Source organism: Aquarana catesbeiana, linkage group LG07 (genome assembly GCF_042186555.1).
Source record: "Aquarana catesbeiana isolate 2022-GZ linkage group LG07, ASM4218655v1, whole genome shotgun sequence".
Lineage (NCBI taxonomy): Eukaryota > Metazoa > Chordata > Amphibia > Anura > Ranidae > Aquarana > Aquarana catesbeiana.
This window is the reverse complement of record NC_133330.1, coordinates 267,634,248-267,778,426: the sequence shown is the minus strand read 5'-3', so window position 1 is coordinate 267,778,426 and position 144,179 is coordinate 267,634,248. Positions and strand designations below refer to the sequence as shown.

Here is a 144,179-nt window from a genome sequence, read left to right as displayed (position 1 = left end):
CTCATCAACAGACATCTGGAGGACCTAGATCAGTGATGGCGAACCTTGGCACCCCAGATGTTTTGGAACTACATTTCCCATGATCCTCAACTACACTGCAGAGTGCATGAGCATCATGGGAAATGTAGTTCCAAAACATCTGGGGTGCCAAGGTTCACCTTCACAGACCTAGATAATAGGGGTCAAAGGCAAAACTTTAGAGTCAGGGAGATCCCTAAAAAGGTGGAACCACCCCAGATTAAACAAGCTCTCCAGGCTGTCTTTAATGAGCTCCTAGATCGCCCTAAGGATACAGACATAGACTATGTATGGGCACATAGGGCTCTAAATCCCCATCCCTCTGACAGCTCCACCAAGGGACATCATTTGCTGCCTGCATAATTTCCCACTTAAAGAGGAAATTCTCAACAAGGCAAGACGGAATGATCAAATCCTCTTTAATGAGCACAAAATCTCCCTGTTCCAAGACCTTTACATATTACGCTCCAAAACAGACAAGCACTATGCCCCATGCTCACCACACTGAGGGAGAAGGGGATACCTTATCGCTGGCGTTTTCTTTTTTCACCCTCAATGTCACCTACCAGGGCAAACAATGCTACCTGAGGATGCCAGGGGACATTCCAACTTTCTGTGAGGTACACCTGCCATTAATTGATCTTCCGGAATGGTACAAGTAGTTCCACATTCCAACACAGGGCACTACTCCTCCTCATACTCCACAAGCCTCTACTTCTAAACCTCCTTCTACCAAAAAAACTAAACTCAACAAATGCACATGCTCCAACTATGGCAGGTGGTCGAACTGTATGCCTTTTTCAGTTAACACTGAAATAAGTATAACAAAGAGTAATGCCTATTACAATTTTTGGATGTAGTATATATCCAGCGCTTAACACCAATTCCAATGCCCTCAAGATTGCCCTCAGGTGGTATAGGCTTTTTGGGGTGGCTCGTATCCCCATGTTTTGTTTACAGTTTCCTAATGTTCTGCTCTTGACTTTAGACATATGTTCATGTTAAACGATCTTAACGATCTGGTGACCAAAATCAGCGATTTAGAAACTAAGTCCCTAGCGACAGAACTGTCCACAATTCTACTAGAACCGAGGAAAAAGTTGCAATCTATTCTAAACCAGAACGCACAGAAGATTCTCTTTCTGAAAAAGGGATTCTTCTATAATCATGGTGACAAGACAGGGAAATTCCTTGCTAGAGCATTAAAAGATGCCCAATTACCTACGAACATATCATAATCATTTATATTCCATAATTATTATACTGATTTGTATAACTTGCCAAACACACACAAACCGACGGGTCAAAATGGGTCGCGCACACAAATAATCCAACAATTTCTCACAGATAGCGGTTTACCCACATTGAATGATGATGACTCACAACAATTAGAGGACCCAATCACAGAAGAAGAACTCATACTAGCTTTTAAATCTCTTAAATCAGGGAAGAGTCCAGGTCCAGATGGCTTTACTACACACTACTATAAAGCTTTTTCCACTTCTCTAGTACCTTATCTCCTGAAAACTTTCAACTATTTGAAAGATCCCCGGGAGATTGCATAAGATTTGATAGCCCACGTTACCGTGATACCAAAACCATATAAAGACCCCCTATACTGTTCAAACTAAAGACCAATATCATTATTGAACTTGGACTTAAAATTATTTGCAAAAATATTAGAAAATCGGTTACGGCCATTAATAAAACAATAATAAAAGTGTCCAATAGTGATACAATAGATAGTGAAGGCTTCTAATTTCCAGTTAGACAATGCATTAATAAATCAGCTGGATGATGGGCTTCCACAAATACTCGGTGGTTAAATAAATTCCTTCCCTTTATAAAAGGTCTCCCATTGCCCTTACCTTAAAGGGCTTAAGATAAAGCCTTAGTGTAGATGGAAGGTGATGGTCTTGAAGTAGTTGGGTGATATCCACTGGTTGTTGGTTCCTGGTGAGTGGATGCTTTAGCCGCTTCTAGTTAGGGGCGATTCAGGATCATGGGCTCCAGTCCAACCGAGCAGGGAAAAAAGAACAAGGGGGCTCCCAATGGTGTAGTTCGTTTATAAAAAAATGTATTAAATCAGAAAGGAAAACACTTTCCAAACGGTGAATAAAAACATCCACACTGTGGATACAGTGTGGGGCGGTGACAAACAAAGATGGCGGCGGAACGCCGTCACCTGGTACAAAGCTTCCGGTTCACACTAACAGCACTTCTGGGTCAAAGCAGTGTGTAGTGTTGTAAGCGATGGCTAGCGGGATCCTACGCGTTGCGTCATGTGACCTCGTGACTTCATCAGGGATTCTGATTGGTCGAGACCTCCGTGAGTTTATAGTCAGTAACCGGAAATTGTTTAGACGCCATGTTTGTGTAGTCTGGGTGATATCATAGCGCAGGAAGTACTGTCCTATTGAAATAGTGAAATGTTGGCATGCTGTACAGACTCAAAATTAATGATGGAAGTTACTTCATAAGTATTTAAAGAGTACAAATATGTTGTAAATATTTTAGAGAGACATATGGGCCTAAATACGTGCGATGTTCTAATGAGTGGGCATACTGCCATCTTATGGTGATTGAAAGAAATTATACATAGACCCACAGGCAGTAATAAAGTGTCTCACAGCACGAAAATAATTGTGCTGTGAGACACTTTATTACTGCCTGTGGGTCTATGTATAATTACATAGGGTCATTTCTTTCAATCACCATAAGTCTGTACAGCATGCCAACATTTCACTATTTCAATAGGACAGTACTTCCTGCGCTATGATATCACCCAGACTACACAAACATGGCGTCTAAACAATTTCCGGTTACTGACTATAAACTCACGGAGGTCTCGACCAATCAGAATCCCTGATGAAGTCACGAGGTCATGTGACGCAACGCGTAAGATCCCGCTAGCCATCGCTTACAACACTACACACTGCTTTGACCCAGAAGTGCTGTTAGTGTGAACCGGAAGCTTTGTACCAGGTGACGGCGTTCCGCCACCATCTTTGTTTGTCATCGCCCCACACTGTATCCACAGTGTGGATGTTTTTATTCACCGTTTGAAAGTGTTTTCCTTTCTGATTTAATAAAATTTTTTATAAACGAACTACACCATTGGGAGCCCCCTTGTTCTTTTTTCCCTGCTCGGTTGGACTGGAGCCCATGATCCTGAATCGCCCCTAACTAGAAGCGGCTAAAGCATCCACTCACCAGGAACCAACAACCAGTGGATACCACCCAACTACTTCTAGACCATCACCTTCCATCTACACTAAGGCTTTATCTTAAGCCCTTTAAGGTAAGGGCAATAGGAGACCTTTTATAAAGGGAAGGAATTTATTTAACCACCGAGTATTTGTGGAAGCCCATCATCCAGCTGATTTATTACTGCATTGTCTAACTGGAAATTAGAAGCCTTCACTCTCTATTGTATCACTATTGGACACTTTTATTATTGTTTTATTGGTTGCACACTATTCACGTGACTTATCAGCCAACACTTATTAACTATTATTCACTATATGTGTTTGCGCGAAATCCTACCTACAACACTTATTTTTATGGTGATTCAGTGAGCACTATTGATTTTGCAGCACCACTTTCATGATTTTGCACACTTTTGATTTTTTAGCACGTTTATTTAGTAGCGCAGAGGTTCTACCACTTATTATTTTGGTTACGGCCATTGTTACATCAGCTAATTTGCCCAGAACAGGTCGGCTTCATGCCCAGCAGAGAGGCCAGGGACAATGTGAAACAAAAGCCCTGAACCTCATTCACAAAGCACAAACAGATAAGTTCGAAGGCATATTGCTCTTCACTGAGAAAGCCTTCAAACGCGTATTGTGGGACTTTCTGCTTGCTACCAGTACACATATTAGATTGAAATCACATATGATATCCTGCATATCTGCCCTATATAACAATCCTACCTATCCTAAATTAATGGTTCTTTATCAGATACAGTAATGATTCGAAATGGAACACGGCAAAGTTGTCCTCTCTCACCATTGCTCTTTATTCTCACCTTAGAACCATTAATCTGTACAGTAAATAACTCACCATCCATACATGGTTTCCAAGTAGGATGCAGAACTTACAAATCAGCAGATCTTTTGTTTTTTATAACTTAACCACACATCACTATGCAAAATATATGCAAGGTGTTTATGCACTACAGCTATATATCCAACTTCAAAATAAACTATTTAAAAATCTGAAGCCCTGAATCTATCCCTAAAAGAAAATACAAGATTTAGCACACAAAATAATTGTGCTTTTAAATGGGAGGACAAGGCCCTTAAATACCTAGGGGTATGGTTAACCCCAAAACTCGATTCCTTTTACGCAAACATTTTCAAACCTCTATTACAATTAGGGATGAGCCGAACACCCCCCGGTGCGAACAGACCGAAAATTTGCACGAACGTTAGAACCCCATTGATGTCTATGGGACTCGAACGTTCGAAATCAAAAGTGCTAATTTTAAAGGCTAATTTTCATGCTATTGTCCTAAAAAGGGTTTGGGGACCCTGGTCCTGCCCCAGGGGACATGTATCAATGCAAAAAAAACTTTTAAAAACGGCCGCAGTGATTTTAATGATGCTTAAAGTAAAAAAAAAAAGTGAAATATTCCTTTAAATATCATACCTGGGGGGTGTCTATAGTATGCCTGTAAAGTAGCGCGTGTTTCCCGTGCTTAGAACAGTCCCTGCACAAAATGAAATTTTTAAAGGGAAAAAAGTCATTTAAAACTGCTTGCGGCTTTAATATAATGTCGTGTCCTGGCAATATGGATGAAAATCAGTGAGACAAATGGCATGGGTACCCTCAAGTCCATTACCAGGCCCTTTGGGTCTTGTATGGATATTAAGGGGAACCCCGCACCCAAATTTAAAAAAGGAAAGGTGTGGGGCCCCCAGGCCCTATATACTCTGAACAGCAGTATACAGGCAGTGCAAACAAGACAGGGACTGTGGGTTTGTTGTTAAGTAGAATCTGTTTGTAATTTTGAGCTGGTACATTTTCAAAGTGTAGCTCCAGCCAAAAAATCTGTTTTTAAGCTTTTTGGAAAACATAGGGAAGGGTTATCACCCTGTGACATTTGATTTGCTGTCTGTGCTCCTCTTCAGAAGATTTCACCTCACTTTTTGTCCCAATGACAAATGCTTTTTGAAAATTTGAGGGTTTTAGTGAAAGAAGGATTAGTGATAAAGCATCAGTGTAAAGGAGAAAAGTTTTTCCCATATTAACTCTTACAGGAGAGAATTTCCCTTCCTATGGGGTATATTTCATCTCACTTCCTGTTGTCTCCTTCCGTTTGCAAGTAGGAGTCGTTTTTATGTTGGATGTTTGAAAGTAGGGGCCTGCCCTATATACTCAGCAGAAATTTGGGCCTTAGGTGTTGTTGTGGCCACAACACTGTAAGTCCTCACAGGACCCTGCTGTGAAAATATTAGATCAAGAATTGTAATTACATTCCCCTGTTGAACAGGGTCAGAAAAATTGGGTCTTTGGAGATGGTGGTGGTGCTGGTGCCACAACACTGTAAATCCTCACAGTTACACTTGGTGGGCGCAGAAACGGCCCTGCTGTGAAATATTAGATCAAGAATTGTAATTACATGCCCCTGTTGAACAGGGCCAGAAAAATTGGGCCTTTGGTGGTGGTGGTGCTGGTGGCACAACACTGTAAGTCCTTACAGTTACTCTTGGTGGGCGCAGAAACAGGCCCTGCTGTGAAATATTATATCAAGAATTGTAATTACATGCCCCTGTTGACCAGGGCCAGAAAAATTGGGCCTTTGGTGGTGGTGGTGGTGCTGGTGGCACAACACTGTAAGTCCTCACAGTTACTCTTGGTGGGCGCAGAAACGGGCCCTGCTGTGAAATATTAGATCAAGAATTCTAATTACATGTCCCTGTTGAACAGGGGCTGAAAAATTGGGCCTTAGGCACTGGTGCTGTTGCCGCAACACTGCAACCCCTCACAGATACTCTAGTTGGAACGCAGGAATGAGCCCTGCTGCAAAGCACTGCATCAAAAATTGTAATTACACGCCCCTGTTAAACAGGGGCTGAAAAATTGGGCCTTAGGCACTGGTGCTGTTGCCACAACACTGCAACCCCTCACAGATACTCTATTTGTAACGCAGGGACGAGCCCTGCTGCAAAGTATTGCATCAAAAATTGTAATTACACTCCCCTGTTAAACAGGGGCTGAAAAATTGGACCTTAGGCACTGGTGCTGTTACCACATGTAACCCCTCACAGATACTCAAGTTGGAATGCAGGAACGAGCCCTGCTGCAAAGAATTGCATCAAAAATTGTAATTACATGCCCCTGTTAAACAGGGGCTTAAAAATTGGGCCTTAGGCACTGGTGGCGGTGCCCAGAACCAAAATTGCCCTTACAAGCTATCAGCATGATCATTGGGGAGGAAGAGGATAATTACTCAGCATAACAGGATAGTCACTCAGCATCAGCATAGGCAGTCTTTGAAGGGATCTGACATTTCCAAAATCAGCATCAGGTGCTTGGTATCTGGTGGTGATCCAAGATTGATTAATTTTTATGAAGGTCAGTCGATTGACCGAGTCGGTGGACAGACGCACCCTGTGATTGGTTACAAAGCCTCCAGCAGCACTGAATGTGCATTCCGAAAGAATGCTGGATGCAGGACAGGCCAGCAGCTCAATTGCATACTGTGCAAGCTCTGGCCAGTGATCCATCCTCAAGACCCAGTAACCCAGAGGATTTTTGGTGGGAAAGGTATCCAAGTCAGATCTTGCCCCTAGGTATTCCTGCACCATGTAAAACAGACGCTGGCGATGGTTGCTGGAACCGATCAAACCTTGGGGCTGCGGACTAAAAAATTGTCTGAACGCATCGGTCAGACGGCCACCTTCTCCACTGCTCCTTCTTTGACTGACCGAAGCCTTAGCAACACGTTGTCCAGAAACAGCAGTTTGTAACCCCCTCAGTCTCTGGGAACGCGTTGCACAGACCTTTCTGCAAGGCCTCCCGAAGATGTTTCATCCTCTGCTCCCTCTGCGATGGCAAGATAAGGTCCGCAACCTTATCCTTTGTAACGTGGATCAAGGAGGGTTGCCAGCCAGTATTGGTCCTTCTCCTTGATACCACGAATACAAGGATCCTTCCGCAGGCTTTGCAGGATCAGGGAGGCCATGCAGCGTAGGTTTGCTGAGGCATTCGGTCCGGAGTCCTCTGGGTCACTAAGGACGACATGATCCGCAGCCACCTCCTCCCAGCCACGTACAAGTCCAAGTGTTTCTTGGGACTCTAAATGATCCCTTAAAGACTGCTGCTGATGCTGAGTGCCAGGCTCCACCTCCATACTGACACAATCCTCCTCCTCCTCTTCCTGTGTAATCGGTGGGCACGCAGGAACACTGTCTGGATAAAGGGGGCCTTGAGAGCTAAGGAAGTCCTCCTCTTCCTGCCTCTGTTCTGCCTCAAGTGCCCTGTCCATTATTCCACGCAGCGTGTGCTCCAACAGGTGGACAAGGGGGACAGTGTCACTGATGCATGCACTGTCACTGCTCACCATCCTCGTGGCCTCCTCAAATGGTGACAGGACAGTGCATGCATCCCTGATCATGGCCCACTGGCATGGGGAAAAAAAAACAAGCTCCCCTGACCCCGTCCTGGTGCCATAGTCGCACAGGTACTCATTGATGGCCCTCTGCTGCGTGTGCAGCCGCTGCAGCAAGGCCAATGTTGAGTTCCACCTGGTGGGCATGTCACAGATTAGGCGGTTCTTGGGCAGGTTAAATTCCTTTTGGAGGTCTGCCAGCCGAGCACTGGCATTATATGACCGGCGGAAATGCACACAGACTTTCCTGGCCTGCCTCAGGACATCCTGTAAGCCCGGGCACCTGCCCAAGAACCGCTGCACTACCAAGTTAAGGACGTGAGCCAAACAGGGCACATGGGTCCGTTGTCCCTGTCGGAGGGCAGAGAGGAGGTTGGTGCCATTGTCGCAAACCACCATTCCTGCCTTAAGTTGGCGTGGCATCAACCACCTCTGAACCTGCCCCTGCAGAGCTGACAGAACCTCTGCCCCAGTGTGGCTCCTGTCCCCCAAGCACACCAGCTCAAGCACCGCACGGCATCTTTTGGCCTGCGTACTTGCGTAGCCCCTTGAACGGCTACGGAGCACTGCTGGCTCCGAGGACAAAGCACAGGAAGAGGCCATGGAGGAAGAAGAAGAGGAGGGGGTGGAGGAGAGAGGTGTGTCACAATCATTAGTAGTGGCATTTTGGAGGCGTGGTGGCGGAACAACCTCCAACACTACTGCACCTTGTCCTGCATCCTTCCCAGCTGCCAGCAGAGTGACCCAATGCGCCGTGAAACTTAGGTAACATCCCTGTCCATGCCTGCTGGACCATGAGTCAGCGGTAATATGCACCTTACCGCTGACCTTCCTGTCCAGCAAGGCCAAGACATTGCCTTCCACATGCCGGTAGAGAGCCGGAATCGCCTTCCGTGAGAAAAAGTGGCGTTTAGGTACCTGCCACTGAGGAACCGCACATTCCACAAACTCACGGAAGGGGGCAGAGTCTACCAACTGAAAAGGTAGCAGTTGAAGTGCTAGCAATTTTGCCAAGCTATCATTCAACCTCTGGGCATGTGGATGGCTGGGAGCGAACTTCTTTCGGCGGTGCAGCAGCTGGGGCAGGGAAATTTGCCTGGTACAATCTGACGTCGGTGTACCCAAAGCAGATTGCCCACAAGTACTTGGCTGTGACACACCTAATTCTACACCTTCATTCCTCTCAGTGCAGGTCTCAGAGAGGACTGAAGGTATAGTGGGTTTGGAGATCTCAGCTGATAAGGAGCAAGGAGAGGTCCTCTTTGTTCTTTGGTGTGGGTCTTTTAGATACGCTTGCCAATGAACTGCATGCAAGGTCTACATATATCTGGTCAAGCATGTGGTGCCCAAGCAGGAGATGTTTTGGCCACGCGAGATACTCTTGAGACATATGTTGCAAATAGCAGCGGTGCGATCTGATGCACTCGTCTCAAAAAAGTCCCACACCAAAGAACTTTTGGAATAGCGCGCAGAGACAGCAGCGCCCTGCACTTTGGAGCTTTGCGGTGTGATGCAGTCAGTGTGCTGCCCTTAGGCTGGCCTCTGGAGGGCATCCTGCCTCGTTGGTGATGTGCCTCCTCCTCCTCTCTCCTATCAGGCACCCACGTTGAGTCAGTGACCTCATCATCCCCTCCCTCCTCATTACTGGAGCAAACCTGGCAATATGCTGCAGCAGGGGGAGCATGACTGCCAGATTGCTGTCCTTCTTGGGCACCCCTTCTGTCCGTGCTCACGTTACTGCCTTCATCTAGCTCAGTATCATCATCAGAGCCTTCTAAACGCTGGGCATCCTCCTGGAGCATGTACCCAACACTGTGGTCAAACAGTTCAAGGGACTCCTCCAGGAGGACATGGTGGGGCTAGGGAAGGAGTCACTGATGCCATTGAGCCGAGGGAAGAGGCCGCGTTGGCAGCTGCTTTGCCAGACAAAGTACCCTGAGCGTGGGTGAGGGAGGATGAGGAGGATGAGAACGGCTTGGTCATCCACTCGACCAAGTCTTACGCATGTTGCAGCTCAACACGGCCAGCTGCTGAAAAAAAGGCCAAGCGTCTCCACGACCAGCACCGTTGCCTCTAGACACAGAGCCTGCTTGCCCTCTTTTGCCCTCTTTTATTGGCTTGTGACTGTCTGCCTCTCCTTGTTGGCCTTCCAGACATACCAATGGCCTGTAGCTGTATATATATATATACTGATACTGCAGCTAGCAAAATCAACTGCCTGCCTACATTATGAGAACACCACCAACCTTCTACAGGTAGCTTTAGCCAAACACTGTTCAGAGATCGCACTACACTAACGTGTAAATACTTTAGCTGCCTGCGGTAGTGATAGGATCAGGAAAACACCACCAACCTTCTACAGGTAGCTTTAGCTGAACACTGTGCAGAGGTCACACTACACTAACGTGTAAATACTTTAGCTGCCTGCGGTAGTGATAGGATCAGGAAAACACCACCAACCTTCTACAGGTAGCTTTACCTGAAAACTGTGCAGAGGTCGTACTACACTAACTTGTAGCTTTAGCTGAACACCGTGCAGAGGACACACTACACTAAATTGTAGCTTTAGCTGAACACTGTGCAGAGGTTGCACTACACTAACTTGTAGCTTTAGCTGAACATTGTTCAGAGCATGCACTACACTAACTTGTAGCTTTAGCTGAACACTGTGAGGCGGAAGCACTACACTAACTTGTAGCTTTAGCTGAACATTGTTCAGAGCATGCACTACACTAACTTGTAGCTTTAGCTGAACACTGTGCAGAGGTCGCACTAAACTAACTTGTAGCTTTAACTGAACACTGTGAGGAGGACACACTACACTAACTTGTAGCTTTAGCTGAACACTGTGCAGAGGTCGCACTACACTAACTTGTAGTTTTAGTTGAACACTGTGAGGAGGACGAACTACACTAACTTGTAGCTTTAGCTTAACACTGTTCAGAGGACGCACTACACTAACGTGTAAATACTTTAGCTGCCTGCGGTAGTGATAGGATCAGGAAAACACCACCAACCTTCTACAGGTAGCTTTACCTGAACACTGTGCAGAGGTCGCACTACACTAACGTGTAAATATTTTAGCTGCCTGTGGTAGTGATAGGATCAGGAGATCAGGAAAACACCACCAACCTTCTACAGGTAGCTTTAGCTGAACACTGTGCAGAGGTCGCACTACACTAACGTGTAAATACTTTAGCTGTCTGCGGTAGTGATAGGATCAGGAAAACACCACCAACCTTCTACAGGTAGCTTTACCTGAACACTGTGCAGAGGATGCACTACACTAACTTATAGCTTTAGCTGAACACTGTGCAGAGGTCGCACTACGCTAACTTGTAGCTTTAGCTGAACACTGTTCACAGGACGCACTACACTAACTTCTAGCTTTAGATGAACACTGTGCAGAGGTCACACTACACTAACTTGTAGTTTTAGCTGAACACTGTGAGGAGGATGCACTACACTAACTTGTAGCTTTAGCTGAACACTATGAGGAGGACACACTACACTAACTTGTAGCTTTAGCAGAACATTGTGAGGAGGAAGCACTACACTAACTTGTAGCTTTAGCTGAACACTTTTCCGAGCATGCAATACACTAACTTGTAGCTTTAGCTGAACACTGTGCAGAGATCACACTAAACTAACCTGTAGCTTTAGCTGAACACTGTGTGGAGGACGCACTACACTAACTTGTAGCTTTAGCTGAACACTGTGCAGAGGTCACACTAAACTAACCTGTAGCTTTAGCTGAACACTGTGAGGAGGACGCACTACACTAACTGTAAATAGTCTAGCTGCCTGACTGTGGTACTAATAGGATCAAAAGAACACCAGCAATTTTCTTCAGGTAGCTGTAAATACTGTAACAAGACAAGCCTGCCTGTCAGTAGGAAGATAACCGGAACGGATCTAGCTAAACTGAATACAGTGTATATATATATGTATACAACACCTGGGATGCATATATATATATATATATATATACACAATACACTGTAAGTGCAGCTAACTGACTGACTGTCCTGCCTAATCTATCTAACTCAAATTAAATGACACTCTCTCAATCTCTCTATCTCTCAGCACGCCTGAACACACTACACCGGGCCGCCGTGCAGGCGGCCTTATATAGTGTGGGGCATGTTCTAAACCCCCTGAGCCATAATTGGCCAAAGCCACCCTGGCTTTGGCCAATTACAGCTCTCTCTACTGACGGCACTCTGATTGGCCAAGCATGCGGGTCATAGTGCATGTGTCAGGGAAATGGCCGTGTTGTGGGCAATTCCGCCAGTAACCGTCATGGTGGCAGGCGAGTCTAGTGAGCACGCCCTGACCTTGTAGGCACACCCCTCTGGCCTATTTAAACCTGCCACTGACACTTGCAGTTTGCTGGATTATCAAACAGCTCCTGTGTTCCTGTGCCTTGTATACTCTGAAGACCCCTGCTTGACCTCTGCCTGGCTTGACCTGTGTTCCTGTTTATCTCCTCGCTCTGACCCCGGCTTGGCTGACTACTCTCCGATCTTCTGCCCTCTGTGTATGACCCGGCTTGTTCCTGTACCTCTCTCGGACTGTATTTTGGTATCTGACCCCTGGCCTGGCTGCGGACCCTGTTCCTGGTTTACCCTGCTGTTACCGTTCAAGACTTCTCTCCGCACGGCTGCCACAACGCACTCTAGCTACTTACAGCCAACCAGCCAACTTGCAGTATTCCTGGCAACCCGTGCACCTCTGTGCATCGCATTCCCTGTACCCAAATCCAGGGATGTGCTGCATTCAGCCGCAAGGGGCACCCTCTCAGCTACCCGGCCTCACACTACAGACTTGACATGCTTGGCCAATCATCAGCCAGCAAGGCACTGCGATGCCGCAGTGAATTATGGGCTGTGACGCGCCACACAAATTTGGCGCGAACGGCCCATATCGTTCGCAATTCGACGAACGGTCGAACAGACGATGTTCGGGTCGAACATGGGTTCAACTCGAACACGAAGCTCATCCCTAATTACAATCCATAATAGAGAGAAATGGTCTTTAAAATATTTCTCATGGTTCAGCAGAGCAGCCATAATCAAGATGACAATCTTACCTAGAATTCTGTATTTTTTCCAGACTATCCCTATCCTTCTGCAAACTTTTTTTGATCCCTATACTCCATGCTCCAGAGATTTCTATGGGCAAATAAAAGACCACACATCAGTCTTCCATTACCCACTCGTGCTAAGCACAGTGGAGGAATGGGTTTTCCACATTTTAAAAATTAATACTTTGCCTCACACCTTACTCAAATTGTCGATTGAACTTGTCACACAGCCAATAAGGAATGGGTGGCTCTGGAAAATAATATAGGACCAATTCCAGTGAAGTACCGTATTTATCGGCGTATAACACGCACCGGCGTATAACACGCACCTCAATTTAGGAGGGAATTTTAAGGAAAAAAAACTTTTAGGAGGGAAGTTGAAGGGAAAAAAACTTACATTTAAATGCCCATCATTGCAGCCTTCTCAGTGCAGCCTTGCCCCAGTCCAGCCTTGCCCAGTGCAGCCTTGTCAGTGCAGCCTTGTCAGTGCAGCCATGTCAGTGCAGCCATGTCAGTGCAGCCATGTCAGTGCAGCCTTGCCAGTGCAGCCTTGCCAGTGCAGCCTTGCCAGTGCAGCCATGTCAGTGCAGCCATGTCAGTGCAGCCTTGCTAGTGCAGCCATGTCAGTGCAGCCATGTCAGTGCAACCTTGCTAGTGCAGCCATGTCAGTGCAGCCTTCCCCAGTGTCCAGTCCAGCCTTGCCCCAGTCCAGCCTTGCCCCAGTCCAGCCTTGCTGAAGCCTGTGAGCTTCAAAATCACCGACCGCGATTTGAAAATGGCGCCGCCGGCGCCGAAATACACAGAGCCGGTCCTCGGCTCTTCTCGGCGGCTCTCGTTTACTTTCGGTTCCACTCGGACGGTGAGCGGAGCTATCCGAAACTAGCCGAGTATACTCGGCTAGGTTCGGGCGGCGCTCGAGTGAAACCGAAAGCCGCCGAGAAGAGCCGAGGACCGGCACTGTGTATTTCGGCGCCGGCGGCGCCATTTTCAAATCGCGGTCAGCGATTTTTTAATTCTGACAGGTCAGGATCGCAGGGGATCAGCATATAACACGCACCCGCGATTTCCCCCTGATTTTAAGGGGAAAAAAGTGCGTGTTATACGCCGATAAATACGGTACTTAAAATGGATATCATGGGACTCCTGCCCTAGTCAACTGAAACATCAACCCCTAGTGGGGCAACACTCAAAATCCTAGAAAAAGTTACTCAGGTTTCAGACCTAACGACATCACCGGGACCTTTGACATCGTTAGGCTTTAACCCAGACTTCTTGCCAGGAATGAACAGTTTATCACAACTACACACAGATAGAGAAAGACCCCTTTTGGCCACACACTGTTTCAGAGGAGGCAAATTGAAAACTATTACCGAAATTCAAACAGAAAGGGAACAACCAGTCCCGACAATCTGGGAGTTTCCCCAGATTCATAGTTATATCTCAAACACTAGAAGACGCAAACATTTTGCAAGGCCTTTAACTCCATTTGAAACAGTGTGCCTTAAAGTACTCAAAACTAAAAAAACTATCTCACTTACTTACACCTGTTTACAGACATCTGGATCACAGGAGCTAATTAAACACAAAGAGTTTGGGGAATCTGTATTAAAAACCACCTTTAGTGACAATCAATGGTTACATGATTATCATGTTTGCACACAAATGTGCAATTAGCACGCGCCTCCAGGAAACATCATATAAACTCTTGACAAATTGGTACAACACACCAATTAACATACACAGATGGATTCCTACGGTTTCAGATCTATGTTGGCGCTGTAACCAGGTGTAAGGCACCTTACATCACATTTGGTGGTACTGCACCATGATACAACCATTCTGGCAGAAAGCCTGTGAAATCATAAATCTCATCAGAGAAACCTCAATCCAACTAACAGCAGAATGTTTCTTACTACACATTTCGAACTGTTCAATGAAAAAGTACAAAAATTTGCTCACCAGATTTTTACTTACGGCTGCAAAAGCTGATCCCTAGACACTGGAATCCACTGGAAGTCCACAATCACCCCTACAATTAAAGAATGGCTTCATGAAGTACACAACTTATACAAAATGAAAGAGATCAGAACAACAGCCCACGAAATAACAGATAAATTTAACAAAACTTGGCAACCTTGGATAGTATTTAAATACTCGGAAGAATATGACGCACTAATAGAAGATTAGCTGTGATAACCTTTAGACCTTGTCTATTTCTTACTTTCCTTCTTTCACCCTCTTTATCTTTATGTTACTACTAAGTTACTTACCATATATATGCATTGAGTGTATAATGATTGAGGAATTGCGAACAAATAAACTTTTGCAATCTGGAAAATAACACCGACGACCATATATTAAAGTTTGAATTAGTTTATTGATTATACTACCTTCTACACCGATTTGATAATTGATTAACAATTACCTCTGAGATTTTATGTACTCATCATTACGCTTATAACAATTAAAATATCTGTACAAATGTTATTACTTTGATACAATTGTACAACAGTTAATATCTTTTTCTTGCAATAAAAATTATATTGAGAAAAAAACAAAATGTATTACTCCAGGTGAAAGACTTGAATATACATGGATAAAACATTACACCAAATAAAATATATGGTTATATATGCAGAGCAAACAATATTAGCAGTAATATTACTAGAAGTTATATTCATAAAAATGTATACATACAGTCAGGTCCATAAACATTGGGACATCTACACAATTATAATCTTTTTGGCTCTATACACCACCATAATGGATTTGAAATGAAACGAACAAGATGTGCTTTAGCTGCAGAGTTTCAGCTTTAATTTGAGGGTATTTGCATCCAAATTAGGTGAACGGTGTAGGAATTACAACAGTTTGTATATGTGCCTCCCATTTTTTAAGGGACCAAAAGTAATGGGACAGATTAACAATCATCCATCAAACTTTCACTTTTTAATACTTGGTTGCAAATCCTTTTCAGTCAATTACAGCCTGAAGTCTGGAACACATAGACATCACCAGATGCTGGGTTTCATCCCTGGTGATGCTCTGCCAGGCCTCTACTGCAACTGTCTTCAGTTCCTGCTTGTTCTTGGGGCATTTTCCCTTCAGTTTTGTCTTCAGCAAGTGAAATGCATGCTCAATCGGATTTAGGTCAGGTGATTGACTTAGCCATTGCATAACATTCCACTTCTTTCCCTTAAAAAACTCTTTGGTTGCTTTCGCAGTATGCTTCGGGTCATTGTCCATCTGCACTGTGAAGCGCCGTCCAATTAGTTCTGAAGCATTTTGCAGAATATGAGCAGATAATATTGCCCAAAACACTTCAGAATTCATCCTGCTGCTTTTTTCAGCAGTCACATCATCAATAAATACAAGAGAACCAGTTCGATTGGCCTACGCATGACACTACCACCACCATGCTTCACTGATGAGGTGGTATGCTTTGGATCATCAGCAGTTTCTTTCCTTCTGCATACTCTTCTCTTCCCATCACTCTGGTACAGGTTGATCTTGGTCTCATCTGTCCATAGGATGTTGTTCCAGAACTGTGAAGGCTTTTTTAGATGTTGTTTGGCAAACTCTGATCTGGCCTTCCTGTTTTTGAGGCTCACCAATGGTTTACATATTCTGGTGAACCCTCTGTATTCACTCTGGTGAAGTCTTCTCTTGATTGTTGACTTTGACACACATACACCTACCTCCTGGAGAGTGTCCTTGATCTGGCCAACTGTTGTGAAGGGTGTTTTCTTCACCAGGGAAAGAAATCTTCGGTCATCCACCACAGTTGTTTTCCCATGGTCTTCCGGGTCTTTTGGTGTTGTTGAGCTCACCGGTGCGTTCTTTCTTTTTAAGGATGTTTCAAACAGTTGATTTGGCCACACCTAATGTTTTTGCTATCTTTCTGATGGGTTTGTTTTGTTTTTTCAGCCTAATGATGGCTTGCTTCACTGATAGTGACAGCTCTTTGGATCTCATATTGAGAGTTGACAGCAACAGATTCCAAATGCAAATAGCACACTTGAAATGAACTCTAGACCTTTTATCTGCTCCTTGTAAAATGGGATAATGAGGGAATAACACACACCTGGCCAAGGAACAGCTGAGCAGCCAATTGTCCTATTACATTTGGTCCCTTAAAAGGTGGGAGGCACATATACAAACTGTTGTAATTCCTACACCGTTCACCTGATTTGGGTATAAATACCCTCAAATTAAAGTTGAAAGTCTGTAGTTAAAGCACATCTTGTTTGTTTCATTTCAAATCCATTGTGGTGGTGTATAGAGCCAAAAAGATTAGAATTGTGTAGATGTCCCAATATTTATGGACCTGACTGTATATTAGGAATAATGATGTATGTAAGACAAATATATAATAAAAATGGTGATATATAAAAATAAATATGTCCATAAAATTAAATGTATGCACTTATGTAAAAAGAAAAAAAAATGCACAACTGGTATCCATTTCTAATCCAATGAGAATACATGGTATGTAGCAAAAAGTAAACGATAACAGAAGCTGGGATTATTTACCAAAATTGAAAAGTGTGTAAGAGAGGGAACTGGGTGCGCACTCCAAAATAGTACATGCCTCAAGTTCCTCATTAAGACCTCCTAGTGACAGAGCATTAAGATGATAAATTCAAAAAGTTTCTCTGAGACAGAGGGTATGAAACCTTAAAGGGGGAATTCATAACAAAACCCAAACCCGAAGGCCTTTTCGTGGAACAATCATGAGTGTATTTAAAAAGGTGGGGAACACTACGATCAGTGCTGCCTTCCTCAGTGAGTCTCCTGTGTTCACCAAAACGTACCCAGACTGTGAATAGCCCTGCCTGCATTTTAGTCATTTTACATTGGAGCATCCCTACTATGTTGAAGAAGGTAGTCAAAGGATGGGAGGAGGGCTTATTGCTGGATGGCTATTTGCTAGGAGCAATCCTGTTTTTTACATTGGGAGCCCTTTTATACACATAGGTCTGTTTGGGAGAACCGGCCCCAACTTGGGGTCCTTCAAAAGGATCCCCCAATTTTGTGAAATGACTGGGTTATAAAAAACTGGGTTATAAATTTGGTGTCGGACCCTGAAGTGGTCTCCGTTTTAACGGCCCTGATCTGGCTAGTGGCACATTTTAAAGAATTGTTAAATTAAGGTGAGGTTGAGACCTTTTTTCCAGAAATCTGTCTTTGAGGATCTGACCTTTGGAAAAATAATCCTGATTAAGTGTACCGTTCCTACAAAGATGACTAAACTATCCTTTAGGCTTGGTTCAAACTGCAGATGGATGCAGTTGACAGCAGGGACCCAGTGCGTTCCTGTTCACCTTTTCAGGGACAAATCAGGCTCAAGTTTGTGCCTGAATTCAGACCTGAAATGGAGCCAAAGACGCACAGGACCTCTTCCCCACTCTGGAGATGTGTGAACCAGCTCCACTGAGAGGCAGTCACAATCTCCTGTTATGTGAATTGGATGCTGGGAAACCCACATCCAAGAAGTCGCACTAGTGTGAACTCAGCCTTAAAGGATGGTGTTAGTAGATTTGTATTATTTTATTTTTTACAAATTAATTATTTACTTACTTTTTACAATATAATATTTTATTTTTTTACAATTTTTTTTAGGAGTCCTTTGGTGAAATATCAGGGGTCTAAACAGACCCCCAATGTCTCAATTTTGAGACAGAAAAAGGGACTTAAGACAGATTTCCCAGTTCCTTTCTCTTCAGCTTCAGCTGCACTGTACTATGAATGAATGGGAAGCTCTCTGTGCTGAGTGTCTTCCTGTTCATTCACAAATTAAAGCATAGTTTACTATGCTTCAGTTATGAATGAACATAGTAAATGATCCGCAGCAGCCGGCAGGAGAGGAGGGAATCATGCAGCACTATGAAGGAACAGGGGGCAGGGGAGCACACGGGGGGGGGGGGCATTTACTGGAACCAATCCCCTGGAGTTTCCTCCTACAGCACCTAAATATTGGCAAGAGGAGGAGGAGATGACATTTAGCTGCTGCAGGAGGAAAACACAGGGGGTCACTTTCTGTAAACAATGCCCCCACCGCCCTTCCTGTCTAGGTTTAACGGGTCGTCAAGGAAGGATCGCAATCTACCCATTACCTGCCCACAATCGACGGGTAGATCATGATTGATGGGTTGCTAACCCCCGCTTAATGGATAAAAGACAGCTCACATGTACATAATGAAGAATAATGCCTATAACCAAGTCTCATAGTCACAAAAGCTCTGCTAACTTGGGGTATACATCAGTCTATGCCAGCAAGCTAATCGCTGCTACTGGCCGTGTGTTGTAGTGTAACCAAGAAGTGCCTCAACACCAGGAAGCAGGGACCTTGGTGGAACACAGTGCCAGACCAAAAGTGACGTCATGCGCCAGTAGAATGCAAGGTGACATGGTTATATGTTTCAAAGCTGCCTCGCTCCTTTCTCAAGCCTCTACTGTGAACTGGACAGACAATATTTATAATAGAGGGGAACTAAAATGATCAGCAACTCTAAAATATACACAAAGATACATCCTTGGTATCCCAAAATAAAGAACCATAAAGGGAGACATCTAAATGTAAATAAACAATTTAAAAACAGTGAAAATTAAATACAAAGTGATTTAAATAAATACAGTTAAATCATTGGGTTATCATTTTTTTCATCCTCCGGTATTGACTGTGGTACCGAGTCACAACTCTCTACTTCTATAATATGGATGTTACTCTCTGGCACCTCTATGTGTCCCTTTGAGACATAACACATATTGTTCATATACAATTCATTCTTTTTATTAATATTGCTCTTAAAATTAATTTTACCAACCTACTATTTTATTTAATTAATGTTTTTATTAATTTAAGGTCCATAGCCTATCCTAAATTATGTTTTTAAGTGGATATTTTGTATATAGATTAATTTCTATGGAGCATGAACTAACCCAGTGGTTTAACTGTTTGTTTATTTATTTATTTATACCACTGTATATTTATTTTATTTTAATTTCATTAATTTTTATTTTATTATTACATATTTAATTTTCACTCATTTAAAAATCCCTATTTACATTTGAAAGTCTCCCTATATGTATTTTTATGTTGCTTTAATTTAAAATGTCCCTGGGTGGAGCTTTGACCAGTGACATTATCACGCTCATTCAAAGAAAAATGGGGTTAGCCTGGATCAACCGCCACACTTAATAAGTATAAAAATAGGCATATGTCAGGCAATCAACCACATAAAGAATGTGGGATACCATTCGGGGATGCCCTATTGCATACAAGAAAAAAACTAAGAGAATAGATATCTCTCAAGAGGGTAAAGAAAACCCCCAGGCACTGTCTGAAAAAAGCAAGCCAAATTTTATTAAACAAAATAAATGATAAACACCACACAATTGATTACTGCAAAAAGGTGTAGAAAACGGGCTATAGTGAGTAACTAACACAGGCCCTAACAATTAAAAAATGACAACGTTGTCATTGAAAACAGGGGAGCCACGGCTATACATACCACATAAACACACCATTCACCACTCATACACTGATGATAATGATTCATGGCAGCAGGACTGCTGTTGCTGAGATTAGTGAATCACTCTTCAGGGGCGTGGTATAACGGGAGTGAGGGTATGTGTGGATGGAGAGGATAATGGAAGTCCATATAGGGCCAATAGGCCCTTCCATTATCCTCTCCATCCACACATACCCTCACTCCCGTTATACCACACCCCTGAAGAGTGATTCACTAATCTCAGCAACAGCAGTCCTGCTGCCTTGAATCATTATCATCAGTGTATGAGTGGTGAATGGTGTGTTTATGTGGTATGTATAGCCGTGGCTCACCTGTTTTTAACGACAACGTTGTCATTTTTTAATTGTTAGGGCCTGTGTTAGTTACTCACTATAGCCCGTTTTCTACACCTTTTTGCAGTAATCAATTGTGTGGTGTATATCATTTATTTTGTTTAATAAAATTTGGCTTGCTTTTTTCAAACAGTGCCTGGGGGTTTTCTTTACCCTCTTGAGAGATATCTATTCTCTTAGTTTTTTTCTTTTTTTTTTTTTATTATAACGCTCATTGGCTGTAACATGGCGGAATGCTATACATGCTTGTGGCATCCTTTATATTGTGAGTGACACTATTTTTTATTGAATTCATGCTTTTAAATTACTGCACTGTGAGGATTGCTCTTGTGCCTTCTCCTCATGGCATATGTGATTCCTTTTACAGAGCATACCACTTGTGGCCAGATGATCCATGGTGAAAGGTGGTGCCATGTTGCATACAGCTTATGCACAGTCGATCTCTTGTATTTCAGATATTCTATCTATCTGCTAAGCAAACTTTGGCACAGTGGTTTGGTGTGACACTGAAGTGGACACATTTGGTGGAGTGATTTTGGAATCCTCATTGCAGTTATTTGTTTGTGGATTTCAATTTTAGACTTTGCTTTTTATCTTTAAGGGGCAAGTCATTTATATGATTTTTCATGATAATCTGTTAATTCACTTATTGATGTTGATTTGTTACAAATTGTGATGATGTGGTTTTAGTTCTCATTGTCTTAAATGGGACAGTGCCACCTATGTTTTAGGATATTGTGTAATTGAATAGTTTTTGTGTGCAGCTTTTCCGTTGGTTTATGTACACTGAGAGCCAGTGGTGGCTGGTGCTCCATTTATTGTGGGGGGGTGCATCAAACAAACCACCCGCACAACTAAGTGGGCTCTGGGCACAGTGCTCTGCGCCCGAGCCCACCCTTTTTGAAGCCAATTAGAGCCTCATGCTCAAATCATGTGCTTAAAAAAAAAAAAATGACTGAAATCCATGTGTCTGGCACCCTGCATGTAGATTAGGGGCCGGGCGCTGGGATTAGGGGGCGGCACCCCTAATGGAGCGGCCGCCACTGCTGAGAGCAAATCATTTTTTGGTATACTCTCCCTCTTAAAATTGCAGCCTTACCCAGCTGCTTACATACTGTTTAGACATTGTACAATATTTGTGGCTATTGTCTACATATCTATCATGCAATGCTCATTCAATTGTATTCTTTTGCATTCTTAACTGTAAGAGCAAACAGCATGGGTGTCATTAGATCCTACCACCTACTGGGTAACTGGTATTAACCTCCTCCAGCCCACGCTATAGCCGAAAGACGGCTACATTGCGGACCTTAATTGCTGGGAGGGTGTCCATGTGCATCCTCCCATGCATGAGCTGCCTGCATGCCCCCTGCAGGGAGCAGGCGGCATGCTCTGTGATCCACGAATCAATGAGACTCGCTGGATCACAGATCGGATCCCGACCCCTTACCATGTGATCAGCTGTCAGCCAATGACATCTGATCACATGATGTAAACAAAAGTTCATAATCGTCTTTTTTTTCCTCACACTGATGAGGGTGAGGAGAAAAAGAAAAGCTGATTACCGGCTTCTGTCAGAGGGACATCAGTCCTACACATAGACACCCACCTGCCAGTGCCCACCTGTGCCACCTACCAGTGCAATATCAGTGCTGCCTATCAGTGCCTACCAGTGCCCACCAATGCCACCTATTAATGCCCCTCAATGCTGCCAATCAGTGCCCATCAGTACCTCAATAATAGCCAATGCTGCTTATCAGTGTCACCCACCAGTGCCTATCGGTGCCCATCAGTGCCACCCATCAGTGCTCATCAGTGCCATCTATCAGTGCTGCCTATCAGTGTGACTTATCAGTGCCATTCAGTTTCACCTATCAGTGCCCTTCAGTGCCACCCATCAGTCCCCCTCCTAGTGCCCATCAGTGCCACTCATCAGTGCCACTCATCAGTGCCATCTCCCAGTGCCCATCAGTGCCACCTATCAGTGCCCACCAATGATGCCTCATCAGTGCAGCCTCATCAGCGCACATCAATGAAGGAGAAAAATTACCTGTTTGCAAAATTTCTTAACAAACTAGGAAACTTTTTTTTTTCAAAATGTTGGGTCTTTTTTTAGCAAAAAATACAAAACCCAGCAGTAATTAAATACCACCAAAAGAAAGCTCTATTTGTGTAAAAAAAATTATGACAATTTAATTTAGGCACAGTGCTGCATGACCACGCATTTGTCATTCAAAGAGTGACAGCACTGAAAGCTTAAAGTTGCCCTGGGTAGAAAGGAGGTTTAAGTGCCCAGAAAGCAAGTGGTTAAGTGATATCTAGCTTACAATCACCTTCTCCAGCACCACAGTGTTTGCATAGTCGTAGTGCTGATGTCACTGCTTTGAAACCAATCCTGCAATATATGACAGAAAGCTCCTCTGTTAGGTACTTTACCCACCTATATCTATACTTTATTTAGCTCCCACTGTCCAACAACATAATCAATGATCACCAATGTAAATAAGACACTTCACCACTGACAACTAATGAAGTAGGAAATTTTAAAACTGACTACAAATTTCAGGGAGCACCAATGCATTGACCTCCAATATAAGAAGGCACTTCACCACTGACCCCCCTTCCTCAACAACTGAGGCTATTCCAAAACTGACCACCATAGTAAGGGATCACCCTACCACTGACCAACATAAGGAGACACGTTAGCTCAGATGTTCAATTTAAGGGGTACAGTCAGGTCCATAAATATTGGGACATTGACATAATTCTAATCTTTTTGGCTCTATACACCACTACAATGGATTTGAAATGAAACGAACAATATGTGCTTTAACTGCAGACTTTCAGCTTTAATTTGAGGGTATTTACATCCAAATCAGGTGAACGGTGTAGGAATTAGAACAGTTTGTATATGTGCCTCCCACTTTTTAAGGGACCAAAAGTAATGGGACAGATTAACAATAATCCATCAAACTTTTACTTTCTAATACTTGGTTGCAAATCCTTTGAAGTCAATTACAGCCTGTAGTCTGGAATGCATAGACATCACCAGACGCTGGGTTTCATCCCTGGTAAAGCTCTGCCAGGCCTCTACTGCAACTGTCTTCAGTTCCTGCTTGTTCTTGGGACATTTTCCCTTCAGTTTTGTCTTCAGCAAGTGAAATGCATGCTCAATCGGATTCAGGTCAGGTGATTGACTTGGCCATTGCATAAAATTCCACTTCTTTCCCTTAAAAAACTCCCAATATTTATGGACCTGACTGTATATCATTGATCACCAAATAAATAGGCACTATTCATGAAACAGACTAATATTAGCAGTTATAGTGGGTCTGGAAAGCATACTAAAACCAACTTCCACTTACCAAAGGGCCATAGGTTCAGCACAAGGAAGGTATGGGTTGTGAATTTTAAGTAGGTTTTAGTTATCAGTTCTTGACATATTGCATTGAATCTCTCAAGGCTGAGAACATAACACAGACTGTAACCTGCTAAGATACCTCCCGTGTGGGTTGCAGGAAAGAAAATTGCACCACTCCCTCATCAGCCGAGTCAGTGTTGATAGGGGAATCCTTCCCGCAGGGCCCTTGTGTTCTCCGGACGTGGACAGACCCCCCCCCACTGTGATTATTGCTAGTGGATATAACAGCTGCTAGCAATATTTGCACGACAGGCTGGTTGTACCCAAGTTGATCCATCGATCAATATGGGTATAGTCAGTCTGCCCATACATGGTTTGGTTCAGCAGGAACCAACCGAGATTCAAACCCTCTATGGTCAGCCTTAAGATGGTGCTGCCCTCTGTCTCTCTCCTTTGTATTATAGGTACCATTGGAATCCACCCAAGTTCCTATTCCAGTGAGGTGCTGCAGCCAAGACAAGTGGTTCCTTAAATAAAACTGAATTTTAGGTTTTAGGTCAAAGTTTGATGTATTACTAATTTTTGAACTACTCTTCCTTGTTGTTTTAATAAGCACATCTAGTTCTACTAACATTACTGAGAACCTGGCTAGTGGGCATGGTGAGTTGCATTGCTGATCATAACGATTTAAAGAATGCAGTATAATAGGATGTCCCTAAAATTGTGCATATAATTTTATAAAATATACACAATATAATATTTAATATACCAATTTATCCGAGTACTTATTGTGGAACCCTCTGTTGTATTTTTCCTATAAAAAAATAAAAACTAAGTCTAGTTGGATTAAAAAGGAAAGTGCAATTCTCATCATAAAATACAAAGAAATCATATAAAGACCATGATGTGCAGAAAGATGAAATAGTAGGAAGCAAAATTTAAAAAAAACTAAAAAGTCTTGTCTTTAATGCTTACATTTAGTCTTGGCAAACACTGTTTGTTTTCTTAAGTGCTGCCAACAGATTTTATTGGATGTTACATCATAAAAGTTTTTTGCCGTCTAGGACATGTGTCAGTGTCAATGTCATGTGTTTAATGATGTCACTGACTTTAACAAGTTTAAAAGAGGAGCTGAGAAGTACAGGCAACCACCCACTGAGCTGAAATCAGCAATCAGTACAATGAAGGTCATCCTGCTTTTTGCACTGTTCGGTCTGAGCTTCGGTAGCAACGGCGATGTTGGTGACGGTAATGGTGTTACGCACTATTAATCATTAAATAAGATTTGTATTATATTGCTAGAAAAATGTGGACATATTTTTGAGGGTCTTCAAGCAGCAATAAACTATGTCTATGTTGCATTATAGGTACTAAATGTCCAGTAAATCCTAAAGCAAAAGTACATAATTGTCTGATTCAAGCACTAACGGTAACGTAGTATTTAACATGATAATAAACAATTGTTTTTTGTTCTTATTTATTTGCTTAATTTGTCATCAAGACAAGATACAGTGTGCTATTCTTAATTTAGTTCAATAAGAATCTGGGTAATGCATTGTATGGGTAAGTGAAATCCAGTACAACTGCTCAAATACTAAATCATGCTGTTATGTCACCTCTAATTTTATGATTGGAATATAAAATGGATTATATGGTACAGTATAGAACTGTTCTTGGTTACACACACATTTTGTTAATTTTGTCTACAGATATATTGCATCTTTAATTTTACCTTTAAGACCCCTTTCACACTGGAGGCTAAAAATAGCACCAGTAAAGCACCTGAAAAAAGCCTCATCTGCAATCCCAGTGTCAAAGCCTGAGTGCTTTCACACTGGGGCGCTGCGCTGGCAGGACATTAAAAAAAAAGCCTTGAAAGCAGCTTCTTTGTGAGGCACTTTAGCACCCCTGCCCATTGAATTCATTGCGGGCGCTTTTAACCCTTTATTCGGCTGCTAGCGGGGGTTAAAAGCGCCCCGCTAACGCCTGAAAAGTGCCAGAAAAACAACGGTAAAGCGCAGCTAAAACTAGCTGCGCTTTACCACCGACGCCCCTGCGCTGGCAGTGTGAAAGGGCTCTTAAAGCAATGTTATCCTGTATTTGTTTCATGAAAAAAATCCTCACTTTTACAAGGTTACTGTACTAAAGGTATAGAGAGGCTGTTTACATAGCAAAGTGAGTAAAGAAAAATTGTGTTCACATTTAATACACGGGATTGTTATTTAGGGCAGCATATACACTGATCTTTTTTTTGTTCAACCAGTGGGTTAAACAAGAAAAGATCTGATTCCTCCATTCACACACTCAATGTGGATGGAGGAATCACTCCAGCAGAGCTTTTATGTTCTGCCGGGTGGGGAGCTGATGGCATTGATCATTCTGGAAAAACCCAACAGGCTGTTTGTACACAAGTCAATTGATAGATCGACTTATGTACAACCAGCTAGCCCAGACATGGATCGGAATTCAGCCAGTCCCTGCTGAACTGACCAAATTTTGATCCATGTATGGCCGGCTTAAGTGTGATTGAAGTGAACACAGTATCATTGTTTTACTAAGCTACTGTAAGGGAACATTCACTTTGCTAAGTAAACAGTCTCTATTCCTTTACTAAATTAGCTCTATTCATTTCAAAAGCTCTACTTGCCAAACAAACTGTCATAACCCTGTACTATTACAATGCATTTCTTTGTTAATAGTGTTAAATATATTCATCACTAACATATGTTGTTCATTTTCAGGAATTTGGATATTTATTTCCTGCTATTGGCAATTATGTTTGTGCATACATTAAATTTGAGGTACATTTTATTGAGACTATAACAAGATGTTACTAAATAACCCTACTTTGAAAGCACTGCTTATGAAAAGCCACTATACAAAAATAATGTCTGTGGAGCATCTCATTTACCCAGGTCATGGTATACTTAGCTGTAGTTAATCACATTCACCTCCAGTTATCTACTACTAGGTATAAAAATGTGATTATTTTTCTCATGAAGCAGCAGAAGCGGCCGGTCCATAAGGGGCGCAGGGGTGCCACCCCCCCCCAGTTTGCATACAGCTCCCTAGTTTGCATGCAGAATGCATGTGCGGGGAACTGGATTCATAGGTTTCTATTAGTTTGTTTTTTCTCAATCCACATGATTAGAGCCTGAGGCTCTAATGGCCAATATCAATATTCACTATTGTCTCCCGGCTTCTACTCCTGGCCAATCAGGACAGGAGGCAGATTGGGTTGGCCAGGAGGGGAAGCTGAGGAAGCTGGTGTTCTATCAGATTACTGCTACCGATCAGATTTTGTAACGGAACTGACATTCCGACCAAAAAATACTTACTGCGCATGCGCTATGCGTTTCATGGCGTTATGCGTTCCAAACACTTCATGATTTGATGGAACACCTGGGAAGCCGCAGCAATGGAGGCATGAGAGTGGACCTGGGGGGGGGGGGGGCGCTTGTTTGCCACTCCCCCTCCAAAGGAAACAGTTTATCACCAGCCACCACTGTGAAGCAGTTTCTGTAAAACAGTGGAGAAAGCTGAGAATGTGAAGTGAAGTGAAGCTGAAATGTGAGATATGTAATAGAAATGTTATCCTTCATAATGTGGCTTGGACTAATTCTAGAAAATAATACTTTTTCACCATCCTAAGCTCACTTGAGTTTAGCCTATTAACAGCAAGAGAGTAGACTAAATAGTTAGAAAAAAATAAATAAAGATATAACTAAATAAGCATGAAATGTTTCAAGCTCTTTCAATTTTTTTTTTTAAATGTACTTTAATTTACATTCTGAAGATGCATCAGGAAGTGAGAGGAAATCTCTATATGATGGGGAATTTACAGTTACAGAAACAGGTGTCCCCACATTGAAGATTTCCACTCATCTCTTGTCCTGGTAACAGCTGTAACATTTTCATTTTTCATCACCTTATGTCCTGCGTCAATGGTCATCAGGACAAACAGGGAAGGTGAAACTAAACTTCTTAGCAGAGACACAGACAGCAATAAAAACATATATACAGTCTAATGAGAGAACCAAACAAGCAGCCAAAGCTTTTATTGATAAAACTGATTCATAGCAGAAAAAAAACAATGCATTTCAGGGGCCAAAACAGACTCCCCCTTCATCAGGTCCTTTGATGTGCTCATTAACACTGGCAAAACCACAGATTTGTCTGATATCTGTTTATCTGAGTCCATGAAAACAGACCTGAATCATGATGAAGGGGAAGTTTGTTAAGCCCCTGAAATGCATTTGCTTTTTTTCTGCTGGGTCCTATACAGACATTTTTTAACCTTTAATAACAATTAAAAAAAAAAAGAAAATAATAATACAAAAAGCCAGGATGTTCAGAAGTTTGAGGTGATAGGGAAAAGATTTAAAAATAAAAGTCATGATGTTTTTAAGGTTTGCAATTAATCTTGTCAAGCACTGCTTGTTTTCTTAGGTGTCCATTTAACAAGATGCAATCTGACCTGCACATATCATAGCTATTCACTGCATATAAATGCCTCAGAGGAGGGCGTGTTTATTAACAATTGTTCTTCTCTGACTGAGAATAAAAGTGATAGAATATGCAATCAATGGCCATGGTGTGTATTGGAAGTGAGGAGAAAGCACTCTTCAATAAAAATGAAAGTAAGCAGGCGAAAGAAGAAAACATTACAGTTAAAGTAAGACTTATTGGGCAGGGGCTATGCAAGAAATTGTGTTTTTATTTGTTTTAAGACAATTACATTTGTAACCAAATGTATTTATGATAAGAGTACAATTATTCAGGCATGGTCCCTCTCCAAGAGGACTTTTATTATTATTTTTACTGTCCACATACACAATGGGAATATATTGAGGTCTAGTATGAAAATATACCCACACTAGATCCCAGGGAATATAAAGGGCATGATCCCCTAAGCACTAGGAAATTGTTGTTAGGGTGTAATGGTCTCTGACTTTTATAAGACATAAGAAGCATGGCAATATATTGCACCCCCCCCCCCAAAAAAAACAAAACAAACAAACTGCTATGTATATATTATTCATATGGTGTATATTTATAGTTGTATATGTACACACGTAGGTAAATATATAACCTGAATGAGAAGGGGGATTTTACTGGAGCTACCAATCAGTGACATTCATCTGCTTCCTCATCACATTGGGGTTGATTTACTAAAGGCAAATCCACTCTGCACTGCTAGTGCATTTGGAAGTGCAGTCGCTGTAGATCTGAGGGGAAGATATGAAATGAGGGGAATCTCTACTGATTTTATCATCCAATCATGTGCAAGCAAAAATACTGTTTTTTAATTTCCTTGCATGTCCCCCTTTAGATCTACAGTAACTGCACTTCCAAGTGTACTTGCAGTGCATTCGGAAGTGCACAGTGGATTTGCCTTTAGTAAATTACCCCCCATGACTGTTTCTCTTCTCTTTCCCTGCTATTACCATCTCTGAGGTGGAGAAGTGGGGAGGGAGATCATTTCTTCTGATTTTGCTGCAGTGGGAGACAGAACAACATCTCCACTCCTCATCACAGCCACATAAACCACTGTACAGTGGAGACAAGTGATAGTCACTATTGTGGCATATATCGGTTCATAAATGGACACTTTAATCACTGACAACAGATCGGATTTGGTGTGCTAAAAAGAATTTTGGTGTCTAGGACATTTTCTTTTTAAAATTACATTTGCCATGACACTTTAGGCCAATGGCCTTATTATAGAACAGTGTTTCTCATTGCCAGTCATCAAGGAGCCCCAACAGGTCATGTTTTCAGGCTTCCCATTATTTTGCACAGATGATTTGACCAGTTTCACTGCCTAATGCCCCGTACACGATCCGAAAATCAGACGACAGATCGCCCGACTTTTTTCGCTTACTAGTCGCAAGTAGAAATTGAATACGTTCCTAAAGTTGCGAAAATTCTCATACGACAGAAAAAATAATCGGAAGTGATGTCATGTGTTGTAATGTATTTGTATTGTATTTTCGGACGACAACTGTACTGACTAAACAAAAATTGTACAATCTGGTATTGTACGAGGAACATTTTCGTGCTTGTCCGATCGAATAATATCAGATGAACTGTCGTGATCGGCTCTCGAAAGCTCTGTACTAATGATCCAATTATCATACGATCGCATCGAAAGCAGTATTTTTTGTCCGATATTCGGATCGTGTGTACGGGCCTTTAGTAATTACCACACCTGTTTCATCGGAGGGAAATACTGAAAACATGACCTGTTGGGACACCATGAAGACTGGAGTTGAGAAACATTGCTATAGAATATGCTGGCAGACAGGAGCACAAAAAAACAGCTGTCACCCAGCCAAAGACTTTTATTAAAGTGTTACTGGTTTGCTGAGATTGCTTTAAGAAATCCAATTTTAATAGGGCAGTTACAATAAATTTGCCATGTAGTAAGTTTGACTTAACTTTAACTTTGACTGCTTATTTTTTTAGGAGGATCACAATGTAGAGAATTACAACATTGCAGTGCAAGCATTCATTAACTTTCTGGTACGGAGTACTAATTTTAAGACTTTATGTATAGATTAGCTGTTGAAAAATAGATATTTTTTTCTTTTTATGACCAACATGAACATAGGAAAATATTTACTAAAGTCTATCCAGTAAAAGAAAATTGACCCCTACCACACTGGAAGATTAGAGTGGTGGGGTTGGAGGGAGCAGGGTGGAGGAGGTTTTCACCAGAAAAAGAATTAGCACAAGGGACACATCCTACTAACTGTAAGTTTTTTTTATACTTTTAGTTTTTCTTTTTGACTTTTGCTGCCACTAAGCTTTAAACTGATTGTACTGTAAAGGGAATTTGTTTATATTTTTTCCCCAAACAATACATTTTTTTAATCATAAACGTATCTGTTCTGTGCAATGGTTTTGCACAGAGCAGCCCTGATCCTCCTCTTCTGGGGTCCCAGCCAGTGCTCCTGGCTCCATCCCCCTTCTGAGTGCCCCCATAGCAAGCTGCTTATTAGGGGGGCATTCATGCTCATTGATCCTGAGTTGGGCTCTGTGTGTCTATTAACACACACAGAGCAACTCAGCCCCATCTCTGCTCTTTGCTAAATGGCTACAATTGACAGCATCAGGAGCCTATGGATTCCCCCATGGCCAGAGAGGAGAGAGAGAGAGTGGAGAGAGAGAGTGTGGAGGGAGCCACTGCTCTCAGGTACAGCACTGGATAGAAATCAGGCTCAGGTATGTATAATGGGGGATGGGGGAAGGAGCTGAACACTGAAGTTTTTTTTAACTTAATGCAGAGAATGCATTACATTAAAAAACTCTCTACCTTTAGAACCAATTTAATACATGATACAGCTTATAGACATGGAAAAAAGATACTACCAAAATCACAAAAATTAATGGAATTCCCTTATTTATCATTTTCACTTAAGTATTTTGTTATTACTGTTATTATTATTAATATTATTATTATTTCTAACAATGTACTTTATACTCTTGTTGCAGGAGTGTACAAACTGCCAGTTTGATAACTATCTTGATAAAGATCAAACTTTAGTAAGTCTCTCTCCATTTACCTATATTTTTTATATCTCATTTTAATATAATGTATGCCATGTGTTTCCAGCTCATGAGCCACATTCAAACATGACATATAGCAGAAAATCAAATGATTTCAGTAATTCTGATTCAATAACGCATCATCCAATCACGCACAAGGCAACATCTTCAATCTTCAATTCAAAATTTTACTTTCAAATGCTTCTCTTCATGAGTTGATATTCAGATGTTCAGAATCCATCTCAGTAAACCAGTTCAATGAACAATGAAGTGTGCAAAGTGCAGGAATCTATGATAACCAATCACATTTTGCCTTTCACTGAATCACAGCATACAGAGCAAACAAAAATTATTAATTATTGTCAAATTGGTCACTGTGCTTTGCTGTTTGCATTTGTAAGTAAAAATAATGGCAACATTTTTTTACAAAGATTGACAACACTTTTGATAAATGACAGAAATTAAATAAGTTTTGCTTAGCTTCATGGAAACAAAAATACAAACACTGTAGTAAATGTATGTATGCATGCATGCATATCAGTACACTCATATATATATACACACACATGCATACACAGTATCTCACAAAAGTGAGTGTACCCCTCAAATTTTTGTAAATATTTTATTATATCTTTGTATGTGACAACACTGAAGAAATTACACTTTGCTACAATGTAAAGTAGTGAGTGTACAGCTTGTATAACAGTGTAAATTTGCTGTCCCCTCAAAATAACTCAACACACAGCCATTAATGTATAAACCGCTGGCAACAAAAGTGAGTCCACCCCTAAGTTAACATGTTCAAATTGGGCCCAAAGTGTCAATATTTTGTGTGGTCACCATTATTTTCCAACAATGCCTTAACCCTCTTGGGCATGGAGTTCACCAGAACTTCACAGGTTGCCACTGGAATCCTCTTCCACTCCTCCATGGAGACATCATGGAGCTGGTGGATGTTAGAGACCTTGCGCTCCACTTTCCATTTGAGGATGCCCCACAGATGCTTATTAGGGTTTAGGTCTGGAGACATGCTTGGCCAGTCCATCACCTTTACCCTCAGCTTCTTTAGCAAGGCAGTGGTCATCTTGGAGGTGTGTTTGGGGTTGTTATCATGTTGGAATACTGCCCTGCGGCCCAGTCTCCCAAGGGAGGGAATTGTGCTCTGCTTCAGTATGTCACAGTACAGGGGGTCCCCGGGTTACAAACAAGTTAGGGACTGTAGGTTTGTTCTTAAGTTGAATCTGTTTGTAAGTCGGAACAGGTACATTTTTTAAGTGTAGCTCCACCCAAAAAAACTATTTTTAAGCTTTTTGGATAGCATAGGGAAGGGTTATCACCCCTGTAACATTTGTTTTGCTGTCTGTGCTCCTCTTCAGAAGATTTCACCTCACTTTCTGTCCCAATGACAATTGGATTTTGAAAATTTTTGATTGTTGTGGAAACAAGCCTTGGTGATAAAGCATCAGTGGAGGTTCCTTTTCCCCATAATAGATCTTACAGGAGTGAATTTCCCTTCCTAGGGGTAGATTTCCTCTCACTTCCTGTTGTCTCCCCCCGTTTGTAAGTAGGAGTCGTTTGTAAGTTGGATGTTTGTAACTAGGGGACCCCCTGTACATGGTATTCATGGTTTCCTCAATGAACTGTAGCTTCCCAGTGCTAGCAGCACTCATGCTGCCCCAGACCATGACATTCCCACCACCATGCTTGACTGTAGGCAAGACACACTTGTCTTTGTACTCCTCACCTGGTTGCTGCCACACATGCTTGACAACATCTGAACCAAATAAGTTTATCTTGGTCTCATCAGACCACAGGACATACTTCCAGTAATCTATGGGGGTTATTTAGGAAAGGCAAATCCACTTTGCACTACAAGTGCAAACTACAAGTGCAAAGTGCAGTTGAAATTGCACTGAAAGTGCACTTGGAAGTGCAATCGCTGTAAATCTGAGGGGTAGATCTGAAATGAGGGGAAGCTCTGCTGATTTTATCATCCAATCATGTGCAAGCTAAAATGCTGTTTGTTTATTTTCCTTGCACGTCTCCCTCGGATCTACATCAACTGCACTTCCAAGTGCACTTTCACTGCAATTTCAAGTGCACTTTGCACTTGTAGTTTGCACTTGTAGTGTAAAGTGGATTTTCCTTTCGTAAATAACCCCCTATGTCCTTAGTCTGCTTGTCTTTAGTAAACTGTTTGTGGGCTTTCTTGTTCATCATCTTTAGAAGAGGCTTCCTTCTGGGATGACAGCCATGCAGACCAATTTGATGCAGTGTGTGGCGTATGGGCTGAGCACTGACAGGCTGACCCCCCACCCCCTCAACCTCTGCAGCAATGCTGGCAGCACTCATACATCTATTTCCCAAAGACATCCTCTGGATATGATGCTGAGCACATGCACTCAACTTCTTTGGTCGACCATGGCGAAGCCTGTTCTGAGTGGAACCTGTCCTGTTAAACCACTGTATGGTCTTGGCCACCATGGTGCAGCTCAGTTTCAGGGTCTTTGCAATCTTCTTATAGCCTAGGCCATCTTTATGTAGAGCAACAATTCTTTTTTTAAGATCCTCAGAGAGTTCTTTGCCATGAGGTGCCATGCTGAACTTCCAGTGACCAGTATGAGAGAGTGAGAGTGATAACACCAAATTTAACACACCTGCTCCCCATTCACATCTTAGACCATGTAACAGTAATGAGTCACGTGACACTGGGGAGGAAAAATGGTTGAATGCACCCAATTTGGACATTTTCACTTAGGGGGGTACTCACATTTGTTGCCAGCAGTTTAGACATTAATGGCTGTGTGTTGAGTTATTTTGAGGGGACAGCAAATTTACACTGTTATACAAGCTGTACACTCACTACTTTACATTGTAGCAAAGAGTCCCCAATAGTGCAGCACTACCATTAACTGAGAAAAATATAAAATAATAAATAGTAGCGTAATGCAATTCAATGAATAATACCTAAATAAATAAATAAAATATTATACACGTAATACAAAAGGGCATCAAATCATGAAATCCCATTAAAGTGCATCAGTCACTCAAAGTATATTTGTGCCAAAAAAGTCCATAAACCAAGATAATCCTGTGTATTCACAGTGAATTATCCAAACTTCTACAATAAATGATTCTTCTGGTGTGATAAAAGTGAGCCTCCTTATGCATACACTTAGTGCAAACACCACCAGTGGTAAGTTAGGCTGCTCAAATCCAGACCTGAAAATGTAAAAGTCAAAAGTGCTTCCTTCCTTTAAGGGAAATGAAGGAATCCAATACTGCCTTTGCAGTGATCCCTATAGGCTGGGTTCACACTAGTGCATCCCCACATTTGAAATAGCAGGAGATTATTACTGGCTCTCTATGGAGCCGGTTCACATATCTCTGCTGCGGCTCTGGTGCAAATTTGCACAGCGGTCCTGTGCATCTTTTGGTCCGTTTCAGGTCCGAATTCAGCCAAAAATTCCGGCTGAAATCAGACCTGAAACAATAAACGTGGACGCACTGGACACAATTAGCATGACATCATCAGCCTCACAGCCCCACTTCTTTGATGCATAGCGTCCAATCTCCGGACTTCTTCAAAGGTCCTCAAGTGATTTATTTAAAAATTTGTAAAATCGACAAACCTCATATGTGATAAATCCATGTAATCTCTTGAACCATCACAGTCCTTGCTCAGGTGAAGCATGTACAAAGCTGAAACAGAGCATTTTCTTTAAAATCTTAATTGCAACCGGAAACATTTAACACCTGTACACAGATCCCTCCACTACGTTGTATCAAAGAACCGCTCTCACAGAGCAATATGGATAAGGTGTTTGGGAGGCAATAAGAAGGAAATATCTCACCTCCTCACCAACTGTTTTAACCATATTAATGCCACACCACTGTGCTGCAACAATGTGCATTGTATGTGGCTGTGGGGCGGTTGTAGACTGGCTCCATTCACTTGACTGCGTCACGTTTGGTGGATAGTAATGCCCACAGAATGCAACAGTGGGTTTAATTCCTGTTGTGGCCATGAAGCAAAGCATTGTGGCTGTGGCATGTATTAACCCATGGTTGATGTATTTTTTAGGCAAAAGGGGAGGGCTTGGGGTGGTAAAACCATGGCTCAAATGTGGGGTTTTACCGCCAACTCAACTGCTAGTGTGTATGAGCCCAAAAACATGACATTTATGTAATGTGTACAATCCACTGGAAATGAATTATCTTGGTGTTTATACTCTATTCTCCATTCACAGTACAACCTGTAAAAAATATACATAAAATAAAGACTGATAAATCTCATAAGAAAAGGAATAAATCCATGTCAGCATTTAATTCTTTGATCTGTATAGTGTCCAGTTCAACTATCAATTTAATGCAGGTCATAGATGATATAATTTTCTTTCTTTCCACCACAGTTGAATGGAAAAAAAATACTTGATTCCCTATCATCACAGTCAGTGTTGATGGGGAAATCCCTACTGCAGCACTATTGTGTTCTGCTGGTGAGGATCCTTCCTGGCCAGCAGAACACAATGATCTGTTCTGATGGATTGACTTTAGTACAACCATCCTGGATCAAATTTTGGCCGCTCCTTGCCAAATGCGTTGAGATTCGATCCACCTATGGCCAGCTTAACCTCTCTGCACTTCAGCTGCAGTTCCCTGTTGTCACCCCTCCATGATCTAGAAACATGATCAATGATTATAAATCTAAGCTGGGAGATGGAATGTCTGGCTGTGCATAGAAACATGTTTGGAAACAGGGAGCTCTGGCTGATCTGCTCCCCTTGAGGATTTATGCTGTGATAATCTATATTTCATCCTCTGTGTCTTCTCCCTGATATAGTACAAACCACAGCGGCATTTTACTGCATAAACTACAAAAGAGCTCTGACATGCCTTGTACCCTTTGATGTCTTTTTTTGTGTGTTTTTGTAAAAGATGAACCCTTAATCATGTTAGAACAATGTACACAGGACAAACATGGCAAAGATTCATATTTTTTAAGACCTAAAAAGGTCAAAGACTGTAGTTTAGGGAGAACCAGATCCACTCCAACTATACTGTCCATATGGACTTGTCTTTTCTATGTGTTTTTTTAAGGTTCCTGCACTATTTATGATGATTTCATGTGCAACTTGCATTGACATCTGTGCATGAATTTGCACAGATGTTGGCAAGCCACACATGAAATCGCACTGATCGGCGACTTTAAAATCACACTGAAGTAGTGCAATTGCAAAGCCGCATTCAGTGTAAACAGTGGCTTAAGATGGAGATGATTTATTTCAGTTTTATACATACGTTACCTGAGGAAGGACTGTGGGCATTTCAAAAATGTGATACAGATTGCATGGATTTATCACATATGAAGTTTGTGGATTTTGCAAATATTTGAATAAATCACCCGAGGTTCTGCAGGACAAGTATTGTAACGTATCTTCTATATATAGGAGCAGAGGGTATAAGTCATACACTGTGTACATGCATCAGGATTGGATTGGAGGTGAGTGTTCACAGCAATAAATATATATATATATATATATATATATATATATATATACATATATAACACAAATTATTCCATTCTCACATACATATATATCAAAGTTCACAATCTTTCATAGTAAATGTCCACATGACAAAAATAAAGACATAAAAAGTATGTGTGCCTGTGATCATAAATCATCAAAGCTCCTAATGCTGCAAAAATATCTCCATGTTTTTTGGGATCTGTTACTGTGAATTTTGTAGATAATATGATAACTTTCTAATCTGATACAGTAATGTACTCAAATATTTAAAAATCAAAAAAATGCCAACACTAGAAGCATAAATGAGCACTGATCACACACACAACTACGATAAAAAAATGAAAAATAAAACATTTATCTATTTTTTTTTAAAATGTAAGTTCATTTTTCAGAAATTTTAACTTGTTTGTTCAAGTTAAGTCATCTGCAATATTTAAAGCTACACCTTATCTATATTAAGTGAAATATTTGACATGCATGCATACATAATCCTGTTGCATTTTGTTTATAGCAAAATCTTTTTCTGCCAATTGGAGGAACTGGAAGCGAAGCCCTTGAAGTTGCTATAACGATTTTGGTAAGTTTGCTTGTTCACTCGCTTAATTTTTGTTTGTTCATACCAGCTGGTCAGAGAGATACTGAAGATAATTTGAGAATGTTCCCCAATACATTACCCAATCATGGGCAGATGAAATAAGTGAACAGGGAGTTGTTTTTTGTTTTTTTTTAGAATTGGATTCTTGAAGTGAACCTTCATTCAATTTATAGTGTGAACATTCTCAATTCCTTTAGTAAATCAGCCACGGTGAATCAGGCCAAGGTGGAGTCAGATAAGTGGAAAAAGGTGTGGGTGCAGAATTAAATTCCCAATACTATGCAAAAAGGAAAAAAAAAATAATAACTTCAAACGACAATTGGAAAACTACAACCAAATCAGGTGAAAGACATATAAAATGTGATCACCAGTAACATGCTCTAATGAAATAACAGATAAATAAATGAATAATATGCTCAAAACAGTGAAGGTATAATATACAAACAATAATATTGAATACTAAAAACCTACAAAAAGTATTCATGTGTGTATAAACAATAAGCTAACACCATATAAAGATAATAAAAACTCTCAAATGTAGAGTGTATGTAGAAGCAAACACTGATCTTGTATTGAGATAGGCATGCACTTCTGGTAAGTGTGTTCTCCCGTATTAGTGGTAGAAGTCACCTTGGATCAAAGATTTTTCTTCATTTGTAAGAATAACATTGGCGATGGGGATTTTTTAGTTGTTACACCATTGGATTGCTTTATTTGAACTTATTTAGTTTAAAATTAATTTTAGTTAAAAATATTTTGATTTATAGTTTGAAGGATGGTGGGGTTTATTTACTAAAGGCAAATCCACTGTGCACTAATAGTGCACTTGAAAGTGCAATCGCTGTAGATCTGAGGGTTAGATCTGAAATGAGGGGAAGCTCTGTTGATTTCTATCATCCAATCATGTACAAGAAAAAATGTTGTTTTTTTATTTTTATGTCCCTCTCAGATATATAGTGACTGCACTTCCAAGTGCACTTAGTACTAGTAGTGCACAGTGTGGATTTGTCTTTAGGAAAAAAAAAAAAAAAAACTTTATTCGATCTTAATATTTATTAGAATGATTTATTATGCATTCATTTTTTATATACTGTATTATTAACCACTTGCCGAGCAGCCGCCGCAGTTGTACTGCGGCAGAATGGCATGGCTGGGCGAAGCGACGTTATGTTACGCCGCTTCGCCCTGTGCACACTAGGGGCGTGTGAGCGCCCGCCGCTCGCCCCCGGAGCTAATGCGAGTGCCCAGCGGTCACGATCACCGAAGGGCTCCTGCGATCGCGGCTGACACACAGAGAACCGGGATCTGTGTGTGTAAACACACAGTTTCCGGTTCACTGAGGGTAGAAGAGACAGATCGTCTGTTTATACAGAGTATGAAAAGCGATCTGCCATCTCCCCTACACAGTCCCCTCCCCCCTTCAGTTAGAGTCACCTCCCAGGGAACACAATTAACCCCTTGATCGGCCCCTAGTGTTAACCCCTTCCCTGCCAGTGACATTTTTACAGTAATCAATGCATTTTTATAGCACTGATCACTGTATAAATGACAATGGTCCCAAAAATGTGTCAAAATTGTCCGAAGCGTCCGCCATAATGTTGCAGTTCCGATAAAAATTGCAGATCGCCACCATTATTGGTAAAAAAAAAAAAAATAATAAAAATGCCATAAAACTATTCCCTATTTTGTAGACGCTATAACTTTTGCGCAAACCAATCAATATACGGTTGTTGTGATTTTTTTTACCAAAAATATGTAGAAGAATACATATCGGCCTAAACTGAGGAAAAAAAAAGTTTTTTATATATCTTTGGGGGATATTTATTATAGCAAAAAGTAAAAAATGTTTCTTTTTTTTCAAAATTGTTGCTTTTCTGTTTCTAGCGCAAAAAATAAAAACCACAGAGGTGATCAAATACCACTAAAAGAAAGCTCTAATTGTGGGGAAAAAAGGACATCAATTTTGTTTGGGTGCAACGTCGCACGACCGCGCAATTGTCAGTTAAAGCGACGCAGTGCTGAATCACAAAAAGTGCACTGGTCAGGAAGGGGGTAAAATCTTCCGGGGCTGAAACGGTTAAAATAAGTGCTGCAATTATTATTTTGTTATAAATTGGAATATAGACATGATTGAAAACAACTGAGAAATCAGTTTGTCCGCTGACTAAAATAGTTAAATTCAAAACAAACAAGAGAAAACCGCCAAAAGTATCCATCATATATTTATTAAAGTACACCAGCTCAGCACATTTAGGTAGTGAAGGTGGCATTCACTGAACATTCACTGGTGGTGAAAAGTTTACTGCATATTTAAACAAATTCACTAGGGATATTCACCTGCAGTGAATTGTTTAATGTCACATTCACTGTTTTATAAATACATCTTTAAGTGTATGTGCCATAACTCCCAAAATGACAAAAATACTGCAAAATATCACTCACCAACTCATTGAGTAATTACTCTATCAGTAGTTCAGGATTTCTAGTGTACCATAGTCCTAAGAATAAGAGAAGGTGGACAGGTGATTTTAAAGAATTAATTAGTTGATTTCTAGTAAGAATATTTTCTGCTAGGGTAAACGCTAATTGTTTATTTACTAAAGAAATAGAGACTTCGCTTAGTGAATAAGGTGAAGCTGTTTTCAATGTAATCATCCAATCACATACAGGCAAAAATCCTGTTTGTCTTTTTCCTATGTGCATGATTTGGCATTCAAAGTGAACAAAGCTTCATCTAGTTTACGAAGGCTAACCATACATGGCTTGGTGTATCTCATTCAGTCCCACAGGCTGATATAAAAAAATCAGTCTATTGCCCATTCCAAGCTAAACACAGTGGTTGAGGACATCTTGACTGCTGGCTATTGTATTCACCAATCACACCACCTGCAACTGTCTGAATACCTGAACATCTAATAAGATGCAGACACTAAAATAGCAAAGAGCTAGTGCGCAAAACCACACTCACAGAGACCGTGGACAATGATAACCAAAATTAGAGCAGCTGCCAGCATATGAGGTGTCCTCACCCACCCTAATGAACAACGTATTAATGGTGAAAGTATGTGGCGCTAATCTAAGTGTACCATTCACAATGATGGACGAAAATACAAAGTAGCCAAACACTCAGTACTACCTTAATATACAATACACATGTTGCCTATAACCAATAAAGCAACCAATGAATACTTGGAAAGGGTGAATATGACCCAGTGTGCATGTTGTATTCACATGAACACTGTACTACAGTAAAACACTCCTATTTTCTCTCGTGGAGGAGTAATAAACTATACTAAAGTGTTGAATGCTAGTGGTCATTCTAAATAAAATAATAAATAAATAATCCAATGTTCCTAAAACGCATTGAGTAAAAATGTGGTCACAAATATTAAATGAATATAGATGGTGAAAAAATATTGACGTTAAATAAATAACAATTCATAAAATAAATACAGTGTGCATAATGATCGACAACAATGGGTGATTAAGTGTAAAAAAAGTGACAATCGTGAAAATATATGCATATACAAATGCGATAATAAAAAATATTCCAAAATTCAACACCCCTCCCACCTGAAAAAATTAAATTGCTAAAAATAGAAAAAAATATATAAATTAAAAATTAAAATAGAAACTGTGACATGTGATGTGATCAAGTCCAAATAAATGTTGCTTCATGCAGTGCGATTCTTGATATCCAAACAAATAATCAATAGTAACATGCCAGTAAGGTGACTTTGTGCTGAAATCCTTCACTTCAAATCTGGTGCGACCCACAAGTGTTTCCCCCAGCCTCTCACCTCAATTAGCGGCCCCCAATGGGCCAAGTCAAGCAGATGGTTAATGCTTATGTGCAAGGTCCAGAAGCTGTTCACCTCCTCCAGAGGGTATGCGTGGGTACCCTTTTCGTCCATCATTGTGAATGGTACACTTAGATTAGTGCCACATACTTTCACCATTAATACGTTTTTCATTAGGGTGGGTGAGGACACCTCATATGCTGGCAGCTGCTCTAATTTTGGTTACCATTGTCCACGGTCTCTGTGAGTGTGGTTTTGCGCACTAGCTCTTTGCTATTTTAGTTTGTTATTTTCTCAATCCTACTAGTGCTGCATACCATGGAAGTGTTCCAGTTTTTAGATAACAGAACTTTAGACATTGACACAGTCTTTAACAAACAAGAAACCAACCAGGTAGGAGATATTGAGAATGGCTTTAGAAAGATAGGACATCTAATGGAGAAAAAATCAATGCCTGGTGGGACCTGATAACACATGAGAAATATATCAAGGATAAGATAGTACCCAGGAGACTCCGCTGGGAGGTACCTATAAATGATGGCTTAGTAGATAAAGAATCTACTGATGAATGGTTCCATTTCTTCAATGAGAAGGGCTTAGAACTATTGGAATTTCTGAGGAAGAGAAAACAAAAGAAAATTAGGCTTTTAAACAAAACCATTGAAGAAATTAAAATTACTTTGGAACCTTCCAAAGAATTACCAGAATTCATTGCGTTATCTAAACAACTGAATCGTGATATAGAACAAAAAGATAAAGAAACTGCTGCACGGAAAAGAAAGAAGTACCAGAGGGATATAAAGGATTTCAATGATGACCTTGTGTTTAAATGGAAAAACAAAATTGAAAAGGTAATCATAAATTCCAATAACAGCACCCCAGTTAAAGAAGTAAAGATGATGGAAATTCCAAATGAAAGAAAAATCGATGAACCCCTACCTAGTAATAGAACTCAAGCAAACTACAATACCTACAATACCCCTCAACAACAACAAAGATGGAAGGGCAATAATTGGAAAAAACCTTTCTGGAAGAACAATGGACATTCCAATAACTACCAAGGAAGACCATACCATCAGTCCCCATGGGATAGAAGATCCCCTCATCCCAGGTGGAAAAATTATGAGAACAATGGAGAAAGGAATAATCAATACCCTGATAGAATAAGAAGAGAGGAAAGATCTGGAAGAGATGATGGATATTATCGATACGATAACAGAAGAAGAGGAGGTTCTCCCCCACGCATGGATTACTACACCATTCCGGTACAGAACAGATACGAACAGTTGCAAAGACATGATGATGGAGGGAGATCCCTGTGGCATCCTAATCAACATTTTGATAGATATGAACGAGAGAGAACACCATATCGTTTTTTAGAACAACGCCACCGAGAATCTCCGAGACGCAGTATCGAGAGGATCCTCCACGGAGATACGACAGGCGTACCCCAAATCCCAGCCCGGACAGAAAAATGAGAAGAAGAGAAGACAGGAGACAAGAAGGACAGAGAGATTAAGACAGGGGGGAGCAACCAAGAAACACCCCAAGAAGATCTGTAGAAAAGAGGAAAGGAAAAAACGAAAAACGAGAAGAGGATGCCGAGCAGGAATCAAAAAACAAAAGGAAAAGAGAGTATTAGGGGAAGGTATCATTAATATCAGTGGGGTGGAATTAACACAGGAAAAAATTAGGGTTCTTGATAAAGGCCTTAAATTCGCCCCAAAGAAGAACCTTAATAAATTTAATGTGTATGTGGACATCAATAAATTCATCAGGAGTTTGAATATAAAAAAATATATGCTTAGTAACCCATTAGAAAAAAGAAGAATGAATATACCGGACAACAGTGGGACTATATTCAGCAATCTGAGGAACAAATCTCTTTTCAATCCACCCACTGGGAATGATGGACACATAGAAGTTTTTAAAAGAATGATTTTAAGTGATTTACAGGAGTTAAAAATAAAGAATATGCGTGATTCAAGAAGTCTAACAAGTGGAATAAAAAAACTAGAAGCAAGAAATGATATTGTAATAAGACAAGCTGATAAGGGAGGAGCCATAGTTATTCAATCCAAAGTCGACTACAATGAAGAATTAAATCGACAGGTCAACGATAAGGATACCTACCAGTTATTATTAAACAACCCAACGACAAGATACAAAAAAGAACTGGCTAAGGTTATTCAAAAAGGAGTGGATAAAGGCCTCCTAAAAAAAAAGAAGCCATATATCTACAGCCTAAAACTTGCAAGGTACCCGTAATCTATACGCTACCAAAGATACACAAGGACAAATGCAAACCTCCAGGAAGGCCTATAGTGAATGGGATCAATTCGGTAGGAGCACGAATTGGTGAATACATCGACTGGTTTTTACAACCAGTGGTGAAGATCACGAGATCCTACTTAAGAGATACTAAACATCTTATCCAACTCCTTAATGGAGTTATCTTGAATGACGGCCCTATCTATTTGGCAACAGCAGACGTCTCATCCCTGTATACAGTCATCAATCATGAAGAAGCTATACAGGCAACAAAGTGGGCTTTGAGAAAGCTGAGTAACCTGAAATGTAAATAAAGAAGATACATATTAGATTGCTTGAAATATAGTTTAGACTCTAATTATTTCTGGCACAACAATAAATATTATAAACAGATATGTGGAATTGCAATGGGTGCAAAATATGCGCCCAGTGTCGCTAACCTTTACATGTCAGAATGGGAAGAGGAAGCATTGTATAACAATCGACCACAACAGCTGTTATTTTACAAACGTTTCATTGATGACATTTTTATAATTTGGAACGGAAATAGAGAAAGCCTTAGTGATTTCTGCTTTAACCTTAACACTAATAATAAAAACATAAAACTAACCTGGGAAATTAGTAATGAGCAAATTAATTTCCTAGATCTTCAAATAAAGAGAGAAGGCATCAAGCTATGTACCGAGACGTACTTTAAAGCAGTAGATAGGAATAGCTACCTACCTCTGGATAGCTGTCATCATCCAGTATGGCTAGAGAACATACCAAAAGGACAGTTGGTTAGACTGAGAAGAAACTGCACCAGTAAAGAGACATTCTTAGAACAGGCCAAGATGATCGGAGAAAGGTTTGTCCAGAAGGGCTATGAGATGAAATTCATTGAAGAAAAAATCAAGGATGTTAGCGCAATGGACAGAGAAAAATTGATACAGGATGGGGAAAAAAATCCAAACCAACAAGAGAATGTACCCATTATTATGGATTAATATATCCAACATAAGCAAATTGAAAAAATCGTTAAAAAACATTGGGATATTATTAAAATGGATCGACATCTAGGGCCTATTCTGTCTAACCAACCGAAATTTGTATATAGGAGAGCTCCGACTCTAAGGGATCGCCTGGCAAAAAATGTTCTAGACCCCCCAAAAAAGAAAAAATTCTCCTTTTTTGAAGGAAAGGGGTTTTATCCTTGTAAAAATTGCTATACCTACAGACATACGAGAGAAGACAAAAAGAAGAAATCAGGTTTCACATCGACCGTTACGCTACAGAACTATGAGATAAAGGATTTCATCTCGTGTAGGAGTGAAGGTGTCGTTTATCTTTTGGAATGCCCCTGCCGTATCCAATATGTCGGCAGAACCAAAAGAGCACTATGGATAAGACTAAAAGAGCATGGACGTAACATCAAAAAAAGCTTTGATAAACATAGTCTATCCAAGCACTATGCACAGTATCACAATAGTGACCCCTCATCACTCAAAGTGTGCGGAATAGAGAAATATAAAGCCCATTGGAGAGGCGATAATACAATTATTAAGATTAGTCAGGCTGAGTCAAAATGGATCCATGAATTACGGACTCTAACGCCGTCTGGACACAACATAGATTTTGACTTGAACTGTTTTATCTCCAATTTTTAACTGTAGTTTTAAAAATAATAAAATTTAGATTTTTAGTATTTATTTTACGTTTTTAATAGTCTTCATCAAATATTGGTTGATTGGTAGATTGTGTCCTTGTATCTGGGATTATTGGGTAGGGATTTGATTAATTGGATTTTCTCCTTTCCGACATCAATATTAGGAGATTAAGATTTAAGTTTGGCCATGATCAGCTCGGTTAGACTATACCAGTTGTGAAGACTTGGCTTGTGTTTTAAATGTGTCCATTATCAGATTAGGAGATTCATTTATTATGATCAATAATTGTTGAGCAAGACACTTCCTAGTTAGTTGTTTCTTCCCCATATTTTTTCTTATAGGTTCCTTGTGTTTTTCCTGTTATGTGTGTTAACTATTGTAATAGTTGCCATTTGTTGAGTCACCACTAGATGGCATAAGGGAATTAGTAGCTATTTTTAGCAGTGCTATTTTAACAATTTTAATATTTGTTTTTATGCATATTATATTAAGGTTTTAATATAGGCTTTTTGATGTATAATATACTTTGATCGATTGTGTATGAAGCATTATTCATTATCCATCATGAATTGCCAGCAGTATCTAGTCAGCTAGTCTCAAATATACACATAGGATCGGAGTCAAGCATTGTTTACATCGTTGCCATGACAGCGGCGCCGATATAAACTGGTTAGCAGGCACCGGACTCCTCATCCCTTTGATAAAGTCACGTGGTGTGACGCAACGCGTCAGGGTAGGAGGAGCCAGGTGCCGACGCTTCCCGGGGACGGCCGAACCCAGAAGCTCTTTTCGTTTCTGCTGTCATTTGCGTTTTAAACCGTAAGTTACTACATATGTTTATTAAACTTCAATTGAAATACTTCACTATGGGAGCATCTCCTTCTTATTGTCATTTTTGGGGGTCTATGTGAGCGGTGTTGCCTACTATAGAAAACCTGACCCACGCATACCTTCTGGAGGAGGTGAACAGCTTCTGGACCTTGCACATAAGCATTAACCATCTGCTTGACTTGGCCCATTGGGGGCCGCTAATTGAGGTGAGAGGCTGGGGGAAACACTTATGGGTCGCACCAGATTTGAAGTGAAGGATTTCAGCACAAAGTCACCTTACTGGCATGTTACTATTGATTATTTGTTTGGATATCAAGAATCGCACTGCATGAAGCAATATTTATTTGGACTTGATCACATCACATGTCACAGTTTCTATTTTAATTTTTAATTTATATATTTTTTTCTATTTTTAGCAATTGAATTTTTTCAGGTGGGAGGGGTGTTGAATTTTGGAATATTTTTTATTATCGCATTTGTATATGCATATATTTTCACGATTGTCACTTTTTTTACACTTAATCACCCATTGTTGTCGATCATTATGCACACTGTATTTATTTTATGAATTGTTATTTATTTAACGTCAATATTTTTTCTCCATCTATATTCATTTAATATTTGTGACCACATTTTTACTCAATGCGTTTTAGGAACATTATGCACATTGGATTATTTATTTATTATTTTATTTAGAATGACCACTAGCATTCAACACTTTAGTATAGTTTATTACTCCTCCACGAGAGAAGATAGGAGTGTTTTACTGTAGTACAGTGTTCATGTGAATACAACATGCACACTGGGTCATATTCACCCTTTCCAAGTATTCATTGGTTGCTTTATTGGTTATAGGCAACATGTGTATTGTATATTAAGGTAGTACTGAGTGTTTGGCTACTTTGTATTTTCGCCCATCATTGTGAATGGTACACTTAGATTAGCGCCACATACTTTCACCATTAAGATGCAGACACTGTTGGGATGATCATTTTCTACCTGGCTCAGTCAATTTTAGATTGACTTTTGTTGAGCTGGGTGGTGCTTGCAGGACCACTTATGGCTTGAATTTTGGCCAATTCAGCAGGAATCATCTGAAATTCCTCCTGTGTATGGCCAACTTAAGCTAAGTAAAAGTTTAATTTGCAAAGCAAACTGTCTGTATTACATTAGTAAACCAAAACCCTCAGTTCCCTTGTCTTCCAATATAAAGAGAACCTGTTCCAAGAAAGTAAGGAGATAACGCTGAGACTGATGAGTAAGAATCATGTAAGTGACATACCTGTACACTTAGAATGGGGGATAACTTGAAGATTGAATTAGATTATTATTGTCCTCAGGAAAGAATACTTTTTGTGTTTTAATCTTCATTCACAGGTGCACTGGGACCATTAGTCTGTGAATGGGCTGTGTGTTTATGTGGCTTGAACCACTAGTTGGTGTGTGCATACAGCCCATTGAAGCCTATGAGAACAGGGTCCTGGCCTTACTATAATCATTTTTGTAAAGAAATATACTAATGATCTTTTTGGGATTTTGCTTTTTCAGCAAAAACTGGGAATAGACGAATTAAAGATGAAGCTTATTTGCTTATTGGTAAGACCAAAACTGTATAGTGACAACTAAGACATTTTATTTTGTTTTTTATGTTACATATCATCATATTTTCCAATGCACCCCTTTGTAAATACATTTTTATTAAGCAATTAATAAGGACTACCCTTTTTTTTTATACAATTTGGTATATTATTGCATTGAAATATGTGTGCCTATAACAAAAATGAGCACTATATCAATGAGACCACCACAACTATTTAAAGAAGAAACCAACCACCCTACTCATGTAAAACATACTGTATATAATTTATTAAATACAATGATATGTCTTGTCATATTGTATTAAATAAATGGTGTATTACCTATGCATGTCTCTCTTTACTGTATTATATGATGATTTACACGATTTCTTTATGTATAACATTAATTACCCATATATACTAATTCAAAATAATATCATCCAATAGGCAGGGGGGCTTTTACAATCACCTTGCCTGCAGAAAGCCCTCGAGGTATGTTTATATCATATCATCTGTAAATTAGAAATGGCAAAAAAAAATAGACCACGGGGGTTATTTACGAAAGGCAAATCCACTTTGCACTACAAGTGCAAACTACAAGTGCAAAGTGCACTTGGAAATGCAGTTGCTGTAAATCTGAGGGGTAGATCTATAATGAGGGGAAGCTCTGCTGATTTTATTATCCAATCATGCAGGGCCGTTTTTAAGGCAGGGCAAAAAGGGCAGCTGCCCTGGGCCCTGTCATTGTTGTGGGGCCCAAAGCAGCTGCCTCATACTTGCCAACTATCCCGGTTTAAATTCCTTTGTCCCTTGAGGTTGTAGTCCCGTGCTGTGTCCCAATATCTCAGTGTAAAGTGCGGCTACTAATGCTGCCCAGCTCTGTCCTTTTGTTGTGTACAGATGACTCACCTGCAGACCCTGTGTTTACATGTAAATTACCAGGATTCATATGTAAATAGTGGCGGCATTCATATGTAAATAGCGGCGGGCGGCGGCATTGATATGTATATCATTCCCCACTGATGTCATATCCACAGTAATCTCTAGCAGCCAATTAACAAGCAGAAATCATGTGCTGTAAACTCTAGCAACTAATCAGTGAGCCGTAATGTGTGCTGTAACCTCTAGCAACCAGTCAGTGAGCAGTAATGATACACCGTAACCTCTGGCAACCAATCGCAATAGCTGCCTGATCTGATTCAGTAAACTGATTTTGAGTCTAGCTGCTATTTAGAGCAGGTGGAGAGCGAAACTGCATGGGGGGGGCCCAAGAAAAGTTTTGCCCAGGGTCCAATCAATATTAAAGACGGCCCTGCAATCATGTGCAAGCAAAAATGCTGTTTTTTTTTCCTTGCTTGTCCCCCTCAGATCTACAGCAACTGCACTTCCAAGTGCACTTTCAGTGCAATTTCAAGTGCACTTTGCACTTGTAGTTTGCACTTGTAGTGCAAAGTGGATTTGCCTTTAGTAAATAACCCCCTGTGTCACATTGTTTAGGATTATTGGTTGCTATGGGACCAAAATCTGAACTGTTACATACCATTTGGACATTTGTCTTATACTAAACACATATTTTTACTAAAGAGATTTTTACAGATTTATCAGTGAACATTATAATATATCTTCATGCTATTTTAATCAAGATGAACCGCATGCAGATATAAGAAACAATATTTAATCCAGTTATTCAGTCAATAAAATTCATAAATGTTTTTGACAGTGACAGCTGCAGAATAGTAGAAGGTTATTGACCAATCTCTTGGGAAAAGTCAGGTCTGCTAAGGTTGCCTTTATCTCAATACTTCATTAACACAATGAAAAATCTTTTGGTGGGTGAAAAAGTATATAGATTTACCTGGCGTTTAACTCTTAGCATGTCATAAATTATTCACAGAAATATATGAAGGTATAAACAGTTTTGCTATTATTTGTGCTTTTTCAATAAATGTTTGTCATGTGGATATGAGTTGTTATGTAAACCTCTGTATTTCATTTCAGAATATTGCGGATATATTAACTGACCTTGACTATCTTTATTGTAAGGTAATTCTTTCCTAGATATTATTATACCATATTCAAAAATAAAAATATTAGGGAATACTACAGCTCTGGCAAAATCCAATATGAATGATTGAGAACATTCCCCAAGCAAACCAGAAAAATCAAATTGTTCATTGTGTTAGTAAAAATATGTGTGTCACTACTTCATACATATAGTTACATAGTTGGTATGTTGAAAAAAGACACAAGTCACTCAAGTCCAACCTGTGGGTGTGATTTTATGTTAATGGTACATTGTATATGTACCATTAACTGTATGTTGTGGTCGTTTAGGTGCCCAATGGTTTTTTTAAATTATCGATGATCCCCACTGAAACCACTGCTTGTGGAAGAGAATTCCACATCCTTACCGCTCTTACAGTAAAGAACTCTCTACGCAGTTTAAGGTTAAACCACTTTTCTTCTAATTTTAGTGGATGGCCGTGTGTCTTTTTTAAATTCCCTTGCGTGAAAAAGATTTCTCCCTATTGTGGGGTCAGTACGGTATTTGTACATTGAAATCATATCCCCTCTCAAGAGTCTCTTCTCCAGAGAGAATCAGTTCAATGCTTGCAGTCTTTCCTCATAACTGAGATCCTCTAGTCCCTTTATTATCTTTGTTGCCCTTCTCTGGACCCCCTCCAGTTCCAGTACATCCCTCCTGAGGACTGGTTTCCAAAACTGGACGGCATACTTCAGGTGCGGCCGGTCCAGGGTCTTGTAGAGTGGGAGAATTACTGTTTTATTTCTGGAGTTAATCCCCTTTTTAATGCACGCCAATATTCTGTTGGCTTTTCTTGCAGCAGCTTGGCATCAGTACGGTATTTGTACATTGAAATCATATCCCCTCTCAAGAGTCTCTTCTCCAGAGAGAATAAGTTCAATGCTTGCAGTCTTTCCTCATAACTGAGATCCTCTAGTCCCTTTATTAGCTTTGTTGCCCTTCTCTGGACCCCCTCCAGTTCCAGTACATCCCTCCTGAGGACTGGTTTCCAAAACTGGACGGCATACTTCAGGTGCGGCCGGTCCAGGGTCTTGTAGAGTGGGAGAATTACTGTTTTATTTCTGGAGTTAATCCCCTTTTTAATGCATGCCAATATTCTGTTGGCTTTGCTTGCAGCAGCTTGGCATTGCATGCCATTGCTAAGCCTGTTATCTACTAAGACCTCTTGAGGTTCTCCCCCTAGCGAGTAAAATGCATTCATATTTTTGGCACCCAAATGCATTATTTTACATTTTTCAACATTAAACCTAATTTGCCATGTAGTTGCCCACCCCATTAATTTGTTTAGATCTTTTTGCAAGGTTTCTACATCCTAGAAGTTATTGCCCTGCTTAGCTTAGTATTGTCAGCAAATACTAAGATTGAGCTGTTTATCCCATCCTCCAGCTCATTTATGAATAAATTAAATAGGATTGGTCCCAGGTCAGAACCCTGAGGGACTCCACTTACTACCCCAGACTATTCTGAGTACTCCCCAATTATCACCACCCTCTTGCCTCGCCCCCATAGCCAGTTTTCAATCCTTGTACTCACCCTTTGGGCTATGCCGACAGACCTTAAGGTGTGCAGTAAACGTTTATGGGGAACTGTATTAAATGCCTTTGCAAAATCCAGATACACCACATCTACAGGCCTTTCTTTATCTAGATGGCAGCTCACCTCCTCATAGGAGGTTAATAGATTGCTTTGGCAAGAACGATTCTTCATGAATCCATGCTGATTACTGCTAATGACACTGTTTTCATTATTAAAATCTTGTATATAGTCCCTTATCATCCCCTCCAAGAGCTTGCATACTATTGATGTTAGGCTAACTGGTCTGTAGTTCCCCGGGATATATCTTGGCCCTTTTTTAAACATTGGTGCTACATTGGCTTTTCTCCAATCAGCTGGTACCATTCCAGTCAGTAGACAGTCCATAAAAATTAGGAACCATGGTCTGGTTATAACCTGACTGAGTTCCTTAAGTACCCTCAGGTGCAAGCCATCTTGTCCCGGTGACTTATGTTAAGTTTTTCAAGTCTACTTCTAATGTTATCCTCTGTTATCCATGAGGCTGCTTCCTGTGATGTGTTATGAAGGTAAACATTGCAGACTTGGTTATGGAATCCCCTGTTTCCCTTGTGAAGACTGAGGAGAAGAATAAATTCAGAACCTCTGCCATCTCTCCATCTTTTGTAACCAGATTCCCTTCATCATCCTTTATGGGGCCAATATGTTCTGACCTCCCTTTCTTACTATTTATATACTTAAAGAATTTCTTGTTTTTTTTTTTACTCTCCTCCATTATGTGCTTTTTGTGATCTATCTTAGCTGCCTTAATTGCACCCTTACATTTCTTGTTGCATTTTTTGTAAGGTTGGAACGTTAATGATGACCCCTCAGCCTTGTAATTTTTGAAAGCCTTCTCCTTTGCTTTTTAATACATTTTTTACATTAGAGTTAGGCCACCCAGGACTTTTGTTAGCTCTTTTAAATGTATTTCCCATTGGGATGCACTGGCCAATGCCTTTATTTCATATGCTCTTAAAGCACACCCATTTCTCCTCTGTATTCTTTGTACCCAGGATTTTATCCCATTTAATATTTTCTATCAAAGAGCACGATTTAGGGAAGTTGGCTCTTTTGAAATTCAGTGTCTTTGTATTACCCTTGTGCTTCCTATTTCTGTGCCCCGTATTTCCACATCCACTATTAGGTCTGTATTGTTAGTAATCAGTAGGTCTAGTAATGCAATTTTTCTTGTTGGTGCATTCACCATCTGACACATTAAATTGTCCTGCTAGACATTTAGGAAATGGCGAGCCTTGGTCGAATGCACGGTTTCTTCCGCCCAGTCTATGTCTGGATAATTAAAATCCCCCATTATAATGACACTTCCCATCCTTGCCTCCATTCCAAACTGTGATAGAAGGTCTGCCTCCCCCTCCTCCCTCTGCCTATGCCATACTCCCAGCATTACATTCCTCTTAGTTTCCTCCCCTTGAAGCTCTACCTATAAGGATTCCACCTCCTCCCCTGCTACATTAGTGATGTCGTTCCTCATATTCACTTACACTTCATTTTTGATATACAGACATACCCCTCCCCCTTTTTTACCCTCCCTGTCTCTGCAAAATAGGTAATAACCTTGAATGATTGCCAGCCAATGATTAGTGCTGTTGAACCAAGTCTCTGTAATTCCTACAAAATTGAAATCCTTCTCATACAACATCAGCTCTAGTTCTCCCATCTTGTCAGCCAGACTCCTGGCATTAGTGAACAAGCCTCATAGTTTTGTCTGGTCGCATGCTATCTCCTTGTTAGTTGTTCTGAACCTGGAATATGGATTTGTTAATTTACTTACCTTGGGTTTAAGTACTCCAGTCATCCTACCACGAATGCCCCCAATACTACCCTCTGAAATGTGTTCCTTGCTGGCTATCTCTACATCTAGACCCTCCCCCAACGCCTAGTTTAAAAGCCCCTCTAACTTTTCGGCCATCTTCTCTCCCAGCCGTGTTGCACCCTCCCCATTTAGGTGCAGTCCGTTGCTGCTAAACTACCGAGAAGTCGGCCCAGTTCTCCAGGAACCTGAACCCCTCCTTTCTACACCAGCTCTTCAGCTACTTGTTAACTTCCCTAATCTCCCGTTGCCTCTCTAGTGTGGTTCGAGGTACCGGTACTATTAATGAGAATACTACCTTGTAGGTCCTATTCCTCAATTTAGCTCTGAAGGCCCTAAAATTGTTTTTTAGGACACTCCATCTTCCTCTGACTTTGTCATTGGTGCCAACGTGCACCATGACAGCTGGATCTTCCCCAGCTGCTCCCAAAAATATGTCCATCAGATCCATGACATGTTGAACCTGAGCGCCCGGTAAACAACATACGGTTTGGCGCTTCAGGTCTTTGTGACGGATTGCTCTCTCTGTCCTTCTGAGAATTGAGTCCCCTACCACCAGAATCTGTCTTTCCTTATCCTCGGCTTTGCCCCCTCCCTCACTAGAGGAGTTTCTCCCCTGGCAGCTAGGGGCATCACTCTGCTCCAGCAATGCTGGTCCCTGACTGGCTTCACGTATGTCATGCAACGGGGCATATTTATTGGGATGTTCCAGCCCAGGATCGGCCTCCCTGACTCTTTCCCCTCTACCCTTCCTGACTGTCACCCATCTACTCTGCTCTGGTGCTTGCACCTCTTTGTCTCCACCTGCCTCTGTGCTGGCCCCTGCTGACACCTGCCGGGTACAATCCCAACTCTCCTTTAGTATGGAGAGTCTCCTCAGTGTTGACAGTTGCTTCCCTAGATTCAGAACCTGTGCTTCCAGGGAAACAATGTTCTTACATTTTGCACAGCAGTAGTCGCCCTTGGTCGGATGATCAAGGAACGCATACATGCCACAAGATGTACAGCGAGTCGCATCTCCATACCCACTGGGCATCGTACCCACTAATTTAATGGGGGATTGGGACATTTACTCTGTCCAATTAACTAACAACTAGCTTCCTGACTCTAATACTGAACAATACACTGGCACTTACAATACACTGGCACTCACAGCACATGGGCACTCACAGTACTCGGGCACCCACAGTACTTGGGCATTCACAGGACTCGGGCACTTACAGTACATGGGCACTCACAGAGCACAAGCACTCATACAATCTGTGCTTTTATAAAACTGCTTGATACTGTGTGGGGGATTTTTTTTTTTTTGTTATTCAAATCATTTATAGAAACAAATATCTTACCTATCTAAGGTAACATTAGTGCTGAGGAGCTGGCGCTATGTGAGGTCTATCGATGATCCTCATGAACTGTGATAGTCTTCAGATAGATCTCGGTGTTCCTGTGGAGCACCTTAAATCCTGCACCCAATCTGTACATGGGCCTTTTACTTCTGCCTAAATCAAAATTAAGACTCCCTTTGGGTGATAAAATGCATGTAAACCCAAAAAGAAATTTTTATATTGTATTATATTTCAGCTCACCAGTCCTTAGATGTGATGACTGCATTCGTTTTTATTTCCCAGGTTTTTTTCCTTTTAATTTCATCTGGTGCTCCTTCCATTAGTACACTTCCTGTTCTAAAGTGATGATTCTTTCCTACTATACTGTATATATGGGGAGCAGGGTTATCACTTTGTGCTGCTTGCTGCTGATCTAGACAACAAAACACTTTCCCCTCACCTTGCCTCCTTAGCATAGAGGGGAGATGTTCTGTAGTCCAAAAAGTTTCAGTGTAGCAGAGGCAGGGTACACAGGAAGATACACACTCACTGGATTTTTAGTGGACGAACAGGTATTTTTCTATGCTTGCAGCATTTGTAAAGATGCAAATCATGGAGAAATGTGAATTTATTTGAGAGAGATACTAAATATCGTTTTTTTTTTTATTTTGCACATTTATAGAAACATAGAAAAAGTGACAGCAGAAAAAAAAAAGTGGTCCATTGAGTCTGCCCGTTTTTTCTTTTTTTTTAACCACTTGCTGTCCGCGCTATAGCCGAATGATGGCCACAGCGCGGACCTGAATTTCCAGGAGGCCGTCATATGCCGTCATAGGCCCTTGCAGGGCGCGCACTGCGAGCGCTGTGATCGCAGAGTCACTGAAACTCGGGTGATCACAGATCCGAGTAAGGGGCCGATCCTTAATGACAGCTGATCACATGATGTAAACAAAAGCTCGGTAATCGCTTCTTTTTTCTCCTCACGCTGACAGCGTGAGGAGAAAAAAAAGCTGATCACCAGCTTATGTTCAAGGGACATCGGTCCCGAAGAGGAAGAGGCAATTCTGCCTCATCTGTGCACACCAGTACCTCCTGCCAGTGCCACCTGCCATTGCCACCTGCCAGTGCCCATTAGTGCCACCTATCAATGCCCATGAGTGCCACCTATCAATGCCCATAAGTGCCACCTATCAATGCCCACAAGTGCCACCTATCAATGCCCACCAGTGGTGCCAATCAGTGCCACCTAGCAGTGCTGCCTATCAGTGTAACCAACCAGTGCTGATCAGTGCCCATTACTGCCACCCATCAGTGCCCATCACTGCCACCTATCGGTGCCCATCAGTGCCGCCTCATCAGCGTACATCAGCGTGAAGGAGAAAAATGACCTGTTTGCAAAATTTTATAACAAAATATAAAAAAATATAATTTTTTTTAATTCAGTCTTTTTACATTTTTTAACAAAAAATAAAAACCACAGAGGTAATCAATTACCACCAAAAGAAAGCTCTATTTGTGAGAAAAAAATGATAAAAATTTCATTTGGGTACAGTGTAGCATGACCGCGCAATTGTCATTCAAAATGCATCAGCGCTGAAAGCTGAAAATTGGTCTGGACAGGAGGGGGGTTTAAGTGCCCAGTAAGCAAGTGGTTAAACATATTTTGCATTTTTTGTTTTTCTCATACACATTTGTTGAGAAAAATAAAATACCCTCCTTTCCCTGGTTAGATAATATACATTGTTGGAATTTTAACAAACTTGTTCTGCTCTGAAGAAATAGATGTCTCTTTAACAACAACAATTGTATATTGAATGTAAGAATCTGGTTCATTATAATGGCCTGGTGTACTTCCAGTGTTCTAAGTTTCTTTTCCAATAAAAGTTTTTATTTCATGTTCAAAAATAAAGTTATTGTACAATCTGAATAAGATTAATTAATTAATAAATTCAACTGTAAATATAAGAAATTGCATCATTAGAGTTGTCAATAACGGTTGTCTCAACATGAGAAACATATATAGTGCCTGATCTTAGCTAAAATGTGTTGTAACAATCAGCCGATCATTATACATCAATAACATAATTTAGAAATACTCTAAATAGGCATTTATAGCTCAAGAGAGCAAAGTAAAACGGAGAGTGAAAGGGTGTCGACCCTCGAGAGGGTGACACATTGGGAAGGAAGAAAAGATTGAAAAAAGTAAGGAGAAAACATTAGTAAGTCAGGGTCTTACGTTTGACAATTTTCATGTTTGTATCAAAGAATCAAATGATGAGGAATATTTTAAGATGATCCAGGGTTGCCATGTGTCATTGAAATTTTTGATTTTTTCGTGAGCTATTGTCCTGATCTCTTCCATTTTATAGAGAAGGTGTACCTCTTCTAGCCATTCTTTTTGTCGAAGGGGCAGTGGTATTTCTCCAGTGTCTGGGTATCACCGCCTTTGCGGCTGTGAGTAGGAATCTCGTCAGTGATTTTTTATATCTCTTCATTGAGCAATTGGTGACATGCAATAAGCAGCATGCTGCGTTTAGGTGGATCTTTGTTTCAGTAATATGTTTTATGATTTCAGTTACTCGGCTCCAGAAGATCTGAATCAAGGTGCACTCCCACCAAATATGTTGTAAGGTTCTTTTCTCTTGGTTGCAGTGCCAACAGAGATCAGGAACTGTAGGGAACCATTTATGTATTTTGGTCGGTGTGTTATACCAATTTGTTAGAAGTTTGAACGAGGTTTCCTGTAATCGCGTGCTAATCGCACATTTGTGGGCAAACACACATGCCTGTAGCCATTGGTCCTTGGTAAAGGACACATTTAAAGCTATTTCCCAGAACATTTTATGTCTGTTGGGTTCCTGAAGGCCGGAGATCTGCAACCAGGTGTAGGTTAAGGAAATGTTTTTCGTGGATGTGCTAGCCATGAAGCAGACAGTCTCAAATTCGAGGTCTTGTAAAGAGTTTATGTCTCTGGGGACTAAGGATGTAGTCATGTATTTGATGGTATACCCAATGATTTAAGGATGGCAAGTCCAATTCCATTTGTAACATTGAAATTGGTTTGACTTTGCTACCTGCAAGACATTGGGGGTTATTTACGAAAGGCAAATCCACTTTGCATTGCAAGTGCACTTGAAAGTGCAGTCGCTCTAAATCTAAGGGGTAGATCTGAAATGAGTGGAAGCTCTGCTGATTTTATCATCCAATCATGTGCAAGCTAAAATTCTGTTTTTTATTTTCCTTGCATGTCCCCCTCGGATCTACAGCGACTGCACTTCCAAGTGCACTTGCAGTGCAAAATGGATTTTCCTTTAGTAAATAACCCCATTGTGTGACCAATAGTGGTGAGTTTCTATTGGTAAATGGCTGAGCTATTCTGCACATACCTGGTAGAAAATATGGGTTAGCGGTCAGTGGTGTTAGTGGACCTGGGGATGTGGTTAAGTCAGATATACGGATCACTGTTTGTAGATTTTTAAATGTCGCCCCTATAAGAGGGTGTTGTTTTAGTTGTTTAGGGCATAAATCCCATGGAATCCATAGTGAGTAGGACACAGGTATACGGCCCATGGTATTTTCTAATGTCACCCAATCTTTGTTATCCGCATGGCATGTCCAGTCTATAATTCTAGTGAGGTGTGTGGTTAGGTAGTAATTTTTAAAGTTAGAAAATCCCATGCCTCCACTTTGTTTGTCTCTGGTGAGTAATGATAAACTTATACACGGTTTTTTGGATGCCCAGAGAACGTTTCTGAGCAAGGCGTGTAGTGAGCGAAAGAAGTTCGTAGGTAATAAGATAGGAATGGTTTGTTAGAAATACAGGATTCTGGGCAAGATAGTCATTTTAATGATGGCTGCTCTGCCAAACCATGAAAAATATTTTAACGACCATTTCTCAAGGTCCTTAGCTATGGCTTGTAAAAGTGATATGAAATTTGTTTGTACATTGAGTCTAGGTCTGGTGTCAATTGAATCCCTAAATATTTAAGGGAGACTGTTTCCCATTTAAATTTACAGTTATTTTGTGTGTTGTGTTTGGTGTCTTCCCGAACTGTCAAATTCAGTGCTTCTGATTTTTTATAGTTGATCTTAAAGTTCGATACGTAACTACAATGAGTAAATACGTTGCAAAGATTGGGCATGGCAATATGTGGTTGGGTTATGAAAAATAAAAGATCATCGGCATATGCAGCGCATTTGTAGGTTTTGCCTCCTACCTGAAAGCCGTGTATGGATGGTGAAGCATTTGCTGTGTGGATCAATGGCTCCAGTGTGAGGATGAACAACAGGGGTGAAAGAGGACACCCCTGTCGTGTCCCGTTCTGGATTTTTACTGTGTCTGACAAAGTCCCATTAACTTTAATTTGTGCTGTCGGGTTGTGATATATAGTCTTGATCCAGGCTAGCATGTGGGGTTTTAGTCCGATGTGAGTGCAAGTAGCGAATAAGAAGTCCCACGACACACGGTCGAAGGCTTTCTCCGCGTCAGTAGAGAGTAGCATGCCTTCAAAGTCGCCCGTTTGAGATCTGTGAATGAGATTTAGGGCTTTTGTCATATTATGTTTTGCTTCCCTGCCTGGCATGAAGCCTACTTGTTCTGGGCTAATGATCTTGTGTAGTAATGGTCGCAGTCGGTTCGCTTCAGCATGTGTTGTGTCAATAGAGTAGAAAAGGTTTTGTAATAGTGGGCTGTCAGACCATCTGGGCCTGGGCTTTTCCCAGTTTTAAGTGATTTGATAGCTGCTGTTAGTTCTATTTCCGTTATGGGTTCTTCTAACGATTTTGGCGTCATCTTCATTTAGTGTGGGTAGGCCACTGTCAGTAAGAAATTTGTGGATAATTCCTGTCTGTGTCCCAGATAAGTCTTTAGGTTTATGTGTGTTTGGTAAGTTGTATAAATCTGTGTAGTATTTTTGGAATCTTTGAGCAAACTTTTTGGTGTTTTGTCCTGCCTTTACCACCAACACTTTGTCTTTGTAGATTGCTCTCCCGAGTCTCCACTCACGATAGATGTCTTTGAATTGGACCCAGACCTCACTGTCAGGTGTCCGCTTGGGTTTAGGAACATGGAGATAGTCCCAAACAAGATCATCTTCCCATGCTTCCCGGGAACTCTGAACGATCTCCATAATCCATTCACGAACATAGGGATAATCTAGGCCCCACTCCTGAGCTACTTTCCTCTGGACCTCCCTCTGGAACCTTGAAAGTCTGGGCAAATCTTTAGCCTTTCCTCTGCCAAGCAAAACACATGCGTCAGAAGCTTTAGTGACCCATTGTTGGTACGTGGCTGCCCTGGTAGGAAGGACAGTAGTTGAAACATTGAAAGGGGGAATTGGGGTTTTAGATGTGCCGGGTAATTTCTCTGACACTCCTATAGAAGCTTCCACTGAGATAGAACTCTCCAAGAAACATTCTTCCTCATCACTAGACTCAGCCTCTTCAGGAGATGACCATTCAAATAGATTGTCCATAGATCCATATTTTTGTAAAAGCTGCGGTGATCCCCAATCTACAGCCCGGCCTCTGCTTACCCTGTCCGGCTCACCCGAGGGATCCTTCTCCTGTAAACTAGGCTCCTTCCGGACGGGCATAACAAAGGACGTATCACCAGCCAGCTCCTCAGGGGTTTCCTCCAAAGACTGTACAATAACTTTAGCTGTCCCCGGGTCCCCAGCCAGTCCACAGGCTCCTCCATTAGATCCTACCTGATCCTCCGGTGGCTCCGATTCAGCTGAATCAGATGGGAGCTCCTCCACTGCTGCAGCAGGCAACATCTGACCCTCTCCGGCCTTCCGAATCATCTGCATCTGTGGCAGACAAAGTCCCATTGCAAGACTGGCGGAGTAGTACCTGACTTCCTGTTGAACGGGTCCCAGCCGTGTTAGCTGAACACCGCAATGCCCACACCGAGCCCAGGCGGCGACTCCAACCGTAGGCTTCCGACATCCGGGACACAGCATGCAAAGTCTTTCCACTCCTTCAATCACTCCTAGTGCCAGTCCTCCGGTGAGCTCTAATCGAACACTGATATCGATCAGAACCCGGTCCTGCAAGTCAGGTAACCGCTGCATGATGGGTGTATTCCCAACACCTTCCGCCATTTTCCTCCGCTTGTTTCGGTCTGGCGCGTGGCACACTGAACGCTGACAAACTTTTCCTCTGGGGCGTGGCTCCACCCCCCACTTGTTGGTTCAGCGCGCGAGGAACTGTAGCTGCACATTTTCAAAGTCCTCCCCAGCGACACCTGGTGGCAGGCACTATTATACTGCAGACTATCTTGGCAACAGTTACTGAAATGCAGACTCCATTGCTATGGGAGATGGCAAGCGGACAAACGTGAAACAGATATCCCGGATGACGCCCCCACATGTAGCACTTACCCCCGCAGGGGCTGCTGATTATATATTATATCCATAAATCACGTTTTCCACCTAGCCCATCACAGCCCATAGAAATAGGAACAGTCCATATTGTACTTTTCTCTTGCTTTATTAATATAACATAAACTGGGATATGAGAAGGATTTTCTGAGATGCTCTTTTGTTGCTTCATAATCTTTTCTTTGCCTTCTTATGCAAAGACTTAGAACAATGCGGACTATAAAAAAATCACTTTGAATGATTTCTTCAGTGGGGAAGACGGAAGTAGATTTACTAGAGAATATATGGTAAAGAGTCACTCTGAATAACTTCTTCACCTGCAGAACTTTTTAGGAACAGTCTGTATCTCTACTTGTGCTGGGAGCTTTACTGCTACCTTTTTACCACTACTTCCCATCTGTATGGTACTTCCAAGTTGAGCTAAGGAAGAGATTACTCTGAATAATTCCTCCTGCCTGACTGATTGGAATCCCGAGGTATTGTTGAACCCAAAGTCACAGGCCATCTCCACCGGTCTCACTGACTTGCGTACCAACATCCCTCAGCCTCTGGTAGTACCCTTCCCCTGGGCTTTCACTCACTTGATCAACAGTCCATGTGCCACTCATAAACAGTCAATCGCCCACTTGTCTTCCGCTTAGTTGCTACTTCTTCTGAAATGGCTTCTCCATCCCTTTTCTCCGGTCTGGCACGCTCCCTTCCCCTCAGGGGCATCCAGCAACACCAGCGACTACATGCTGTCCAGTGTCATTAACTCTTCTGCAGGTCCCGGTCCCCCCTCCCTCCCCATGGGGGGGGGGGGCTCTTGGCTCCCCATAGGGGAACCTCTCCCCTCTCTGGGTACCAGACTGAACTACGACTCTCCTTACTGCCACGTGACCCCAGCTTTTATGAGAGTCCCGCCTCCTGCCAAACAAATTAATGATTGGCCAGAACTTATACACAAGCTGCCTGTCACTCAGATCCCAAGTCCAACCTCTCTTCCAGAACCACTTCACTGAAAGCAAGAGGAGGCATCTCTGGGTCCAAGCACAGGTGGCCACACCCTGCACTGCACTGATACTCCAAGCTCCCAAAATAAACAACCAGGCCTGTTATAATAGTACAAGCCTGCCTAAATTTTACCTGAAACTGTACTTTGTAATTTAAACACAGAGAAGGTCACCTACATGAAAGTAGCTGCCCGCTACACAACTATACCAAAAACCTTTTGTATTAAACTAGTTGTATTAACCTCCCTGGCAGTATTCCCGAGTCTGGCTCGGGGTGAGATTTCAGTACCAAAAGCGGTAACCTCGAGCCACACTCGGGATCGATTCACAGTGCCGAGCTCCCTTCCCTGCGAGCGTTGCGATGCGCGGGGACGGAGTTCGGCACCAAATTCAAAAAGTAAAAAACACAGTATAGATACAGCACTGTAATATGTAAGATTACAGTATACTGTATCAAATAATTACATATCCCCTTTGTCCCTAGTGGTTTGTCCACTGTCCTGCATGCAGCTTTATATTATAAATACTATTCCTTCTGCCAGGAAGTTGGAGATTGTCAATAGCAACCAAAAAATGTCCGTTTACGTCAAAAGTGCTTTTAGACCAGCTAGAAATCAGCGATAATAAATTAGAATCACTTGCAGAACTGAGCGATAGTGATTTGTGGGGAAATTCGTCATCAAACACTAAAAGTAATGACAGTGATAATGTCAGGTCACCTTGAGGCTAGGTGACAGATGCACTCTGTAGGAGTCAGAAGTGCACCGCAAGGTAGTGGACCCTAGGACTGACTGCTGCAGATTGAACCCTGGGAGGTTCAGGAAGCAGGTCTACTGGATCACTGACACAGATCCCACTGGGAGCTAGAGCATAGATTCCCCAGGGCGCGGAGTCTAAGAGCCAGCAGGTGTTCACCAGAGCCTCCAGTGGTAAGGATGGACTGCGCTGCAGTCTGCCTCCAGGTCGCGGCCCCCAGGCTCTCACAGCTCACGGTAGATTACAGGAGAAGAGGAAGGAGGCAGCAGGCTGGAACAACAAGGAAAGTAAGGGACAAGCCAAGGTCGGGGTCACAAGCAGACAAGGACAACAGAGTTCACGCCAAGGTTCAGGGTCACAGGCAAACAGGAATGGTCTGGGACACGCCAAAGGTCAGGGTCACGAGCAGACAGGAATAGTTAAGAACAGGCCAAAGCCGGTAACTGGAATCAGATCTAGGAAACACAGCAAGTACACACGAAAGCTAACACACAATGGTTGATCAGCACTGCTGGCTTGCAGTGCACAGGTTAATATAGGGTTCCCTGATAGGACCTGGGGTGGAGCCACGCTAGAGGAGAGTCTACAAAAGCAGTCAGGCGAGGGTCAGCTGGTCTCTAGAGATGAACACATGGAGACAGGTAAGCTGACAGAAACTCTATTGCATAACCATGACAGACAATTCTGCAGCTGAGCAAATAATAATAATAATTATTTGTTATAATTATTTATAGTTATTTAATATATTAAAATTTATGATTTCATGTTTCAAACTTTATCATACCCGAGATGTCTACTAGACTCTTGTTCGGACAGATTTAAGTGAGTTATTTCTAAGAATTACAGGCCTACAATATAAAACGCCAAATTTCCATGCAAAATAATGGTACCGCTTTCAGCACCTAAAATCTGAAATAATCATACCGCCAGGGAGGTTAAAATAAACTGAGTGAAGCCTCCCGCAGTTCATATAAATCAATTGTAAACATAAGTTAGTCATGTACCCATTCCAGCCATTAGGGTAGTAACATGAATCTCAACATGAAAGTTGCTTCAATAATGAACGATGGTTTGTAAACTATGATCCATCGAAAATCTGCTGGATCTGCATTGAGTAAATAAAGTTATTAGTTAACCTAGCAGAATTGTAAGAAATTTGAAACTTCATAAATTGTATGGCCTGCTAACGCCATTTAAACTCGTATGAATCTGAAAAACGGTAGCTCCATTACTGTGAATGAATTAGGATCTGTTTTATTTTGTGATGCAGTGAACGCACCCTAATCGGGTGTCCCCAGTGTTGGGTTGAAATTGTCATGTTTGCGGTCAATTTGGTGAGTGTCAAGGTTCGATCGTGGCAGAACATGTGTGCGATCTGTTTATCCAGTCAAGAGTCATCAAGCAAGCACATGCTCAGCTCCGATCAGCCTATGAGGAGTCTCAAATTATAGAGAGGGGTATACCTGGATTATTTACCCAGTCCATATTTGCATTTGCGAATATGGAGTATTTGTCAGTTTTGTGTAAGCCCAAAATATCAAATGGACCTTTATCCTACATATAATACAATACAAGATGTGTTCGGGATACATAAATACCAAGTATCTTAGATCCGGCCAACAGAAGGTATTGGGGATTGTCCGGGGTGGAAAGTTGCATGGCATAGATATTACGTGAGTTAGTCAGCTACTTGTAGTTCCATTTTTGCCACAATATGGTAATCCAGGATAAGGAATCGCTGCGTGTGGAAAATTTCACAGGCTGAAATAAAAATCTGGATTAAACAAAGTTTCTCAATTATCAACTGATAAAGGGGTAGTGCAAAGGGAATAAAGGGGATGAAAAGGAAGTACATTATCAACTTTTTGGGAAATCAATATATGGGTCCCTTTTGCTGGGCCCTGTGTGCTGCACAAATTCAATGTCAGTGTCTTTGGGGGGATCAAGCAGCTCATTAAACACTGCCTGAAGAGCTGATTTAATTTGAGCAGGTTCTATTTTTTCAGGGATCCCGCTCACCCTGATAATCTGCCTGCGGCCCCTGTTATCCAGGTCCTCCAGGTGTCTGTTCATGAGAATTAGGTGTGTGGCATGAGATGTGACTGTGGTAGTCAGCCTCTCAACTGCTCTGTCTCTTTTAGCTTCTGCCCTCTCAGTGTGTGATAAGCGATCTGATAATGCCAGAAAGTCAGCTCTCAGGTCTGTGATGGCAGAGGAAAGTGTATTTTTTATGTCTGCAGCAATTTTTGTCATCTCTGAGAGCCGTAGGGGATGGTCAGTGTGCTCCGGTTCTCTTACCATGTCTTCTGAGGCTGACAGTGAGTCCTCCTCGCTGTGCTCCGCCTCGTGTCCCATCAGCGCCATCCCAGCAGCGGAGCGCCCCCTTGTCCTGTGTGTCTGGAACTCGAAAAGCTCCGGTATGCTGCGGGAACCAGGCGTGGAAAGTGATCGGTGCTGTTGTGGGCAAGCAGGCAGTCTGTTTCGTTTGCCCATCGCCAAGTTTTTTGAGGCTGGAAGGGGTTCTGTGTGCTGCGGTCTAGCAGAGCTCAGTTAGGCAGCGTCCTTTCCCGCTGAGCTCCAAGTCACGCTTCCAGTGTTCTCATGAGGAAAGCTGCAGTGTCTGCACCCCTTCAGAGGTATTTAACCCTTATTTAAACTGTGGGGAGTATCTCACCAAAACTTACATTTCTATTTCAGGGGATGCTTAAAATTTGACTTTGTAGTGCAGATTTCTGAGAAAACCAGTCAACCAATCAAACAAGCAGGAAATTTAATTTCCAATTTTTAGTAACATTAGATTACAATATGGTTTGTGTAGAAATTTTATAAGATATATTATTTTTTTTATTTGACATTTTTTCATTGAAATAAAGGAAGAACATCTGTGGCCAGGTTTGGTAAGCTTTAGCATTGATTTACTCCAGCAAACAAAACAGAAAGCTTGGAATTAGTATTTTGAATGTCATAAGCACTGTGCTGGATACAATATTAATTTACATTCATTATTTTCTGTTTTATAGTTAAAGAACCGTGGTCCAACTGATGCTGATGAGGATGCTGCTGCAGCCTCTGCAGCTGCTGGACTAACAGCAATATTCGTAAGAACCTTTTATAATGTGAATGCAAAGTATTGTAAAGAATAGCAGCCAATTATCAATAATTTCTGTGTTGGGAATGAGCTGAAATCTGACTACTAGGCATAGATAAATAATCGACATCCAGTTTGCTTTATTTGAAATGTCTTCTTGAATAATCCCATAGAGCTTGGCAACTATACACTGTTCACATGTATTCAATTCCAAACCTGCCATGGTAAATGACAACAGGAGAGTAAACATTTTAATCCTGAACATTTGCTACATTGTAATCCAAAAAGTCTTAAAAACATTTTGCTATAAGATAACAACCAATTAGAATGCATTCTGTCCATCCTGACATCAGTAAAATCAGCTCTAATTGGCTGTGATGTGTCCCTTCATGTTGTTAAAATATTACAATAAGTAAAATCAGTAGGGATGAGCCCGATGTTCGCCCGTTCGCCGAATTTAGAACATTGTGGAGAGTTCATGGGAAATTCAAGCGCCCGTGCAACACCCCATAATGCACTGCGAGATCGTCAATGCACTAAGAGACAACTTTATAAGCTTTACAGCTTTATGTTTATGAGAGCGCAACCTCTTAAATTTTCACATTTCTTTAAGTAATTTTATTGCCTTAAAGTGATACTAAACCTTCGGCTTTTTTCTGCTAATCCTGCTCCTTTAAGGTAGTGTAGTGTGTTTTCACTTACCTTTTCGTTCAATTTTGTTTTCAAATGCTTTTTTTTGGGGTTCGTTTTCTCCACTTCCTGTTGTTCTCCCAGATGATAAAGGGGGTTATCGTACGTGCGCGCCCCCTCCACAGGGACTACATCCCTGCGGAGAGACGCTGTCTGTGCTCACAGGCACGGGAGCCGCAGCCGTGTATGACGTTGTAGCTCCGCCTCCCGTGCTTGTTCTCATTCAAGCAGTCAGGGAAAATGCGGCAATGCACATGTGCGATGCCGCTAAGCATAAAGGGAATTATAGCTCACATTCAGCATATGACGTAGTGGCAGGAAGCGCTCTCCAATACCCGGAAGCTATGAAAATCTAAAGGGGCTGTAAGGGAGGAAGTGCCGAAAATAGGTATGTGTAAAACAGGGAAAATAAAAATTTTGGTGGAAATAATATATAGATGCCAGATGTATGCAGCATATATATCAGATATATGCAAAAAAAAAAATGTACCTTTACAACCCCTTTTAAATGAAGAATTTTTTTTGCATGTGTGCAAAATATGAAAAAAATTGCTCTACAGCCAAACTAGTTAAACAATGTTTATCAATCTTCTGAACAAGGTGTTTTTGCTGATGTATTAGACAGATTGAGGGTTATTTACGAAAGGCAAATCCACTTTACACTACAAGTGCAAACTACGAAGTGCACTTGAAATTGCACTAAAACTGCATCAGTCCCCAAATCCAATTGGCAGACACCAAGGGCTGGTGCACACAGAATCTGGTGCAGCTGTCCAAAGTTGGCAATGTTACTGTTTGTCAGAGGGATCCAGAGTCTATATATTACATTATGTTACTTTTCTGCAATTTGCTGAATTCTTTTTTTTTAGCTTTCCTGCTTCACCACACTTAGTTTTCTTGTGGAATGTGCCACATTTGAGAGTTATTATTATACAGGACTATATAGCGCCAACAGTTTAAGCAGCGCTTTACAATATAAAAAGTAGACAATACAGTTATAATACAATAAAATACAACAGGATTAGCAGGGCCCTTCTCAGAAGAGCTTACACTCTAATAGGGTGGGGCAGGTGGTACAAAAGGTTGTATCAGGGGGGAATGAGAGTATATATATATATATATATATATATATATATATATATATATATACACACACACACACAAAATCATGTATTAAACCCCTTTTTACCCATTTTAAAACAGAAAAAACTTCAATGTGTCTTGGAAAAGGAGCTTGGACTGAAAGACGGAGAACTGGTAAGAATATTCTCCAAAATGTATGTAAATGAATGCTCATGCTTACATGTAATTCTTGAAACCTCTCCAGTAGGTTATAGATAAAAAAATCAATGTAAGCAATGTTCCTTTTCTCAGGCTTTATAATAACTGCAATAACAATTTTAAGCTTAACCACCAGAAGGATTTACCCCCTTAATGACTAGGCCATTTTTTGGGATACGGCACTGCGTTGCTTTAACTCACAATTGCGTGGACGTGCGATGCTGGAGCCAAACAAAATTGATGTCCTTTTTTTCCCAAAAATAAGTAAAAAATAATTTTTTTCAAAATTGTCGGTCTTTTGGTGGTATTTGATCACCTCTGCGGTTTTTATTTTTTGCGCTATAAACAAAAAAAGACAGATAATTTTGAAAAAAAAAAAACAATATTTTTTACTTTTTGCTATAAATATCCAATAAAATAAATAAAAAAGAAACAAATTTCTTCATCAGTAGGGATGGGCTGTCTGTTTGAGTTGAACATGAGTTTGACTCGAACATTGGCTGTTCGCCCGGTTGCCGAATAGCGAACAATTTGGGGTGTTCGCGGCAAATTCGAAAGCCGCGGAACACCCTTTAAAAGTCTGTGGAGAAATGGGAGAAATCAAAAGTGCTAATTTTAAAGGCTTATATGCAAGTTATTGTCATAAAAAGTGTTTGGGGACCTGGGTCCTGCCCCAGGGGACATGTATCAATGCAAAAAAAAGTTTTTAAAACGTCAGTTTTTTCGGGAGCAGTGATTTTATGCTTAAAGTGAAACAATAAAAGTGAAATATTCCTTTAAATTTCTTACCTGTATGCCTGTAAAGTAGCGCATGTTTCCGTGTTTATAACAGTCCGAGAGCAAAATTACATTTCTAAAGGACAAAAAAGCCATTTAAAATTGCTAGCGCTAGTGCCGGCTAATAATGAATTGTCAGTCCCGACAATACACATAAAAGTCACTGAAAGTCATTGAAAAATAAAAAAAAAATGCTTGGGGTTCCCCCAAAATTCCATTACCAGACCCTCCAGGTCTGGTATGGATTTTAAGGGGAACTCCACACCAAAATTTTGAAAAAAAATCCACACCAGACCCTTATCTGAGCACGCAACCTGGCAGGCCACAGGAAAAGAGGGGGGATGAGAGAGCGCCCCCCCTCCTGAACCGTACCAGGCCACATGCCCTCAACATTGGGAGGGTGCTTTGGGGTAGCCCCTCCAAAGCACCTTGTCCTCATGTTGATGGGGAGAAGGGCCTCATCCCCACAACCCTTGCCCGGTGGTTGTGGGGGTCTGTGGGCGGGGGGCTTATCAGAATCTGGAAGCCCCCTTTAACAAGGGGGACTCCCAGATCCCGCCCCCCCGTGTGAAATGGTAATGGGGTACATTGTACTCCTATAATTTCACCCAAAAAAGTGACAAAAAAGGTAAAAAAAACACACAGGACGGGTGACCCTACCCCCCTCTGACGCAAGGGGAAATGCCAGGGTTACCTAGTGACATGTACGGGTGACCCCGCCCCCTCTGATTTTTGGAGGGGACCCCACGCCATTTTTTTTATTTTGGCGCGGAGTTCCCCTTAATATCCATACCAGACCTGAAGGGCCTGGTAATGGAATTTTGGGGGACCCCCACACAATTTTTTTTTATTTTTCAATGACTTTCAATGACTTTTATGTGTATTGTCGGGACCGACAATTCACTAATAGCCGGCACTAGCGCTAGCACTTTTAAATGACTTTTTTTTCCTTTAGAAATGTCATTTTGCTCTCGGACTGTTATAAACACGGGAAACATGCGCTACAGGCATACTATAGACACCCCCCAGGTATGAAATTTAAAGGAATATTTCACTTTTATTGTTTCACTTTAAGCATAAAATCACTGCTCCCGAAAAAACGGACGTTTTTAAAACTTTTTTTTGCATTGATACATGTCCCCTGGGGCAGGACCCAGGTCCCCAAACACTTTTTATGACAATAACTTTCATATTAGCCTTTAAAATTAGCACTTTTGATTTTGCATGTTCGAGTCCCATAGACTTCAACGGTGTTCTCGTGTTCGAACTAATTTTTTGCCTGTTCACATGTTCTGGATGCGAACCGAACCGGAGGGTGTTCGGCCCATCCCTATTCATCAGTTTAGGCTAATATGTATTCTTCTACGTATTTTTGGTAAAAAAAAATTGCAATAAGCGTATATTGATTGCTTTCCACAAAAGTTATAGTGTCTACAAAATAGGGGATAGATTTATGGCATTTTTCTTTCCTTTTTTTTTTTACTACTAATGGCAGTGATCAGCGATTTTTAGCGAGACTGCAACATTGCGGTGGACAGATCAGACACCTTTTTGGGACCAGTGACATTATTACAGTGATCAGAGCTAAAAATAGCCACTGATCACTGTATAAATGGCACTGGCAGGGAAGGGGTTAACACTAGGGAGCGATCAAAGGGTTAAGTGTGTCCTAGGGAGTTGTTTCTAATTGTAGAGGAGGGGACTGACTGGGAGTAGAGAGAGATAGCTGTTCCTGACCACTGGGAAGAGACAATTGGTGTTATTTATGAAAGGCAAATCCACTTTGCACGACAAGTGCAAACTACAAGTGCAAAGTTCACTTGAAATTGCACTGAAAGTGCACTTGGAAGTGCAGTCGCTGTAGATCCGAGGGGAACATGCAAGGAAAATAAAAAACAGCATTTTAGCTTGCACTTGACTGGATGATAAAATCAGCAGAGCTTCCCCTCATTTCAGATCTACCCCTCAGATTTACAGCGACTGCGATTCCAAGTGCACTTTCAGTGCAATTTTAAGTGCACTTTGCACTTGTAGTTTGCACTTGTAGTGCAAAGTGGATTTGCCTTTCGTAAATAACCCCCAATCTCTCTCTAATTTCCTGTTCCACTTTGTTTACTATGGCAGATCCCCATTCTAGCTCTCTGTGGACCGATTGCAGGTGGCCAGCGTACATCGTGGCTGCAGGCCACGCGCATCAGCTTTGGCTCGTGCCTGCTATGGCCATTGCATGGAGCGCTGTACTGGTACGGCAATTCACACAATAGGGCTACTCTGCCGCAGTATATCTGTGGCGCAGAGGCGTAACTAGAACCTTCAGGGTCCCAGTGCAAGAAACCATGAAGGGCCCCCCTGACTCCCAGATGGGGTCCCTTCTCATGAGCCTGGGACCATTCCCCCGAAGCCCAGTGGCGTATTGCCAGGGCTTGGTCGCAAGTGTAACCTTTGTGATTCTGGTAGTCAGTAGTTTATTATTATTATAAATATGATTTTTTTACTGTTTTATTTTTTTACAATATTAATTTTTGTTATTTTTTTTTTACATTTTGTTTAGGAGCCCCATTGGGGGGCTTTGGTAAGACATCAGGGGTCTAAACAGACCTATGATGTTCCACTGCTGAGCTCCCAATCTCCTTCTCTGCAACCTCAGCTGCGCAGAATATTCCCTTTCATTCACAAACTAAAGTATAGTTAAGATAGTTATGAATGAACAGAGTCAGTGATCAGTACAGATCACTGTCAGATGCTGAACGGGGGGGGTGGTTGGGATCACTGTCAGATGCTGGGGGGGGGGTGTTGGGATCACTGGCAGATGCTGGGGTGGTGGTGGGATCACTGGCAGATGCTGGCGTTGTGGTGCAATCACTGGCAGATGCTAGGGGGTGAAATCACTGATACTGTGATAATACGGTGATAATTCTGTAAACAGTGCAGCTGAGAACTCCGTGGGCGGAGAGGCTTGGTGAGCGATCTGCTGTGCCGTGGTAGTACACTCACCCATCATTGCCTCTGGGTAACTAACAGAAGAACCTTCTGGCGGTGGGCCCCCCATAGTGGCGTGATGACAGGGCCCAGTCGCAAGTGCAACTGGTGCGACTCTGGTAATTCCGCCACTGCTGTGGCGGCTGGTCAGCAAGTATTTAAAGTGACTTAAAGTATTAACTAAAGGCAAACAAATAGTCCACTGCCCCCATCTATAACTGGCCATCACAGCAAAGAGCACATGGAAGGACGATGCACGTCAAACAAAACCAAAGACATTTTCCAGCTTAACTCACCAACTAGTCTGCAAACAACCAAATTATCCTGTCTAACAGTATGCGTTAAAAACAGGGGTTTAGTTTGCAAACATATGCAAAAACATGAGTAAGCTGCAGAACCACTTCACAGCACCCCAGTATTATTTGTAGTCCTAACTCTCCACAGTGAAAGCACATACATTATTATTATTATTGTTATACGAGATTTATATAGCGCCAACAGTTTACGCAGTGCTTTACAATGTATAAGGGGGACAACATACATACATACATGTGCCTTTGAGGGATGGGCTCACTCCAGACTTACCTGCCCTCTATCTAGCCATTATAATGCATGTGCTTCCACTGTGGAGGCTCTCAAAAAGTTATAGAGTTAGGATTCCCTTGCTTTGGAGGGATCTATTCTCACTTCCTGTTTTTATTATGGGACAGAAAGTGAAGGTAAAGCTCCCCTATGGGACACAGATGGCAAAAAAACTGACTGTGGTTATAATCCTTGCTTACTCCATAAAAAGTGAAAAAAAAATGTTGCCTTTAGTTCTACTTTAAGCAAAAGTTGCTTAAAGAGATCTGTGCTTGCAAAGAAGAAAGCAAAATACTTAACTATTCTGCTGTCCCTGAACACTGAACACTGGTCTGATGCAGAGAAATCCCAAGGTGAAGTTCATTGTGAAACAGACACTTCCGGGATCGTCCATCTCCTGTGACCTCCACTGCACTTAGTGATCGTCCCACCACCCTCCTTAGCATTACTGTATCTAGTACTGCACCCCATGACAAGTATACATTGATCATTAATACCCTTTGTGTATAAATGTTTACAAACAATAAATTGTGTTTTTAAGAATAGGTCAAAATCTGTTAAATATCGAACTTAATTTACCAATACAATGCATAAATAATGGATTCTTTTTTACAAGTGGCTGTACCTCTAAAAATGCTTGAAGTGTCTATTGGGGTACATATGGAACTGGTTGATAAGCTGTGCCCTAAACTGAGGAAATTATGTCTTTTAAACCATTCTAAAGAGCCAGGACAAGATTTACACTTCCTGCCACCCTAAGCCAACTATCTTGTGCCCACTTACTGCAGAATGTCTGACTTTAGTATTATAATGACAAGGCCTGACCTCATAGTCACACAAGTCGCACTGAGTGAGGATAGGAGTGGAGAAGACGAGCAAGACAGATTCCCAGACAGTACACCTAAAACTGATGATTAGAAGATGAGGCAAACTCTCACCCTGCTCTGCTATCAGTTCAGTTGTGTGCTTACAGTTCATCCACACTGGGTCTGTACAACACTATTCCACTAACAATAATGCTGTGTACACATGACCGGACTTTTCGACAGCAAAGATCCAACGGAACGAATCCGCCGGACAATTTGATCGTGTGTGGGCTTCATCGGACCTTTTCATGACGAAAAATCAGATGGACTTTAGAAATAGAACATGTTTCAAATCTTTCCGACGGACTTGAGTCCGGTCGAAAAATCCGCTCGTCTGTATGCTAGTCTGACGGACAACGAGGCAAGAACAGCTATTGGCTATTGGCTATGAACTTCCTCATTCTAGTCCGGTCGTAGGTCATCAGGTTCAAATCAGTCAGACTTTGGTGTGATCGTGTGTAGGCAAGTCTGTTACATCGGAACTCTGTCGAAAGTCCGTCAAAAAGTCCTTCGGAGTTCAGTCCGTCGAAAGTCTGCTCGTGTGTACATGGCATTAGAAGATTCCAGCTAAATTGTATCTGAATGCAGGCAAGGCAGCAGTCTGGATCCTTTATAATACAAGAGAATGTGTTGTTGACAGCAGAATGATGTGTGGGTGGTTGTGTGCTGATCCCAGAAGCCTTGTTGTCCAAAGCCATGGTCTATGTTGACAATGTAGAAATGAAGAGCTTTTGTAATCAATATGAGATAAAATGTAACAGTGAGCAATAGGCAAAAAAATAAATGTCTCCTATTAAAAAAAACAAGGAAGTAACTTGAAATCTTAGCAAATCTCTTATGGTCAGTAAACCTTTAAAAAGACTTAACTGCTCTCTCTGTCTAGCAGATTGTTAAATGATAGTTTTTAGATGTCTCTGTGAATGACAGAACTGTCTTTTTCAGTACTTTTCAGTAGAACAAAGGGAAATATCTTTACCTTCATTAGTCATTCTTTAAAACCAAAAAAAAAACTATAAAAACCTGTGCTACTCCTATTCTTTTTGTTTAGTACTGGTCACTGATCCACTTAATACAATCCAAACCTTATCCACACAGTACTATACAGTACATAAAATAACATATAGAAAAAACACATTGAGTCCATGATAAGTGCTTGGTGCATACACAGTAACACTATAAACTCCAGTTATTTTCTTGATTTTGCACTGTGAACTGTTCAGTGCACAAATTCATTCATAAAGCGTTCATGAGATTTAAAGTGCTCCGTGTCCCCTCAATGTTCCCACACTCACCGGAAATGTTTGACCCCCAGCATACTTTAACAAGCTTTCTCTTACTGCAAGAATTAAGTATTAAAAGACAGAGCACCACTGGTGTTGGTGGTATAAAAATGATCCAATAAAAACATAGAAATTATAAAACCACCTAAAAATATACAGCAGCCTTGTAAAGCAATAAAAACAATAAATAATGGAACTTTGTATTAACGTCTAAAACATTCTCTGTGTGGTTTTAGGATTTCACTATTTTTTTGTTTTATTTTTTAAGGAAAAAGCACTGGGAGACCTTGGACCTGATTTACTTGAGAAGCTGGTTTTTAACCTATTCCTTTCTGGGGTAAAATGTTTTGTTAGTTTGTGATTTATATATGTCTTCCTCGTTCTGATATATACAGCTAATATTACATTCGGTAAACTGTATCGTGGGATTGAGAAAAGCAGCCAGGAGTCAAAGAACACTTTTTAATTACATTTTTCACAATAGAAGTTTCATGAAACTACTTTACAGCTAAAGAAAAATAATGTCTTGTAACCTCTTTATGAGATTTATTTACATTTGCAAAAATGTAACAGTATAAAGACCTAAAACAATATTATTAGCTTTACCTTAGTTTGTTAATTATCTTTATCTTATCTTCAAAACAGAAAGTGGATTTGATTAACACAGTAATATGTGCCGGGGTAAGTTTGAAATTCATTTCTTAGTAAATATGGCTTTGCGCGTTCTAGCTTTCAAATATCATTGGTCTGAGATTCTGCATTGTCAGTATAGTCTACTGTGGGTTTGGATAACTCATATATAAACGTATAATAATTTTTTTAACCACTTGACCTTCGGAAGATTTACCCCCTTCCATGACTAGGCCATTTTTTAGGCCATGCGATACGGCACTGTATTACTTTAACTGACAATTGCGCTGTCATTCGACGCTGTACCTAAAAAAAAAGTATCTCCTTTTATCCCAACAAATAGAGCTTTTTTTGGTGGTATTTGATCAACTCTGTGGGGATTTTTTATACTATAAACAAAAAAGTCAGACAATTTTGAAAAAAAAACCAATATTTTTTACTTTCTCCTACAAAACATGTCCGAAAAAAATAAATTGAAAAAAATCAAATTTCTTCATCAATTTAGGCCAATATGAATTCTGCTACATATTTTTGGTAAAAACAAATCCCAATAAGCATACATTGAATGGTTTGCACAAAAGTTATAGGGGGTTATTTACTAAAGCTGGAGAGTGCAAAATCTGGTGCAGCTTTGCATAGAAACCAATCAGCTTCCAGATTTTATTGCCAAAGCTTAATTGAACAAGCTGAAGTTAGAAGCTGATTGGCTACCATGCACAGCTGCATCAGATTCTGAGTGCTCCAGTTTTAGTAAATCTCCCCCATAGTGTCTACAAACTATGAGATAAATATATATATATTTTTACTTGCAATGGCGGCGATCAGCGACATATAGCGGGACTGCGATATTGCGGCAGACAGTCAGGACACTAACTGACGCTTTTGACACTTTTTGGGGACCAATGACACTAATACAGAGATCAGTGCTAAACAATATCTACTGTCACTCTACTAATGACACTGGTTGGGTAGGGGTTAACATCAGGGGCAATCAAAGGGTTAAATGTGTGCCTGACCAGTGCTTTACTACTGTGGGGGAGGTACTTGTACTAGGAGAAGGCATGGATCGGTGTCCCTGCCTAGCAGCAACAAAGGATCTATGCCTTCTATACTAACAGAACGGCGATCTGCCTTGTGTACATGGGCCAAAGCATCGTCGCGTGCCGGTGGAAATCGAGTCTGCCATACAGGCTGATCAGCTCCCGCTGGGTCTAATCACATCAGGAGCGGGCCACCGGGGGCACGTGCCCGAGACCCAGAAGTGCAGGATCACGTACTAGATATGTGATCCCGCACAGCAGAGCCACCTTCCCGCTATATATATATATATATATATATATATATATATATATATAGTATGAGGTCAGCAAGCAGTTAAGAACAGTTTATCTAAAGCAACAGTATATGATCGAAGACAGAGTTCACTCTAACAATAATAGCTTCATTGTTATTGAGGGTGAAAAAATATTAATATTATATCCAACCTTTATGTTAACTATTACATTCAACTACGCCTAAAGAACTACTCTGGTCTAATCCAAATCTTCTCTATGACAATTTAGAAATAATTTTATGCTGCTTAAATCTCTAAATCTAAGCTACCAATAAAAATGAAAAGGAAATGGAAAGGGGGGATTTTAATTGTGCCATAAAAGTATACAAGAAATAGATTTTTCAATAAAAAGAATTTTATTAATAACAAGATATATATAAAAGGAAAGTGAGCTAGGTTAGCTCTCTAAGACATACATGATAAAAAATCATCACAGATTGATACAACCAAAATATGTAAGGAACTGTTATGTAGCTATATAAATGCCTGTTGGGCTCTACATGTTTCGCTGTAATTCTTCTTCAGGAGGAGTAATTCATAAATTGGCTACAAAAGAATACAAAAAATACATATAAGATATACAAAATCAATAACCATCAAATACCAAATCATAATATACAGTGCCATTATATATAAATGACTAACATGAAATGAGGTATCTAAATGAAAATAAGAGGAAAAAGGGAAAACCACAATGGGACATAATACATACCCCAATCAATTGGTCTCTGGCTATTATGGGTCTCACAGAGGGGAATAAATGTAATGATGGTAGAAACTTACCAATCATATAAGTGATAAATAATTATGTGTCCCTGATAGGTAAGGAGAGGATGGAAACCCCCATAAGTAGATACAGTGGATTACACCATGGATTTGATTTATCAAAAGTCCAATTCTTGGGACATAGACAAAAATTATTAAACACTTAAACCAGATGGATTTATCCGATGTCAGCTCCTAAATACCCAGGCTTAAATTAAGCTATTAGCGTCAAGTCATTTTTATAATCATGAATCACCTACTATGTCCTGTCTGTGATATCTCCCCCTCTGTCCTTGACACATCTTCTGGTCTTGTTTGTTGCTGTTCTACTTTAACCTGTCATTGCCTGTTGTTTATATCCATTCAATTTTGTTTGTATTCTTAATTTATTGTTATTATGGTCTAGGTCTCTCTCAGAGGGCAAGTAATGTTTTGGTTCTTAGCTATCCTATTTAGGTTGGGCCTTTTTTGCCATCCCTAATCCCAAATCTATTATTGGCAGTAAGTAGGGGCACTATGTCTGCCTATCTGGGTATCGTACGGACGCGTGGGGTGGGGAGGTCCCCCCTCACGGGTAGGCTTCCGTTATTCCACGGATGACCCGGTCCCGGATCAGGTGGGAACCATTTTGACTTATTTTGGGTTTCCCCTGTCCCCCTTCTCCCCATGGGAGTTTGGTTGGTCAGATTCCCTTCTCTCCCACCTCTGTCCCCATTTTCTTTCATGGAGTAAGTGGGCTTCCCCCATCCTTGGGTTTCCCTTTGAAGCCCCCTGCCCTAGTTTTAGTTGTTGGTCTTTGTTGGTTTGGCCTGTTTGGGTTACTGGACTGGGGCTGACTGGCACATATCGCACACCAATGATTCCATCCAGGGCTGGTGATGCAATGGTTTTTGCACAAAGCAGCCAAAACCTCCTCTTCTGGGGTCCCCAGCCGGTGCTCTAGGCTCCTAGCTGGGCTGTGTACATCTTTAGACACACACAGCGCAGCTTGGCCCACTTCCCACCTGCTCATAGGGTTAAATTGACAACAGCAGGAGCCAGTGGGTTCTCCTACTACCTATGAGTCCTGTGAGGGGGGAGAGAGCATTTTCCATTTTTCATGTCATTATTAACCACCTCAGCCCTGGCTGGATTTACCCCCTTAATGACCAGGCCATTTTTTGTGACACGGCACTGCGTTACTTTAACTGACAATTGCGCGGTCATGCGATGTTGAATCCCAAACAAAATTGATGGCCTTTTTTCCCCACAAATAGAGCTTTCTTTTGGTAGTATTTGATGATCACCTCTGCAGTTTTTTATTTTTTGCGCTATGAACAAAAAAAAGCAACAATTTTGAAAAAAATAATATATGTTTTACTTTCTGCTACAAAACATATCCAATAAATGAAAAATCAAAATCAAATGTCTTCATCAATTTAGACCAATATGTATTCTGCTACATATTTTTGGTAAAAAAAATCCCAATTAGCGGATATTGATTGGTTTGCACCAACAAACTATGGAATAGATTTAGGGACTTTTATTTTTGTTACTAGTAATGGTGGCGATCAGCGATTTTTCAGGACTGCGACATTGCGGCGGACAAATCAGACACTAAGTGAATTTTTGGGGACCAGTGACACCAATACAGTGATCAGTGCTAAAAAAAATGCACTGACACTGTATGAATGACACTGGCAGGGAAGATGTTAACATCAGGGGCAATCAAAGGGTTAAATGTGTTCCTTATGTGTATTTTCTAACTGTGTGGGGGATGCTGACACTGGACAAAGAGAGAGATTGGTGTTCCTGATTAGTAGGAATCACATATCTTTGATGCTCTGCCTTTTTTACATAGGCAGATCGTCGTTCTGTCATTCCCCCGTTCTTGCTGTTTCCAATCACAGCGGGAGCGGGATGCTGGCGAGCGCGCACCCTAGACCGGGAAGTGCAAACAACATACAGGTACATTGTTTTGTGCAGACGGGCCCCCCTGCCGCAGTATATGTATGGTGGGCGGTCCGGAAGTGGTTAATCATGCAGTAAAGCATTCTACAGCTTACATCCTTACTGGAAAGACATTTTTTATAAACTGATAATAAAATCTCCTTTCCTCCATACACAGCTGATGTCCCCTTGTACTTTGTACAGTCCTTATACCAAAAAGGCATTTTTTTTTGGTCTTTGACATATTTAAATATTTTATTTAAATTACTTCTAACACTTTTTTTTCAATTCCAAAGAAACTCAAGTTTTCAATCTTTCACTGTAAGATTTGCCATTCCTTTTAGAGTTTCACACGGGCGGCCAGGGGGCAGTAAAAACAGACGTTTGACTGCGGTTTCAACCACCCACCTAAATTCTAACAATACAGTCAAATAGGGTCAAATAGGGTCTGTACACATGTCGTGGATGTGGCAATTTGAACTCACCTTGCAGAGTTTGACAGGTGACACCGCCTGTGATACTTTCCTACTGAGGTCAATGTGAGCCCTCTGCAATCGTGGGCCCAATGCTTGACTGGTTGCTGTGCAGTTTTTTTAATACAATAATAATTCCCCTTGATATTAAAAACAAACTGACATTCAGGAGGTAGCAGGATTGCCTGTCAGTCACTGCTATACCATCCTCTGAAAAATGATCCACTGCAGATTGCTATTCAGAGGGCAGTATGTACCGCCACCAGTGTAAAAGACTCCTTATGTGTTTTGTTGTCTGCCTCTGTATCCAAAGGATCTTGTCTTTATTAAACAATAGTACCTAGTATTCTAAATTAAAGTGGTATTAATCGCAAACAAAAAAAAAAAACATTGTATTTCAGCTTACCGAATATTAGATGTAATGGCTGCATGAGTTTTCTTATTTAGGATTTTTATTTATTTAATTTCATCAGGTGATCCTGACAGTAAGTCTGTCCTGCAGATGTAGCAGTTAGAGGGTTGAGACAACCCATATAACACTGACAGGGGTGCTTGCAACGATCATATTTTATTTATTTATGTAGAACCTTTATCCCAAAGGGAAAAAAAAAAACTGTTTGCTGTAACTATGTAAATTATATTTTAACAGTCCATATATTGCAACCCTGACATGAAGCAAAATGGTTTTCTATCAACAGTTAATGTAGTTATATATATATTTTTTTCCTTCCCAAGTTCGACCCTCCTGTGCCCGGTATAGACGTTTAGGCTGAAAACTACTTACTGCATTAATATCCATGTGGTAAGTTTATTATTATATATATTCTTTAATATATCTACCAGGATTTTACTTCAAGAAAATAAAAGAAATGGACTTATAATGAAATCAGACATTTCATCTTAAGGGAACATGTGAGGTCAGAAATATGTGGACTGCCAGTGCTGACTTGGTATTTAAGTTGCAGGTTCCAGGGCAGTCATCCTGATCCTGGATACATTATCTAGTGAATTGCTATCTTTGGGCACACAAGCAGGAACTGTGTTTAATCTTTTATAAATACACCGGTTACATGTTTGTTCAAATTTGTGACTACTTCAGAGCCTGTCCCTTTAAACCCATATCAGCAATGACGGCTTCTATACTGTTATGCTTATAGACAAAATGTAATGATATTTTATCTTAGATATTTTATTTTAGGATGTCACCATCATCTAATTGTTCCCCTCAAACTGTAAAAAAAAATATATTACTTAAAGACAAACTGTCACCATATCCATTCAGGGCAAAGTGACAATGTCTGTGCAAAGGGACTTACCCGACACACTGATACTCACCTTGCCTCCCTCTCCACTTCTTCTTCCATCACAGCTGTCTCCGCAAACCTCCATGTCAGACACTAGGGGGAGCAGTGACATCACTCCTCTGTAATAATTCATTGCTAGAGCCAAGCACTGTTACTTGGTAGAAGGTCACATCCCTCATACCCAAAGCACAGGAGATTTTCACTTGCTGGTAGCAGCTCTAGTGGGTGAGGGTAGGTGGAGTGATGACAAGGTAAGTATCAATGCATCAGAGAGGTCATCTATCTCTTTACAGAAGAACTTTACCCCTGAACAAAAAATTTCCAGCATCCAGACTATTTATTGCAGAGACAGGAGGAGATTTACTAAAATTCGGACACACATAACCTGGTGCAGCTGTGCATAGTAACCAATCAGCTTCTAATTTCAGCGTGTTCAATTAAAGGGTAACTCCACTTTTGTGAGTAAAAAAAGCAAATAAAAAATAAATAATTTAGCATATATAGTTGTGACACAAGTCATATTGTAATTAAATTTTATTAAAAATTACCTTTCCTTATCAATCTGCAGCACTGAAATTTTCTGTAAAATGAAATATGGCTACCTGGAGGTGTTCTGTGCACAGATGGTGTACAGAACGCCCCCCAGAAATGTCATTTCCTGCTGTTGTGATTGGCTCACTGATTCAGATTTTATGCATCCCCTGCAACAAAAATGTCATTCTTGGTATGATACTCGCAAAGGGAAATCACCACTAAGGCCCCTTTCACATGGGGCAGATCCGCTGGTCGGACTTCGGTAGCTCAGCGGGGGATCGCTTCATTGATCACCGCTGAGAAGGGGGGTGACAGGTCCGTCTCCGCTCACTGTGCAGGGAAGGACCTGTCAGAGTCCCGCTGTTCTCTAGGGGAGATCGGATGAAAACAGACAGCCTGTTCATTTTCATCCGATCTGCTGGATGGATGACGAACGTACTGCCATTCATCTGTTTTAAGTGGATTTTGTCGGATCGGATGGCAGGCAGATGTCAGCGGACACATCTTCGCTGACATCCGCCTGCCCATAGAAGTCAATGGGTGGCCTGCTCGGTTCCGCCTGAAAAAATGGACAGGCGGATCCTAACGGGCCAGTCGTGTGAAAGGGGCTTAAAGGGGTGCAAGCAATGCAGCCTTTCACATGGGGCAGATCCGCTGGTCGGACTTCGGTAGCTCAGCGGGGGATCGCTTCATTGATCACCGCTGAGAAGGGGGGTGACAGGTCCGTCTCCGCTCACTGTGCAGGGAAGGACCTGTCAGAGCCCTGCTGTTCTCTAGGGGAGATCGGATGAAAACAGACAGCCTGTTCATTTTCATCCGATCTGCTGGATGGATGACGAACGTACTGCCATTCATCTGTTTTAAGTGGATTTTGTCGGATCGGATGGCAGGCAGATGTCAGCGGACACATCTTCGCTGACATCCGCCTGCCCATAGAAGTCAATGGGTGGCCTGCTCGGTTCCGCCTGAAAAAATGGACAGGCGGATCCTAACGGGCCAGTCGTGTGAAAGGGGCTTAAAGGGGTGCAAGCAATGCAGCCTTCATCATTAGAGCCCTGCGGGTGCTGCAGCTGATTGATATTTATAAAACTGCTTCCATACAGATCCACTATGCACATGAACCAACAGCAATTTCCGCAAAACAACAAAAGGTAGGAATCTGCAACAAAGTTTGTTAAAATCCCTGCAATGTACATAGATCACCCAGAGGGGAATGTTTTTTTCTTCAACAAAAGTGGAGTTACTCTTTAAGCTTTGACAATAAAACCTAGAAACTGATTGGTTACTACGCACAGCTGCACCAGATTCTGTGTACAGCAGTTTTACTAAATCTCCCCCACTATGGGGGTTTATTTACTAAAGGCAAATCCACTTTGCACTACAAATGCACTTGGAAGTGCAGTCACTGTAGATCTGAGGGGGACATGCAAGGAAAATAAAAAACAGCATTTTTGCTTGTACATGATTGGATGATAAAATCAGCAGAGCTTCACCTCATTTCAGATGTTCCCCTCAGATCTAAAGCGTCTGCACTTCCAAGTGCACTTGTGGTGCAAAGTAGATTTGCCTTTAGTAAATCAACCACTATGTCTCTTCTTCTATAAAACATTCATACCTGCCTGCTCACAAACGTCCTTTGAATGCACAGCTCAGTGTAATTCCACAGCATTCCTAAGTGCTGAAAATAATTTATTCCTGTGCATGTGTGTGGGAATTACATCATCCTGGCCCAGCCAATCACGTGAATGAAGATGACAAACCTTGTAGAAGACCAGGTGAAGATGTCAATGCTGGTGAGGGAGTTCCTGGACAACATTAGAGCAGAGGTAAGTATTGGAGCCATAAGTTCCCTTTAACAAAGGTTCCAATATCAGAACATGACAAGGTTTAAAACTTTATTTTAATGAATCCTTACCCTCAGATTCCATCAATAAATGTGAAATGTTACTGGTATTTGTATGCAGTTAGCAACGCTTTAAGACCCCTTTCCCACTGAGGTGGTTTTCAGGCGCTTTTGCGCTATAAAATAGCGCGTGAAAAGAGCCTGGAAACTGGCTCCCATTAATTTCAGTGAGTGCTTTTACACTGGGGTGGTATGCTTGCGGGGCGGTGAAAAAAGTCCTGCAAGCAGCATCTTTGGGGCATGTTTGGAGCGCTTTAAGTATCGCCTCAAAAACGCTCTTGCCCATTGAAATGAATAGGCAGCACTTCCAAAAAATGGCTCTTTTTTCATATTTCTTTAAGGTCACATTGTCACGTGACCTTAAAAAAGCAGACCGCTAGCAAGGGCTGGTGCAAGGATTTTTGACACCCTAGGCGAAACCTCATTTTGCCGCTCCCTCCCCTTGGCTCTGCCCCTGACTTCACCCACTTTTCCCTGCCCATGTATACAGTGGAGGTGGCTGGGTGGAGATTTTTGCGGTGCCTTGCCACTATTTTTTCAGCCGTGGTCCGCAGGCCAGCACCTGCGCCTCTGGACCTGGCCTGAAGACAAATAGTGGCGACACCAGCTCGCTTCCTCACACCAGCCACAGGTGTATAGACAGGCTAGGGTAGTATAAAGACAGGCTAGGATAGTATATGGACAGGCTAGGGTAGTATATAGACAGGGTGGTATATAGACAGGGTGGTACATAGACAGGGTGGTATATGGACAGGCCAGGGTGGTATATAGACAGGGTGGTGTATATGTACAGGGTGGTGTATATGGACAGGGTGGTGTATGGACAGGGTGGTATATGGACGGGGTGGTATATGGAGAGGGTGGTATATAGACAGACAGGGTGGTATATGGACAGGGTGGTATATAGACAGGGTGGTATATGGACAGGTTGGTATATGGACAGGGTGGTATATGGACGGGGTGGTATATGGACAGGGTGGTATATGAACAAAGTGGTATGTAGACAGAGTGGTATGTTGACAGGGTGGTGTATAGACAGGGTGGTATGTAGACAGGGTGGTATATGGACAGGGTGGTATATGAACAGGGTGGTATATAGACAGGGTGGTTTATGGACAGGGTGGTATATAGACAGGGTGGTATGTGGACAGGGTGGTATATGGACAGGGTGGTATGTAGACAGGGTGGTATATGAACAGGGTGGTATATAGACAGGGTGGTATATAAACAGGGTGGTATGTGGACAGGGTGGTATATAGACAGGGTGGTATGTGGACAGGGTGGTATATAGACAGGGTGGTATGTGGACAGGGTGGTATGTGGACAGGGTGGTATATAGACAAGGTGGTATATAGACAGGGTGGTATATGAAAAGGGTGTTATATGAACAGGGTGGTATGTGGACAGGGTGGTATATGAACAGGGTGGTATATATGGACAGGGTGGTGTATATGGACAGGGTGGTGTATATGGACAGGGTGGTGTATATGGACAAGGTGGTATATGAACAGAGTGGTATATGGACAGGCCAGGCCCTAGTCTAGTGGGGGAGAGGGGGAGAGAATGAGGGAGAGGAGGAGGAAGAGAGGTGTAAGGAAAAGAGGAGGGGAAGGGTAGAGAGAGAAAAATAAAGGGGGAGGGGGGAAGTAGGTGCAGAGCACAAAGTGGTGGGAACAGAGAAGGGGGGTTGTTCTGGGGATGGATGTCACACTCACCAATTATGTCTCCCCCATTCAGTCTGGTGTCCCTCAGGGCTGTGGAATCTATTGTTTGAAAAGTGCCGCTCAGCTGTTCACAGACCTCCTCTCCAGCACAGAGCAAGTGCATGGCATGCATGTGGATGGAGTGTGGGCGGGGTTGGGCAGGCACAAATGGGAGGCGGTGTATCGGATTGGAGAAGCAGCAGAGTGAGGGCGGGGTTAGGATGACAGTGGAGACAGGACACAGCCCGACTCCTGTGTAAGCTGGCTTTTCCCGCTCTCACTGTGTGACTATGACAGGATGCCAGAGGCTGTGAAGGGCCGGAGATAGAGGTATAGCTGCTCTCCATCACCACACTACAAGTTATGGTGCCTGGGGGAGAAGACGCTCCTCCCACAGCTGTCCACACAGACTCCGCCTGTGCTTGTTTATTCTTAACACTGCCCGGCTCATCCTCTGGCTTGTCACCCTGCATCCCGCAATAGAGCGTCAATCTGCTTGGTGCTGCGGGTGTGTAATAGCAGGGAGCAGTGCAGAGTCCCTTTGTCAGCAATGATTTTACCGCCCCTCCTATCCTGCCGCCCTAGGCTGCTGCCTGTTCTGCCTAATGGTTACGCCGGCCCTGCCACTAGCACCTCAAAGGCACCGCAAAAGAACTGCAAAAATGACCGCCGTTTTATCAGCAGTTTTTGCAGCGCTTCAGTGTGAAAGGGGTCTAACTTTGTTCAAACAACTTTTTATTTAAAGTGACAGAGTATTTTCTCTCTCCACCCAGTACTCACATGCATAGTACAGTATACCACCATGGGCTGTCCTGAGCTGGTTGTTTTATGGCTAAAAGCTGACATAGGTGTCTGTTTATGAAACGGAGAAAAGCAGAGATCCTGATGATCACAGCTCATCTCTCAGGTGTACCAGTTTACGAAGCTGAGATGAGGAGTGGAGAACATGTTCTTCACTTCTCATCACAGGACACACCCTTCTGTCATTGAGATGACTGTTTTTTGAAGGTGAGATATGAAGATCTCACTGGCCATCTGTAAAATATCTCCGTCCCAGATTCGACAGCTCCAGAGCTGGAGAATCTGCATGAGAAGCTGCTGTGATGTGTGAAAGAAGGCTTCTTTCTTCCTAATATCAGCAGCAGTGTGCTTAAAGATTGATATAAATAATAGCTATATATGTTTATGTTTACAATATACAAAAAGGTTATAAAATCATTCTAGCATCAACAGCGCTCTCTCAGCACTAAACGCACTGTGTCGCCACGTCTTCATCAGAGGGCACCCTCTGATGAAGATGTGATGATGAAACGCTTTAATGCATGACCACGCGGCTCTTTTGAAGTGTCAACAGCTTGTATCTCATCCCAGGCATCACCACAGTCAGGATCTCCAGGTATCGGTGAGAGATTACAGGCTGTTTGCACAACAGTAACATCGTTCATTGATTCAATGCGTCTTTGGATTTGTTATCTTGTAAGCATATTTTATTTTGGGGGAAGTTGGAAATAAATCAGAAACAGAATTATGTAGATGTTCCTCTTCTTTCCATGTTATTTGTGTTTTGATGTGGATTCTTCATTGTGACTGATTACTGGTCTATTAAGGAGTTTGGAGATATAAGTTACCATTGGTCTATCAAGAATATTGGAGATACAAGTTGCAATTTATTCAAGCTCGGGGTGAGTTTATTACCAGTCGGAGAGGATTTCACACGTTGTTGGTGGTGATGGAAGTTTAAATATTTAATCTATCTTATTATCACCTTTGATGCATGCTACAACATATTTTGATCTATGCAAACTGAACTTTATTTTTGCACCGTGTGCCTACCTTCACCCTTTGGTAGCTACACAGAATACCTCTTATATTTTGGAACTTTATGTTTTATGGCACACAGTGGGTTTAGTACAGTGTTAATTTTGGCAGTAAATTTCGATTTAGTTTTAGTCTTAGTATTAGGACGAAAATGGCATTTTAGTTTTAGTCCCATTTTAGTCTTCTGCAATTGTTTTAGTTTTAGTCGTATTTAGTTGGCTAAATCTCCAGTACATTTTAGTCAACCAAAATCATTTTAGTTGACTAAAACTAATTTTATTAATCTAAAATCTAATGGGTGTAGTGAAATTGTAATGCATTTTTTAAGCATTTCTCTACAATTTCCAAACTCATTATATACTGCTGGAGTGAAAAATCCAATATGTTATTATTTATAATTTTGAGGTATGAACATGTACTACAGACCAGTGTTAATTTTAACATCAAATTTCAATTTAGTTTTATTCTTAGTCTTTTGACTAAAATGGCATTTCAGTTTTAGTCCCATTTTAGTCTTTTGACTAAAATGGCTTTTTTGTTTTAGTCGTATTTTAGTCATCTCGATTGTTTTAGTTTTAGTCCTATTTTAGTCAACTAAAATGGTATTAAGTTAGTCGACTAAAATGTTTTAGTCGGTTTTAGTCGACTAAATTAACACTGGTTTAGTACTGAGAGAGCACTGTTAATGCTAGAATGATTTTATATCCTTTTTGCATACTGTATACGATTTGATTTATTTATAACAGCAGCTGAATGTGCATGACCCCTTTTTTTCTATGAGCGCTGGGATCAGGATGTCTATGCGACTGATATTTTGTGTGTTATATAGGTTTATGTGTTTTATATATACAGTGTGTGTGTGTGTGTGTGTGTATATATATATATATGTATATATATATATATCGTTTACACGCACAGTATAGTTATAATGTCTTTTAGGACCCACTCCCATCTGAGCAATGGAGAATTGTTGGCAGAACTGTGCAATTCCAAATTGCGCTAAAATTGTGTCAAAATTACGCAATGCACTTTTGAATGCCATTCATTATTAATGGCACCCCAAATGCAGTTAGCAAACATGCATTTTGCTGCACATTTTGTCATTTGACAAATGCGCTACCAACATGCCAAAATTCGCATTGAAAAAACGCACAATGCTCCATCCCCAAAAAATGTTAAATTTAGATTTTTGGACCTTTTTTGAGCATTTTAGTACATTTTTATGTGCATTTTGGTGCTTTTGTAACATGTATTTTGACTATTTTTTTACCTGAAAAATGCATGTTATGCTTGTGGTGCCATTAGTTGTTAATGGCACCCCAAAAGTGGCTAGCAAATGTGCTGTTTGCCAAAATATGCATAAAAACCAAATTAAAATGCACGTTAACAAAAGTGCCAAAATACGCGCTAAAATAAGCACCAAAATGTGCGTTACACACCACACTAAAGTGCGTGTTAAAATAACCTGTGCCACAATGTACGTTAACGTGCCAAAATGTGTGTTTAGAAAAGCGGCAAAATGCACAATAAAAAAATCCACGCCAGATGCCTGTTAAAAAAATACAGCATGGTAAAAACGGCAAAATGCACATAAATGCCAAAATGTGCAATAAAAATGGGACAAAATAAAGAATGTATAAATACACCATCTTTTTAACTTTGGTTTCACTTTTTAAACTCAGCTGCTCTATAATCACATAGATATCTCAGTAATATCATAGAAATCTAGCTTCATAAACAGCGTGCCAGAGGAGAAGATTTTTCTCTGAGAACTGCTGAGAATTAAAAAGAGATACATTATCTCTGTTTAATAAACGTACACATCTTTTTGAACTCTGCATTAATTAAAAGTAGCAACTATTACTGCAAAAATAGTTGTTCCTAGATCATTGCTTGTTGTATTAGAGCCCGTTGCTGACACTTTGCAAGAGAGCAGTTTATTTGAAGCAGCACCGATTGACAAAAAGTGTTCTTTATTTCTACAAACTAGATTTACTAAAACTGGAGAGTGCAAAATCTGGTGCAATTCATAGAAACCAATCAGCTTCCATTTTTTCAAAGCTTAATTGAACAAGCTGAAGTTAGAAGCTCATTAATAGGGATCAGCCAAGCAACCCCCATCCAAAGCACCCCCCCAGGTTTGGTTCGCACCAGAACTTGCGAACAGGCAAAAAATTTGTGCGAACACCGCTAAAGTCTGGACACAAACATGAAAAATGCCCCAGACCCCCAGATCCCGCCCCCCCATGTGAATGGGTATTGGTTACATTATACCACTACACAATCACCAAAAAAGTGTCAAAATGGTAAAAAAATGACAGTAGACAGGTTGGGACAAGTCCTTTATTAAAGAATGAAAAAAAAACTGTCCCGCGATGTCCATTCAGCTTGGATCACAGCGTCCGATGACCCGAGAAGTAAAAATGGAAAAACTCTGCCTTGATGGGAGGCTCCCGCCTACTTCAGACTTTTTGGTTTGACAGTTGTTATATAGCTGAGGGCTGGGCCACCTGGTGACGTAAGTGGGTGCGCCAGCCCCCCTCTGACATCATGTGATGTCAAGTAACGTCAGAGGGGAAGGGGTCACTCATTTACATCACTGTCGATGCAAAAAGCCTGCAGTTGGCGGGACGCCTCCCATGACGGCAGAGTTTTTCATTTTTTTTTTTTCGGTCCGTCGGACGCTGTGATCGAAGATGAATGGACATCCCGGGACACTTTTTTTTTTTAACCACTTGCTGACTGGCTCACGCCGATATATGTCGGCAAAGTGGTTCGATGTTAATGGTCCCATGGACAATGACTCCGTCACTTACTAGGTCTGTAGGCTGGAGAACCGAGCTAAATTGTCAGTTCAATACTTTGATGTACAGCCTCCACTGTCTTTTCTGAGAAGGTATTTATTGCAATGGAATCATAACATAACAGTGCACCAAGTTTTAGGAGATTGATGATGAAGAGGGTTTTGGATTCAAAATTCATGAATTGCCAGAGGAGCAAATATTTCAATATTATCTCATATGAATAGATGCAGTGTTATAGGACTAAGCGGTTCTTTCTCATTATTCATATTACTGTATATTATTAACAAGACCTCCACTTTTAAATGCATTGAATTTAATCTAATTACTGATAAAACACTTCCCAGAGTCACATCTCTAAATCCATATATTATTCTTGTCATATTCGTATGTGCAGATAAGAGATACACATAAAATATTCTTAATGCTGCAGTACTGAATTCATTATATTTAGTTGTTTATTGATATGGCTAATTTAAATTTATTTTCTAGGTGCATTTTGGACTTCAAACATAGAAAATAGAACAGCATGAACAAAAAATACAAAATTATATAAATTATATAAAATCAAATCAATGATTTCTTACATTTCCATGTGCCACAAAACTCTTACCTCTAACTTTATTCTTTAATCAATAAACTTTATTCAAATCAATGCATTGTTTACAGTTGTGTTATTTTTACCCAGAATATTTATAATATGATTTGTAAAGTATAAAGTTTATTATTTGGGAAGGATAACTTCTGGAGCTTTCAGTATAAGGTATTGTACTATAATTTAATGTAATTTAATGACCTTGATTTTAAATTGAAAAATGAAAATCTTGCATAACATCTTTTACAGCATTTACACTTAGCAGTCATAAATAAATAAGTTATTAGTATATGACTCCTTTATGTGAGGAGATTTCAAATACACATCATATGATGTCCTTATAGTAATTTTCCATAGTCAGGTTTAGATAAATATAGATGACCACAAATAACGTCCTATGGTACCACACAATCACAATTTGAACATTTCTGCTTGGTCTCTATAGGCAGGCACTGGACACAGAAGCAGAGCATCATTGGCTTTGGCCTCCAACACTCTCCCAATGTACTCCTTGCTGTTTTTTAGTGCAGTGCACACTGTTGGACTTGTTGGCAGGCCTCAGAAATACCTGCCATTGCTCCTATTTATACAGAACACAACTGTGTATGTGTGTGTGTGTATATATATATATATATATATATATATATATATATATATATATATATAAAAAATTCGTTTTTCACCTAAGCTCCAGACACTGTTATTAACACACAATGCAGTTACATTGTTGCAAAATGTGATATCACTCCCCTCCTTTCCACTACAGAAATACACTGAGGCTGATTTACCAAAGGAGTTCAGAATACTTACTTACTAAACTGACTTAATATTCATTTTAATAATCTAGTTGTGATGCTCAGCTTGACGCCTAGGTAAGGAACTATAGCTGGGAAGTATTTCTTCTGCTTTTGCCATACTGTATAAAAATCAGGCAGCACAGTGTCATAAACCAAAGCAGTGTAACGATCAATAATAATAAATATACTGCTAATAATAAATCTTTCACACAGTAAGTCCCCATTCACATGCGACAGTTCCAAATTGCATGACACGTCGCACCTCATTGTCAGCAATGGAACCGTTCAAATAGCTGTAACTTATGTCGCAGCGACTTTGAAAAAGGTTCCTGCACTACTTTTTGCCAATTTCATTGCAACTTGCATAGATTTCTGTTGTATGAGCAATGAAATCGGCAGTGAAAATCGCTCTGATGTTCGGCATTGACATTGCACTGAAGTAGCGCAATTTCAAAGGCCCACGGGTGTGAAGAGAATGTTTAAAGAGAATGTCTGTGCCACATTTCAGAGGCTGGTGGTGGTCTGGGAAGGCTGAAGTTGGGTGCAAAATTAGGGCAAGTACATGCTGACATGTACAGTGCTATTAGTTTAACACTGTGAACATGCTTACTCAAAGGAAAAGCTTAAAATGAATCATCTTATTTAAAGGATTGCCAACATAATATTTCATTATTTTGTGGAAAAGGGCATTGGTCCTAGGAACAATTCTGTTTAACTTGTTCATGAACAATATAGAGGTTGAATTTATAGTTCAATCTCAGTGTATGCTAATGATAAAAAAAGCAGGGCAACAACTTCACAACAGGAAATAGCAACTTTACAAGAAGACTTAATTAAAGTGGAATTCCAGTCAAAATCTTATATATTCACATTTGTTTCTATGAGCCAATGAATCATCTTATGTATTATTTATTCTTGTGTTTGTCACTCCTACTGACCTTTTCTCCTCCATTCTGCCCCTCTCTGGAACATTTCCTCTCTCTGGCTGACAACATTATAATATAGCTGCTGAATCATACTTCCTTATACCGTTGTCGGACCCGCATCTCCCTTCTTGTCCTGTGACATATGCATGTCAGATGATTTCTGCTGAATGAGGGTCCAAAACAGCTCCTCTCATTCACCTAGACACACTACGGCTTGCAGGGGGGACGGAGAGATGTAAGTGTGTGCCTCTCCTCCCTTACATAGAAAGCACAGTATACATATTTTTAGTCACTTCCAGAAGCTGTGTATTATCAGGGAAAGTACACACCTACCAGCGTCTCAGTGTTAGCGACTTTGGGGGGATTTTGATCATGTGACCATGTGGAAAATTATTTACAAATGGGTAAAACAACAATTGTATGTGAACTATAGCAACAAGTTTGATAGTATATTACATGCTGGTAGGACATGTAAGGCACAAAGGGTTTCCTATTACTGTAATATAGAGGGGAGGGCAGCTATATGGCAGATGACGTTTAATATTAAAAAATGTAAAGTAATCATCTATGGAGATAAAAATATGAATGCAAGTTACTCTCTAGGAATAGAACCTCTGGGAAAATCTAGGATGGAAAAGGATCTGGGGATCCTAGTAGATCACAGACTCAGCAATAGCATGCAAAGCCATGCCGAGAAAAGGAAGACAAGCAGACTATTATCGTGTTTTAAAAAGGGTATTTCCTCAAGAGATAAAACTATAATTCTACCATTTTACAAAACTCTACCACTTTAATACCACTTTACAAAACTCTGGTTTGGCCATATCTTATGCCATCCAATTCTGGTCACTAATCCTCAGGAAGGATGTGTCAAAATGCATGACAGATCGCATTAATGTGAACCAGGGCTAACTGTTAGAGCGGTAGGGAAGTGGAACTCCCAGAGAGTGTATCAAAACCACTTTTAGAAATGTAAAAGCACAATGTACAGAGATGTGGAAAATAGTAGTGGCATAAAACACACACATACATGCCTTCAGACAAAACTGGATAAACGGGTGTCTTTTTTTAACCTTACCAACTATGTAACTATGTAGGAAAAAAAAAACATTCTTGAAATAACTTTCACAGACACTTCAAATTTTTACTGTTGAGTTGAGTAGTGAGATCATGTCTATGGCCCTTCTTATCTGGTCAGGTCCCCGTCTCCCCGGGATAAAGCCCACCTGGTCCTTATGGACATATTTAGCGATACAGGATGATAGTCTATTAGCTAATATTTTTGTCAAAATATTTAGGTCCTTAATTAAAGAGATCGGGCGGCAATTGCTAATTACGCTCGGATCCTTACCAGGTTTGAGTAATACTGAGATATATGCTAAATTTAGGGCTTTATCCAGGGCAGATCCCGACCTTAGCGAGTTAAAGAATCTGACCATATAGGGAACTAGCGTAGTAGTACATTTTTTATAGTAGCAGGCCAAAAAGCCATCAAGTCACGGAGCTGAGTTTTGTTTAGGATTTTTTATCACCTCCATGACTTCCATTTCAGTTATCGGTTTGTCCAGAAGGTCAGAATGTTTCGCTGACAATTTTGAGAGGGATATGGAGTTGAAGAAGCCATCAAGGTGAGGTTATGTGCTAGGTTTCTTATCCTTGTACAGATCTGTGAAGAATTCATGGAAAGATTCCATGAGGCATTGTGGGTTTTGCCTTAAATCTCCTATCAGGGTGCGTATTTTAGGGAAAGCTAGGGATCGGGCTCTAGGAGATAGTTTGGCTGCTAGTTTGGTACCGATCCTGTTATTCTGGGAGTAGAATTGGGCTCCTGACCATCTGAGGTATTTCTCTGCTTCTGTGGTTAGGGCTAGGTTTAAAGCTCTGTAGTGAGTTTGGTTATGGTTGCTCTGCGTTCCCGTTTGAGGCGAGAAGTGGTTTGTATAATCTTCCCTCTCGTTACAGCCTTGCAGGCAGCCCACAAGTTAGTTGGAAAAATTCCTGAATGTCCTTTTGCAAGGATTGAGCATTGAACTGGGTCACTTAACCTCCCTGGCGGTATGATTATTTCGGATTTTAGGTGCTGAAAGCGGTACAATTATTTTGCATGGAAATTTGGCGTTTTATATTGTAGGCCTGTAATTCTTGACAATAACACACTTAAATCTGTCCAAACAAGAGTCTAGTAGATATCCCAAGTATGATGAAGTTTGAAACACAAAAACATAAATTATAATTATAATAAATAAATAATTAAAAAAAATAATAATATAATAATAATAAAATACATTTCCCCACGATTCACTATCGCTCAATTCTGCAAGTGTTCTAATTTACTATCGCTGTTTTCTAGCTGGTCTAAAGCCACTTTTGACATAAAGGGACACTTTTTGGTTGCTATGGACAATTTCCAGTTTCCAGGCAGAAAGAACCGTATATATAACATAAAACTGCATGCAGGGCATGGGCCAAAGCACTGGGGACAAAGGGGATGTGAAATAATTTCATACAGTACTGTAATCTGTAAGATTACAGTACTGTATGTGTTATGGTTTGTACATTTTTTTGAATTTGCCGCCAGGCTCCGCCCCCGTGAGTCGCGGCGCTCGCAGGGAACGGAGCCTGGCATGGAGAGCCTTCGGAGGAGACAGAGCCCGCACACACAGCGGGGGACATCGCAGGATCCTGGGGACAAGGTAAGTAACGCCGCAGCAGGATCCTGCAATGTAATCCCGAGTGTGGCTCGGGGTTACCGCTAATGGTGCTGAAATTTAACCCTGAGCCACACTCGGGAATACCGTCAGGGAGGTTAAAAGAGCTTCATTGAGGAGCCATGTCAATTTTTTATTGGAGTTGGATGTTTGTTGTAGGAGTAAAAGGACCATAGAATGGTCAGATAAGGGTGTGTCCCTAATGATAGCTTTTGTGGCAAGTGGTATGTTGTATGATTGAAGAAAGATGTGGTCTATCCTAGAGTAGATCTTATGTGGGGCCGAGTAGTGGGTGTAGTCTTTAGCGCTGGGATTGAGTTCCCTCTAGATGTCGATAAGATATTTTAGTGCTCTGTTTTGGGGGCTTTTTCGTCCGAGGGAGACCTTTTCCTAATTTGTCCAATGAGTGATCAAAAGCAAGATTTGTGTCTCCTCCCAAAATGATCTTCCCCTCTAGATGTGGACCAAGTGTAGACATCATGGAGGAGAAGAAGGTTGCTTGGCCTTTATTTGGGGTATAATAGGAAACAAGCGAGTAATTTGTACTGTCTATGGAGCCTTTTACTACTAGATATCTACCTGCGGGGTCTCTGATGGTATCCAAAGGGGAGAATTTAGGGTTTTTAGAAAAGCATATGGCTACACCTCATGTTTTGTTCCCTGCATTAGAGAGATAGAACTGGCAATAGTTGCTTTGTAAGAAGGAGAGATTATAGGCGGAAGGGAAATGGGTTTCTTGTAGCAAAAGGATATCAATATTTTGTGATTAATAGAGTCTGAATAGTTTCTGTCTTTTAACTGGGGAGTTAATCCCTTGAATGTTGTTGGTGGCTATACAGAGGGGAACAGCATGCATGGATCAGAGGGTAGGATAAACGCATCAACAATAGGGTTCTTACCCTGACCCGTTTAGGCGGGTGTTGGTTCTTAACATCTTCTGTCCGAAGCTTCTGAGAACGTAGATCAGATTGTGGGTATGAGCCTCTAGGTGACTCAGAAAAAAGAAAAGAGGGGTGAGAGGAAGGAGTGATGTAGACAGGTCCTGAGAAGAGAAGACATGGCAAGTGAAAAACATGGAACAGCAAAATATAACAAACAAAACAAAAGCAAAAAAAAAAGAAAACCCTGGGAAAATTGGAGGCGTAGTGCATCCGCTCCAGCCTCCCTGCCAAATAAAAACAAAAAATAAAGGTGGAGACTCGAATCTGGATGCAGTGAAAAAACAAAAAAAAACAAAAAAAACATATGAGCATGGTAGAAGCAAGAACCACTACTTGAGAGATTCTGCCTCCCCCACCATGAAAAGCCAGGATGGGGGGGGGGGGGGTCCCACAGCAGGTTAATCAGCTACATTTTCACAAGCTAGGAGAGACTGTCTTTGAAGTCTCTGAGATCCTGGAAGGAAATATATTACCGTCCCTCTTTGAAGTGCGATGGCTTTAACCTCCCTGGCGGTATTCCCGAGTCTGGCTCAGGGTGGAATTTCAGAACCAAAAGCGGTAACCCCGAGCCAGACTCAGGATCGCATCACAGGATCCAGGAAGAGCTTACTTACCTTGTCCCCCGGCAGTGTGAGCGGCTCGTCCTCCGCTTGATTCATCACGAAGCTGTGCTCCGCTGTGAGCGTTGCAACGCACGGGGACAGAGAACGGCACCAAATTCAAAAAGTAAAACACACACTATACATACAGTATACTGTAATCTTACAGATTACATTACTGTATAAAATAATTTCACCCCCCTTTTGTCCCTGATAGTTTGTCCAGTGCCCTGCATGCAGTTTTATATGATTAAAACTGTTCTTTCTGCCTGGAAACTGGGGATTGTCCATAGCAACCAAAACCGTCCCTTTACATCAAAAGTGGTTTTAAACCAGCTAGAAAACAGCGATAATAAATTAGAATCAGTCGCAGAATTGAGCAATAGTGATTTTGGGGAGATCCGTCATCAAACACTGAAAAGTAATGACAGCGACAATTCTGCAACTGAGCAAATTTCAGTGTTTTTGATTTGATTACATTATTGAATCATTTTTATTATTATTATTTGGTATAATTATTTATAGTTATTTATATATTTTAATTTATGATTTCGTTTTTCAAACTTTATCATACCCGGGATGTCTGCTAGACTCTGGTTTGGACAGATTTAAGTGAGTTATTCCTAAGAATTACAGACTTACAATATAAAACGCCACATTTCCATGCAAAATAATTGTACCGCTTTCAGCACCAAAAATCTGAAATAATCATACCGCCAGGGAGGTTAATCAAGACTACTCTGGGGGGTAAAAAAAAGGGAAGTTTAAACCAGACAGGTCCTTGGATGCGTAGAAGAATCTGGGTAAAAGAAAGTGCTAGTTGAGTCTGGTTGGTATGCAAAACAAGTAACATCCGATCAGAGCTATTGTAGCGGCTATACATGCCCATTTGTCAAAGGAGTAATTGGTAAAGTGGGCCAAAACAGGTTTGACTCATGGTGGAGAAAGGACTGGATGACCCAACTTTCTAGAGCTTGGTGGGCAAAATCCTAGGAGAGGATGAAGGGCTCAGTAATATCTGCATTAGGGGGGCACCGTCCTTGGAACTTTTCGCTTGCTGTTTTTGCCACATAGACTTGTAAGGGCTTGTGGGCGGTGGCCTTTTTGATGAGATGGAGCCTCTGGGGTCCGATGAGGTTGCTGGGATCTAAGAGATGAAGCCCAGTTGCAGATGCTCTCCATCCGCAAAGGTGGAGAAACCATAAGATTTGTTCATGTGAGTGAAGTTTAAGCAGGAAGGGAAAGACCACCTATAGGTGATTGATTTCTGGGACAGCAACTGGAGAAGAGGTTTCGAAGATCTTATTTTTTGTATTGTGTAGGGTGACAAGTCCGCAAATATTTGAATGGGCTGTCCTTGTATGGCAAGGTTTTCCATTTCCCAAGCTTGCCGCATAACTTCTTCCTTAACCTTGTAAAAATGTGGTTTTACCACAATGTCTCTGGATAAGCCATCTTAGAGTGGGATTTGAAGAGCCCTATGGGCACGATCCATTTCCAGGCGATGATCAGGGATGTCTGGGATTACATTTTTAATGAACATGCGGACGATCTTGTCAGTGTCCTTAAAAGATTCAGGAAGGCCTCTGAGTCTAAAATTGTACCTGCAGGATCTGTTTTCTAGAATGCAATGTCCAGTTGCTCATGAAGCTCCTGAATCCTGTCAGTGTTCTAATTAGCTCTAGCGATTGTTTGGTCAGCTTTAGCTTCGATCACTTCTATTCTGGCCCCTAAGTGGTGCAGATCTGCTTGGATAGTGGATGTGAACTGTGTTGTGGTTTGGGCCAAGCATTTTCGAAAATGTCTCCATTAATGAGGATAAGTCAGTAGGAGCAGGGCTTTTTTTCAGGGGGAACTTGGTGGAACTCAGTTCCACCTCCTCTGGCTCAGACACTTTGGTGCCTACTCACCACAATCAATTGTAAACACAGAAGTCCGGTTTCTGTGTTTACAAGTGACAGCTCTGCACTCTTTGTGTAACCCCCATGAACTCTGCACTCTGTATGTAATGCAATCCTGATATTTAATGCCCCTTTAAGACCCTCATACTGTTTGTGAAATATGACCGCACCCACTATTTGATGTGATTTGGAGGGTGTGTGTGGGGGGAGGGGTTTTGGGGGGTCGTGGTTGAGTTCCAGCACCTATTGTTTGAGAAAAAAAGCCCTGAGTAGGAGTATTAGGGAGTGATCTGTTTTGGGCCCTGAGGTGCTCTGGCGTGCTTGTCAGGTCCTGCATTGGGGTGAGGAGAAGGCCATCCAGGGTTCTGCCCAGCAACGATTCAGTCGAGGCCAGGGACAATAGGGAGTTCATCTGTGTACTCACTGTGGGAAGATATGCCCCCTCTGTGCGGGCATCCAGGCCATCATGATTGGCTATGGATTCCTCTGGGTCAGACTCTGTACCTCATGTGTCCCTGGTGGGCTCCATCTTTGGGGAGGCCACGGCTGTAGGCCGAGTTGCCAGGATAAGTCCCTTCTTGCTGTGCCCCCTGCCATCTGGGGGGGGTCCGGGGGTCCTCGGGACCTCTGCAGTCGGTGGGGAGCAGAGTGATGAAATCAGAGTAATTTTGTGGCTGTGGCGGAGAGAGCTGGCTAGAGTGGAGTGGAGCTCTCAGAACATGCAACCGTCCGTGGAGCTGCCTCGCATGTGCCTTATTTCCCCGTTTTTCATATATTCTTTACTTTTATTTTCATTTCAGTTGATTTATTTCATTTTACTTACCTATTCCTAGCCCTGTGTTGTTTGTATATGTATGGACTTTTTAACATACTTTGTCAAAAACCTCCCAATGTTAAGCACCCTATTGTTGTATGGCCTAATCTTCAGTGGGAACTGTGTGGGGTCTGTGACTTGGAACCAGCACTGGTCTACTGCACCTTGCAGTTCATTGCGCCGCCCCTTCCCTTACTCCATATAAACCCTGCTGATGATGGCCTGATCATATGCCTATGAAGGTGCATGCATCCTCCGAACGCGAGCGCTGAACCACGCCCCCTGTTCACAAGCACCTGAGGTGCCTGCTGACATGCCTTGCTGACGTGCCTGCTGTGATATTGTCCAGCCTTGGAGCTACGGACATCACCAGAATGGCTGGGGACTGATTCATCACCGCAACTGAGGGAACACCCAGGAACGCTAAAGAACCTTATAACAAATGTTTGCCACTACTCAAATGTGATCTTACCTTTGAAGTAAAATGAAAGCTTTTATACTGACATATTTAACACTAGATTGGTGCTGCTCTCTCTTCCGTGTTCTACTGATACCGTCCACTGCCCTAGTGACATCATCCACTGCTCCCCAAAAGCATTGTAAAAAAATTAAAAAAGTAAAAAACAATAAAAAACTTTTAAAATATAATTAAAAAAGTAAGGGCTCATTCACATGGGTTCACTTGCAAATACCGTGGGAATGAGTGGTTTGCTTGTGTGACTGGAGCCGCCTGTTACTCTATGGGGACTTAGCGGCTGTACGAACACAGCCCCAGGTCCTAATCTGACAGGTGTGCAGGTGCGGGTGAGTGGCCCTGAAGGGACACTGTGTGTTTGAGGCCATACAGGTACATCCACATGCCAATAAAATGAGCACCTGCAGATGTGTGCATACAGTTGCTGTGTCCCCATAGCATAATATAGGCTCCCTGCACACAGCTCCAGCCACATAAAAAAAATATCTGGTTCATACTATTCAGGCCACAGCACACATGTGAGCCTGCCGTCATCATACGTCGTTACTTTGAAGAGGAATATCGTTGATATGGCAGAAGCTAGCTGCCATAACCCTGGTATCCTCTTCTTCAGTGGGCGGTCCGCTTTCAGATAAAAGTGGTCTCTGTGGTGGATTCGCCGCAAGTTCACTTTTATCGGTGGTGGGAGAGGCCCCCCCTCTGCTCTCCTTTGCCCTCCGTCGCTTACCGGACCCGTCGGCAGCAGTGGAGACGATCAGGTCCTGTCCCTGGGCTGACATGGAGACGAGTGAGGGGAAGATGGCCCCCATCCATCCCCATATCATTGCAGGGTGGAAGCGACGTCAAAACTTCACTTCTGCCCAATGCTCTTAACCGCTTCCCGACCAACCGCCGCAGTTATACTGCGGCAGGTTGGCTCCCCTGCCCAAGCTTTCCTAGCTATACGATGGTTCGCGGGGTCAGGATAGCAGGCGCCCGCTGCACAGCGGGGGTGCCGATGCTCATGGCCGAAGGTCGCGATGACCGCCGGCCATGAGCGTTCGTGACCAGGAGACATAGAACAGGGACGAGTGTGTATAAACACACACTTCCCTGTTCTGTTCTGACAGGAGTGACAGATTGTATGTTCCTATTAGCTAGGAACCACGATCTGCCACTTTCTCTAGTCAGTCCCCTCTCCCTGCAGTTAGAATCACCTCCCAGGGAACACATTTAACCCCTAGATCGCCCCCTAGTGTTAACCCCTTCACTGCCAGTGACATTTTTTACAGTAATCAATGCATTTTTATAGCATTGATCGCTGTATTAATGCCAATGGTCCCAAAAATGTGTCAAAATTGTCCGATGTGTCCGCCATAATGTCGCAGATCGCCGCCATTACTAGTAAAATAAAAAATTATAATAAAAATCCTATAAATCTATCCCCTATTTTGTAGACACTATAACTTTTGTGCAAATCAATCAATATACGCTTATTGGGATTTTTTTAACCAAAAATATATAGAATAATACATATCGACCTAAACTGAGAAAAAATGTGCTTTTTTTTAAAAAAAAATGGGGATATTTATTATAGCAAAAAGTACAAAATAATGCGTTTTTTTTCAAAATTGTTGCTCTTTTTTTGTTTATAGCGCAAAAAATAAAAACCGCAGAGGTGATCAAATACCACCAAAAGAAATCTCCATTTGTGGGAAAAAAAGGACACCAATTTTGTTTGGGTGCAACGTCGCATGTCCGCGCAATTGTCAGTTAAAGTGAGGCAGTGCTGAATCGCAAAAAGTGCTCTGGTCAGGAAGGGGGTAAATTCTTCCTTGGCTGAAGTGCTTAAAGAGACATTTTTTTTTAATTGCATTTTAGTGTAAATATGAGATCTGAGGTCTTTTTGACCCCAGATTTCATATTCAAGAGGTCCTGTCATGCTTTTTTCTATTACAAGAGAGGTTTACATTCCTTGTAATAGGAATAAAAGTTACCCAATTTTTAATTTTTTTTAAAACAGTGTCAAAATAAAAAATTAAAAGTAAAATAAATAAGAAAAAAAAACATTTTTTTTAAAGCGCCCCCATCCCGACGAGCTCAAGCGCAGAAGTGAACGCATACATAAGCAGTGGCCGCATATAAAAATGCTGTTCAAATCACACATGTGAGGTATCACTGTGATCTTTAGAGTGAGAGCAATAATTCTGCCCAAGACCTCCACTGTAACTCAAAACATACAACCTGTAGAATTTTTTAAAGGTTGCCAATGGAGATTTTGTAAGGGTAAAAGTTTGTCGCCCTTCCACGAGCGGGCGCAACTTTGAAGCGTGACATATTGGGTATCAATTTATTCGGCGTAACATTATCTTTCACAATATAAAAAAAAATATTGGGCTAACTTTACTGTTGTCTTATTTTTAATTCAAAAAGTGTTTTTTTTCCAAAAAAAGTGCGTTTGTAAGACCACTGTGCAAATACAGTGTGGCAAAAAGTATTGCAACGACTGCCATCTTATTCTCTAGGGTGTTAGAAAAAAAATATATAATGTTTGGGGGTTCTAAGTAATTTTCTAGCAAAAAAAACATTTTTTTACGTAAATCTACACCAAATCTCAGAAAGAGGCTCGGTCCTTAACCACTTGCCACCCGCCCACCGTCAAATGATGGCTGGGTGGCGCGGCTCTCATTCTGGGTGGACGTCATATGACGGCCCTCCAGAACGAACGCTCTCTCGCGCAACCGTGGGGTCACGCATCGCGGCGATCGGTGGTGCGGTGTGTCAGTCTGACACACCGCTACACCGATCTCAGTAAAGAACCTCTGATGGAGGCTCTTTACCACGTGATCAGCCGTGTTCAATCACGGCTGATCACAATGTAAACAGGAAGAGCTGTTGATCAACTTTTTCTCACTCGCGTCTGATAGACGCGAGTAGAGGAGAACCAATCGACTGCTCTCCTGACAGGGGGGGTCTCTGCTGCTTGTTTATCAGCGCAGCCCACCCTCAGATGCCCACCCAGGACCACCAGGATGCCGCTAGGACCACAAGGTATTGGCACCACACTGTACCACTAGGTATGCCACCCTAGACCACCAGGGAAATGCCAATCAGTGCCCACCCCCAATGCCTGCCAGTGTCAGTGCCATAAGTGATGCCTATAAATGCCATATATCAGTGCCACATATTAGTGCCCATCAGTGCCGCCTATCAGTGCCCATCAGTGCTCAGCAGTGCTGCCTATCAGTGCCACCCATAAGTACCCATCAGTGCGGCCTTTCAGTGCCCATCAGTGTCGTCTATCAGGTCCCATCAGTGCCCACCAGTGCCATCCATGAGTGCCCATCAGTGCCGCCTATCAATGCCCATCAGTGCTGCATATCAGTGCCACCCACCAGTGCCGCCTACCAGTGCCCATCAGTGCCGCTTATCAGTGCCCATCGTCAGTGCCCATCAGTGCCACCTCATTGGTGCCACCTCATTGGTGCCGCCTCATCGGTGCCGCCTTATCAGTGCCAATCAGTGCAGCCTTATCAGTGCCCATCAGTGAAGGAGAAAACTTACTTATTTGCAAAATTTTATAACAGAAACAAAAGAAAAACTTTTTTTTTCAAAATTTAAGGTCTTTTTTTATTTCTTTAGCAAAAAATAAAAACGTAGAAGTAATCAAATACCACCAAAAGAAAGCTCTGTTTGTGGGAACAAAATGATAAAAATTTTGTTTGGGTACAGTGTAGCATATCCGCGCAATTGTCATTTAAACAGCGACAGCGCTGAAAGCTGAAAATTGGCTTGGGCAGGAAGGGGGTGTAAGTGCCCAGTATGGAAGTAGTTAAGTGGTTAAGCCATATATTATTGTAGATGTATTGAGCTTTCCTATTCTAAAGCTTAGATCCCCGTTATGCCTCATAAATGGGTCAGAGCCCTGTGCTGTATGATGGTAAGAAACAGTTATAGAAGTCACAAGGAACACTGCAGAAGAACCTGGATCTGGTGCCAAAAATAGAAAACTCATCTTTCAGATGTGACGTTTTTATTGCTGCACCTACGGGCAAATGCCTGTGGTGTATATTTTTTAGGATGTACCATTTACAAAGCTACTGTCTTGGCAGTAGATTAAGGAAGCATTTCGATTTGGGAGAAGCAATGGAATAAGGCTTCTTTACTATGTACAGAAGAAATCAGAACAGCACACAATATTTGATGCCTAAGACAACACATCTCTGCTGGGACATCCTTAAATAAACAGAACATTTTAATTGTTGCGTTGTTTCAAGCTCTAACCTGGTTTAGAGTAAAGAGACCCTGTCACCAACTTAAAAAAGTCAAGGTAAATGCACAGACAGATGTCATTTAAATGTCTATTTTCTAGATGCTTATCAGCTAGAAATGGGGGTGGAGGAAGGGGGATGGGTAGGGGATAGAGGTGTCTACCTAAGAAAAGCTTTTACAGGTAAAAATATGCCTAAATGATGTTAAATGTACATTTAATCTTATGGCGAGTGATGGTTAAAAAATGAATGGTCTGATGACAGGATCTTTTTGCCTCCTTCCATGTCTTTCTTTAGTGTCTCCAGTATGAGGAGCCCCAGGGCCCAGCTGGAGATCAGATATCCAACATATCCCAAGACACATCAGTATTAGGGATGAGCCGGACACCCCCGGTTTGGTTCGCACCAGAACCTGCGAGTAGTTTTATAAATGACTTTTTTCCTTTGAAATGTCATTTTGCTGTCAGACTGTTCTAAACACGGGAAACATGCGCCCCTTTACAGGCATACTATAGACACCCCCCAGGTATGAAATTTAAAGGGATATTACACTTTTATTGTTTGACTTTAAGCATTATTAAAATCACTGCTCCCGAAAAAACTGATGTTTTTAAAACTTTTTTTTGCATTAATACATGTCCCCTGGGGCAGGACCCGGGTCCCCAAACACTTTTTATGACAATACCATGCATATATGCCTTTAAAATTAGCACTTCTGATTTCTCCCATAGACTTTTAAAGGGTGTTCCGCGGCATTCGAATTTGCCGCGAACACCCCAAATTGTTCGCGGCAAAGTGTGGGGCGTGTTCTAAACCCCCTGAGCCATAATTGGCCAATTACAGCTCTCTCTACCGACAGCGATGTGATTGGCCAAGCATGCGGGTCATAGTGCATGCTTGGCCAATCATCAGCCAGCAATGCACTGCGGTGCTGCAGTGAATTATGGGCCGTGACGCGCCGGGTGGGCCAACTTAATATTGAACTCTACGGACTAAGACTGGGATGCCATTAAAATTCATGTGCATTTAAAGGCAGATGTCTCAATACTTTTGGTAGTATAGTGTATCTTCAGCATGATTTGCACCTAAAACATAATTTTACCTCTTTATAAAACAAACAGATTGCAGATAAAATGTGTACAGTTCTTTACAAAGGAAACTGAGGCTCTGTTGACACCATTGTGCAATATTAGGTAATCTATTTATATCTTTTGCATTAGGGCAATATATTTGTTTGAATAGGCTGCCTAATGACCCAATACACTGCATGCAGCATTTTTGTCAGAGCAACGCAAGTTATTACATGGTAGTGTGTTTCCATGTGTTGTGCTGAGTTGTAAAGCAAGTGTGTTGGGAAGCTGCTCAGATGCCATTCAAAATGGCATCGCATTGTACCAATGTGCATAATGATCAATTTGGTTGGCACGGTCCAATAGTGTGAACGGAACCCTAAGGAGCTGTAAACTACCATAATTTTCATATGAAAGAAAAATACATCATAATATTAATAAAACCCGTTCTCTGTTTTGCCATGTCCATTATGTCTAAAGCACACTGGTTTAACCACAACCATTTTAGATAAGCCACACCCACGTTTCATTTCACCACCTTTCACACACTACAAACACACCTATAAACCAAAAGTTGGTAACCATGGAACTGGTGGACAGTAGAGATGGGCGAACAGTTGGAGCCCAGCAAAAGTGTGTCCCGAACTTTGCCTGTTCGCCTGTTTGGTGAACATTCGAATTTGCCTGTAGCTCAGCGGATGTTCACCCACAGAGTGCCCCACAATGCACTGTTTGCTTCACAGAGAATTCTAGGGCCCTAATTGGATGAAGCCTTGCACCTGACCCCGGTCAGGTGCAATGCTTAGTCAATTAGCACTGTTAGAGCCCAGATTGGACAAAGTGATGATTACTTTCTCCAATCACGGCTCAGTGCTCATAATCCCACTCCACACTCTAAAAGCTAGCTTCCCATAGACATCTCTTGTAGCGTGTTGGAGTGGATATAGATAGAGCAGGGCTTGTTTTGCTATTAGCAGTTAGTGTGTTCACTTATTGTTACCCTTGAGTGTAGAGTGTTATTTTGGTGTTAGTATAGTGTGTAAGAATAGTGTGCCAGTTTAGTGTGTTAGTGTAGTGCAGTGTTTAACACAGCTATAAATAACATTTAGTGCTATATACAGTGATATATAAAGTGCTGTATACCCTTTTTTGGTTGCTGTCTGCCCCCTTTTTTTTTAATTGTCAGTCATAGTTTTTATGACTGTGATGTGTTGTTCTCCCTTTCTTTTTTTATAGTTTTTACATTTTTGTCAGCGTCAGTCCTCAGTTTAAAGTGCACTAAACACCACTTTTCATTGAATAAAGTGCATCCAGTTACACATTTCCCGCTATCTATAAAATTTGGGTAATAAGCCCACCATCATGTCTGGGAGGCCAACAAGGAGAGGCTGGTGTTTCCATGTCACTATGAGGGGACCAGCAGCATCTGTATCCACAGGCAAAGGTGGATGTGGTCCATCTTCAGGCAGGGCACCTTTGTCTCAGTTTAGTGATGTTGCCCATGCTATCCAGCCACAACATGTAGAGGAGGTGATGGACTGGCTTACTAAACCATCGTTATCCTCCTCCTCCTCTATCACCCAGGCTGGCACTGGTGTGCAGTCCACGGCAGCTGCCAGAGTGGCTTATTCTGCCTCCTAGCTACTCCTGCCAAACCCCCAGCATCATGCATGGAGAAGTCAGCTGAGTTATTTGAACACAGCATCAGCCACTTGCTTCTTGAGGATGCACAGACATTACTTGATTCTGATGTTGGTTCTGAGGTAGAGGAAGGGACTAACATGAGCCTACAGAGAGTGGAAAACACTGATAAACAACAGTCATGTTCCCCCCATCGCAAGTTGGCTCCAGTGATGATGAGGATGGAGAGGATGCTGATGATGAGGTCACTAAGGTAACTTGGGTGCCGGAAAGAGCAGAGTGGGAAAATGAGGGGGAGAAACAACCCCAACAAGACAGGATGTCCTCCAGAGGCAGGCATCATGGAACAGTAGAGAGCAGCCATCCTATGCCATAAGATTGTGGAGCTATTATCTCCTGGCCCACTTCCCACAGCTCAGCTGAATGGGCCTTTTTTAGCACATGAGCGGCCAATTGCACTGTTGCAATTTGCAATCTCTGCTGCAAGCAGATCAAGCATGGCAAAAACACAAGCCATTTGGGTACCAGAAGGCATTTAACCTACCACCACTCAGCCTATTGGCAAGAGCATCTGAAAGCCACACACAGGGGACACAATTTTTTCTCCTCCTCACCTCTCATGTCTAACCCCACTATATCTCATGACCTCTCAGCAGCCTCCACTGACAGGGATGATGGTATAGCAAAGGGCGCCACAGGTCCTTGCAATATGTCTGAAGAGATACACCATCAGCTGTGGAGTATAGCTGGCAAAGTTAATACCCCAGCTGCTGCAGTGGAAAAAAACTAAGTTCCCTGTCACCCACATGACCAGCATCTAAATTCCAGCTTGTCAAAATTGCTGCCTTTCCATCTGGTGGATTCTGCCCCCTTCTGTGAATTTGCAGAATGTGCTGTACCCCAATGGCATGTTCCCAGTCGCTATTTCTTTTCATGTAAGGCCATTCCGGCTCTGTACCATCACATGGAAGGCAATGTTTTGGCATCATCGCGCAAGGCAGTCAGCCGCAAGGTCAACCTTACAGCTGACTTGTGGTCCAGCATGCATGGTCAGGGACAATATATTTCATTCACAGAACACTGGGTAACTCTGCTTGCAACTAGGAAGGATGCAGGACAGGGCTCAGTGCTGGAGCTTGTATTTCCATCATGTCTCCATACAGCTGATGGTGATGATGTGAGATCTGTCAGCTTTACCTCTCCTCCTCCTCCTCCACGCCCTCCTTTGCTTGGTTGTTCTATGAACCACCAGTACCCCTAAACCTTCATGGAGCCATTCAAAGAGTCAGGCTAAAAGATGCTATGCAGTGTTTTTAGCTGGTCTATCTAGAGGACAGGAGCCACGCCAGAGCATAGATTATTTTAGCTCTGCGGGGGCAGGCCCAGAGGGGGTTCACGCCACAGAAGCTTGAGCCAAGAATGGTGGAGTGTGATAATGGCACTAACCTTCTGTCCGTCCTTTGACAGGAAAAGTTGACACATGTGCTATGCCTGGCACATGTCCTCAATTTGGTGGTGCAGCATTTCTTAAAACAGGTACCCAGGTTTGCAAGATCTTCTAAAGCAGGCCAGAAGAGTCTGTAGCCATTTCAGGCAGTGCTACACAGCCCGTAAAACTGTCTGATTTGTGACATGCCCACCAAGTGACCGTTAAGGAGTACCTGTGCTCAGGGCACCTCAGCTTTTTTTTCCCTAATGCTAATGGCTGCTGGTAAAGGATGCATGCACTGTACTGTCACCATTTGAGGAGGCAACAAGGATGGGGGTCCGTGACAATGCATGCATTAGCGACACAATTCCTCTTGTGTTCCCACTGGAGCATACTCTGTTTGGCATTATGGACTGGGCACTCGAGGCAGAGCAGCATGAGGAAGAGAAGGACTTCCTTTCCTCTCAAGGCCCACTTTATGCAGACACCATTCCTGCGATGCCACAGAATACACAAGTGGAGAGGGAGGAGGAGAAGGGGGATTATGGTACTTTTGAAAGCATTGAAGCAGAGCAAGACATACGTCAAACCTCAGGAGATGGTTTTCAGTCCCCAGAAACCTTGGAAGTAGCACGTGGCTGGGAGGAGGCAGTTCCAGATAATGTAATCCTCAGTGACTCTGAGGACTCTACTTCTCATGCCTCTGCAAATTTGCGGTGCATGGGCTCCCTTATTTGTCAAAGCCTGCGAAAGGACCCGAGAATTTGAGGCATCAAGGATATGGATCATTACTGGTTGGCAACCCTCCTTGACACCTGTTACAAGGGGAAAGTCTTGGAACTAGGAATGAGCCGAACACCCCCCGGTTCGGTTCGCATCCAGAACATGCGAACAGGCAAAAAATTTGATTGAACACGCGAACACCGTTAAAGTCTATGGGACACGAACATGAATAATCAAAAGTGCTCATTTTAAAGGCTTATATGCAAGTTATTGTCATAAAAAGTGTTTGGAGACCTGGGTGCTGCTCCAGGGGGGCATGTATCAATGCAAATAGAAGTTTTAAAAACAGACGTGATTTTAATAATGCTTAAAGTGAAACAATAAAAGTGTAATATTCCTTTAAATTTCGTACCTGGGGGGTGTCTATAGTATGCCTGTAAAGGGGTGCATGTTTCCCGTGTTTGGAACAGTCTGACAGCAAAATGACATTTCTAAAGGAAAAAAAGTCATGTAAAACTACTATCGCTAGCGCCAGCTATAATGAATTGTCGGTTCGGCAATACACATAAAAGTTCATTGATAAAAACGGCATTGGATTTCCCCACAGGGGAACCCCGAACCAAAATTTTAAAAAAATTGCGTGGGGGTCCCCCTAAATTCCATACCAGGCCCTTCAGGTCTGGTATGGATATTAAGGGGAACCCCGTGCCAAAATTTAAAAAAAATGGCGTGGGGGTCCCCCTCAAAATCCAAACCAGATCTGATTTAACGGGGAACCCCGCGCCAAGATTGAAAAAAAATGGCGTGGTGTCCCCCCAAAAATCCATACCAGACCCTTATCCGAGCATGCCACATGCCCTCAACATTAGGAGGGTGCTTTGGGGTAGCCCCCCAAAGCACCTTGTCACCATGTTGATGGGGAGAAGGGCCTCATCCCCTCAACCCTTGCCCGGTGTTTGTGGGGGTCTGTGGGCGGGGGGCTTATTGGAATCTTGAAGCCCCCTTTAACAAGGGGACCCCCAGATCCCAGCCCCCCCTGTGTGAATTGGTAATGGGGTACAAATGTACCCCTACCATTTCACAAAAAAGTGTCAAAAAGGTTAAAAAACACAAGAGACAGTTTTTGACAAGTCCTTTATTAATTTCTTCTTCTTCCATCTTCTTTCTTCTGGTCTTCCTTCGGTGTTCTTCTTCTTCCTCCATCTTCTTCTCCATCCTTTTCTTCTCCATCTTCTTCTTCTTCCTCCGCTCTTCTCATCCCTCAACTTCCTCCAGCTTCTTCTCTGCTCCGTCCGCACGATCCGCCTCAGTGGGAGTCTTCCGCCGTGTGACACTTCGGTTCTTCTGACACTTCTTATATAATGGAGGGCGGGGCCACCCGGTGACCCTGCCCTCCTCTGACGCACGGGGACTTCCCTGTGGCTTTCCCCGTGCATCAGAGGAGGGCTGGGTCACCGGGTGGCCCCGCCCTCCATTATATAAGAAGTGTCAGAAGAACCAAAGCGTCACACGGCGGAAGACTCCCACTGAGGTGGATCATGCGGACGGAGCGAAGAAGAAGCCTGGAGGAAGATGCGGGACGAGAAGAGCGGAGGAAGAAGAAGATGGAGAAGAAGAAGATGGAGGAAGAACACTGAAGGAAGACCAGAAGAAAGAAGATGGAAGAAGAAGCGGAAAGAAGAAGAAATTAATAAAGGACTTGTCAAAAACCGTCTCTTGTGTTTTTTAACCTTTTTGACACTTTTTTTGTGAAATGGTATGGGTGCATTTGTACCCCATTACCAATGCACACAGGGGGGGGCGGGATCTGGGGGCCCCCTTGTTAAAGGGGGCTTCCAGATTCCGATAAGTCCCCCGCCCGCAGACCCCCACAACCACCGGGTAAGCGTTGTGGGGATGAGACCCTCTTTTCCTGCGGCCTGCCAGGTTGCGTGCTCAGATAAGGGTCTGGTATGGATTTTTGGGGGGACGACATGCCTTTTTTTTATTTTAGCGCGGGGTTCCCCTTAAAACCCATACCAGACCTGAAGGGTCTGGTATGGATTTTGAGGGGGAACCCCACGCCATATTTTTTTAAAATTTTGGTTCGGGGTTCCCCTGTGGGGGAATCCTATGCCGTTTTTATCAATTAACTTTTATGTGTATTGCCGGACCGACAATTCATTATAGCCGGCGCTGGCAATAGTAATTTTACAGTAGTCAGTAGTGATAGTAGCGATAGTAGTTTTACATTACTTTTTTTCCTTTAGAAATGTCATTTTGCTGTCAGACTGTTCTAAACACAGGAAACATGCGCCCCTTTACAGACATACTATAGACACCCCCCAGGTACGAAATTTAAAGGAATATTACACTTTTATTGTTTCACTTTAAGCATTATTAAAATCACTGCTCCCGAAAAAACATCTGTTTTCAAAACTTTTTTTGCATTGATACATGTCCCCAAACACTTTTTAGGACAATACCATGCATATATGCCTTTAAAATTAGCACTTTTGATTTCTCCCATAGACTGCCCAAACTCTCCAAACACCCCAAACTGTTCGCTGTTCGGCGAACAGCTAATGTTCGAGTCAAACTCATGTTCGACCTGAACATAAAGCCCATCCCTACTTGGAACTCATCCTATCCTCTCAGAGGGAGCAGAGGATGAAATATCTTGAGGACACCTTAAAGAGGAGTTTATGTAACATCTTCCCAGACTCTGGTAGCTTACAGTCTCATGGAAAAGCTACTTTTGAGGCTTCTGTTGGTCAAAAGAGGAGCGGTAGAGTGATACATTTAAAAAATGTTTTAGACCTTGGCACCCAGGGCTGTTAGCTTCAACATCCCATCAGCAACGTCTGCATCAAATAGTGGAAGATTATCTAGGGGTGAAAACAGACATGGAGAGCTTTCCAGTAGACCATCCACTGGGTTTCTGCGTCATGAGAATAGACCACTGGCCAGAACTTTCTCAGTATGCAATTTAGCTACTGGACTGCCCTGCATCCAGTGTGCTTTTCGAACTGGCACTTAGTGCTGCCAGAGGTTTTGTGACAGATAAAAGTGCACGTCTGTCCACAGACTTCATTGACCAGCTGACATTTGTAAAAATAAATCAGTCCTGGATTAGTAGCAGCTATCAAGCCCCTGTCACCGATATCTCTGATAATAAGTGTTATTGGGATCTTAAACTAATGCAATACTGTCTAGGCTACCTAGCTTTGTGGGTGTTGATTTTATCTAGAAGTAATTTTTTGGTATAGGTTTCATGGGCACAAATAACACCCAAGGATCAATTATTCCGCACCTGTTTGACAGGTGCATGAAATTGAATTTTTTTTACAGCAACGTCAATTCTTGGTTTCATCAAGACTACCTGTAGAAGATTACAGGGTGAAGGCACCAACAACACCCAAAGACCAATTTTTCCGCACCAGTTTGATAGGGACGTCAAATTTAAATTTTTTACAGCAAGGCCAATTCTTGCTTTATCTAGACATTCTATGGAAGGTTACGGGGTGAAGGCACCAACAACACCCAAAGACCAATTTTTCCACACCAGTTTGATAGGGGCGTCAAATTTAAATTTTTTTACAGCAAGGCCAATTCTTGCTATATCTAGACATCCTCTAGAAGGTTATGGGGTGAAGGCACCAACAACACCCAAAGACCAATTTTTCCACAACAGTGTGACAGGGGCATCAAATTTCAATTTGTTTACAGCAAGACCAATTCTTGGTTTCATTAAAAGTACCTCTGGAAGGTTACGGGGTGAAGGCCCCAACAACACCCAATGACCAATTTATCTGCCCCTGTTTCACAGGGGTATCAAACTTCAATTTTTTACAGCAAGGCTAATTCTTGCTTTCATCAAGACTATCTTTAGAAGGTTACAGAGTGAAGGCACCAACAACACCCAAAGACCAATTTTTCTCAAGTCATCTTCCAGGAAGGCACCCTGAGAGATGACTGGTCCACCTGACAGGAAACACAATCAATCAAAGAGGTTAAAGCCCCCACCTCTCCCTGTGCTCCTCAGTTTTTGATTGTGTTTCCCCACAGCGAAACCGTTTGTTATTTTATCTATAGACCCGAGCCTGGGGCTGGTGGTCTCCCCCCTGGGAGCTGGACCAAATTCCTGGGTGGCCTCTGGGTCCGGCCGGATATTTTTTATCCTTCCTGGGTGGGGTTCCCCTATATTTTCCTCAGGGGGTCAACGCAAGCTGAAGAAACCCCCCCCTGAGAGCTGAAGGCCCCTGGGTACAGTGGTGTACCCAGAACTTCAGGGGCCTGTCTTCCTGCCTCCTCTCCTTACCTGCACGGTGGCCGTGCGGAAAAGGAGCCTGGTTCTCCTCCCTTCTTGGGCGGTGAGTTTGTCTTACCTTTTCCCCTAGTGCAGAGGTGCTGGTCAGGGTGGGCAGACAGCTGCCTTGGTCGGCAGGGGGATGAGGAAGGTGGCTGGCTTCATGCTCCACGGCGTCGGCACCCCCCGCCCACCCTCCCCGAGCTCGCGCGGTTCTTATCCCCCTAGCTGTGCAGAGTGTCAGCAGAGGGGGAAGGTGCCTGCACTACTCAGTGTCCTGTGGGCGCTCAGCGCCATTTTGTTGAGGATAGGGGAGGAGGGGTGTGGTGTTACATCACTTCCTCCACTACACAGGAAGTGAGCTTAGCGTTGACCCGTGTCACTTCCGGTCTACGGCAAGATGGCGGTGGCATCAGCATGGTGAAAGGAGGAAAAGGCACAGCTGCTCATCATAACAAGGAGATATAAATCCAGCTGGAGCAGGCGCCCATTTCTCCTACAGACCAGGCTATTTTTGCAGCATGGAACATGAGGAGCGACCTACAGGGTCCACGGCTATAGAGGAGACCACGGGGGGGTGAGTCTGACCTGCCGCCAGAGGTTTAGATGGGGGAGGGTACCCCAATTCTTCTCCTCTGAGTATTACAGTGCTATATTTATGCCTGTGTATTTTGTTTCAGGGGAAGATGCCATTACCCGTGAGGTTGCCAGCCGTCCCGTTAAGACTACCCATTCTAAAAGATGCGGGAATTGTAACGGTAGGTTACCCCCAAGTCACCCTAAACCTTTCTGTTTTAAATGTATACAGAAGCTAACAGGGAAGGAGACATCCCAGATCATGAAGGATTTCCTCACGGTTCAAACTGAGATGCTTTCCACCCTAAAGGCGTTTCAATCCTCCTTTAAAGCGGTGTTCCGGCTGAAATTATACTTTTTAAATAAAAATACCCCTATAATACACAAGCTTAATGTATTCTAGTAAAGTTAGTCTGTAAACTAAGGTCTTTTTTGTTAGTTTATAGCAGTAGTTATTTTTTCGTAAAATAAACTTTTCACTGGACGGAGAGCCGTAGTTATTTTATAAACTTACAGCAGGCCGTGGCCATCTTAAGTCTGGGCATCTGAAGCCAGACTGTATTTCTTGCTGGATCTCATCCTTGCAGATCTCGCACATGCTCAGTGCAGCACAAGCAGTGTAATAGGTTTAGGTCAGGTTTCCATAGCAACGACAGTGTCAGAGGAAGCTGCCGCCCCTTCCCAGAAGGCATTGCAAACAGGAAATGATGCGATGGGCCGCGGCCAGGGAGGAGGAAGTGAAAAATGAATACAGCAGATATACAGTAAGTGCTGAGAAAAAAAATTAAAAATATCCAATTCGTTTACAGTGCACAGTTTAGTGAGGGATGCTGAAGAGTTGTAAAAGTGGGTGGAACTCCACTTTAAGGCGAGGGAGTCAGAGGCCCATACCAGTAAGGACGCCTCCTCCCAGGAGGGCTCTGCTTCCACTAGAGGATCTAAACGTGTCAGGGATATACCAAAGTACTCCTTTTCCCAGGAAGAGGAACTAGAATCCAAATCTCTTCAGCAGAGATCTTCAGATGAGGGGGTAGCAGACACCCAGGAGGAGGAGGAGGGTGAGGACTCCAGGTCTAGTAGGCATATTTTTTCAGCCGACGACATGGAGGACCTTCTGAGGGCCATTTATGCTTCCGAGGAGATTCAGGAGCCCACTGAGCAGGTCTCTGCCCAGGACAGGATGTACAGAGGCTTAATTAAGCCACAAGCTCGGGTTCTTCCGGTACATTCAGCCCTCAAAAGATGTTATCTTGAGGTAATGGAAGGAACCAGAGAAAGGGCTCCTGAAATACAAAACGTGGAAGCGTAGATGCTCCTTTTTGGAAGAAAATGAGGAGAAGTTTTTTAAGACCCCTAGATTAGATGCCTCCTTAGCTCAAGTGTCTAAACAGTCCGATCTCTCCTTTGAGGACACGGGCAACATAAAGGATCAGATAGATCGGAAGGCAGAAACCAATTTACGCAGGGCCTGGGAAGCTAATGCTGTAGCTATGAGCCCCGCATTGGCCTCAGCTTGCATTGCAAGAAATGCGGACATGTGGGTATGTAAACTCATGGAGCATGTGTCCCGAACCACGAAGTCTAAGGAGGTCTTAGATTCAGTGGAATCATAGGTAGTGCAGTTGCATACCTAGTGGATGCTGCGGTTAAAACCTGTGATGGGGATAGTTCATCAAAGACCCGGCTTTGTGGCCTCCCCTTTGAGGGTTCACTCCTTTCTGGTACTGGGTTAGATCAAGCTTTGGCTAGATCTACAGAAAAAGGGAAAAAGTTCCCTGTTAAACCAAGAACAGGAAGAGGTTTTTTCGTGGTCCCCAAGCAAAGAACCGCTTCTCAGATAAAAAAAGTCTCCCCTAATAGGCATTGGGGAGCTGGAAAGGACAAACAGAAATCAGGTATTTTCTTCTCCAGCCAGAAGGCGGGTGACAAGTCCGCCAAATGACTTGCCAGTAGGGGGAAGGCTTTTCCACTTTATCCCTCAATGGGAAAGAGTCACGCAGAGCCCCCACATTCTCCAGATCGTAAGAGAGGGTTACAAGTTAGAATTTCTCTCCCCTCCTCCCCAGAAGTTTCTTTTGACCCACCTTCCCAAGCATCCTACGGAATATAGAAGAGCTGGCCAGTCAGGAGGTCATAGTACCGGTCCCAGTAGACCAACAGGGTCGGGGGTTTTACTCCCACATTTTTGTGGTGCCCAAGCCCTCCGGAAAATATTGTCTTATAATAAATCTAATTAACCTCAATGTTTTCTTGTGGTACAAGAAGTTCCGCATGGAGAGTGTGTACTACCTCAGAAGACACCTCCTCAAGGATGTGTTCATGGTAATCTTAGATTTAAAAGATGCTTACCTCCACGTCCCTATTTTTCAGGGTCATCAGATTTTTCTGAGGTTCGCAATTGCCTCCCCACAGGGAATTCAGCATTGGCAGTTTGCGGCCCTCCCCTTTGGACTGGCATCCAATCCAAGGGTCTTCACGAATGTCCTGGCAGAGGTAGTGGCCTTTCTACATCTCCAGGAAATAATGTTGATCCCCTATTTAGATGACATTCTGATTTACAATCAGAATCGGGACCAGCTGCTTCTGAACCTAGCCAAGGTGATGGAGACCTTAGAATCTTTGGGATGGATCATCAGCAGGAAAAAATCCTCGCTGGTTCCGGCCCAAGTGAAGATGTACCTGGGATTCCTGGTGGATTCAGCGGAACAAAGGTTAATTCTTCCTCAGAGCAAGGTAGAGGCACTAATTTCAGCCGCCACTTCTCTGCTAGAAGCAAGGACAGCCTCATACAGGAGTATTATGAGAGTTATGGGCCTAATGACTGCGTCTATACCTGCAGTCTCTTGGGCACAACTACATTCCAGGACCCTCCAGCATTTCCTCCTATCCTCCTGGGACAAGAAAAGGAGCTCTCTAGAACTAAAGGTCGTCATTCCGGTCAAAGTGAAAGAATCTCTTCACTGGTGGCGTCTTCCTCAGAGGCTTCAGGGGGGTCTCCTTTGGGGTCAGCTTCTGCCTCTCAGAATAACGACAGACGCAAGTTCCTGGGGGTGGGGGGCACACCTAGAAGATCTAAAAGCTCAGGGGTCCTGGGACTCGAGTCAGAGAGGATCCTCCTCAAACTTTCGAGAGCTTTTGGCCGTCGGAAAGGCGTTAAAAGCGTTCGAGGGGAGAACCAAGAAGTTCAGATCCTTTCAGACAACGCCACAACTGTGGCTTTTCTGAATCATCAAGGGGGCACCAGATCCACGGCCCTCCTGGCTCTGTCTCTAGAGATCCTGGGTTGGGCAGAGCACAGGGTTCTCTCTATTTCCGCAGTTCACATAAAGGGAACTCTGAATATAGAAGCCGATTATCTCAGTTGCCAGCCGATTCTGCACGTAGAATGGATGTTGAATCCAGAGGTTTTCCCCTTGGTATGCCAGCAACCCGGCTTACCTGATGACCTCGCTCCTGTCTCCTGTTTGGCTCCACGCTGTTTCCGAGTACCTGTGCTCCTCGCTCCTGTCTCCTGTTTGGCTCCATGCTGTTTCCGAGTACCTGTGCTGGCCGTCCATCCTCTCATCCTGCTGGTTTCAGCTCTTCACCAGAAACCCTGCCTGCACTTCCCAGTCTGCAACACTTCCGGCAAGTTCTGCACGCAGCATTCACAGGCACTCGTGTTCCTCCTGATCCTTGCCACCATCTGTTCCATCTCCAGTGGGGCTTGGATTGGAGATACAAGAGAGGCTGACCTCGTCATTTCAGACTCCTACCAGGTACGTGACAGTATCAAGCAGCCTCAAATGGAGTCTGAAAGGGGGGCCTCTCCACCAGAGGACATTTACAGATCTATTTCTGTGCTATCCAATATTGTGCAGAAGTTACAAGAAAATCTGAGTCGCATGGAAGCACGATTTCCCCACGATGAGAATGTAGCATTGGCCAGTGCTCCGCTTTTGGTCTCTGATTCATATACCCAAACAGAGCCCGGCTTGTTCCATGAGGTTGCTTCCGCTCCTGAACCCAGGGTGCCTATGCCTGAGCGATTCTCCGGAAATCGCAAGAAGATTCGCACATTCCGGAATTCCTGCGAACTATATTTCTCCCTGTTACCCCGGACCTTCACGTCTGAAAACATCAAGGTGGGGTTTATCATTAGGTTACTATTGGATGAACCACTTTCCTGGGCTCATCATCTCCGGGAACAACATGACCCTGTCCTGACAACTACGGATTCTTTCTTCTCAGCCATGGCTCAGCTTTATGCAGACCCCTTCTACCAGCAGACTGCCGAATTCATGCTTGGCAAATTACAGCAAGTTCCAAGGCCTGCTGAGGAATATGTAACTGACTTCCGTGTATGGAGTGCAGATACCCAATGGAATCATTCCGCACTTCGCCACCAGTTTCGACTAGAACTGTCTGACACCTTAAAGGATGAGCTTGCCAGAGTGGGAGTTCCAGCATCCCTGGAAGACCTGATCGATCTAACCATTCAGATCGATCGGCGATTACGTGAAAGGCAATCCGAAAGGTCCAAAAGAACCCTTTCTGTGGCTTCAAGGTCTGACATTCCTGCATCCTCATCCGTTGCATCCCCCAGAAAGAGGGAACTGCATAAGACTCCTCATAGAAGTTTTCGAAGACCACCCCTTTCTCCTGATGAACGCCTTCATCGATTAAAGGACAATCTGTGTCTCTATTGCGGGGAGGCGGGTCACTTTATACAGACTTGCCCGGCAAAGACCCGCGGGTCTTTCTCCCGTCAGCCTCACATGATGCAGTCTCATGTCTCTCTTTCCATTGTGCTCCAGTTTTCTGAATGGACTGTTCCTGTACTTGCAATCATAGACTCTGGGGCCTGTAGTTGTTTTATGGACTCTGCATTTGCTTCTCTCCACCAGCTGCCTGTATGTGCCAAGAAGCAGGAATTCCATGTTCATCTGGCTGACGGTTCCGGCATTAAATCAGACCCAGTTACCCAAGAGACTTTACCTATTTCCTATCGTACTTCTTCCGGTCACCATGAATTCCTCCGTTTGGATATCATAGCTTCTCCCATGTTCCCGGTCATCCTTGGCATTCCATGGTTGAAGGCACATAATCCTCACATTAACTGGCTTACCGGAGACATCTCCTTCTCCTCTGACTACTGCCAAATTCACTGCCTACCTGAAAAGACTTTCAATACCACACCCCTTCTGGGTATCCTCCCTGACCATGAAACCTCTAATCTGATCCCTGCTGCCTACCACGAGTATCTGGATGTATTTAACAAGAAAGGAGCGGACACTCTTCCTTCCCATAGAACATATGATTGTCCTATTGAACTTTTACCAGGGGCCGAGATCCCATTTGGGCGAATTTATCCTCTCTCTGAGCCTGAACTAGAAGCCCTGCAGATTTATATAGATGAAAGCCTTGAAAAACAGTTCATCCGGCCCTCCACTTCACCAGCAGGGGCCGGTATTTTCTTTGTGGAAAAGAAAGACCATACCCTTAGGCCCTGTGTCGACTATCGTGACCTTAACAGGGTCACTGTTAAGAACCGGTACCCTCTGCCTCTGATCCCTGAACTTTTTCAAAGGCTGCATGGGGCACGAGTGTTCTCCAAATTGGATCTGAGAGGTGCTTATAATCTTGTCAGAATCAGGGAGGGAGATGAATGGAAGACGGCCTTCCGAACACGCTTCGGGCATTTTGAATATCAAGTCATGCCATTCGGACTCTGCAACGCCCCTGCCACATTCCAACATCTGGTTAATGACGTTTTTTGGGACTTCCTTGATTTATTTGTCATCATGTATCTGGATGACATCCTAATATTCTCTGAAACTCTAGAATCCCATAGGACTCATGTAAAGAAAGTACTGGGTCGGCTGAGGGAACACCGCCTTTATGCAAAGGCTGAGAAATGTGACTTTGAAAAACCAACCATACATTTCCTGGGACTTGTCATCTCTGCTGACGGTATCTCCATGGACCCACAGAAAGTCACTTCCGTCCTGGAATGGCCTGCCCCTGTCGACAGGAAAGCTGTTCAGAGATTTGTGGGATTCGCCAACTTTTACAGAAAATTTATCAAGAACTTTTCTGGCATCATCACTCCCATCACTCAGTTAACAAAGCAGCATGTTCCTTTCCGATGGACCCCTGAAGCTCAAACAGCTTTTGAACAGTTAAAAACTTTATTCACGTCAGCTCCTATCTTGAAACATCCTGATCCATCCTTAGCCTACGTTTTGGAGGTGGATGCCTCTGAGAGTGCACTGGGCGCTATTTTGTCTCAACGCCAAGGTCCCAAATCTTTGCTCCATCCTGTGGCCTTTTTCTCTAAGAAATTAAATCCTTCTGAAAGGAACTATGATGTTGGAGACCGAGAATTGCTGGCTATCAAGGCTGCGCTTGAAGAATGGCGCTACCTCCTGGAAGGAGCAGCTCACCCCATCCTCATCTTCACGGACCATAAAAATCTCGAATACTTGAGGACGGCTAGACGACTAAGACCCCAGCAGGCAAGGTGGGCACTTTTCTTCTCTCGTTTTATGTTCCATATAACTTATCGTCCTGGCTCAAAGAATGGTAAACCGGATGCCTTGTCCTGCATGTTCAGCGACCCAGTGGTATCCTCAGAACCTGATACTATTCTACCAGCCAGGCGGATTTGATGTCTCAGATAAAAGCAGATGTGATAAACCAACCACCTTCCAAAGATCTGGCTCTTCAATTGAGGGATGGTCTGTACTTTCATAAGGAGCAAATCTTTATCCCTGAGCAATTCAGAGTTGCTGTCCTGAGGCGATGTCATGACCACCCATTAGCGGGCCACTTTGGAATTCGCAAAATGGCCGATCTGATCTCTCGTACATTCTGGTGGCCAGACTTGATGCAAGACTGCAAAAGATATGTTAACTCTTGTGTGACATGCCTTCGGAATAAGACGGACAGAGCCAAAACTTGGGGCCTACATGAGCCACTCCCTGTACCTGAGAAACCATGGAGCATGATCTCCATGGATTTCATCGTGGAACTCCCCCCATCCGAAAACTTCACCACCGTGTTTGTTGAGGTGGATCGCCTGAACAAGATGGCCCATTTTTTACCCTTACAAGGAACTCCTTCGGCCACAGAGACCGCCTCAGCTTTCATCAAGGAGATTGTAAGATTACATGGTGTCCCTGATAGCATCATCTCTGATCCTGGGGTGCAGTTTGCGTCTAGATTTTGGAGGGCATTATGCCAAGCACTGAACATTGAACTCCGCCTCTCCACAGCCTACCATCCACAAACTAATGGACAGACTGAAAGAACCAATCAAACCCTCAAGCAGTACTTGCGGTGTTTTTCCTCTTTTGCACAAGATGACTGGCTATCACTTCTCCCACTGGCAGAATTTTCATACAATAATTCCATCCACTCTGCAACCAAGCAATCACCCTTTTTTGCCAATTATGGGTACCACCCCTCTTTCTTACCTGAGCTGGCCATTGAATCATCTGTACCTACTGTACAAAACAGATTAAACTTCCTCAGTACTAATAACCAATGACTGCAAGATACAATCTCCAAGACTCAAGCAAGCAATAAAAAGTTCTTCCACAAGAAGAAGAGAGGTAATCTGAACATTAAACCTGGAGACAAGGTCTGGCTTTCCACAACAAACTTGAAACTGAGCTGTCCTTCAAGAAAACTTGGCCCAAAATTTTTGGGACCCTTCCCAGTCAAGAGGAAAATTAATGCAGTAGCATTCGAGTTAGTGTTACCCAAGAATCTAAAGATCCACCCTGTATTCCATGTCTCTTTGTTGAAACCAGCTGTACCAAATCCATTTCCAGATCGGGTTTCTGAAATTCCTCCTCCACTGCTCATCGAAGGAAATGAGGAATTTGAGGTGGAAGCCGTGTTGGACTGTAGAAGAAGGCATAACCAAACACAGTTCCTCATTAAATGGAAAGGCTATGGGTCGGAAGAAAATTCCTGGGAACCAGCTTCAGATGTGCATGCTCCCAAACTAGTGCAAGCCTTTTTTCAATGCCACCCAGAGAAAAGACACTTGAAGGGCATGCCTTGAGGGGGGGGGAATGTAAGAGAACTGTCAGGATGCGCCCAGCACGCACACGTGCGCATGCTCGCATTCATGGGCAACGGCAGATTTCCTTGCGCAGGAACACACATCTGACCACAATTGGCACCTGACAGCCTATTTAAGGGTTGCTCTGATTTCTGACAGGTGCTGCTTGATCTTCAGCTGTGTCCTGAGATTCTGAAAGCCTGTTTGTTTGACTTGACTTCCTGTTGCTGAAACCCTGGCCTTCCTGACGCTGTTTCTGGACTCTGATTACTCTGATTACTGGTTCATGATCCTGGCTTCCTGTTTGACCTTGCTCTTGTTTATACCTTGGTACCTCGCTGCCCGCACGTTACTGAACCCGGCTTACCTGATGACCTCGCTCCTGTCTCCTGTTTGGCTCCACGCTGTTTCCGAGTACCTGTGCTGGCCGTCCATCCTCTCAGCTGTGCTGGTTCCAGCTCTCCACCAGAAACCCTGCCTGCACTTCCCAGTCTGCAACACTTCCGGCAAGTTCTGCACGCAGCATTCACAGGCACTCGTGTTCCTCCTGATCCTTGCCACCATCTGTTCCATCTCCAGTGGGGCTTGGATTGGAGATACAAGAGAGGCTGACCTCGTCATTTCAGACTCCTACCAGGTACGTGACAGATAGCCCCGTGGTGGCCCAAGAGAGCTTGGTTTCCAACCTTACAGCGTTGGTCCATAGCCCCGCCTCTTCACCATCCTGTTCAGCGCGACCTTCTCCTTCAGGGTCCAGTCTGCCACCCAGACCCCAGCTTCTTCAAGCTGACGGCCTGGCTCTTGAAAGGCAGAACCTGCAGGAAAAGGGCCTGTCGGACAGAGTAGTGATTACTCTTCTTCTTAGCAGGAAGGAGGTCACAAGGCGTATTTACGCTAAGACTTGGGGAGTTTTCTCTCGCTGGTGTCAAGCGAGAGGAACTTCTCAACAAGAGATCCCCGCCATTCTCCAGGATGGAGCAGATCAGGGTTTAGCAACCAAGACGCATAAAGTACAAGTCGCAGCCCTATCCTGTTTTTTGGAAAGACGCTTGGCATTGGACCCCCTGATCAAGAGATTCCTTTTGGTCAGAGAGAGGTTGTCCCCTGTCAAGATGTCTAGCTTTCCACCTTGGGACCTTACTTTGGTGTTGGAAAGTCTAACTAAGGCTCCCTTTGAACCTATAGACCAAATTCCCCTTAGGTTCCTCAACTTTAAGTTGACTTTTCTACTAGCAATCACATCTGCCAGGAGAGTAGGTGAGATTCAGGCCTTCTTGATTAAGGAGCCATTTTTTCGTTTATTAGAGGACAGGGTGATACTTAGGCAGGACCCCCTGTACCTCCCTAAGGTAGCATCTAAGTTCCACAGAACTCAGGAAGTAGTGCTGCCTTCCTTTTGCAACAATCCCAAGAATGAAAGGGAAGTTTCTTTTCACTGTCTGGACGTCAGACGTTGTTTATTATTACACTTAGATAAAGTTAAGGAGTTTAGAAGGTCCAGCCATCTTTTAGTTAACTTTTCCAGCCAAAAGAAGGGCCAACAAGCAAGTAAAGCATCCATAGCTAGATGGATTAAGCACACTATTTCTTTGGCCTATGAGCATTCCGGTAAGGCAGCCCCTAGGAACCTCAAGGCACATTCCACGCGATCTCTGGCAACCTCTTGGGTGGAAAGGGCCGGAGCCTCCGTGGAGCAGATATGTAAAGCCGCTACTTGGACAAGCCAGAACACCTTTCTGAAGCATTACAGGGTGGAGTTACTGTCTCCTCAAGATCTGTTTTTTGGCAGGAAAGTCCTGCAAGCGGTTGTCCCGCCCTAAGGTAGGCCTGAGCTACTTGCTCCTCTCTCAGGGTGCTGTCCTGGAAGACAACTTGAGAAAATGACCAGTTACTTACCGGTAACTGTGTTTCGGGGAAGTCTTCCAGGACGGCAGGCCTACTTCCCACCCGTTCTGTTTAGGTATGTCTAATATATAGAGTCTGGTGGTGTTAGTCTTTTTTCTTCACTCTTGTGCACTGGTGTGGGTCAATACTTTGTCACAACTGAGGAGCACGGGGAGAGGGGGGGCTTTAACCTCTTTGATTGATTGTGTTTCCTGTCAGCTGGACCAGTCATCTCTCAGGGTGCCGTCCTGAAACACTTCCCAGAAACACAGTTACCGGTAAATAACTGGTCATTTTCTGCAACTGTGTGACAGGGGCGTCAAATTACATTTTTTTACAGCAAGGCCAATTCTTATATAGTTTATATATTCTGCGCTTACAAAAAATAGTGATCGTGAACGTGATAAGGTTTAATAACAAACCAAAAATTGTGAATATGTAAAAAAAATTGGAATTTGTTAAAAAAAATATATATAACGTAATTATGCTTATTAGCAAAAATAAACAAATGTGAATATATAAAAGTTAATAAATATGTGAAAATATATATATGTATAATGTGAAAAATTCTATATATATAAGGAATCTATATATACACACAAAATATATATGTGAAAAATTATATGTGTAGGTGCCGCTACTCCCAAGAATTAAATACTCAATTCACATGCATAGATATATAAAAGAGAGAATTGCGCAAACCTAAACAACATACAGTGTAATTGTTATATACCTTATAATATTAGTCCAACACTCAATAAAAATCAATTAATACAAATAATCAGATAAACATGTAATTATGCTGTATTATATGAAAGTCCCAAAAACAAAGCCACGGATCAACTAATAAAAACAGTGTTCATGTAAACTTCTGATGCAGAGCCTTGATATCTGCAATATCAGCAAATGGATGTTTTTATTATCCCAGCGGAGAAATATAAAGCCAGATGGCCTCTTACCGGACAAGATGGACCCCAGATTATAAGGGTCAGACACACCTGATATACACAGTGATCACCTGTAGTATTCCACTCGGTACACTCCAACCATTAGCCACTCTCCTCTGCCACAGACAGAAAGGATGATTAAAAGATTCCAAAGCTTCCAATTTTTTGGTCTTGTGTTTCTCCAGTATATGTAAAAGGTTTAGAAAAAGGAAACTTCATAGTGCAGTAAAAATGGTTGCTTTATTCCAAATTTTGCACAAAAACAGCAAAGAAATCGATATAGACACAACCGCAAGCTTTCAGACTGCCAGCTGATGCGTGGTGTCATCACAAAAAGTCTCTCCAACCTAGGCCAATTCTTGCTTTCATTAAGACTACCTCTAGAAGGTTATGGGTGAAGGCACCAACAACACTCAAAGACCAATTTTTCTGCAATTGTGTGACAGGGGCGTCAAATTTAAATTTTTTACATCCAGGCCAATTCTTATATATATGATCACAGTACTATGCGCTCCTGGGGAAAAAGAAATACATCTATATCTCAATACATAGTCCTTAAATATTTATATATTTATAAAAAGTCCAATCAATTCAGCAGCGCTTCACCAAAGAAATTCATCAGAGGAGCCTCCAACTCCCAGTGTTAGTAGTGCATGTAAAGAACAGAGCAGCCAAATCCCATCCACTGGTATTAAGTAGTTAGCTTGTAATCCACTTCAATACTCCACAGGTGAAATAAAGTGTCACACTCCCCTTATGTCACCTCACTCATCGCTATTTATTGCCGCTCATCTCTGACTGGCAAACATGCTTATGTGATTCACACACTATCAATAATTAGCCAGGTTATTATTGATGAGTGTGTTTATAACATACACACTGTGAGTGTAATTTTATTATTTTTTATAAAATATGTTAAACGGAATTACACTATGGGCATTGCCTGTGTTCTTTATGCTTGCATTTCCAATGGACCCTGAAAACAATCGAATTGCGGTTTGCTGTGGTGTGGATTACTAAGCATGTTTGCCTCCGGGGGAGGCTACGTGCTGGCATCGTCACATCCACACTGATCCTAGAAGCGTGGGTGGACTGTTCCTTTCTTTTGCCGGCAAAGAGATTATTTTAACAAGTTGAATTACTACATGCAGAATGTAAGTGCAATTTTAAACTGTTTTAACCACTTGCCGACCAGCCGCCACCATTATAAGGCGGCAGGTCGGTTCTCCTGCGCAAATCGCCACGCTTGAACGCTGCGGGGGTGTGCCCGCGGGTCCGACGGCGATTGCGTATTACAGAGGCAGAATGGGGATCTGCCTTTGTAAACAAAGCAGATCCCCATTCTGACAGGGGGCATGACAGAGATCTACTGTTCCCAGTGATCAGGAACAGTGATCTCTGTCATGTCCCTGCCAGCCCATCCCCCAAGGTTAGAACACACCCAGGAAACGCAGTTAACCCCTTGATCGTCCCCTACTGTTAATCCCTTCCCTGTCAGTGTCATTTTTACATTGATCACTGCATTTTTATAGCACTGATCAATGTAATAATGTCACTGGTCCCCAAAAAGTGTCATTTGGGGTCAGATTTGTCTGCCACAATGTCGCAGTCCTGCTTAAAATCGCACATAGTTGCCATTACCAGTAAAAACAATAAAAAAATAAAAGTCCCTAAAGCTATCCCATAGTTTGTAAATGCAATATGTTTTGTGCAAACCAATAAATATATGCCTATTGCGATTTTTTACCAAAAATATGTAGAAGAATATATATCAGCCTAAACTTTTTTTTCTTAGTTGATTTATGCTGTTTTATGCAAATTGTGCTCTCAACCAGTCTAAACCTAGCACAACCACCATTAGGACACGTGTGCAATATAATCTAGACAGTATTCTAGACGTTAAGCAATATTTACGCATTGCCTGCCTGGTACTCTGGGTTGTATTGCTACAGTTTATGCTTATTTGGGATATTATATCATATTTGCCTGTTTTTTTTTTTATTTATCTATTCTAAATATTATCTATTCAATGTCCTGAATTGTGTAAGGCTTGGTTCACAATGCTGCAACCCTATTATCATGCAATATCAAGCGCAACTTTGCATGTAACTTGCTTGTGACTCTCATGCGACAGGATGCCACTCCAATGGGACTTTCATGAAACTTTAATTTTATGTGACTTTTGCTTTGTCCAATCATAATGCAGAGTGTGTGACATAATTCCTTTTCCTTCTACAGTGGTTTCCTTTTCCTTTTTTTGTCGCACTGTTATTTCAAGAAGTAGAGGAGGACGTGGAGAAGGCATTGTTACTGGATCTATCCAGTCATTGCCAATAGGGAAGATAGAGGAAAGTTCTGGGTCATGTATGATGATCTCCGTGCACATGAGGACAAGTTCTTAAATTACACACGCATGCCAAAAACAAGTTGTGTACATATGCTCAATGTCAACTTGCACATACAGCAAGTTTATTTTTCAAAAATGTGCACATTGAAGTTGACCATTGATCTTTGTGTGCGTCCACCCAGCATCACAACCTGAAAACCTGCAGCTGTCAAACAATGCCAAAACAGTGCAAATATAAAAATGTTTTAAAAAAAGGTGGCTTGCTCTCCCTGTGTTATCATCACAGCTCGTTGACAACCAGTCACTGTAGTCTGTATTTGATTTTGACATAGTGAAATTAGCTAATGGCCATATTTTTGTCTTTCCAGTTTTGATGAATTGCTGTGTTTGCTCCAGCTACAGAGACAGAACACAAGTTTCAGAAGGAGTGTTGCACCCTTTTAAAGTGGATGTAAACCCATTTTTTTTTTTTTATATCATACTTTAGAGTATAAGATTTCCTTTCATTTGAGCCCAGTCTTGCCACACAGAGTTAATCCATCTCTGAGCAATCCCCTTTTATTGTTCAGTGAGAAAAATCTTGACAAACTGAGAAAAACTTTGTCAAATCCTCCCCCTTGCTGTGAGTGACAGGTGACTTACATCTCGTGCACTAGCCTAAGACACAGGCATTAATTTTTAATTCCCTCCCACTCCTTTCTTCAGCAGCTCTGCAAGGATAGGCTGTTCCACACCTCAGCATGATTTGGCATGCTGAAGTCATGTGGTTACTTTCGTCTTTTCACTGGATGTTAGAGATCATAGCAGAAGTTCACCAGAAGTTCAGTGTTAGAAATACACAGGAGAAAATGCATACTGACAAGGGGAGTGTACAGGTGGGTGGAGAGTCTACTGAAATCATGACTCCACCCACCGAGCTCCAGACAACAGACCCACCCACAGAATATGCAGTTTTTTGGGTCATAACAGACAGAGGAGAGACATTTGACAGGTAAAGATACATGCAGGAGGCATGTATACCTTATAGATAACCCCTATGGCAGTAGTTTAGAAAGGATGACATTGGGTTTACATCCACTTTAAAGACTAATAATCACATTGAGGTAATGTCATAGCTACTTACCTACTTTGTATTTCATGTATGCCATTTGGACACCAACATCATTATCTTCTATTGCCCCCTTTGCTAGCAATATACATACGGTGATAGCATACAGTAATGCAAGTACTAAGCTTAAAAAAAAAAGAAAAAGAAAAACAAAACATTTTTTATTACAAATCTTTTTATTAAAAAATCCCAAACAAATTTTTGTCTGGACACTGAGGTGAGGGCAGCGACAGAAGCCGGAAGCTCAGCAGAGCAGTGGAGGGCAGCATTGACTGCAGTGCTGACAGGAAGTTGTCATCAAAACAGCAAATGTCCAACGTTTTTTGGGCATGCACAGTACACAGGGAAGTGCACACACCTTTTTCAAGCTATTGGCTGGAGTATGGAAAGGCTATTTATACACTAAGCAAGTGCTGGATTAACCCATGGATGGTGACACCTTTTTACAAGGCAACAAAACTTTCCCAATAATAGTCATCCTAAAAAATCTGATTGGCTGCACTTATTTAAGCAAGAACATATTAAAATGTAATTTATATAAGAACTAAAAAGCATAATCGTTGCAAAGTAGTTATGAGCTCAATATAATGGATGGTCAGAAGTATGTAAAAAAAAAATAACAAAAAGAAAAAACAAACATAATAAAAACAAACACAAAAATACCTAAACACCTGCATATCTCACATATATAAGACTGTTTTAAAATCTTATATGAGAAAAACACCCATAGGACAGAAAAAAGGGATTTACATTTAAAGGTAAGATTTAAAGGTAAGATTATTCTAAACAATTTTTTTTGTATTATGACTCTGCTTGCAGTAGAAAGAAAGTGATTTGTATAGGGCATTACCACCCTAAACGCACCCAGGCACAAAAAAGGGGGGCACTGGTGAAACTGACAAAGCAAAAAAAGGGCAGTGAGTAATAAACGAATGAAAGAAGTCTTTTTAGTCCTTAAAAAAAATCCAAAAAAATCACTGTGGCTTGAAGTTCACATTATGGCAGCATCAGCAGTCTCTCTTCTAAGCAGGATCAGGGGAGGCTCCCACCAGCAAACCATGTGTAAACAACAAAAAGAATGAGAGAAAAACACCAATACCTAAGTGCTGCATTTATTAAAACATATTGGTAAAATGAAAAACAATAAATATGCCCTCACGATTAAAAGACATTAAAAAGAGTATCAATAAGTCTCCAGCAGGTGGCATCCCTCCAGGTGGTCAATGGTGAGCAAGCCCCTCCATTTGGATGAAATGCAAGGTGCTTAGAACCAGGAAGTCAACAAGGGGAACACCAGAAAGTGGCAGCAGGAGCAGCAGACTGAGTGTGTATATCACATGGATAAGAACCGCTGTGGACAGCAGGGAAGTGTGGCAGGCCCACAAAATGGCCATGATGATGTCATATGTGATAATGATGGGCATGGTTATGCGTTTCAGGGTGTGGTCCCCTTTGATACACCTCCAAAGTTTGTGGTAGCTCTGCAGCATTTCCTCTCACAATATTGTATGCTGAACCCTAGACAGGCTGACTTTATACTTGATGCCACATTCTTCTGCCTTAACTACTTTAGGTTTGATGAAGAATTCTACTTGCAAATTTATCCTTTAATTTGGACCGATTTTGCACCCCCTTATGCAAATTTAGTGATGGGATATTGGGAGTCATTGTTCATTTGACAACAAAACCCTTTTGCAGTTCATCTCATCTATTATTGTCATTATATTGATGACATTCTGATCATTTAGGATGGCTCCTCCTCCCTAGTGATTGAATTTTATACACACTGCAATAAAAACTCCCTTGGCTTAACCTTCACCTCTGTCAAAAATAGAGACACTTTATCCTATCTGGATTTAGAATTATGACATATTAACAGAAACATCTTTGCTAGGAATTACACCAAGTCCATATTTACATTATGAGAGCTACCACCACCAGCAGTGGGTTCAAAATATCCCTAAAGGACAATTCTGTCGCCTTAGACAGAGTTATACCAGGGAGTCTGATTATGTCTCCCAGGGTGTCCTTCTAAAAAAATAAAAAAAATCTAGGCAAGGGTTATCCAGGGCTCCTGGTTGATAAAGCATATAAAACACTGCTCAAAAAAATTCAAGGAACATTTTTTATATAGAGTATAAGCATCAAGACAATTAAACTATTGGGATATTGAGCTGGTCAGTTAAGTAGCAGATGGGGTTGTTAATCAGTTACAGCTGCTTTGGTGTTTATGAAATTAACAACAGATGCACTAGATGGGTAAAAATTAAATGACCTCCAATTTTTTGGACTGTTTTTCACTAGTTTTACATTTGGCTAGGGTCAGTGTCACCAATGGTTGCATGAGGCGATACGTAGACCCGATAAAGTTTGCACAGGCAGTCCAACTCCTCCTGGATGGCACAATAAGTGCTATTGCCAGAAGGTTTTCTGTGTCTCCCAGCACAGTCTCAAGAGCATAGAGGAGATTCCAGGAGACAGGCAGTTACGCTAGGAGAGCTGGACAGGGTCGTAGAAGGCCCTTCCCCCATCAGCTGGAACAATATCTGCTCCTTTCTGCAAGGAGGAATAGAATAAGCACTACCAGAGCCCTACAAAATGACCTCCAGCAGGACACTGGTGTGAATGTCTCTAACCAAACAATCAGAAACAGAGTTCTTGAGGGTGACCTGAGGGCCCAACATCCTCTAGTGGGCCCTGTGCTCACTACCCAGCACCGTGGAGCTTGATTGGAATTGGAATTGCCATTGAACACTAGAATTAGCAGGTCCGCCACTGGCACCCTGTGCTTTTCACAGATGAGAACAGTTAAAACCCTGAGCACATGTTACAGATGTGAAAGGGTCTTGAGAAGCCATGGAGAATGTTTTGCTGCCTGCAACATCGTTCAGCATGACAGGTTTGGTGGTGGGTCAGTGATGGTCTGGGGAGGCATATCCATGGGGGGGAAGCACAGACCTCTACAGGCTGGAAAATGGCACCCTGACTGCCATTAGGTATCATTGTGAAATCCTTGGACCCATTGTCAGACCCTACACTTGTGTAGTGGGTCCTGGGTTCCTCCTGGTGCATGACAATTCCTAGCCCCATGTGGCAAGATTATGCAGCCAGTTCCTGGAGGATGAAGGAATTGATACTATTGAATGGTCCCCATGTTCGCCTGACCTAAATGCAATAGAACACCTCTGGGACATTATGTTTCAGTCCATCCTATGCAGCCTGATTGTACCTCAGTCTGTTCGGGAGCTCAGTGATGCCCTTGTCCAGATCTTGGGAGGAAATACCCCAGGACACCATCCGTTGTCTCATTAGGAGCATGCCCTGACATTGTCAGGCATGCAAACAAGCATGCAAGCACGTAAGGGCCATACAAACTACTGATTTTGATTTGCTGCAATGGATTTTCAGCAAAATGAACTAGCCTGCTGCATTATTTTTTCACTTTGATTTTCAAGGTGTCTTTGAATTCAGTCCTCTGTAGGTTAATAATTTTCTTTTCCATTAAACGATGTGCATCCTTTTGTTCCTAACACATTACACAGTCCATATCAGTATAGATATCCAGAATGATATTTTTCCCCATTTAGATCTGATGTGTTTTCAAAGTGTTCCTTTTTTTTTTTGAGTAGTGTAACTATCTACCTTCCAGGCAAACCGCCCAAACTCTCCAAAGACCAGAGTGTACAGTCTGTTATGTTTATCACCAGATTTCATAGTCTGCATCGGAAAATGGAATCCATTCTCACTAAACATTGGGGTATCTTATCGCAAAACCCAATTTGCAAATCATCATCAATAATAAACCCCAGTTACCTATAGAAAAGCTCCAACCCTGAGAAAAAAATTGCACCCAGTAAACTAAAATCCATTAAATCGAGTGTTACCAAGGCCTCCTTATGTTTGATGCACCTCAAAAGAATGTATCGTTGTCAAAAGGCATCATGCAAAACTTGTAATTTTGGTAAACATGGCCAAAAGCAATTCACTACAAAGGAAAAACATATTCTATCATTGTTTTTTAACTGCTCCACATATTTTGTAGTATATTGCCTCACCTGCCCTTGTGGACTAATATTTGTTAGTCGCACTATCCGGAACACTAAGACAATGGTTCGGTGAACATCGCCAATTTACTGAAGACAACAGTGACAAACATTGCGTACCCCATCACTTTTTAGAGGTACACAATAAGTCCACTTCAGGTTTGCAGATGTGGATCATTGAGGCCATGCCCTGGGGTTTCCCCGATTTAGAATGTTTTTATAAAATGTGCCAATGGGAGACCTTATGGATTTTCACTTTAGATACCCTTTCTCAAGGAGGCTTAAACAAAGAACTCAAAATAAATACCATCCTTTAAATTATAAATTCTAGGGTTGCTTGCAGTGATTGGTTTTCTTTCTTTTTTTTGCAATTATTTTTTATTAAATTGTTATAAACATACAAATACTTCCATATTATTCCAAACACATACATATATAACATTCAGAAACAATACATACACATGTACATATACAAATACATAAACAAAGAAAAATAGATCTATCCTTTAACATCATTTCTCGAATGGCCCTACTTCTAAAAGTTCATAATCAATTTTTTTTCCTTTTCTTTTCTTCCCCTCTCCTTCCCTTGCTTTTCTTTCAGTATTTTTATTTACTCATGTATTCATTTATTATTTTTCATGTTATATCAATTATACTGTAGATGTGTATTGAGATGAATTAAGTGCTAATCAGTTATATATTCTTTAGGAATTTTTACTTGAAACCTTTTTTGGGGGTGTGGTTTCTTCCAAACATCTACTGTAAGTACGTGTAAACACAAAAAAGGAGTCGAGAAAAGCACCACTACCTAAGCATTTATTAAAACATACTGGTAAAATGAAAAACAATAAATATGCACTCATGTTTAAAAGACATTAAACAGCATATCAATAGGTCTCCAGCAGGTGGCAACCTTCCAGGTGAGGTCAGCAAGCCCCTCCATTTGGATGTAATGTAAGATGATTAGAACCAGGAAGAGCTAGCAGCAGAAGCAGACTGAGTGTGTAAATCACATGGATAAGAACCACTGTGGACAGCAGGGAAGTGTGGCAAGAGCACAAAATAGCCATGATGATGTCATGTGCATAGCTCCCAACTGTCCCTGATTTTGAGGGATTGTCCCTGATTTGGAACAATGTCCCTCTGTCCCTCATTCCTCCTCATTTGTCCCTCATTTTGGTCTGATCTATATAGTTGTATATAAAATGCGCTATTTATCTTTCAAAAAGTGTTTCCCAGTTCTAAGCCTTTCATACAATTTCTAAACTGCTGCATTTGTAAATACCAAAAGCCAATATAAAGGAATAGTAGTGCTAAAAAGCACTTGTGGGTTTAACCAATCATTTTTTTATACAATTCTCCTTTAAGGGGGGGAGGGGCATGGCAAGGGGTGTGTCCTATGCTTACATACTTTTGTTAATAGGTGCCCCTCATTCCCATTTCGGAAAGTTGGGAGGTATGCATGTTTGATAATGATGGGCTTAGTTATGCATGTTGTGGTGTGACCTCATTTGTCATGCCCAGGGTTTTCCATGAGGCAGAACATTTTTCTAAGTTGTGCCAAAGGGATACCTTCTGGATTTAGGGACGACTTTAATATTGATTGGACCCTGGGCAAACATTATCTTGCCCCCTCTTTCATGCAATTTGCTCTCCACCTGCTCTGAGACATACAATAAATAGCAGCTAGACTGAAAATCAGTGTACCCCCTTCCTGACCAGAGCACTTTTTACAATTTGGCACTGCGTCGCTTTAACTGCTAATTGCGCGGTCATGCAATGCTGTACCCAAACGAAATTTGTGTCCTTTTCTTCCCACAAATAGAGCTTTGTTTTGATGTTATTTGATCACCTCTGCGGTTTTTATTCTTTGCGCTATAAACGGAAAAAGTCTGAAAATTTTGAAAAAAAATGACATTTTCTACTTTTTGTTATAAAAAAAATCCAATAAACTCAATTTTAGTCATACATTTAGGCCAAAATGTATTCGGCCACATGTCTTTGGTAAAAAAAATGTCAGTATATTTATTGGTTTGCGCAAAAGTTATAGCGTCTACAAACTAGGGTACATTTTCTGGAATTTACACAGCTTTTAGTTTATGACTGCCTATGTCATTTCTTGAGGTGCTAAAATGGCAGGGCAGTACAAACCCCACCCCAAATGACCCCATTTTGGAAAGTAGACACCCCAAGGAAATTGCTAAGAGGCATGTTGAGCCCATTGAATATTAATTTTTTTTGTCCCAAGTGATTGAATAATGACAAAAAAAAAAATTACAAAAAGTTGTCACTAAATGATATATTGCTCACACAGGCCATGGGCATATGTGGAATTGCACCCCAAAATACATTTAGCTGCTTCTCCTGAGTATGGGGATACCACATGTGTGGGACTTTTTGGGAGCCTAGCCGCGTACGGGACCCCGAAAACCAATCACCGCCTTCAGGATTTCTAAGGGCGTAAATTTTTGATTTCACTCCTCACTACCTATCACAGTTTTGAAGGCCATAAAATGCCCAGATGGCATAAAACCCCCCCAAATGACCCCATTTTGGAAAGTAGGCACCCCAAGCTATTTGCTGAGAGGCATGTTGAGTCCATGGAATATTTTATATTTTGACACAAGTTGTGGGAAAGTGACACTTTTTTTTTTTTTTGCACAAAGTTGTTACTAAATGATATATTGCTCACACAGGCCATGGGCATATGTGGAATTGCACCCCAAAATACATTTAGCTGCTTCTCCTGAGTATGGGGATACCACATGTGTGGGACTTTTTGGGAGCCTAACCGCGCACGGGGCCCCGAAAACCAATCACCGCCTTCAGGATTTCTAAGGGTTTAAATGTTTGATTTCACTCTTCACTGCCTATCACAGTTTCGGAGGCCATGGAATGCCCAGGTGGCACAACCCCCCCTCCAAATGACCCCATTTTGGAAAGTAGACACCCCAAGCTATTTGCTGAGAGGTATGGTGAGTATTTTGCAGCTGAAGAAAGACAAGAAAAATTTTTTTTTTCTTTTTTCAATTTTCAAAACTTTGTGACAAAAAGTGAGGTCTGCAAAATACTCACTATACCTCTCAGCAAATAGCTTGGGGTGTCTACTTTCCAAAATAGGGTCATTTGGGGGGGTTTTGTGCCACCTGGGTATTCCATGGCCTCCGAAACTGTGATAGGCAGTGAAAGCCTGCAGGCGGTGCTTGGTTTTCGGGGTCCCGTGCGCGGCTAGGCTCCCAAAAAGTCTCACACATGTGGTATCCCCGTACTCAGGAGAAGCAACAGAATGTATTTTGGGGTGTAATTTCACATATTCCCATGGCATGTTTGAACAATATATCATTTAGTGACAACTTTGTGCAAAAAAAAAAAAATTTGTCTTTTTCCCGCAACTTGTGTCACAATATAAAATATTCCATGGACTCAACATGCCTCTCAGCAAATAGCTTGGGGTGTCTACTTTCCAAAATGGGGTCATTTGGGGGAGTTTTGAACTGTCCTGGCATTTTATGCACAACATTTAGAAGCTTATGTCACACACCACCCACTCTTCTAACCACTTGAAGACAAAGCCCTTTCTGACACTTTTTGTTTACATGAAAAAATTATTTTTTTTTTGCAAGAAAATTACTTTGAACCCCCAAACATTATATATATATTTTTTAAAGGAAATGCCCTACAGATTAAAATGGTGGGTGTTTCATTTTTTTTTTCACACAGTATTTGCGCAGCGATTTTTGGGGGAAAAAACACACTTTTTTAAATGTTAATGCACTAAAACACACTATATTGCCCAAATGTTTGATGAAATAAAAAAGATGATCTTAGGCCGAGTACATGGATACCAAACATGCTTTAAAATTGCACACAAACGTGCAGTGGCAACAAAATAAATACATTTTTAAAAGCCTTTAAAAGCCTTTACAGGTTACCACTTTAGATTTACATAGGAGGTCTACTGCTAAAATTACTACCCTTGATCTGACCTTCGCGGTGATACCTCACATGAATGGTGCAATTGCTTTTTACATTTAACGCCATACCGACGCTTGCGTTCGCCTTAGCGCGAGAGCAGGGGGGGACAGGGGTGCTTTTTTTTTTTTTTTTTTCCTTGATTATTTTTTTGCTTTTCTATCTTATTTTTAAACTGTTCCTTTCATTTTTTTTAATCATTTTTATTGCTATCTCAGGGAATGTAAATATCCCCTATGATAGCAATAGGTAGTGACAGGTACTCTTTTTTGAAAAAATTGGGGTCTATTAGACCCTAGATCTCTCCTCTGCCCTCAAAGCATCTGACCACACCAAGATCGGTGTGATAAAATGCTTTCCCAATTTCCCAATGGCGCTGTTTACATCCGGCGAAATCTAAGTCATGAAATGCTCGTAGCTTCCCGTTTCTTAGGCCATAGAGATGTTTGGAGCCACTCTGGTCTCTGATCAGCTCTATGGTCAGCTGGCTGAATCCTGCATTCTTAGGTTTCCTGTTGAGACAGGAGAGCCAGAGAAAAACACTGAAGACGGTGGGGGGGGGGCATTCCCTCCCACTGCTTGTAAAAGCAGTCTAGAGGCTAATTAGCCGCTAGGATTGCTTTTACATGAAAGCCGACCGCTGGCTGAAAAGAATGATACCAAGATGATATCTAAACCTGCAGGCATCATTCTGGTATAACCACTCAAAGTCGTAAATTGCGTACCTGAAGACAAAAAAATGGTTAACAATAAAACACAGTAAACGGTAAAGTATAAAAAATTGCATACCTGAAAAGCAAACATGATAAAACATAATAACAATAAAACATTGCAGAATAGAATACAGTAAAAAAGAGCAGAACAATAGAGAGAGAATAGAGAGAGAGAGAGAACAATGAAACAACAACTATTTTTTTTTTATTTTATATATTTTTTTGCGTTTTTTTTTTTACGCTTTTTTTGTAACTGTAACTTTTATAACTGTAACCGGTTCCAGGTTCGGGTCTCTCAAAATGCGATGGCATCTTGGGAGACCCTGTGAAAGTGCGTCTAGTCTGTGCAATGCTGTACCCTACGCTAATACTCAGCTATTGTATGGTAGCGTTCAAAACATTCACCAATGCAAAGACCAGGATTGTCAGGACAGGAGGGACAATAATAGCGGGTGTCATGCCTATATCCGCGCTTGCTGCAGACACGACATCTTTTTTGGGGGGGTTTGTTGGGTAGGGGTACTCGGGAGGACATAAAAATGCCTCTCATGCAGCCGACTGCATTTGATTGGGGATGTGAATTGGGGAAATACGGGTGCTGCAGAAGTGGTGGGTTCCCAATTAGGATTGGTGAATGCAGCAGGAAGGGCATTATGGGCACGACGGGCCTGTGTTTGTCTTCTTGGTGGCAGCGGGACACTACTTGTGCTTGCCACCTCACCAGCTTGAACTGCACTTATGGGACTCGCCACGTCACCAAGTGGTACTGCAGTGCTGGTTTGACTACGACCGGGGTGTACTAGGCCACTGGTGCTTGCCACTTCACCAAAACGCTACCAAAAAAAAACTGTTAGCAATCGCAGGGATCAGGCCTGACTCTGCGAATGCTGCAGTTATGCGTTTAGTGTTTTGTAAGTGACAGTGATCGATCGATACTGCACTTGGGTGGGCTGGGCTGGGCGGAGGGGCAAAATGCAGGTGCTAGCAGGTATCTGGGCTGATACCACTAACACTGCGTTTTTGGGAACCCTAAACTGCTGGGGACGCTAGTATAGATCTGATCGGATCAGATATTGATCCGTTCAGATACTATACCACTAAGGGAGGTGTACGGTGCGTGCGTGGGTGTTAGCGGTACTGGCGCTAACCTGATGCTGCCTGGGGCTGGTGCTTGCCAGTTCACCAAAATGCTACCAAAAAAACTGTTAGCGATCGCAGGGATCAGGCCTGACTCTGTGAACGCTGCAGTTATGCGTTTAGTGTTTTGTAAGTGACAGTGATCGATCAATACTGCACTTGGGTGGGCTGGGCTGGGCCGGGTGGAGGGGCAAAACGCAGGTGCTAGCAGGTATCTGGGCTGATCCCGCTAACACTGCGTTTTTGGGAACCCTAAACTGCTGGGGACGCTAGTATAGATCTGATCAGATCAGATATTGATCCGTTCAGATACTATACCACTAAGGGAGGTGTATGCTGCGTGCGTGGGTGTTAGCGGTACTGGCGCTAATCTGATGCTTCCTGGGGCGTCGCATATCACCGCCGGGCGATCAGGGGGCCAAACCTTTATTAGGTAATAAATGGCGGGTGCCCTGACACTATAAAAAATAAACGAACTAACCAGCGTCACCCGTAACACTTATACGGTGATCACTGGTGAAAGGGTTAACTAGGGGGTAATCAAGGGGTTAAAACATTTATTAGATAGTATATGGGGGTCCCTGTCGCTATAAAACGTTGACGGCGAACCTATATATTTACTTCCCTAACTAGCATCACCAGTGACACTAATACAGCGATCAGAAAAATGATCGCTTAGTGACACTGGTGACAGGGGGTGATCAAGGGGTTAAAACTTTATTGGGGGGGGTTAGGGGGGTATCCTAGATCTAAAGGGGGCTAACACTAACTGCCCTACCACACTAACTATCACAAACTGACACCAATGCAGTAATGAGAAAAAAAAACTGCTTGGTGTCAGTGTGACAGGGGGGGGGGGTGATTGGGGGGTGATCGGGGGTGATTGGGGGGGATCGGGGGGTGTATTGTGTGCCTGGCATGTTCTACTGAGTGTGTAGTGTTGTGCACTCACAGTGAAGTCTTCTCTCCTCGGCGCCGGAACGGAAAATACCAAGCCGAGGAGAGATGACATCATTTCCTTTGCTGCTGTTAAGCATACAGCAGCAGAGGAAGAACCTGATTGGCTGGGAGCGATCGCGAGGGGGGGGCCACGAATGGATGGTCTCCCCCTCACCTCTCATTGCTCCAGACACAAGCCGACCGCCTCAGGCACCGGGGGGGGTCCGATCGGACCCTCCACCTGCGGGAGGCAGATCACGTACAGGTACGTGATTCTGCCTGCCCGTGCTATTCTGCTGACGTATATCAGCGTGAGGCGGTCGGCAAGTGGTTAAAGTGGATGTAAACCCTCACATATACCCAATGAAGTGAACAGTCTCAGATGATACACAGAAATGAAACAAATCTCCCTACATAAGTTTTACATGTATATCTGCTGTCTTCAGCTTTATGTATTATTTAGAAAGTTCAGGTTGTGTTAGAGATTTTCTCTTCCTGTTCAGCACTGGAAGTGAAGTTTGGGCATACAGCCAAGACAGCTGATTGGAGGAAAGGCACAGACCGCCACTCCACATAGGCAGAGACTTGCAGAGTTGTTCTGTGAATAGATCAGCTCTCTGCTAATCTATTTATAGCAACCTCCCTCAATTTCAGACTGGTTTTATCACAGTTGACAGAGAACATGTCAGCAGTTATCATGCTGATAACAGAAGAACTGAGCAGGAGAAAGCCACGGGACTTAGTGCATTGGAGAGAAATAAGAAAACACTACATATATATGTGCCCAGCTCAAATTCCATAAATCGGGTTTACATTCACTTTAAATGCTGAAAAAGCATTTGACAGAGTGTACTTATGGGCTGTCCTAAATAAATTCAGTTTTAGAGGGTTTTTTCCCTCATCATTATGGCACTGTATACTTTACCATCGGTGTGTGTCTTTAGCTCTTCAGTCCTTTCTGACAACGTTGCCATCCCTAATGACACTAGGCAGGGGTGCCCCCTTTCCCCAATATTTGTTTCTTTAGTTATGGAACCATTTGCTGCATAACCCTCAAGCTTGGGGTTTTGCTGATAATTTAATATTAATACTCCCTAATATAGCCACTTCCTTAGTACAAGTTAACGCAGTGATATAGGCAGTTGGGGAAGTATCCTGCTACAAAGTGAATGTAGCTAAATGTTATGCACTTAGCCCCCTTTCACACTGCTAGCGCGGCCACGTTAGTGGTAAAGCGCCGCTAGTTTTAGTGGCGCATTACCGCCGTTTTAGCGACGATTTTCGGGAAGGGTTAATAGCCGCCCGAAAAGCGCCACTGCCGAAGTGCTTTGCAGGCGCTTCAGCAGCGGTGCCCATTTATTTCAATAGGCAGATATACACTGCTTCTCCATCGCCCAAAAGATGCTGCTTGCAGGACTTTTTTTAATGTTCTGCAAGTGCACCTCCCCAGTGGGAAAGCACTCCGACTCTCACACTGAGGCTGCAGGGGAGGCGTTTTTCAGGTAATTAACAGGTGCTATTTTTAGCCCAAAAGAGCTTGAAAAATGCCTCAGTGTGAAAGGGGTCTTAGAATTGGTATTCCAAGGGCCAAGATACAACATTTATGAACCCTATTCCCTTGTTCATGGGAACCAGAATATATCCAATATCTGGGAATCCATCTCTCTGCTCCCCCCTATAAGCGATTTACTGTACACAATGGTAAATTACTAAAATCAGTGCAAGAGAAACTACTACCTCCCACAATTCAAATTGACTTGGATGGGCTTTATAGCAGCATTTAAGATGGTAATAGTACCCAAAATTCTGTACTTCTTCAGGACAGTCCCTATAGAGATCCCTGCCCAGCTTTTTATAGCTCTTGATAAGCTAATCAAGTGCTACAATTGAAAAGATGTAAGACGAGAGTCCCATTTTCTACTATTACCAAACAAAAATCTCTACTGGGCCTAGAGATGCCAGTTATGTAGGACTATTACACAGCAGCTCTACTGAAGCAAATGGGGGCTTAGTTCATGCCTTCTGATAAACTGTAGGTGTCTCTTGAACATGTCTTAATTGCTAACAGTAATCTTAAAAGGGACCTACTTACCTAGGTGGATGCAGCATCTGTCCCCTGCCGGCTCTAAGACTGAGAACTGAGCGATCAAAGACAGGTGATCACTCAGTTCTTAGTGCTTTATGAGCAGAGAGCTGGTGACTGTCATTCACCGGCTCCCTGCTCTGCCCACCCACACTCATTTAGAGGCTGAGCCAGGTGCTGGTCCAGGCTCCTGGGTGGATTACAACCATATGGTCATTATCTTTCCCTAGAATGGACAGGCTCGTGATTGTCACCTGACTGCTGTCTGCTGAAAATGGGTCACAGGAGTGCAGAACAAACTACACTCCTGTGATCCACTGGAGAAGTACAGCTGTACTTCCCCTTTAAGACACAACTATTAGCTAAAGCAACACATCAACCACTGCATTTACCCCATCACCTCATCATAGCATCCACTCTTCAAGCTTAAACCTTTCCACTCACACACCAAAGAGATTCTCTATCTATGTCAATTTACAATGTTCCTATCCAAGTGTTTGAATGTCTCATTCCATCCTTTTTCCTTTTCCTCTTGGAGGGAGGCAGGTTATAATACACTATCAAAAGTCCCTGAAGCAGTGCAATCTAAAGACTTTTAAATGGTGCACAGCTTAACCTATTACTCTTAACAATTACAGATAAGGTGATTCTCATAGATCGAAAGGGGTGGGAATTTTATCACAATCATAGGGTTGTTAAAAGAGGAATATCCTGGTTTTATGCTTGTTTGCAGTCACCATTACAGCCACCCAAATCTTCCACTTTTGCAAGACCTACTTACTATTGCCCCCCCTAACATTGATTGCGTATCACAGGACACACTGAGATATTACAATGCACCTTTATACTTCTACATCTCTGATCCCATTACTGGAGTATACTGTTCCCATTACTGGTGTTACTGTATACTGTTCCCATTACTGGAGTATAATGTTCCCATTACTGGAGTATACTGTTCCCATTACTGGTGTATACTGTTCCCATTACTGGTGTATAATGTTCCCATTACTGGTGTATACTGTTCCCGTTACTGGAGTATACTGTTCCCATTACTGGAGTATAATGTTCCCATTATTGGAGTATAATGTTCCCATTACTGGTGTATAATGTTCCCATTACTGGAGTATACTGTTCCCATTACTGGTGTATAATGTTCCCATTACTGGAGTATACTGTTCCCATTACTGGAGTATACTGTTCCCATTACTGGTGTATAATGTTCCCATTACTGGAGTATACTGTTCCCATTACTGGAATATACTGTTCCCATTACTGGAGTATACTGTTCCCATTACTGGAATATACTGTTCCCATTACTGGTGTATACTGTTCCCATTACTGGTGTATACTGTTCCCATTACTGGTGTATACTGTTCCCATTACTGGAATATACTGTTCCCATTACTGGAGTATACTGTTCCCATTACTGGAATATACTGTTCCCATTACTGGTGTATACTGTTCCCATTACTGGTGTATACTGTTCCCATTACTGGTGTATACTGTTCCCATTACTGGAGTATACTGTTCCCATTACTGGTGTATACTGTTCCCATTACTGGAGTATACTGTTCCCATTACTGGAGTATACTGTTCCCATTACTGCTGTATACTGTTCCCATTACTGGTATATACTGTATATGAAGACATTTTGCCTTTCTTGATGTAGTTTCCATTAAACTGTTATGGTAGGAACTTACAATTTATGTAATTATGTTATGTGTTCCTTCTCTATTGTGCATTGTTAAATTAGTCTATATACCAGATGGTTGTTTGGTCACTCTGGAAACATGTGGTTGAAATTTCAATAAAAACTTGACGTGTTAAAAAAAAAAGGTTTTGACTTCTCATGTGACTTTATGTGTTGCAAGTCGGATGACACATGCTGTAGTGTGTATGAACCAGGCCTAAATCTTGCTTTTTGCATCAAAGTTTGCATCAAAGTTTGCAGTCTATTCCAATTCCCCAGCACTGTAAAGGTGTCACAATGTTTCCACAGCTGGACCTCAGATGCCAGATTTCTATTCTATGCTACATGTACTGTGGGCTACATCTTGTCTTGTGTCTTAAAGTTTGCAAGCACATTAAATGGGAGACACATGTCAAACAAAGCCAAAGAAAATTCCCAGCTCAACTTACTGGCCATTCTGCAACCATCTGAATTGTCCTAACAGTATGCATTAAAAACAGGGGTTTAGTTAGAACCCATTTGCACATACATGCGTAAGCTGCAGAGCCTCTTCACGGCCATCCACAGGGGTGCCCCTGTGCCTTTAAGGAGGGGTGGGCTGCCTCCAGGCTCACCTGCCCTCTTCCTATCCATGGTAATACATGTGCTTTTACTATGGAGACTCTCAAAATTTAGAGTTGCAAACAATACTAGGGTGCCATGCAGAGGCTCTGCAGCTCACACATGTATTTTCAAATGTGTGCTAACTAAACCCCTGTTTTTAATGCATACTGTTAGACAGGACAATTTGGTTGGTTGCAGACTGGTCAGTAAGTTGAGCTGGGAATTTTCTTTGGTTTTGTTTGGCCTACACTTTACCTCCCCAAATAGGGCTAGTACTGGCCAAATATTTGGCAATGCCAAAGCGGGGCTCCCGGCATTTGGTGATGCATAAATTGACAGATTTTTTGCTCCTGTGATGTGGGACACTCAAGATGGTGCCAACCGAGCCATCTGCACTGGGTTGCATATAATTTATGTACTTATGTTACATGTTCCTTTTATATTGTGCCATGCTAAATTAGTCTATATACCAGATGGTTGTTTGGTCACTCTGGAAAACATTGCAACCTGTTTCAGTGCCTGGGCAAAGCAAAAGTGTCACACACTACTTCCACAACTGAGAAATTTCAAATGTTGCTGCTGAGAAAATCCTGCATTGCCCCTTGAAGTCTGCAGCCTACTCCAGTGCTGTAGTACTTCAAAAAGTGTGTGGCAAATTTTTCTCAAATATTACACTGTAATCTGTATTTCAAGATGAAACTTGCCTAGCCTATCCCTCTTATGCTGTGGGCCTAGTCAAGCTGCTCCCATACTGCCCAGCCAATAACTATATTTTTGACTATGGTCTTGAACAATAATACATACGTAAAAATGGTTCAAATAGGCTAAACGTTTTTTACCTTCATGCATTGTAGCCATGAAGGTAAAAAAACCTTATTTGTGCAGCAGCCCCCCCCCAATACTTACCTGAGCCCCATCTTGATCCAACGATGTGCACAAGAGCCTTGGCTCCTGCTTCTGTCAATTACAGCCAGTGAGCCAATGACGAGAAGGAGGGGGCGGAGTCGAGCTGTGGCCTTGTGTGTGAATGGTCATGCAGAGCTGTGGTTTGGGAACAAGCCTGCTTGGGTACCCCATTTCAAGCTGCTTGCTTTGGAGGCACTCGGCAGGAGGGGTGGGCCAAGAGCGCCTGCAAGGGACCTGAGAGGACGAGGATTCGGGCTGCTCTGTGCAAAACCACTGCACAAACCAGGTACATAAGTATGAAACATTTGTTTTTTTGTTTTTATTTTAAAGAAAGCCTTTAACCACTTCAGCCCCGGAAGATTTTACCCCCTTCCTGACCAGAGATTTAACTGACAATTGCGCGGTCGTGTGATGTTGTTCCCAAATGAAATTTGCATCCTTTTTTTCCCAGAAATAGAGCTTTCATTTGGTGGTATTTGATCAGCTCTGCGGTTTTTATTTTTTGCGCTATAAACAAAAAAGTTTTGAATTTTGAATCAATTTTGAAAAAAAAAACAATATTTTTTACTTTTGCTATCATAAATATCCCAAATTTTTTTTTTAAACAAATTTCTTCATCAGTTTAGGCCAATATATATTCTTCTA

General features: G+C 42.1%; 1 protein-coding gene across 3 annotated transcripts; it reads left to right on the top strand.

Moving 5' to 3' along the window:
- The first annotated feature begins 25,050 nt into the window (after positions 1-25,050).
- Positions 25,051-90,002, top strand: LOC141103572 (uncharacterized). 3 transcript variants are annotated; one of them, XM_073593312.1, is made up of 15 exons: positions 25,051-25,198; positions 25,318-25,379; positions 26,692-26,751; positions 30,419-30,475; positions 31,448-31,498; positions 37,544-37,609; positions 47,724-47,771; positions 48,200-48,244; positions 49,751-49,795; positions 65,658-65,735; positions 67,619-67,672; positions 74,449-74,517; positions 74,826-74,861; positions 80,046-80,112; positions 89,866-90,000. In XM_073593312.1, exons 1-14 carry the CDS (start codon positions 25,132-25,134, stop codon positions 80,076-80,078), a joined length of 771 nt encoding a protein of 256 aa, XP_073449413.1. In that variant the 5' UTR covers positions 25,051-25,131; the 3' UTR covers positions 80,079-80,112; positions 89,866-90,000. The 3 variants fall into 3 exon arrangements, with proteins under 3 accessions (XP_073449413.1, XP_073449415.1, XP_073449414.1); XM_073593314.1 differs by lacking the exon at positions 26,692-26,751 and having other exon boundaries at positions 89,866-90,002; XM_073593313.1 differs by lacking the exon at positions 48,200-48,244.
- The last annotated feature ends 54,177 nt before the right edge of the window (positions 90,003-144,179 follow it).

Coding starts and splice junctions, on each gene's coding strand:
- LOC141103572 (XM_073593312.1), top strand. CDS start 25,132: ATGAAGGTCATCCTGCTTTTTGCACTGTTCGGTCTGAGCTTCGGTAGC. Junction 25,199..25,317: donor CAACGGCGATGTTGGTGACG/GTAATGGTGTTA, acceptor GTTGCATTATAG/GTACTAAATGTCCAGTAAAT. Junction 49,796..65,657: donor TTGACTATCTTTATTGTAAG/GTAATTCTTTCC, acceptor TCTGTTTTATAG/TTAAAGAACCGTGGTCCAAC.